General features: G+C 42.1%; 3 protein-coding genes across 9 annotated transcripts; 1 reads left to right on the top strand and 2 right to left on the bottom strand.

The window, feature by feature from the left end:
* Positions 1-62,261: 62,261 nt before the first annotated feature.
* On the bottom strand, positions 62,262-108,514 carry SH3YL1 (SH3 and SYLF domain containing 1). The gene is given in 11 exon segments (XM_036873550.1): positions 62,262-63,098; positions 67,766-67,822; positions 77,117-77,195; positions 77,826-77,994; positions 80,033-80,161; positions 81,265-81,377; positions 87,618-87,671; positions 87,673-87,683; positions 89,913-90,026; positions 92,991-93,101; positions 108,349-108,514. Coding segments are annotated over 11 exon segments (1,059 nt in total). The 5' UTR covers positions 108,380-108,514; the 3' UTR covers positions 62,262-62,907.
* A 400-nt stretch (positions 108,515-108,914) lies between these two features.
* Positions 108,915-122,758, top strand: ACP1 (acid phosphatase 1). Of its 4 annotated transcripts, none has more exons than XM_036873397.1 (6): positions 108,915-109,037; positions 113,382-113,455; positions 113,704-113,817; positions 120,169-120,230; positions 122,215-122,320; positions 122,480-122,758. In XM_036873397.1, the coding sequence occupies exons 1-6, from the start codon at positions 108,995-108,997 to the stop codon at positions 122,555-122,557; spliced, it is 477 nt and encodes a 158-aa protein (XP_036729292.1). In that variant the 5' UTR covers positions 108,915-108,994; the 3' UTR covers positions 122,558-122,758. The 4 variants fall into 4 exon arrangements, 2 of the variants coding, with proteins under 2 accessions (XP_036729292.1, XP_036729291.1); XM_036873396.1 differs by lacking the exon at positions 113,704-113,817 and adding an exon at positions 113,543-113,656; XR_005022412.1 differs by lacking the exon at positions 122,480-122,758 and having other exon boundaries at positions 113,543-113,817; positions 122,215-122,325.
* Positions 122,759-124,647: 1,889 nt separating this feature from the next.
* On the bottom strand, positions 124,648-133,769 carry ALKAL2 (ALK and LTK ligand 2). 4 transcript variants are annotated; one of them, XM_036873401.1, is made up of 6 exons: positions 133,518-133,769; positions 132,512-132,822; positions 131,081-131,134; positions 130,915-130,995; positions 128,094-128,159; positions 124,648-125,530 (listed from the first exon to the last, which is right to left on the bottom strand). In XM_036873401.1, the coding sequence occupies exons 2-5, from the start codon at positions 132,768-132,770 to the stop codon at positions 128,095-128,097; spliced, it is 459 nt and encodes a 152-aa protein (XP_036729296.1). In that variant the 5' UTR covers positions 132,771-132,822; positions 133,518-133,769; the 3' UTR covers positions 124,648-125,530; position 128,094. The 4 variants fall into 4 exon arrangements, with proteins under 4 accessions (XP_036729296.1, XP_036729297.1, XP_036729294.1 ...); XM_036873402.1 differs by lacking the exon at positions 124,648-125,530 and adding an exon at positions 126,502-126,900; XM_036873399.1 differs by lacking the exons at positions 124,648-125,530; positions 128,094-128,159 and adding an exon at positions 130,026-130,219.
* Between the last annotated feature and the right edge of the window lie 10,410 nt (positions 133,770-144,179).

Below are 144,179 nucleotides of genomic sequence, written 5' to 3'. Positions count from 1 at the left end.
AACTGAACACTTAAAATGGTTAAGAGGGTAATTGTCATGTTATACACATAACAATAAATATTTTACCACAATAAAAGAGTGGAAAAAAGCAAGAACTGTGGTACAATCATACTATGGAACATCACTCAACAATAGAAAGGAATGAACTGATACACCCAACTTGGATGAATCTACAGTGAATTATGTTGAAGAAAAGCCCATCCCAAAAGTTTACATACTGTATGGTTTTATTTGTATAGCTTTATCACAATGACAAAGTTATAGAAATGAAGAACAAATTAGTGGTCCCAGGGCTTAGGGAAGAAGTAGGAGAGAAGCGGGTCTAACTATAAGAGAACAACGTGACACATGATAGAAATGTGTCTTCACTGTATGAATGTCAATATCCTGGTTGTGATATTTTATTACAGTTTTGCAAATATCACCATTGGGGAAAACTGGGTAAACAGCACGCTGGATATCGCTGTATTTTTTTCTTACATCAGCATGTGAATCTATCTTTTTTATCTCAAAATATGTCTAATAATTCAAAAATTAAAATAGTAATATAAATAAGTGAATAAATAAATAGTTGTGTCAGTTACTCCAGTACTTCAGCTTCTGAGTACATTCTAGAACATAATAAATATTTACTGGCACTAACTGTATGCAGAACACTGTTCCAGCTACCAAAGATACAGCAACAAACAATGATACTAAAAAAAAAAAAGCATAAGCCATACTTCAATGTATGTATCTCTTTTCAAGTTGATTTAATGTTAGCTTTTCTGCCTTAATGGTCAAAGTGTCTGCTGAGTTTGTTTTCTGAGAGGAATAACTGTTGATTTTAAAATAATAAATGAGTTATAAACACATTTATGAACAAATAACCACAATTACTCAGAAGCATATCATTTAATTATCTTTGGATCGGATTTGTAAACAGCAATACACTTCACCGATGTGCTCATTCACCTCTCCTGTGACAGACTCTGGCTACAACATTTATTCACATAATGGTTATAAACATTTGTTTGATTAAAATAGTGCTGGACTATTTTAATAAATGTTGTAATAGAAGGTTTGTATATTTTAAAAATTTATTTATTATTGGAATAAATTTGGCAATATGTCTTCCTCTCTCAATTTATGAGCCAATAAACATGGAGAATCTATCTTTGAATTTATCAGTCACTTAAAACTCTGCAAAATGATTATGATACAAAGTATTTTGATTCCTAGCTGTTTTTTGCAATATTTATCACCTATTGATGGTAAATTATTAAAATTCCTCTGGGGGATAGTCTTCAATTTGAAGTTAACTAAAATGAAAATATATAGTTTTATAAATGCATGTGAAAAGTATTGATAAGGCTAATGCCTTGTAATGCAAGATGGTTCAGATAAAAATTAAGGGATCCTTCTGCCTTCCTAATATATGTACACACTCATCCATGTGTGAATGTGTGTATAATATGGGTTATGTATTTAATATATATGGTTCAAAAGAGAGAACATTATAGTTAAAATTATAAAACTTAAGTCCTAATTCTAGGTATTTCCATAAATAACTGAATGAATGTGTTCACATCATTTAATTTTTTTTTGAGTCTCAGTTTCCTCATCAGTAAAATGGAATAATAATACCTGCCTTTTATCTTTTACAGGGTCATTATAAAAATAAAATTAAGTAGTATACATAGAAAGGGCTTTGGAAAATAGGGTTCTTCAAACACAAGCTTTTATTGTAGAACAGCAGAATTTTGTGATAGGTTGACTCAAATTACTTAATAATTTTTGAATGACTAAATAAATCTTTTAAGCATGTGATTAGTAGAAAAGTAAGGGAAAGTTAAAGATGTCCATAAGTGACTTTCCAAATGTTTACCAGTGTTCCTGTGCTATTTCATCCTCTTCTAATTAAGCTTGTTTTGTTTCAATATATGAACAATCAGGAAAAATGAAAATTTATTTATTATGCGTTTTGTTCTGTGTTGTGTTTGGTCATAGGGGCTCCCTGACTTATCAACACCTAATTTAAAAGTTATTAGCTAATTCTATCCTGAGAATAAATTAAGAGACTAGGAAAAGCATAACCACCCTGCTGTAGTGAGACATTCCCCCCTTAGACACGTTACTCAAAATCATAGTATTTAATAATAGTGCCAGGGCTTCCCTGATGCGGCAGTGGTTAAGAATCCACCTGCCAATGCAGGGGACACGGGTTCGAGCCCTGGTCTGGGAAGATCCCACATGCCGTGGAGCAACTAAGCCCGTGCACCACAACTACTGAGCCTGCACTCTAGAGCCCACGAACCACAGCTACTGAGCCCGTGCACCACAACTACTGAAGCCTGCACGCCTAGAGCCCGTGCTCCACAACAAGAGAAGCCACCACAACGAGAAGACTGTGCACTGCAACGAAGAGTGGCCCCCGCTCGCCTCAACTAGAGAAAGCCCGTGTGCTGCAAGGAAGACCCAATGCAGCCAATAAATAAATATATAAATAAATAAATAAGTTTATTAAAAAAAAAATAGTTCCAGTGCTATTACTAGTACAGTAGCTTACACCATTCAACCAGCACCACACTATTAATATGATAGTTCTATTTGTTTCTGACACAGCTGAAATTGACACAGTTTCATCTACTTATGGGCTAAATAGTGGTTGTGGTGGATTATCCATGATATCAACTGTTTATACTGTTTTTTCTGTAAGAAGGTATATTTGGAGTTCCCTTAAGTTTATTTATAAAGGGACTTTGGAAACATATTCTTTTATAATATGCCTATCCTCTCATTGTAACAATATTGCTCTGTTTTTTATTGGAAATGCATTGCATTGAACTACATATGACATGATAATATTTGAAAATATTAAAGGCTTTTCCAGTGTTTCCTTTTCCTATTTAGGAGCATCTAGGTCACTCTCTGCTCTGTGCTTCAGAAGAAGGCGGATGACAAAAGAAAGATAGATTCAAGAAGATATTTCCTGGCATTTGGGGACCAGCATCTCAGCCCTGGGTAAAGGGGCGAATGGGGAGGAAGTGACATAAACTCAGTTCAAAGACATTAAAGCTGATTCAGGGCAGCACACGGTGTTGTAAGGGTAAACTTTCCTGGCTCCTTTCTACCTCCAGACTAGATCAAAATCTCCTGGACCCAGACTGGAAGGAGTATCAGAAAGGGAACTAGAAGTGAGTACATATTGATAATGGTGGGTGTCACGATGCTGCCTTTCTCCCCACAGCTGAGCTCTGGAAGTCGGCAAGGATGAGACAAATGTCATGATAGGCTTGAGCTCTGAAAGCGGAGGTCATCCCTAGAGACCATCTCTTGGCAGGGGACATGCATCGTAGTGCAGTGCCTCAGAGCTGGACCTGGACCCCTACTGGTGGCGAACAGGACCCAGCAAAGAGCGACATGGATGGATGACCAGAGGGCAGAGGGAGCAAGCACAGCTCAGTAGATGAGTATAGACAGATGACAGCCAGAAATCCACCTGCCTCACATCCTCCCTGTTCCTGAGGTAGCCTCCAGGAACCTACACGGGATCCTGGGTAAATACGTGGGCCGAAAATCCAAACTGAGTGAGCAAAAAGAGAGCTGGAATTGTTTTCCTGCAGACATTAGGAGCTAAATGGACATGTGTGAGCAAGGCTGTTATCATAAACATTCTAACACTCCTCTTAAGAAAGAGTATTCTGGTTATAAACCATAGACTTACAAATAATTTATTTTGCATTAAAATAAATGTTTAAAGTTAAGGATTGTATTCATTTTTTTTGTATGAATCTCTTATTTGAGTAGAAAGTAAATTACAGAATGTTATGTACATTTTGATATCTAAATAAATTAAAAAGAATAGAATATGCTATTCTGCATATGTAACTATAAAAAGAATATAAAAATGTGGTATGAATGTACACCAAATTTACCACAGAAGTTTCCTCTGAGGAGGGGAAGAATGGGACAGGGGCTTCAACTATAGCTGCAATGTTTGTTTTTAGAAAAAAAATATTTAAAACAAACATAAAAATATGTAAATCTCACTCTTTCTCACTGTTTCTTGCTCTCAGAATAAGGCTTTGGTATAAAGTGGTGATGTATCATCTACTAGTTTTCTTTTTTCCTCAGTTGCAGTTGATATTGATGATGATGTGACAGTTGAAGTGTCTTAAAACGTGTTGGAGTGTAAGTATTATGGTAACTTTGAGGTAGTGGTAGCTGAGTTGCATGTTATAAACAGAATTTCAGCATGAGGAGATTGAGGTGAAAGTTCCCTGCTACAGGGAACTGAGACAAAGGCTTCAACCTGAAACAGTTGACTGTCATTTTCAAAGGGGGACATCTGGTGGTGGGGAAAAATAGAATGATAATAACCTGAAAAGATGGCCAAAAGAAAGATGCTGCTTTGGCTGGTGAGAGGTGAACATACCGTAAACACGAGGCAAAGAACCACTGAAGGTGCGTGTAAAGAGGAGGTGGCTGGGGGGATGGTGAGGGGAAGAGATAGTTAGGTAGTTTGGGATTGACATGTACACACTGCTATATTTAAAGTGGATAACCAACAAGGACCTACTGTATAGCATGGGGAACTCTGCTCAGTGATATGTGGCAGCCTGGATGGGAGGGGAATTTGAGGGAGAATGGGTGATTCGCTTTGCTGTGCACCTGAAACTATCACAACGTTGTTAATTGACTATACTCCAATGTAATATAAAAAGTTAAACGAAACAAAAACAAAACAAAAATAAATAAATAAAAACAACACCATCAAAAAAAAAGATTGAGTGGAGATTCACTTTCTTTAATTATGACAGTGACTAAGAAAACAAATAAACATATCTACAAATAAGCATAAAAAAAGAGGAGGTGGCTGGCTGGCTAAAGTACCTGCGGAGGTGAGAGTGACAAGAGCCAAGCCTGGAAGGGGAAAATCAACTCCAGAGAGAAAATAGTGGAGTAAAGTAAGAATTCAAACAAAAGAAGACAAACCATGGGACAAGCTCTCCCCAGCCTCAGCGTACACTCTACCCTCCTTCCTGCTACGGGTACTGTCAGCGGACTCCACAGAAGAAGTTCAAGGTAAAATATTTAAAAATAAAAAAGGATACTGGGTTCTGGTTTCTCTTTAAGATTAGAAATATCTGATATACTCTAGATAAATACATTTAACTAAATTAAGACTAAACCACATTTTGAAGCATAAGATTGAATCCTATTCTTTTCTAAACACAGTAATCAAGTCAGTTAAGCAAAAAAAGCCACCACAAAACTCTCAAAATTTAGATGAACCCCGACTGTTGAAACCTGACTAGTTTGTTACAGCAAACACACAGACAAAATCACAGATGGTATCCGATCTTCACATCTCAATTTGGTTACAATAACTCTGGCAAGGGGCTTAGGAAGTTCTTTAACAGGTGAGTGAAACTTATCAAATTTCCAGGAGGTATTGTTGTCTTCTTTCTTTTTCTTTCTTTCTTTCTCTATTATTTAAGAAGAATGAACCTTGAGTATAAGATGTCCATGCATCATTTACTAACTTTTTTCCCCTTTGAATTGAATTTGATATTGGTGGTGCTATGGGCAGTTCAAGTGTCTACAGAAATGTGCTGGAGTGTAACTGTTATTGTAAAGCTGCCCCCAAACCAGGAAGGTAAACATTCTCTACCGTGGGACACGTAAGTGCCTTGTTGAACGCTCTTTAAGAGAAGTAATGAGTAGACACTAGAAACCAAGGCATGAATGATGCTGTTCAGATGAGCTCTCTCTCCTGCCCACCCATGGCCAGACTATGGCTTTAAAATTAAATATCCTCAGATGAGTGCATGAAGTTATGTTAAAATAAAACTAATGGCTTTCATTCCAACAGACAGAACGTCAAATAAAAATTACCAAAAATACCTTCCCATAGTCAAAGAGCCATCAATGCAAGAAGCTGATCAAATTAGGGAAGTTTTGACACGGTGCTTCTTTAAATATTTCACAAAGATTATAATGAAAAGATGACATTATTTGGGGGAGATGGTTTAATATCTACCCAGTAGGAGAGACTGAAGTTATTTCCATATCTCTTTATTATTTTTAAAGTTTATTTTTTCTCATTCTAAATGTAACACAGAAATGAAACAAAACAAAATGAATCAATACTGCCCATGGTACCTAGTATGCTTGAACTTACAGGGCACGAATACACTGGTTCCAGACCACTGCCTGGTTTAGCCTAAGCCCTGCAAGCTGATACTTGGGGCCCCTGCGGATGTTGGGTGTTTCCCTGCAGCTCAACCAAACCTCCCTAGTGATCTCTGCTTCCAGCCACACACCCCAGCTGCCCAGCTCCATCCTTTCTGCTCTTTGTCTGCCCTTGCTCTCCCTCTGAAATTATCCAGCACCCTACTCACAGGGCTCAGAGTCTGCCTGGTGCTGTCAGGTGTACTGTTTTTAAAACTATATGCAATATGTTTTCTAATCAACATTATGTAGGTTCCTCAAGACCAGAACCTTTATTTTTCCGTAATTGAATCCCTAACTAGCAGAGTTATCTGCATTCATTAAGTAACCAATAGAAGTTTGTCAGTTGATTTGTATCTGTATTTTCTTGGTCAATTATTGACATCTCTGCTTTTCAGTTACTTCTTTAAATAAGTCATTAAAATGCATCACTCAGATTTTTATTATAACAATATATTTTCATGTTTTAGTTTCACTCCATAATCAGAAGTTTAATTACAGTAGCCATATTTTTGTTTATAGACCTTGACACATGTTTCTACATATAGATAATGACCAATCTCTGAATCTAATATGAAAGCTAAATTAACTTTCAAAGTCATTAAAATATAAATCTTTGATGAATGGGTTCTTTGCCTTCTTTTATTCAATCTGAGGAATTTGAAAAATGACATTATTACTTAAGTGCTTTGTTGTGTTCTTGTTATAATAATACAAAGTTATAATATTACAGTAATGCCAATGAAGGTGGAGTCAGGATTTATTATAGTTCATTGCATAAACATTAGAATAATCTTTTCGAATAGAGTTTGTGAAACAAAAGATAAGTTATTTTCTCCATCAAAAACCACTTTTATTTTCAATAAAACCATCGCACAAAAGTTTTCCTTACTATGTGTACTAATCGGTGTTAGGGTAGGCTGGCTGTAAGTTGCAGGAGATCTGATTACAGTTGGGGGACCATGGATCTTTGTTTGCCTGGAACAGTCCTAATTTATACCTACTATTCTGACACAATTATTAATACCGCCCCTTTACTTAACAAAAAATCTTAGTTTGGATAGTCACTCTAGTTATGCTGCCAGTTCAAACCAATTGTGTCTTTATGTAGGTTAATTAACTTCTATTGGGCTCAATTTCCCATTTTTAAAATGACGAGGTCGACCTAGGTGATATGTCAGGCCTGTTCAGCTCTACCATTATGACCTGTGAAGAAAGCATAGGTAGGTCTGAAGAATGATGTTGCTTATAGTTTTCTAGTTCTCGGGATAACAAACTTCCTCACCAAAGATTCACAGAAAGGCTCCCTTAAAACAGCTACTAAATACAAAACAAAAATCCAAATTCTGCTCTCTGATCTGACTCTGGCATGCTGTTATTTGCTAAGCTCTATGTGACTCATTCCTCTTGTAAAGACTTGTCAAGAATGACAAAACCCTTTCAACAATCAATCGTTTTCTTACGTAGGTCTTTAAGTTAAATAAACTTTACCTCTTCTGTGGATGTAATCTGGGGAAGGAGGTAGAGAGCTGGGGAAAAGCAGGAAGAAGCAATATGAACCAAGAGCAAAGCTGGTAAAGGAGTGCCTGCATATTCAGCAACAGCTAAACGGGGGCGTGCAGGAGGGGGCTGAGTGCTGCCTCGGGCCTGTTTGTTAACAATACATCCACTCGAAGAGGGATTTCTAACCCAAACGCCCAGGATACTTGAGATCCTCAAAAGTAATACAAGGGATCTATAAACTATTTCAATATTTTGAAAATCCAAATGGAAAGTGGTCATCAACTTTATAGCTGTATTAGCTTATCCAGAGGATTGGATTCCTGTGCTTTCAGCCAGCATTCTGTGAACCCATGGTGATGGGAGCAGGACAGGACAGATAACCAGACAGAAGAAAGCCTAGTTGAGACAATTCTGTAACGAAGGACTGCTGACCTCACGCTATTCATTTTTGACAAGACATTTTTACTATAGAAGTCAGAGTCACATGCAGTCCAGGTGTTACATATAACACCCGGTGAGTAGTTCTTCAGCTTGGGAATTTATGAGGAAGAATATAGGTTTTGTTGAGAATAACTGAAAGCAATCTGCAGTGAGAAGGATACAGACTGCTAGGTTACAAGGTTTGCATGCAAACTTACATCAAGTGGACACTGATGTCAGACAGTAATTCCTTCTTCTTCATGCTCTCCTCCGTAACTGCCCTTTCAGGGCAGCTGGGGACACTGCTCTGGTTTGGAAGCTGTTTCTTCTGGACACAGAAAATCCTCCTGTGTGTGTTGTGGTCATTGCTCTGTGCAGTCTCTGCTGCACACTTGCTCCTGTCTAGGGTTTACTACTAATTACAGAGAGTTCTTGGATTTTACTAAGGCATTTTCTCAAGATGCAGTCACTATATGCAATTTTTTTCCTGTTGACTTCCATCTCATTTGCTCTAAAATTTGCTGGATGCCTGCTTTGCTAGTTGCAGAGGTCAGTGTTTCTTGTATAGTAAATCTGACCCAGTAGAAGGAGGCCCTGGACAGGTTGTGGGGAACGATGATGGCTAAATGTGGCAGGGCAAGTTTGGAGGGGGCCTTGAAGGCCAGGCAGGGGTGAGGTTTGAAATGCTAGGAGACAGGGCTCACCAAATGTCTCTGGTTAGGAGAGGGACAAAATAGTGGGGCCCTAAATAAATTAGAGTAGTCTAATTTTCTTGGGTCCTAAATTAAAGTCATATTTTAAAAGGGACTTTTTATTTAAGCCCCCGACTCCAGGAAGAAAGTGTTTTCCCAAGTGGTCTACAGAACTCTTGAAGGAGATGTTTATAGGAATGCCCAGGGAAACAGGTTTTGTCATGAGGTAAGTTTGGGAAATTGCCTCTTAAATTATCCTTTGTATGCCTAAGATTGCACAATAACATTTTAAACATCTTCTACACTAAAGAAATCCATTTAATTTTGGTTGCCATGTAACTTTCAAACTTACTGGAGAGCAAGATTTGTGCTTGCACATATGTGTCATAAAGCATCAGTCAGTGTTCTGCAAAACTCTGACACATAGGCCTTGTTCACAAAGAACAAAATAATTCAGTATAAAAGCCCTTTTAATGCTGAAAAATCTGACAAGATAATGCATTTGTTAAATTCTTCCTATACGTCAGGAGCTGTGTTTTCTACATGCTGCCTCCCACACAGCTGGACATCACTGGAACCCATGTCAGTTATGGAAAGATGAACGTCCTTTCTCTAGACTACTAAAATATCTCTGCTTTAGTTTAAGCCTATTTCCTCTTGCTGATATTCACACACTTTTGGAAAGAAAAGGATCAATATCCTGTTTATATAATAAGGAGAAAACTTTCCTTTTAATAACTTCCTTTTAAGTTTTCTCTTACTATTCAGTCATCAGTTTGAATCACTTTGGTCCCCATTTTTGAACTCTCACTAGTGTTCCATCCTCTTTCTTACAATCACTCTAAGGCAGCTTTGAAGTTCATCAGAAAACAAGAAACAGGGAACAGAGACTTCCTAGCACAAAAGAGGCAGCTGAGTCATAGGTCCTGGAGCAGAAAACTCCGGGTCCTGTGGACGTGAAGGCTCAGGGGGCATGTGGGCTGAGAGGGGAGGGCAGAGGGGAAGCCTGCCTCAACCCAGCCATGGAGGGACGAGATCCACGCGCCTGCCCAAGGCCCTCAGAAGTTCCAGAGCTGAAACTTTACCCCACAGCTACCTGAGGGGCACTGAAGCAAACACACAAAGACTCCTCAGGAATATTATGGGAAGCCAGTCAAGATGATAAAGTGACACAATTGTTCTTTCTTAACAAGAGCCTAGTGTGCTTAATCTTGAGTTTAATACTTCAAATAGTGACATTTTAACCTGACTGGAAAAAAAATCAGTGTCAAATTGAAGTCACATGTTTATAATTCTCTCTATAAAGACGTAGAGGCTTTGTGCAGATGTTAATCTTCAATAAATATGATTTCACGTAATCGACTGGCGGTTCACACATTACCTGAACTTGTTGTGAGGGGCAGGTGAGAGTTACAACCCTAAAGACCTATATCAGGGCACTAATTACTTTGTCCACGCCTGTGCCAAGAAATGAAGGGCAGCCGGGGAGGCAGGGGTGGCGTATTTGCTTTGGGCGGCCGCAGGACGCAGCCTCCTGTGACACAGTGGAGGGTTAGTAGTGTCACACCTAAGCAGCATTACATCCCCTCTGAATCAAAGCGATTAGGAAGTTTCCAAAACTGATGCCTAAGAACTGGATATTAATTAAACAGGAAAGTAAATAATAAATTACCTTTACAAAGATACACTTTCCGAGATAATTGAAAAGTTTAATAATTTATTTTGTACTTTAAGAAGGAAGTTTATTCATTTTCAGAAATTTTTTTCTTAAAGCTCTAGGACGTGATAGACCAGGAGAAACAGCTGCATGGGCATGCCTGCTCCAATGTCTGGACCATAGAGCAAATTCTGATGGTGGATCAACCAGGTATGGGGAAGGGCACTGGTTTTAAAGCCAGGAAGTCTGGAACCGAATCCTGGCTCTGCCAGCTACTAGTTACATGGCCTGGATGTATGGCATGGGATATGTCTACCTTCCTAGTATGGCTTCATAGGGATGGTGAAGGGCAATGTGTAGAAAAGTCTCTGACATAGTCGACAGCTTCTCCTCTTCCTCTAATGAATTCTTTTGCCGTTTACCCACACATATCCTCTTTCCCTCAACCCTGGGGCTCCTTAAGCTACAAAGTGTGTTGGGTGAAGGCAGCCGAGGGAGTGTGGGCGCTCTTTCCCCGGCGGCTTCCCATAGGACACCTGGGGCAGGAAAGTCTATAGGAAATTTGTTAAAGCCATCAATTTCGTGTTCCAGCTGAGCAGACTGGTACTGGTTTTTATCCTAAGAACTCAATCTTTTCTGTCCCGGGGTACCCTCGGGCTCCAGTGATGGGGAATTTGCATCCATGTATTATGAAAGAGCCACATCAGTCATTAGGATTCTAGTTTTTGATTAGACAAGGATGAAATAACATACATGGAGACTTCTCTATCAACCATTTTAATTTCTAGGAAAGCCAGAAGTGGGTACTGAGTCAAGTTATCTGTACTCATGGCACAACCCTTCAACTCTCACTTTTCTGGCGCCCTTTACTTTGCCGCTTTGCAACCCCTGTCTTCAAGGGCAGAGGCCCCTCCCCCGCTTCGACCTCAGCTGGTCATGTGACTCACTTTGGCCGACAGAATGTTAGCTGACCCGGAGCAGGTAGGGGTCTGAGACGCCCTTGCTATTCCCGCTGCCTCCCTCACTCCTCTGCCTCACGACGGGTATATCGTATTCCCGTTATAATTGCAATGTTAACAGAAGGATATGTGTGTATGTACAGAGGGGTTGCATATCTTGTACACGTTTCCCTGCTATCCCAAAGTAGAGTGTTCCTGCGCAGCCTTTTGTAAACCAGAATAGCATAAGGCGAAGAGCAATTAACTAATCACGGTGAAGCACAGGTACTCACAGACGCAGTGCACAACGCTGGCGGCCTGGGCGCATGGGAACAGTAAGCGTTGGAGATTGTACCATGAGTACAGATAACCTACCACGGTTCACACTTCTGGTTTTCCTGGAAATTAAAATGGTTGATAGCAAAATCTCCACGTGCATTATTTCATCCTTACTTTATTAAAAACTAGAATAAAGTTATAACAATTGATGTGGCTCTTTCACAACACATTTGGGGTTGTTAAGAGGTTATAATCGATGCAGAAACATCAGCTCTGGCCTCAGTGATCATTGTGCAGTCTTCTTTCATGCAAAAACAGTTACAGGGCCAACTGTAAACTGTAAAAAAAGCAACAAATCCCCCAGGGCCCGAGAATGTGTCTGTGTGAGAGTATAAATGTGAGTAACTATAAAGGGCTGGAATAAACTGTCTTAGGGCTTCATCAAGGAAGGTACTGGGACATCAGTCTCTTCTGTATAAAGCTCTGAGCATTCTGGCTGGTTGCCCGCACCCCTCCCCGCCACCCCCAACCCCCCGAAGGCAATGTCTTACAAACGAATGTGCTGCCAGATAGATTTTACTCATGACACAGACCGCCTTGAAGTCCCCGGCCCTGTGGGGAAGCGAGGCAAGTCCTAGCACGCTTTAGTCCTTCGGATGCCCATGTAGACACCGTCTTGGTGGGCTGGTGCTCTGGGTCGCCATGTCACTATTCTGGACTAGGAGTGCAGAGTCTGAAGAGCTGGCATTGATCAGAGACAGACTGCTAGACCCTAGAAACTTAAAGACTCTCAAGGACGGTCCAGGTAGAAGGTGGGGTAGAAAGGTGGCAATCTTTATGATCTCTAGGGTTTCCAGTCTTTCGACCAAGCAACGGGTGCTCATCATGTGCCAAAACCAACAGCCAATCACATGCCCTATTTTCTTTTTTTTTTTTTAATAAATTAATTTATTTATTTATTTTTGGCTGCTTTGGGTCTTCGTTGCTGCACGCGGGCTTTCTCTAGTTGCGGCGAGCAGGGGCTACTCTTCGTTTTGGTGCGTGGGCTTTTCATTGTGGTGGCTTCTCTTGTTGCGGAGCACGGGCTCTAGGCGCACGGGCTTCCATATCTGTGGCACACAGGCTCAGTAGCTGTGGCGCAAACCCCCCAAAAGCTGTCTTTTTGGGATTTCTGTTTCATCTGAGTTAAAATTGCATGATAGTTTACTACATATCTGTTGGTATTATGGAGACACCCGAAGAAGCTTTCTGGTTAGCATTCTGTCAACATAATATTTTTTTTCTACTAGATTTTGGAATAGAAATCATTTGATTTGAGTCGTGAAGAATAAAATGCCTTTTGGTTGCATCTCAGTGATTCATAGTGGAAAGGTATTATTTAGGAATTTTGAATAAGTACCTTAAAATGAGGTGATTGAATATAATAGTATCCGAAAAATAGAAAATAGATTTGGTTTACTTTCCTCTTTAATGCTCTATTTTGGGTAAATGAATCAATAGTAATCTCTCCCTCCTTCCAAAAGAAAAAAAAGGGACAGTTGGGAAAGGGCAAAATGGAGAGTTTTAAAGTCAGAGACAGTACCGTCCACCCATCACATTTGGAGAAATGCAGGATTCCTTGTCTCTGAGCTCCCTCAGCATTTTGGGTGTTTGGCCACCTCAGCCTGATGCCAACCCTTCGACTGCCTTGGAGATGATTCCTCACTTACTCTCAGAATCTCCTAAGTTGATGAGCCCTCTTTCCTGAGGCAGCAACTCGCAAAGCCCAGAGCAGGGGATCTGGGGCCATTTGGCTGGTTTAATCCTGACCCTGACTTGCTAGCTAAGGAGTACTGAGGAGTACTGAGTACCCTCCCTCTACCTTAGCTGCATGGGGATAGGCAAGTAGCCTCTAAGCTATGTGACGATTAAATAGGCTTTGTAAGAAAGAGAAAGGTTTTAGTATACCACCTGGTTCATGGTAGGTGTGCTATTCTTTTTTGATGAATGAAGGAGCTTGTTCTCAGGCTCATATGGCCTGGTCTCTTTAAAGACCCACCTTTGTTACTTCTCTGCTGCTTTATCTTCTTTCCCCCTACTTCCAAATCTTGATAATAGACAACTAGTAGTTGGTGGCCATCCCTCTGAGGTATGGAATGGTCTCTGTGGTATCAGTTAAGAAGGAAACACAAGTTGAGATACTGAAAAAAAAACCCAAACTTACAGGGGCTTCACATTAACAGAAGTCACATTTCTCACTCATATAGGGGCAAGGATGGGTAGGTGGAGAGCCCTCCACCAAAGATGTGTGTTCCCTCTGTAGTGCAAATGTTTAGCTGAAAAGTTGCTGCGCACGAGGACTACATTCACCAGCCCATCTTGCATGGTGAACCCAAGTAACTGAGTCCCAGTCAACAGAATATGGACAGAGTGATGTGTACGTCTCTAGGGCTGAGCCATAAAGGCATCCTTTGATCCCCCACTCTGACCTTGACTCCATTGGCTGCTGGGTGTTGATGGAGCTGCCTTCAGTGGGACTTAGAAGCACATGGGGAAGAGAGCTGAGTCTCCCCCAGGCTGGGTCCCTACAAGTTTGCCTGATGTTGAGTTCCTGTCCCTGGTCCAAAACACCCAATCTTGGGTATTCTTGGCGGTTCCTCCAATGTGAAAAATAAGTCCTCAGTGTCTCCCCCACTGCTTGAAATGCATGTGGGCTCATGTCCTTTATTCATTTTGATGAATTTGGTAGTTCAAATACATTTGACCTGAGGAAACAAAGACAGGAATGTTTGTGTTGATATAAACTATTACTACATTTTATAATATTGGTCTATTGCACTTCTTTTTATCCCTCTCTATTAAAGTCTAAACATGAGGCTTATGTTTCTAGGATTTAAAAATATTTTCATTGTTGATATATGTATGGTCTTGCCCAATAAGTTGACAGAAGAGAACAGTTTATTCCTAGGCTAAGAAACATATCCCTGTATCCAATGCAGAATTAAAAAATAATTTTAATCACTAAGTATTATACACATGTGAGAAAGTTCATAAAACATGTGTGTGGTTTAATGAATTATTACATGAACACTAATGTGACCACCACTCAGACCAAGAAATGAAAGGTCATCAGCATCTCCTGTATGACATGTCCTGATTTCATGTCTTTCCACTGAGCATCATTAAGGCACAAATTATTACTCATTAAAGAGAAGAGACCAACCACAGGGGGACCTTGGGGCTTCTGCCAAGAGGGTGTTAGGAAGGACCCTACCAGATTTGGCTGGTGTTCAGTAATCTGGGGGAGAGTCTGAGGAAGCAGGGCTCTGCTCTGGGATAGAGGCTCGGGGGATGCAGGCAGTTTTACGACTGGGGGGTCTCAACAAGTCTTAGCAGGAGGTGGGAGGCTGGGCTGACGTAGCTGTGTAGCCGTCACTCATACCAGCTGGGGTTTTGTGGTTTGGATGAGGTTTATGTTCTGTCTGTTCAGACGTGATCGCCCAGGGCTCTGGTTTCTGTCTTCCTCCTGCCTGGTGTTGATGTTCAGCAGCAGATCAGCGGGCCAGCTTTGGGGTGCAAGGCGTGACTTTTCTCTCAGGGTTCACCCCCCTTTCGCACTGTGTCATTTAAAAGTCCCTCTCATAATGCTGGGAATTAAGGGGTTAGACTTGTCCACTAGACAGTAGCAGGTGCACTTTTTGACCTCACATTCAAATGGAAGTTTTTTCTTCTTCTCCAAGTACTATTGAAATAATAGTTAATTTTCCTCAATTTTTAAATTTACTCCAGAAGCAAGCAGTTAAAGATTGAAGAAAACAATCAGACAGATTACCACAATTCTCCAGGATACATGTTTTTACTTTCTTAATAATTCTTTATATATGATTTTTAAAAAGCCTGCTTGCAACTTGGTGTGTGATCATGTTGTAGTCTTTAACATTTCTCTGCCCTCAATTTCATGCTAAGTATCTAATCTGTGAAGATGTAAAAAGAAATGATGTGTAAAGGACAATTTCAATACTCAGCTAACTTTCAGCAGGAAATTTGCTTCAAAACCATATAAAACATATTTTCTTTATTTGACCATATTGGTAGCTAATTTATAACCCCATGGTCAAGAGACTTGCACTGTTCTTCTAACTTTGATGTAACTTGCTGTGGAACATTGGGGTGGACATCCCTATCTGTAACATGAGGATGATAAGAGGGCCTCCAGATATAAAAGAGGTAACACCAGAGAAGATGCTGTAAGTTCTTCATAAATTGCTTCATATTTTACAAAGTTCTTCTAACTTACCTTTGCAAATTTTATCTATGTTATACTCTTGTGTAACAGTTATTATTTTCACTAGGAGAATATTCAACCAAGAGTGGCTCAGCAATTTGTCCAATTTCATTTAGTTTGTGTTAAGGCCAGAAACCAAGCTGCTGCTTCTTTTCTTCACTCTAAACATTTATAGTCTAATCACTCTTCTACTGCATTTTTACAGCATGGCTGCTCAAGGTTTTTCTCCTAAAGAAAATTATGCTAGTTCTATTTACAATAGCCAAGACATGGAAGCAACCTAAGTGTCCATCAACAGATGAATGGATAAAGATGTGGCACACATATACAATGGAATATTACTCGGCCATAAAAAGAAATGAAATTGAGTTATTTGTAGTGAGGTGGATAGACCTAGAGTCTGTCATACAGAGTGAAGTAAGTCAGAAAGAGAAAAGCAAATACCGTATGCTAACACATGTATATGGACTCTAAAAAAAAAAAGAAAAGTTCTGAAGAACCTAAGGGCAGGACAGGAATAAAGACACAGATGTAGAGAATGGACTTGAGGACATGGGGAGGGGGAAGGGTAAGCTGGGACGAAGTGAGAGAGTAGCATTGACATATATACACTACCAAATGTAAAATAGGTAGCTAGTGGGAAGCAGCCGCAAAGCACAGGGAGATCAGCTCGGTGCTTTGTGACCACCTAGAGGGGTGGGATAGGGAGGATGGGAGGGAGATGCAAGAGGGAGGGGATATGGGGATATATGTATACGTATAACTGATTCACTTTGTTATAAAACAGAAACTAACACACCATTGTAAAGCGATTATACTCCAATAAAGATGTTAAAAAAAAAGAAAAAGAAAAAGAAAATTATGCTAAATTTTTCTTAAGAATCTCATTTGCATGCAGGGAAAGCACTACAATACAAAGCTAAGAAAAACAAAGGCATATATCCCTACTAGCATTAAGGCTGTGGCTTTCAGTTCAAGAATTATTACAACTGAGATCATGACTGAGCAGATCTTTCTGGATTTGAATGTGATTGCTTCCTGGTGCCTGCTTCCTAAGTCCGTGCTGGCTGCATCTTGTAATTACTAAACACCAGGCCAGCCTTCCCAGCACTTCCAACAAGGAGTGCCACCTGTTCTGTTATTAGTTATTAGTGTTTGAGGATATTCTGAAGAAACCTGAAGTGGAAAACCATTAGGCACTAATCAAAACAAGAGAAAAACATGCATATATTCCAACTACTGCCTTCAGAAAACATTCATTGTCTACAGACCCTCTGAGCTTCCTCCTGGCAGAAAGGCAAAGTAGGGCATTTTTCTTTCTTCCTATTTTATCTAAAGATAGATATTATCATGAATATTATATAAGTAAGAAGAATAAGACACAATAACAGATAACAATAGATATATGTCAACCCTAATGACATAGAATTATTGCCAAGGGTGAAAGTAACTAATGTTTCTTGACTTAAAACATAATGACTATAGAAAGAGCAATGGATCTTAAGGCCAAAGAACAGAGATTGAGACCTGTCCCTGCATCTCCCAGGGGAGACTTCTGGCTAATTATTTAACTCCCCAGAGTGCTTATTTCTCATCTATAAATGGTGATTTTAACATCTGCTCTACCAACTCCCAGGGTGGTTGTGAAGATAAACTATTATAAACTTTAGTGGTTGAGACCTCTTTAATTTTTCTTTTACGTGCCTCTTACCAACATTAGTAATAAACTTTATCTGTAAAGTAAAAGGATTAATTTGAAAATCGCTCAGATCATCTTTTAACTCTAAAATTGAGAGAATGTATGGCCTTTTGCCTTTCCCATTCTCTGAGCCCCTATTCACATCCTATGATCACATAAAGCCAAAAAGTTGTAGAGAACCTATTATGATCCAGGCCCTTCATGTGCACCACCATTGTTTCTTGATTTAGCTAACAACACACACACACACACACACAAACACACACACACAAAACTCTCAGTTTAAGAACACTTGTAAAATATTTATATATTATTTATCAAATGATAATTGGGCACCTGATATATACTAGGAACTATGTACCAAATACTAATATTCCAGATTTACAAATGAGGAAACTGAGATTAAACAGCATGAGATTAAATAGCTAGTTAGTTCAAGAGGCAGGATTCAAACTGATGTCTTTCTTATTCCAAAGCCTGTGTGATACCAGTCTGCATGCTGCTGTCTCTCCAGGGATGTCATCTAATAAAAATAAGTTGTCTTTAACTTTTCTAACTGCCTCTGTTTAGTGTAAAGACAATTGAACAGAATCTTGGGTGGGGCGGGGGTGGTGAGGGGAAACATTGTCTGGTTGCGGGAACCAAAGTCTAAAAATGCTTTTGCTAGTATGAGTAACATATGTAAACAGCACCTATTCTGATTCATAATGCCATAAGTTTGAATGGCACCCTGCACTGCCGCTTTGACCTAGAAAAGCACTACAACCTAGGCAACCATGCCTTAATGGAAGAGCAAGGCTTGAAGCAAAAAATTGGGGCCCTGGCCCTTACTCTGTCCGTCATGAGCTGCATGCCTTTGAAGTAATTGTTTAGCTTCTCAGAATTGCACTTCTACTGTCTTCAGGACAGATGATAAACCGTATCACGCCTACCTCACAAAGACATGTGAAAGCATTTTGTAAAATACAATGCTCTGCAAATATAAAAAGTTATTGGTCACATTGGTAGAAGGCATTTCAAGCACCAATTAAAGTTGAGCTTGAAGTTATGACCTGAAGAAAGAAAGATTACTCAGTGAGTAGGTGAATACAGAGTGTTGTAGGACTCACATCACAGCCTTTGGGGTTTGGATGCCCAAGAAGGAGCCAGGGTAGTTGGATCAGAGAGTATTGTTGAAGCTAATGTTTAAGTACATGAACAGAATCAGCTTGAGGTAGGGATAGATCACAGACAAAGTGCAAGTGTGGACAGTCGCTGGTAAAGTACAAGCTAAAATCACACCTGGAGAAAGTGTCAAGTTGCCAAAGCCAGAGGCAAGCAGAGTGAAACTGTTGTGGAGAAACTCAAGTCAAAAAGAACAAGCCCTGAGTAGCAGATGCATGAGGTGAATGTAGTATCAGGGTATCAGGGTTCAGGGAGTCCAGGTCCAAGGAAGTTCAAGTGGGGAGAGTCTGGGCCGTGGCTTGTTGGTCTTTTGCAGCCATTTATCCTTTAACTTCAACCACTTGTTCACATATGAAGGGGGCAGGACTAATGGCCACATTGAGGAAACAGAGCAGAGTCAGCGAACATCAAAAAGGTGTGTGCATCTGTGGAAGATTTTCTAGTAGGGAAGACCCCGAAGTCCAAAGCTACTAGTTATGAGGGAGCCCTGAAGCAAGAAACTGTAAACATAATTGATGAAATCCTCTAGAACCTGGGGAGGCTTAAGACAGAAAATAGCAAATAACATTCTTTACGTAATACCAAAACAATTTGAAAGTTTTTATGTTGTAAATGCTGTTGACAGCTGCTGCTTTTTAGAAAAGCTACATCCATGTATATATTGTTAAAATATTTTTTTATCTTAGTACCTTTTATTAATGATAATAACAGTTTCTTCAGGAGTACAAATGATTTATATTTTTGTTGATTATAGAGCAGGAAGCTTAACTTCTTCAGATCATTTCCCACATGTATAGGATGAAGACATCTCTCTATGAATATCTGTGAACCATTATCACATCTTCAGAGACAAAAATCTACAGTTGTATGAAAAAGAAGAATTAAAAAATTTTTACAAGGCCTAACTTCAAAGTACTCATTAAACATGTATATATATTAGGCTATTTTCTATTCTAAAATAAAATCCCCAGTACACTGCTTAGTGAAATCATTGTATTCACTGGGAATGGGTTTATATAGTGGTGGGCAGAAAAGAGTCAGTTAAATAAAATAGATGTTATTTTATTCTCACATTCAAGAATCCCAGCCTTTCCTTGTCTTTTATAACCTTGTTTTCTAAAACATGACAGTTTTGAAGATTACAGGCTGATTATTTTATATTTATTGCCCTAAAGCAAAAAATAGCAACTTTGCTGTGGAGAAGTTTAGCAGACATGACGTTCAATGAGCAATCAAAGTTAACATAAACTGTGATGGGACAAATTGAAATCATGTGCCACCTCACAGGATGCACTGAGAAGTACATAAGCATCACTTCTCTGATGCTTGTCAAAGAGTCATGATCTGAGTCAAATTAGAAAGAAATATCAGACACACCTATTGAGGGACATTATCCAAAGAAGACATACAAATAGTCAAATGGTATATGAAAAGATGTTCACTATCACTAATCATCAGGGAAATGCAAATCAAAAGCACAATGAGACATCACCTCACACCTGTTTGGATGGTTATTATTAAAAGAAAATCTCAAAAGATAAGTGTTGGTGATGATGTAGAAATTGGAACCCTTGTATACAGTTGGTAGGAATGTAAATGGTGCAGCCTCCGTGGAAAACAGTATGGAGGTAGCTCAAAAAATCAAAACTACTGTATGATCCAAGCAATCACATTTCTAAGTTAATGTCCAAAGGATCTGAAATCAGGATCTTGAAAGGATATCTGCACTCCTGTGTTCATTGCAGCATTATTCACAATAGCCAAGATATTGAAACAACATAAATGTCCATTGATGGGTGAAATGATAAAGAAGATATGAGATATAGATATATCTCATACACAGTAGAACATTATTCAGCCAGGAGAGAGAAGGAAATTCTGCCATTTGTGACAACATGGACGAACCTTGAGGGCATTATGCTAAGTGAAACAGGCCAAACAAAGACAAACGCTGTATTTATATCACTTATATGTGGAATCTAAAAAAAGCTGAACTCATACAAACAGAGTGTAGAATAATGGTTGTCAGGGGCTGTGATGGTGTATTAAAGTACACAGTGTTATATATAAATTATATCTCAATAAAGCTGGAGAAAATAAAAAGAGTTAATAAAGTAACAACTTTCGTAAACTAGAAACTACAAAGGCTACAAGGAAAAATAGAAGCAATAAAGTAAATATAGAAACATCAGACTAAGTCTTTCTCAGTTCAAGACATATTAAGTACATTACATAATCAATAATATAGTTCTTATGGATATATTAAATTCAGGCCCCTGATGAAAAAGACTACATTTTATTTCAAATAATGAAAGCGTCCTGAAAACTGGTACATCATAGGACACAAAACCTCAATTAAGTAAAAATATAAGCATTCTCCAACAATGATGTACTAAAACTAGAAATTAATAATAAAATAAGAATATAAAAGAGGTCCAGTCACCTGAATATAGCAAAAAAAAAATGCTATTAAATAACTGAAATTTCATATTTCCGTGAAAGTAACAATGACAGCATGATATAATATCTGAATCTGTAGGACCAAATGAAGCAGTTACAAGAAGAAATTTTGTATCAATACTTACGTCTAAAAAAATAAAAATATTAAACCAGCAATTTGAAAAGCTAGAAAGAAAACCAAGAAAAAATCAAAAGAAAGCAAAAGAAAGGTATTACTAAAGGCAGAAGAAGAAATTAATGAATTAGGAAAATGTTGAACTAAGTAAACTAAAGCTGTGTAGAAAAAATGCATTGTTGCCATTATTATTTTGAATTACAAAACTGTCTCTGTGTGAACATATCATTTCATTTGTTTTTCATAAAAACCTAGGAGGAATGATTGTTTTGAGTTGTGAATTTTTCAAAGATTGACAGAATTTTCTAATTTTAAATTCTTAATTTTAAAAATTTAAGATGGTAACAGCAACTTTCAGTTAAAAATATAAAGGGAGAGGACATTGCTTAAAAGTAGTTTTTTGTTACCACATTTAAGATTTTTAAAAAGTGGTTACAAATTTTCAAATTCTAAGCAAAATATAGAAAAGGTCTCAGCTTTCATCTCGGCAGGATTTAGACACATCTGAGAAAATCTGCTAGGATGATGTGTGGCACCTTGCATGTGGCTTGAGAGCTCAGGGGCAAAAACTCAACTACTGCTCTTACTGGGATTCAGACATGTCCAAATGTGTCGGCTGAGGTGGCAGAGTTTTATCCTCACGTGCATCTATAGTGTTGGGCAGTGGCGTGGAGGAGAGGTTCAGGGGCCTTCAGAAGGAGTCATCTTGAGTGAAAAACTCAAACAAAAAAAAGCAGACACAAAGAGTTAATCCAGTCATCTTTGCGGTCATTCATCAGATACTTGATGTACAGGCACCAAGACACACACTGAGCAAATCAGAGTAAAGCCCTCACCGTCAAGGATCTTACTTCCTTTTGCAGGAAGAAAAAATAAAGTGTGTACAGTGTCAGTGTTACAAGTACTGCGAGGAAGAGTGAGTTAGGGTGAGGGGACGGATCCCGATGGTCTAGGCTGTCATTTTCAGTAGGGGAGTTAGAAAAGGCCGCTGGGAGGGGGAGGAGGACTCCTGTGAGTAGTGAGGGGGGCCGAAGTGGAGGCCACGGGAGCCGGTGTGGCCGGGGGCCCTCAGCAAGGGGTGCAGGTGGGAGAAATGAGGTCGATGAGGCCGGCTGGGGGCCGCATCACCAAGGTCTTTGAGGTCAGACAAGGACCCTGGGGAAGCACAGGCTTTGTCGGATCTTGAGTAGATGAGTGACCTAATCCTCCAAAGCACTCCGAGTGAAGGGTTATTGTCATGTGGCTTCCCTTTTCTCAGGACACAGGTGGAAGACACAGGGAGAGGTTTTCTAAGGTAAAATCTGAAATTAAAGCTACCCTCTAGGACACTGGGGGCCAAGCAGCTCTGCTGTGGGATTCCACAAGGACTACATTTGCTCATCTGCCCTCCTGCCGTCCGGGAGGGCAGATGAGCACCTAGTAAGACACAGCACCCCTGAGGGAGGCCTGGCAGCCTGGGTGGTGAGAACTGGGAGAAGCCCTAAGCCATCCTGAATGTCTGGTTGGGGCTGGGGAGGGCTCTTCTGATTACCGCGCTGCCCTATACTCAGGCCTGGGTAAGGAAGCCGCACTGAATTCCACTGGTGGCTCTGCCTTTTCCTTCTTCCCTACCCTCTCCTTCTTCTCCACTTCTTCCCTATCCACTGGATCTTCTTTTTTTTGTAGGCTGAAGCCTGTGGAGGGTTGTTTCCCAAGGCTCCAGGAGGAGATCGTGAAAGCCCTCTGTCATCTGAGCAATTCCTTAAGTGAGGGTATCCACAAGCACCGACTTTAAGCAGCTCAGCGAATATGTTGAATGGAATGACAAATTGCTGCAACATGTCTTATGGCAAGATGACATGAACTCCCAGGAGCACATAGAAACCCAAGGAGCAGGTACTACTTCACAACAGAATTCAAGGTGAGCTTCAAAGGCCATGAGAAGGTTAGAGGGAGCCAGAACCACTAGTTCAAGATTAGACAGAAAAGATTAGATTGTAACCAGGTATTGTTTGTTTACATATACTATTTGCTAATATTGCTTCGGTTCAGAAACAATTTTTCTAAAATTTTTATTGAATTTTTAAAAGAAATGGGAGAATTCTTTACTTTAAATCTGGGTACTATAATTGAGACCATGGGCTCCTCCCCTGGGATATGATTTCTACTTTGTCACTGTGTATACTAGCAGTGCATCACTTAAGTAGGAGAGAATTGTTGCTCAGTGCCAAACTGCCAACTCTAATTGATCAGGTTCCAATAACACAGCCTTAATTCTTTCCTTGAAATACCACTCATGGCATGACATTGGGGGTACAAACATTGAGGATGGAGAGAAAGAATTAAGAAGCAGGGTCTGCTTTCTCTTGGTCCAGATACACAGGTAGAGAGGGCGTGGTTTAGAGATTAAGGGCGATGGCTCTGTACTCAGGCTACTGAATTTTTCTGTGTCTCAGTTTCCATAAATGAAACATTAGGATAATAACAGTATCTACCTTATAGCATTGTTGGAAAGGTGAAGTGAGATTTTCACTGCACATCACTTAGCCTGGTTTCTGTATTACAGTAGTTGCACTGCAACCACATAACTAGCTTTATTACAGTTGTTTCCATTGGCCTTTTACCTGGACAGTAGTTTCCAAATTAAGTACAAAACAGATATCTGAACACTTACTTATACAAATAATATTATCATGTTTCATTTAGTACTGAGAGTGAAGGGTCCCCATAAACTAAATTATCAGACGCATACTTGCCATGTAAATTACATTGACACTTTTTAGGAAATTTTAAAGCAACCCCTCCCCCCGCCCCAATTGTTAATATGATTTCTTTGTGGTCGGAAACTATAGGCAGCTTGTGCTGCATGTCATGACTGATCAGTAGTTCAAATAAATAACAGTCAGTGAGCCTCCAAGGAAAAGGAAATTGACTTAAAAAATACAATATCTAGTTCTGTTAATGTAGCATTTTGTTTCTGCAGAAGACTCCTCTGTTCTTGTCTTCTTCTGATCCTTGTGCTGACACAGCAGTGTAACAGGTTGGAAATCGGTGAACTAACCATAAACTGTATATTGTTTAACTTCCTTTGCGAAGTATTTGCATAATGCTGACAGTTTTACAGTCCTATTAAGTTAGTGACTTGAGCCACCTGGCTGTAAATTCTTAGGAAAACCACTGTAAGCTTTTTGCTTGGTGATCTGACTGGGCATATAACGTTTCAAGAAGTTTTGTTTTCTTTTCTTGTTGTAAGAGAGCGTTCACAGAGAAATAGTATAACCTTTCCAAGGTCAAGGTTACTTATGAGCTGATGAAAAACCAATGCTGGCTGTGCCAAGATGTCACATTAACAGAAATTCTTAAAATTAGGGGAGATGGAAGAGGCTGTGTTTGTTGGAAAAGCTGGTTGTACGCACATGTAATTGGAGTGTATTTTAAGTAATGACTCACGGGTTGACTGTCAACTTCTCCAAATACCGAGAGACTCTTCATCCTTGATTCATCTTGACTTTCAGGCTTACTTGGAACTGCTAAGAAATGAGCAAAATTAATACTTTTTCTGGCTTCCTGAAAGCAACTCAAATGTGATACAAGAATCAGTACCACCTAGTGAGGCAGGACCAAAATTTTAAATGTTCCTCACTGATATTGATCATTTATCATTTCTATGTTAATCCAAAGAATCTAATGGAAACTAAACACTAAAAAAAAAAAAAAGAAAATTCCCTCAGATATGGGGATGTTTCCAAATCGTTAACTGTTTACATTTATGTAGACAAAACATCTGGATATCTGACTTAAAAAGCTTTTCAACTCTATATTTGTATTAGGCGAACAGTATTTTTTTAAGTCCCAGGACTGAAAATGGCTTATCCTTTAGAACTTGTTGAAAGAGTTGTTGCACTCAAGAATGCCCCAGGAACAAACAGGAAGTTCAGTAGATTCTAGCATTTTGGCAAATTCCATTTTTATTTAAAAAACACATTTGTAATATACTTTGAATGAAATAAGCAGACCTTACTAAAGGTAAGACCTTACTAAAGGTGAGACCATTTAGTGATTTAACCCTCCTCCCCTGCTTATTAGCCTTTATGGGTCAGGTTTAACATAACCCTGATTCCCCTGAGTGAAAGATTATATATTATTTGATATAAATTACTTTGATTTGGGCCAATAATATTCAAGAACTATTTTTTTCTCTTAATCATCATGTTTTCATCCTCAGAAACTTGGAAGACAAAGAAGAGACACTTATAAGATAAATTTTATGTAACATACAGAATAAAAAAATGTTAAAATGTGTAAACATCAATGGTAATTGGTATACCATTTACTGAGCACTCACTACGTGCCAGCTGGTTTACATACTTTATCTCATTCAGTCCTCCAACTATAATTTATTTGGTGTTGTATTTGTTGATTTGCAGGTAAGGAAACAAATTCAGAGTGTCACTTGCCAAGGTCACTTAGCTCTAAGTGGCAGAGCGGGGCTTCACGCCCAAGTCTCCCTGACGGCAGGGCCAGCAGCCTTTCATTGTGACACCATTTGCTCTAGGATCTTGGTAGAATATGCAAAATACATTAAAATTTGGGGGAAGTTATTTTTTCTAACTCAAACCCATTACTGAGTATTATATTCAAAGGGAATATGTTACTTTTAAAAAAGCCCTTGGTTACTCCTTTCCTTCACTGCAGAGACCAGACAGCGGCGTCAGAGGTTTACGGAGCCCTGCTGCGTGGACTGAATAAATCTCCGGGCTTTGGAGAGACCACATGCCCTGGGCCAGCAGCCCACTAGCTCTGAGTTCTCAGCTACCGCAACACTACTTTGTTCACTTTTTCATTTTTGACGTTAAAGCAGCTCATTTTCACCAGGGCATACAGAATTATGGCATAAATCAATTTTCTATTTTTCAGACAGCTTTTAAACTTTAACTTTCTAATATAAAATCAAGAAAACTATAACTCCTAATACTCCAAATGTAATACAGTGTGCTGACCAGCAAAACTGTCCTTTCATGATGTCTTCAGGGAAAGGAAGTAGGTTAGAATTAAGACCAGCATAAACTTGAGTTGGATTAGAATTATATTTGTTGAATAAGTGAAATGAAGTATTAAACGTATTCTTTACCATGTATTGAATAGAAAGGTAATAACATTTGGTCAGCAAGATTTTTTCTCCTCTTTTGAGATACAAAGAGGATAGCCAAAGATCAGAATTAAGAATGTACCAGAACTTTAGCTGCCCTTTCTTCATGTATGAAGAAAAGGTCATGTTTGATCTTGTTTATATGTTCTGTCTCTTGTGGTTAGCACAGTGATGGGCACAGAGGCAGTAAAAACACTCATTACTAATTGGTTTAACAAATGCTCTGGTAACTGAACTCCTGACGCTGTAGCACAAGGTGAAGTTTGCTTTGCTTTTCCCCATGCATTGTTGTTGTTGTTTTGCATTTACTCATTTTTTTTCCTTTAAGGTTTTTAAAAAAATTTTTTATTGGGGTATAGTTGATTTACAATGTTGTGTCAGTTTCAGGTGTACAGCAAAGTGAATCAGTTATACATATACGTATATCCACTCTTTTTTCAGATTCTTTTCCATATAGGCCATTACACATTATTGAGTAGAGTTCCCTGTGCTATACAGTAGGTTCTTATTAGTTATCTATTTTATATATAGTAGTGCCCCACGCATTGTTGATTTATTTTTAGTATGGGACCCCTAGAGATAACAGTGGCATTTTCATGAGATTTTTTTGTAACTAAAATCACACAGTTCATTTTAAATGGTGAGCCAGGATCCAAACCAAGTCTGTCAGATTCTGGAGTGCTTATTTCACACTGTTCAGATAAAGAGTCTTTGCTCCTGACAAGGAAGGAGCCAGGTGCTAATGCAGATGCTGACGGTTTCCATCAAATACAAGTCCTCTGTGTCACATGCACATGTGCGTGTGTAACCCAGAAGTCAGGATGCAGGACTCAGAATGCTTCTGTGATGGGCTTGGGGGCCACAGAGAGCTGCAGACATTTGCAGACTCTGCCCCTGGGGGGCGGGGGGCGGGGGGCGGGCAGGGCGGGTCACACTTCTGCAGCTCCCTCTCCCAGGCAGGGAGACGGTCTCTCTCCTGCAGTCTCAGAGAATGTGGGGCAGAGCTCAACAGTGTAAAAATAATCATGCCAGGTTTCATTTTATACCACGGCACTGAAGTGTAACTACTCTGTCACACTCTGCCAACAACCTGTTAACAGATGTTTCGTTTAATAGACGTCAGTAGACGCCTAACATCCCATGGTTTGAAATGTTGGTTCCCAAACAGCTATGTTTAATTTTGTATTTGCCTGGTCTCTTCTGGTCCCTCTGGCTTGGTATTTACGTTCCACCTGCTGGAATGAGACTGTTTTCTGGCGTAAGGTTTATGTAACGAGTGAGGGCTACGTTTGCTTAAAAGCTAGAACAATGCCTTAATGAACCTGAAACAATTCTGATGTTTACACTCAGGCAAGGAGAGTTCTCCTCCGCCGTCCAGTTCAGAGGGAATATTTACTGATTGCGGATGGAGTCTCCTTCCCTCCCCACGAAAGACGGTGCCAGTGGCTGAATTCCCAGACAAGAATGATTCACGACTAGGACTTACACAGATTTGTTTCCCATTTCTACAGCTTATGGAACAGGAAGAACTCCTGGTCTCCTTCTGGTGTAACTTTTGAAGTGTTTTTGACTTTCTGTCATTGCAAAGGCGTTGGCATATTCATGGGAATGTTGGTGGGATTCACTTTCTGCATTCCTTCATTTTGTGGATGTAAGAAAAATTCTGCCTGCACCCATTAACACGTGCCACCCATTCTTTAGGGCCAGCACTAGAGGGGACACCCTATCCTCTGTGCACCACTTATAGCTTCGTAGTACATACCTGTGGAGACTTATCACATTTAGTTCTCATAAGACTTCCTATTCAGTTATTGTGCACAGATATAGGACTTTATAGAAATATGGAATATGTTTAGTAAAAGACTGAAAATGCCAGGGTTCAAAATAGTAGAAAATTATGGTCTCAAGAATGTAACATATGAAAATGATTTGCAGAGAACTCCCCGTCAGGGAGATGCTCATCCTGTCTGTCTCCTGTGCTGTTCCCGGTCCCAGGGCTGACCTGACTGTGCTTGTCCATGAGAGACACACCGCGAAGGTCAGTCCTCATGGTTTCGGGGGTTTATGCTCTGCCAAACATAAAGCCAGCACAACTGTTAGGCAAACTGCTGAATGAGCCACTGGTCTGAAAGTGAAAACCCGCCCTTGCTGATGGTTGACGTACGTTTGGGGACTGTCATGCCATGGGCCACATTTGAAAGAACAGAGGCCTTCTAACGTCGATGGGAACTAAGGTATCACCTGGAAAGTTGCTGGTTTATCAGAGTCATTGCAGTTTCCTACCTAACAGATTTCTGTAATGCATCCTGGAGAACAAGATGAAATGGCTGGAGGGCATGAATTTGAGAACCAAACCGCAAAAAGGGCTAATAAAGTTTGAACTGGGGAAACTGAAGCCCCATTACTTCTGCCCAGGGCCTCTTATTGACAGTTGCAGCAGTGTGCAACCCTCCCAGGACTAGAAAGTTGGAAACTGAGAGGAGCTACAGACGCCACAGGAAAATGAGGGCGCCCGGTGAAGTTATCCCTAACCTGGCTGTTTTCTGCTCTGGTGGTTTCTTCATGCCAGCAAACTCATTTGAACAAAAGTGTATACTGGAAATCTTGGACTCTTACCACACTTGTAACAGGGTCAATTAATTCAGGAAATGACATAAAGGAGTGCTGTTTGTCAGAAAGATTTTTTATGAAGAACATCTATTCTAAGGCACAGAAGCCCACTGGGGCCATCATGACTTGGGACTTGGTGGAAATGGACTTTCTAGAAATTCTGCCATCAGAAGGTAAGAAAGTGTTCTCAATGGCTAAAACGAACATTGACATGGTGATCAAGGTCTTACTGAATGATATCATCCCAGTTTTTAATGGATTGTATCATCCTAACCATCTAGAATCCAATAGGGGAAGCCATTTTGTTTCTATGGTAACTTAGGGCTCTCTAAAACCCTATAAATACCTGTAACCTACCATACTCCTTATCATCCCCGGACTTCTGGACAGTTGGAATGATTAAACCATATGCTAAAGAATTCTTTGGTTAATTTATATCAAGCCAGTGGCTTATAGTGGCCCAGAACATTGCTATTGGTTCTATTAAAATAAGGTCAACTCCTTCTAGCAAGCATGCTACTTTACCCTCTGAGTCAATGTTCGGAGATCTGTGCATTTATTGAATAGAATTTAAGCCTACTCTTAACCTGAATACACGGTGATCAGAAACCAATGAGTTAGCTTGTTTCCCTAGCTCATGATGCCATCCTGTGGCTGGACGCTGGAAGGTTAACCGAAGAAGACGGTAGGGCATCGACTAGGAGAGCAGGGCTACCCACGGTTCCAATGACAGTCGCCGTGCTAAGCCAGACCTACCAGGTGGTGCTGACAACTCACAGGACCATCAGAGTGAAGGCGAGACATGGCTTCACAAGTGAGGTCAGCGCCTGTGACTGTAAATATACTTTTATATAATATTATAACAATACAGAGTGACTATAGCTCCCATTAAGGACCTCAAGGTTAAATTCTCCAGACAGTAACCTCCAAGTCAGGTACTTGTAATTAGGAATAATCTATAAACATTATAACACTGGGCAGTATAGTTTTTTAGAAATATAGAACCTATATATTTATAAAGAATTAATAAAAATGAGAATAAAATATTTACGAATTATGAATTTTAAAAAATTAGAAAGCAATATTGTCAATGCTTTAGTGATGAGCTATACATACAATGGTACTATCTATATGATGAGAAAGGCAGCAATATACATTTGAACTATTAAAAAGTTTATATTCTTTGCCTTATTAATTCCACTTCACAATATCTATCCAAATTAAATGATCAAATTTGTTTAAACATATTTGTCTGGAGATATACAAGACAAAAAGAAAGTGAAGAAGAAATAAAGTTATTAAAAGCCTCCCAAATAAGGAACTGGTTTAAATAAATTGTATATTTTGGTTAAATGAGATTTGACTTAGCCAATAAATGTCATTAATGCTTTTGATATATGAAAAGTGTGTATAGCATAACGTTTAAACAACAAAGCAGAAGACAAAATAGACTAAAAAGCTTATCCTAGAAGAAATCCTGCCAAATACTGATAGTAATTACTTTTCAGTGCGGGGCTCTCACACCCCTTGCTCCTGCCCTGGTCAAGGGTGCTGCTGACTCTGCCCTGGGTGTTCTTGTTAAAGAGACGTCCCTGCCCTGCCAAGTACGGGTGGCCAGGAAGCAAAGGGGTGAGCCCTCCTCCCTCTGCTTTTCCTTCTGGGTGATGGAAACATCATCAACAGACTGGATGATGCCCACTGTGGAGGGAAGGCCATTGCTTGACTGACTCCACTGACTCAAGTGCTAATCTCAGCCAGAAACACCCTCACAGACACACCCAGAAATCACGTTTAATCTGGGCACCTCTTGGCCTCAAGTTGACACATAAAATTAACCATCACAGTGTTATTGACCAGAGAAGCATTATCCAGATATTATATGAAAGCAAATGTGGAAAGCAAAACAATGCAAGTTCAATTTATATCAGGAAAAGTTACAGAAATTAACCTAACACCTACCAAAATATTCAGTGTTTTATTCTGTGGGCTGGAATTATTTCAGGCGGGTAAACTGAAGGGAAAAAAGTCCATTAGCATGACAATTAAATAACTATAAAAAACACAAACTATCAGCGATAGTGGATATAGAAATGGAAGAACTATTTAGTTAATTTTTCTATTGGCTCTAATACTGGAATGAAGTTTTAATCGAGGACAACATTCAGAATGATACCTAGAAGCAAGGCTATCGCTCTAATGGGTCAAGGTCATGCGAAGCCAGAGCAAGGTCAAGAGACAGGAAGGCCACCCTGAGACAAAATATAATTCAGAACACGGTTTAAGGAGAAAAGTGCCACCAGCATCGGACCGCTGTGAGGTCCTCTGAGGAGCACCCCTCCCAGGAGACCAGGGGCAGCTGCCCCCCTCCCCCGTCCTGTCCTGTGAAGGACCAGCACTTGGCAGTTATAGCGAAAGGAGCGAGACAATAGCCTGGAGGGGGAGGAATAAGGTGCTACTGGGTTTCCTCAGGTTGCCCAAGGGTCCAGGGCTCTGGTGCAGAAGACAAAACTCTGTGAACAGGAGTTTTCCACGTCCTGATATATGGGAGCTTCTGCTAGATCTAATTTGACTTCTAAAAAGGAAGAAATATGATCCTCTTGCATTTAAACATTGTGGAATAGTTAATGATTGTAAACTGGACGTTCTTGATGTTGAGATCCTGTTAACTGAACCTTCACCACTCACGAATTGATACTTTTCGCCAGAGATCAGAGACCTCACTGCAGCAACTGTAAGGTGTGACCTGACTTCAGAAATATTAAAACATGAAAAAGCATGCCAAGAAGTGGAGGAAACACAGTGGTTAAACCGGAATTTAAATATAAAATTTGTAGTCTATGAAGCTCCTTGGAGTTCCCTCAACGCATTTTGAAAGCTACTGGCTCTGATGACTTCAAAGGTATTCAGCCTCTCAGATCTCACTAATTGAATCAGATAATTTGCCTCCATGTGGGATCCCATTTCTCTGGAGGTGGAGGATTCTGATAGAACAGGACAGGACGGGGCCCTGGAATCTTCCCTTTCCCGGGACGGGGTGACGCTGCAGGGTGGACCTCGGCCACCAGGCGGCGCCACGAGACTGTCGAGGATACAGCCCAGGACACAGAGGACTAAAGGCGCCGTGCAGACCCACGTGACAAACACCGGGAGGCGGCCGTACAGACTCCTGCCAAGTTTACTTGCACACCGCACCCCAACAGAAGATAAGAGACATAAATGCCTGCTCAGCGTGTGAGGGCTGACGCTCATAGCTAGTCAGCCTTGGCAAAGAAACTCAAAAGGATGGAATACCATGTGGTATAAGAGAACGAACACTCAATTATAAAATATAAAATCAGGTGCTAGTTTCAATTCCACCTGAAAAATTTCTGAGCCTCAGTTTACGCCTCTGTGAAAGGGTAACAGTGATAGTTACCACCATGTCCTTGTTTTCCTCTAAAAATTTCCCATTCCTCCGGCACCCACAGCTAGATGTTCAACAGGAATATGGTATCAGGTCATTTTGTCTTATCCAAAAACTTCAAGAAAACCAATAAAGACATCAGAATTCCCAAATAATATATGTTTTTTTCAAAGTACAATATCTTTATATGGAGAAAAATTTATATAGAGAAAGGAATCAATTTTGTCTCAAATAAAGATTTGGTGACACTGTTAGTATGGCATTAAAGAGTAGTTAAGTAATTTCTTCCAAGAAAATGTTGTATCAAAATTTGATCTGTACTTTCTGAGGGTGAATAATACACAAAAACCTGGCATAATATATTTAAGACAAAGCAGAAGCTAAGTAATTAACTATTCTCTTATCACCAGTTTCAGGAAACACAATAAGTTGGTGCCTCAAGATGTTCACATTGTCCCCAAAGTTGAGTTACTGCTTATTTTCTCAATCTTTGCTATTAGTTAGAGGAGAAAACCTTCCAGATCAAAGATGGTGGACCAAGTACTCCCTCATAATAGCCTTTCCTTCCAAGAAAGGGTTGTTATCACAGTGTCTCTCTCATAGGGGGTGGAGGAGCGATCGGCAGAAGACGAGAACTGACTTGGAGCTCACACAGGGTGAAGGAAACCACAGTCCACACATGTGGGGAGGAGCTCTGGATGCTGAGATTCAAGGCATCCAGAGCAGAACTGAGACAGCTCTCTGAAAAGAGAGGGATTTATTAAAATCTGTACCTGGAATGGTGGACCCTCAGGACCTCACCCCAACCCTCCCTGCACACCCATTCTCCCTGCCACCAGGGAGAAAAACACCAGCAACCGTGCGCCCTCCTTCCGAGAGGAGAGGAGGGGTTTTCCTCTAGAGAAAAGAAAGAGTCTAGACCAAAGACACCCCTTTCTAATATCTGGGAAATTTCAACATAGTGAGCACTCCCTATCAAATTACCCCAAAGAAAGCCGCTTGCTAATGACAAACCTTACTAATGACAATGTAGATTCCGTTCACCTTTTTGAAGTGACACTGTTAAATGTGAACAGAAAATAAAGCATCACCAGACATTTAAGGGAAACGATCTCCAGGTGAAAAAGAGATGAAAGTAAACGAGCAGATATGCTTATTCTTGAGAAACTAACCCCCTAGCAAAATGAGACACAAACAGCATTTTTATGTTGTCATCTACTGGCCCTGTTTAGGTTTTAGACAATGCAAATGTATCACTTTGCTATATTTTTAATTAGTAGGATAAACCACGTGAAAGTGACATTCTTAGAGGTGAAAATAGTCTAATATCAGCAATTTCACACATAATAACTTTTTTAAATAGAAAGGATAGAATTAATTCAATATCCAGGCCAGCAATCAAGGAAGAAGCAAGGAGTGGAGCATTTTATAAGTAAATAATGATAGCAAGATCTGAGCTTAAAGTTTACAAAATGACTGACATATACTGTCTTGTTTGTTCTTTAAACAAACCTGTAATTAAATTAATATACCTAAATATTGTTAACTGTTGAGAAGTCCAAGACCAAATAAAATGAAGCCTCCTCTGGAACACAGCTTTAATGGGGCAAGTAAGTGGAGACGGGACCAGAAGTCAGGCGGACTGACTCCGTGGCCTCTGCTTCCATTGCCCAAAAGAAGTCGGGCAAGACGAGACCCTGGGAAGAACATGAGACAGAGGCAGAGGGAAAAGAGCGGAGGAAAGAGTGATATGTAAACGGAGGTAAAAGAAGGAAGCCTTAACCGCAGGAACATATGTCCATGGAGTCACAACTCATGTGAACCCATGTGACCAGAGAGCATCATGTTGGCAGCAGACTCTTGACCTGACCCAAGGGGAGAACATTTATGACACTGATCCCAAGAAGGATAAACTTGACATATTCCAGATGTGAAGCAATTAAACCTTCACTGGGAAGGAATGATCCAGATAACTGCACAAATGTCCATGTTAAGGAATTAAAATGAATTTATACCCACATAAAAATATAAGAAAGATTGACTCTTGTTAGATGTCTGGAGGCTAAATTAGCAAATGTGCCACACACACATGCATGTGCCACACATGCACAAACATATGCACACAAACACATAGAAATATGTACAAACACACACGGGCACACATATACACGTGGGCACATGCACAAGCATGCACATCAAACACAAGGCATGCATGAGCTCACACACACATATACATGCATGTGCACATGCATGCACACATATACAGACATGAATGTTATGCATACATGTGCACTCACACAAGTGCACACATGCATATGAATATACAAGTGTGTGCATGGTCATTTGTACACGATTCACACAGGAGTGCATATCACGTGTTCATGCACACACGTGGTGAGCTGTGCAAGCAAAGGACAAACAGTTACCTGGGCGGCTGGCGCAGGGTGACTGCTGTCTCTACTGGCAATCTCATCTTGTCCAGAACTGAGTCCCATTCACACACTAATGGCCGTGTGCTTGCTGAATCCAACTCAGATCCCTTTAGAACCAAAAGACGCCTCTGCGTTTCATCAGAACTGACTTCCTTTTCATTTTCTCACACAGCCTCTAGGAAAAGAGAACAGCTGCGAGAGAGAGAGAGAGAGAGAGAGAGAGAGAGAGAGAGAGAGAGGGAATGTACACAGTGTTTGGACGGATACAGTGCCTGGAGAGGAACTTTTAGTACCTCCTAGTCCCAATAAAGTATAAACAGTCAAGGGGTATTAGAGACATCACTGCAAACCAGAAAACACAGCTGAGTCATAGCTTCATGTAGTGAGCATTTTGCTGCAGCCTTAGAGGAGCAGTGACAGGCTGAGATGTCAGACAAGATCAAAGCCCTGATGTTTCATCAAGACATAAAACATCACCTCCTCTGTCTATGCAGCGCCACTGAAGTTCACAGGAATTCCCCATCCCCTCCCCACTTGCAAACCTCTGCTCAAAGGATGGATCCCTCCACAGGGAAAGATCAGTGACTCTTGTGTAGCACCTCGAATAAACACCCGCCTTGCTTCCTTCCCCACGTCCATGGCTGGGGGCATCCACGCTCTTCACATACACCCCCGAGTGTGACCAAAAATGTCAATACTACGTTGTCCTGGCTAACCTTAGCACCTCCTAGAATAAAGGGGCAAGTCACCGCTAAGAGTCAGCTCTGGCTAGCTCAGATTCTCCGAGGTGAAGTGACACTGCTTGTCTTTTATTTTTTTTTTTAACATCTTTATTGGAGTATAATTGCTTTACAATGGTGTGTTATTTTCTGCTTTATAACAAAGTGAATCAGTTATACATATACATATGTTCCCATATCTCTTCCCTCTTGCGTCTCCTCCCACCCTCCCTATCCCACCCCTCTAGGTGGTCACAAAGCATCGAGCTGATCTCCCTGTGCTATGCGGCTGCTTCCCACTAGCTATCTATTTTACATTTGGTAGTGCATATATGTCCACGCCACTCTTGTCTTTTGTGTGATACAATGAAGCCACATCACACCCTCGGGATGGTAACAAAAGCTGTGCTCTTGCCTACCCTCTTCAGATTTTTCATTCCGCGTGAATACAGACCTCTTTGATCTTTCAAATGATCTGTTTTGGAAATGTGTAAAAATAAAACAAGTTGAAACTGTGTGACTCCCAAGAAAAAAAAATTCAGTTTTAGCAAAGAGCCTTTGTAACCTAAGGCGTGTTGGGTTATTAACGAACGACGGTGACTTCAAATGCACTTGACACTCCCATCTTGAATAATAAAAACAATAGGACAGGCTCTTTGCTATTCCTCTTCTAAACTTTGTGAACATCAGCAAGTCACCTAAATCCTCAGGCTGCCTGTTTCTTCTTTTGGAGAAAAAGAGGTGCCATTGCATAGGGTTCTGGACCCTGGCGGAGTGGATCCAAGCAAAGGGCACAGGGCATACTAACTGAATATGCAGTCCTGGGGATTAGTGTCCATTATTTTTAGATACCGTAACCTTGGCTTTATTGACACCTTATATTAAACAAGTCTCACTTGCCAGATGCCACAGGATGCAGGCCGACAAGTGTGCTTTGAAAATTCCTGTGAGCTACGACTGTCTTGGACACAAAGCGTTGAGACGGTTAAGGAGAGCACGCATGTCCCCACACAGGGCAGCCTCCCTGGAAGCCTCGGCATGTAAATCTGTGTGGCACCATCCCTTCTTTTAGGAATGTGTTTAGATTTTATAGATTTCTGCTAGATTTTGTTATGTAAGCTTTATGTACTGAAAGGTCTTAATTACAGATTTTTAAATGTTGAGAAAAATGTTCACCAGTCTAGTTTGTAATATATATAATAAACCTGTCATATAATTTATTTTCTTTAAAAACAAGCTTCTTATACAAATTGCCTATGGAACTTTTATTTAGAATTTAAGGTCATTTGGGGGTTAGTGTCATGTAAACAAAATTCTCTAAAATGCCATGGTCTGTTTTCGGGGTGTTGCATGCCTGCAAGCCACGATCAAGGCAGGCTTAGTCACCTCCTGCAAACACAAATCCTTCTCGGTCTGGGAGCTCAGATGCCTGGGCTATGCCAGATGAAGCTTCATTCCTGAGTCATAAATGCCTCGACCCTTGTATTACAGAGAAAAGACCACCTTTAGCTTTGGCACTGTGACCTGGCAAAGGCCTCAGACACCTCTACTGCAGTAAAATTTGCAAAAAGCCTATCTTGCTAGAGGGCTGTGATTCAGAGAAGAAAGTTGTGGAGACTCTGGGTTTATTGTTTATTGAGTCTGGCAACAGAGCGTGTCCATCAGGAAGTAACTGGGCTTTGAAAGGAAAGTGGAAAGGCTCTGGGTTTCAGAGCTTGGACATACTTTTTTTTTAACATCTTTATTGGAGCATAATTGCTTCACAGTGGTGTGCATTGCAGCTCTATTTACGATAGCCAGGACATGGAAGCAACCTAAGTGTCCATCGACAGATGAATGGGTAAAGAAGATGTGGACATACTTTTTTAAACTTCAGTTTTCTTCTAGTTAAAGAAAAATAACAATATCTGTGTCTTAGGGCTGACGTGTGGGTGAAATGTGTGGCCTGGTGAAGTGCCTAGAGCAGAGTTTGAACCCAAAAGGGGAGTCGGTGCGCTGGTCTGTTCGGTGCTGGGTGCTGTATAAGGCAGAGGCGGAAGGTGCGAGAACTGCAGAGAGCGGGGCGTAGTCCCAGACGAGGGGCAGGGCGCGCGCGGGGGGCAGGAAGCCGGGGCTCACCGGAGCAGGCAGTCACTCCTGACTGACCGCTGAACCTCGCGGGTCTTCACTCCTGCGCCTCTCGATGAAAGGGGACCTTCTGTGCACATTTTCAACCCGCAGCGCAGTTATTCGTAAGCATGCCTCGTTTCCCCTGCTGGCCTTAGGAGCAAGTTAAATACAGGGACGGCATCTTATTCCTTTCGCCCACTGGGCCTAGCTCAAGGTTTCCCTACACGCTTTTAGACTAAGAGGAAAACAGGGAAGGAAGAAGTGGGCACAGCCCCAAACCGAGAGCCATCATCTGTCTCAGGAGCGTGAGTGTGTTTATGGGGGTGAGTCCCGGGCAGGCCCTCGGGGTGCCCGAGTTCAGCGGGAGACACCGCTGCCCAGAGCTCCGTGTCCCAGGCCCACTCTTGTTCCCCACACAGCGACATGCTGCTCTTTCAGCCACGCAGCTGGCGTGCTGATCTAGCTGAAGACGGGGTAGAGAGGCAGTCAGGCAGCCTGCGTAGCTGAGTTGTATGAAACTTCCTTTGCGTGTTTACAGGAAAACAAACAGGACGGTATCTCTTTTAAAGAAAATGTGCAAATTATTTAATTATTTCCAAATATTCACTGCTCTTCACTGGGGAAGGGAAACTGTTAGGAGTACGATTTGTATTCCAGTTCCTCCAGGACCATGAATGTGAACTATTCTAAGGGAAATTAATACTCCAGTTAAATAATTCAGCAATAGAAATGTGTTTCTATTATAAATATGTGAAAGTATTATTAGTTTTTGTTGCTTTTTGTAACATAAAGCACACATAATCAAACTGATTTGGGAAGATGTGTTGTGACATTCAGCCTCAAAAGAGTTATTCAACTTTTGGAAGCTCTCTAGAGATGGGTGGTCATAACTGATCAAATCTTTCTTGCGGTAGGCAGCCCTGAGGTGCCCCCACAATGATCCTGTCTCCTGGTACCCATGCTTTTGTGCAAAGTCCTCCCGTGAGAGTGGGCTGAACTGGTGACCCACTTCTAATAAACAGAATGTGGAGGAAGTGACGGGACATGCTTCCAGCAGAGGCATCTGAAAGAATCTGAGTTCCTCCTTGCTGTTGCTCTCTTGTTCTCGCCTCTGCATGCTCTGATGCAGGCCGGCTGTCACGTTTTGTGCTGCCCTGTGCAGAGTCCCACAAGGCGAAGAGCTGAGGGCAGCCTCGGGCAAACAGCCACAAGGAGCTGAGGTCCCCAGTCCAAAAGTCCATGGAATCAAACCCTGACAACAGCCATAGAACAAGTGCGAAAGCCATGCCCGCCTCAGCCAAGCCTCCAAATGAGAGTGCAGTCCCAGCTGATGATGCGAGAGCAGGAGACCCAGCTATGTCACCCTGGATCCCTAAGGCACGGAAGTGTTCGTTGTTTCCATCGAGTAAGTTTTGGTGTAATTTGTTTTATAGCATTAGATAAATCTATCCCTCCACCATGAATTCTCACTTTTAAGAAATATCCACCTGAGTATCTAAGGATAAAGTGGTCCACTGTCTCTAACTTACTCTCAGATGGTTCAGAAAAAATAATATGCACATATAAAAACAAATAAAGATCTATAAAATAATAAGCAAATGAAGCAAAATGTAAACAAGTGGAGAAAAAGGGTGAAGTTTTTTATAGTATTCTTACAATTATTTCAACTTATACAAAAATAAAAAATAACCCCTAAGGCCAATATAAAAGATAACTTTAGGAAGAGAATAGTTAAAACTATAAAAGTGGTGATTAACAAAGTTGTGAGAATAAACAGAAATACACAATCGAAGCCCTCATCACAAGGAAAAAAAAAAGAAAAAACAATTGTAACTATGCAAGGTGACAGATGGTACTCAGACTTATTGTGGTGATCATTTCACAATGTGTACAAATATTTAAGGTACTCAGAATTATTGTGGTGATTATTTCACAATGTGTACAAATATTCAATCATTACCTTGTACACCTGAAACCAATACAATGTTATATGTCAATTATATCTCAATAATAAAAATTTTTTAAATAAAATAAAAAAGAAATTATGTTTAAAAACAAAAACAAGTGAGCCTATATTTTTGATTAGTTATGAGCGTGTCATCTGCATATGGAATCCTGTGGTCAACATATCATATCATGTCCAGAGTAACAATAGCTATTAAGAAAGAAACCCGACTTGCCTAAATAAAGAAAAATTGTATAAGACAAAAGCATTGGACTGTTTAGTTTTTAAATAGTTATTAGTTTTCATTTGGAAAATCTAAAAAAGCCTTTGGGAAACATGTGGATGTTAGCTATTTCAGCTACTTCTTTGCTTAACATCTCTACTTTTATAAACAAAAATGTATTCATCTTTAAATGCATACCTATATAATTCTATAAGCAGCATGCCTCTGTGATTTTTTGGAAACATGTCATATTGGAAATACTTATTTATATTGATGTTGAACAAATGTGTACAACTTGTTAAAGAAAGAGTTGTTAATATATATCAAAAGTGTTGAAATACAGCCTTTGACTTAGTATTTTAGAAATTTCTCTGGGCAAATGAGTGCTACAAGAAAACTTTACATACAAAGATGTATACGACAGTGAAAAGTTGGAAATAATCCATATGTATAACAACAAGAAATTATTTAGCAAGTGGAGAAAAATGGAATATTATATAATAATTAAAATTATGTTCAGGGATTTTTTTAAAAATGGAGAAATGCTAAAATCTAAAAAGCAGTTTATAAAAATAGCAATGCAATAATTTTTTAGTTCATTTCAGACTTGGAAGAAACAATCTTCTTTTCTTAATACTATTATATATTGCCAAATTGATCTGTAAAAGTATTATAGTCATGTGCATATATGCTAAAAATATACAGTAATATGTATATGATACTCCATTACCTTGTAGGAAAGAGATGATGACTTACTTGATATTTTCTTTAATAATTAATGCAGTTAAGAAGACATGTCAGCTGTGTTAAACAATTTTTTGTAAACTATAGTCTATAGTTTGCTGAACTATAAACTATATATAAACTATATAAACTATATATAAACTATAAACTATAGTCTATAATTTGCTGAAGTGGACACCAGGGAAAAATTTAAAGGAGAGTTTTTGTTGTCATTTTTAAAGAATATGTGCGCATGCCAAAATTGAAGAACAATTACATGGAGAGTTTATTTTTTTAGAACTATTTATAAGTGGTCTTGAGAGAGATGTTTTATATTTATATTCTTAGAGTACAGTACACATGTCAAATATAATTGGAATAATACTAACCTAGTATTATAACAAATTGTATCTCCATGTTGGCTTCAAACCATTTGCTGATAAGATTTTTTTAAGTAAAAAGAAAGTATAAATTCCTCTACAATATCAACATTTTCCCTTGGAGTCATTTGTATCCCAAAAGTTTAACCAATGGAGAACCTTCAAAAGGAGAGTTAGTAGGTATCTTTCTTTTGACCCTCTCACACGTGCTTACAAGGCATACAAAATCATCCTCACTCCAGTGTGAAATATTGCTTGGGTGAGAAAGGAAAACCTTGACAAAACAGGACTTTAGCGTCCTGGGTAACACCCAGAATAAGATTCCAATGAGGCTTCCGTATCACAATGACTCCTGGATCCTCATACAATTAAGCCAGTGATTCTCAACCAGGGGTGTTCAGGTCCCTACCCCCCCAACATGTGCCAATGTCTGATGACATGTTTGTCACAACTGGGGGGGATCAGAGTGATACTAGACACCTATATGCACAGAATATGCATCACAAAGATCATTCAGTTCAAAATGTCAGTAGTGCTGAGGTGGAGAAAGCCTCAACTAAATGAAATCTCAAAATGATACATTTTTCCTTTTTTTTAATACTTGTATTAACCCTAATATCAGGTGACAGATTCTAGGTGCATGTATCACTTGAGGGAAAAAGTCACCACGTTTCTTTATTAACTGAAGGTAATTGTATGATTTAACAGCATGTACGCTTCAGCAGCAGCAACAGCAACAAAACAAATAATCTTGTTAAAAAATGGGCAAAGGACGTGAACAGACATTTCTCCCAGGAAGATGTACAAATGATCAATAAATACAGGAAAAGATTCTCAGCATCACTAATCATTACAGAAATGCAAATCGAAACCACAGTGAAATACCACCTCATACCCACCAAGGATGGTTGCACTCAAAAGAGTGGACAATAGCAAGTGTTGACAAGGATGTGGAGAAACTGGAATTGATGTTGTCACCACGGAAACAGTATGGCGTTCCCTCAAATGATTAGAAATAGAACGACCTACATATTTTCCAGCAATCCCACTTCTGGGGTTATCCCTGCAAGAATTCGAACAGGATCTCACGCCCATGTCCGTTCATTACAGGTTTATCCACAGCAGAACAGAGGTTGAAACAACGTAAGTTTCCATTGGAAGATGAATGAATAAAGAAAATGTGGTATACACACTCAATGGAATCTTATTCAACCTTAAAAAAGAAGGAAATTCTGACACATGCTGCAATATGGATGAACTTTGAGGGTCTTTTGTGACTGGCTTATCTCACTCAGCATAAAGGCAAATGCTGTGTGATTCCACTGGTATGAGGAATCTAACGTAAAAACAAAAAAACAGAAGGAATCAAAGAAACAGAAAGTAGAAAAGTGTTTGCTGAGGGCTGGGAGAGGAGAGTGGGGAGTTAGTGTTTAATGGGCACAGAGTTTCAGTGTTGCAAGACGAAGACGTTCTAGGAATGTGTGGCCCAACAATGCAAATGCTCTTAACACCACTGAACTGGACATTCAGACATGTTTATGATGCCAAATTTAATGTAATGTGATTGTACCCACAATCAGAAATAAAATCTAAAATTTTTAGAAGGCATGTGTGCTTACCCAATCATAGGACACAATTACTCAGACTGGTAGAGCTTTGTGACCCTGGGTCCAAGAACTGCCAGCTAAGCTGAGGAACCTCTGAGGTCTGTCCCACAACCCACGGCTGTGGATTTTCTGTGTTTCTGTTTTCTGTGTTACCACTTGCAATTTTCTATTTGCACCTACTTCTACCAGCCTCCCTGCAAAACCCCCAGCCACAGCCCGCCAGCTCTTCCTCACCTGCCGTAGCTCGCAGAACCACTGTTGTTCACCTGCTACAGGGCAGCGGCCCGCTCGGCAAGGTGCCCCCAGCAGCAGGTGGATGGGCTGCAAGTGGCCGGATTTATGATTGGTGAAAATATTGGAGAATTAAGTTGGAGAGAAAGTAAGTGTTGCTATAATTATGATAGAAGAAAAGTAAAGGAAATATGGCACTATTTTCTCAGTGAGAGAGCTGAGAGGGAGGGAAGAAACACTTACTGAATGCCTAGGACAGCCCAGGAAGAAACCTGGGGCTCAGAGCAGGTGAGGGACTTGCCTGGGGCTCAGAGCAGGTGAGGCACTTGCCTGAGGTCACGTCACTGCTTGTGAAGGTGAGTTCAAGCCTTTCTGAACCCTACACCTGTGCTTTCCCATTTCACCACAGCAAGAGTCTCTGGCTGCTTGAGTACCCTTAGCAATTCCTCCACTGTAACCAAATGGTCGGAAATCCGTTCAGACCAGGGAGGGTGCCCTGAAGTGACCATTTCCCCACATTCTGTTATTATTGATGTCTATTTATTCAAAGGGTCTTGGACTTCCCTCCCTGTGTCTTTTCTTTTTTCTTTGCTACGTGAATCAATGCTTCATTGCTTTTTATTGCTAAACAGCATTCCGTTGAGTGTATGTATCGCAGCTTGTTCGTCAGTGAGAAACTCCAGGTTGCTTCCAGTTTGGGGCGGTTATAGGTACAGCTCACGTTTGCATTCAGACTCTGTGGGGCCCTGAACTTTCGCCTTTCCTGCGCGGACACGTAGGAGCCGGTCGCCGGGCCGCAGCATCGGTGTGTGTCTGACTTTGTACGCGGCTGCCACACTGTTTACCAAAGTGGCCACACTTGGCTCTCTCACCACCAGGGCATGAGAGTCCCTTTCACACTGGACAACGTCTAGACTTTTCTAGAACACCCAGTGGTCTTTCTTCGTGGAGAAAGAGCTTCCTCAGTCCCTGGGACCCCCCCAGGCCTTCACGCTGCTCTACCAGCCCTCACCTGGCCTCTGCTCCCTGCTCCTTGGTAGAGCTTGGGATTGTCTACTTCACTCCTGGAAAATCAGCTGTAAAACCTTACTTGCTTGACCGTTATCATAAACCAGGACCCTCTGCCTCTCCCGCCCCGCTTGCGGTCAGCTCCCGCTGTCTGAGAAGCACTGCACCGAAGCCCGCCTTCCGCCTGTGTCTGGACCAGCAGGGCTGCGCACAGAATTGTGACTCTTACCCTCCCCAGGCCTGGAGGACAAGGTCTTGCCAGCTGCCTACGGAAGCTCCTTTCACGACGTTTCCCTTCACCCAAAGCTCAGAGCCGCTATAAATAGGCCACGAGGCAAAGATCTGCTCCTCGGAGTTGCAGAAAGTCCTCCCTGGGACGTTATTTCCCTTCTGAAAACATCTGACTCCTAAAATGTTCTAGCTTTGGGGGAAGTAAAGAAAGAGAGTGTTACTTCAGAGTTGTTTTAACCTTCCAATTTTACATTGTCTTGGCCCTTCTATGGCCTATATAGACATTTTCCCATAACCAATAACTCACCATAGCCTGAAGAGAAGGTTGATTTAAAAAAACCACCAATCCTTAAAATGTATTTTTTATTACTAGCTCACAACCTGTATCTAATAGAGAGCAAACTAAATAGAAGTTAATTCTGAACCGAGACAGGCCCTGAGCACACAGGAGGGGCAGCAGACTCTGTGGGTTCCAGAGACCAGAATCAGGCCAAGCCGGTGTTACCCAGCCGGTGACAGCAGGAGCGCTCCTCCTCGGGGACCAGGACCTGGCACGTCCACGGTGGTCTCACCAGGACCCGTCTGCAGACATAGATACACGCACGCCTGTGTGACTATCGCCATCAAGCCTCTGTCTTCACGACATGCACCTGTGGTGAACCAGAGCGGGCATGGGTGGAGCTTCAAAGATCATCTCATGCAGAAACAAGACTGTAAAAACTGAACAAACTCAGAATCCTTTTCTTTTTCGCTGACATTCTCCCTATCCTAACAAGTCACTTGTTAGCATTTTCCCACACACTTTTTCAGTTCTTGTTCATATGTATAATCATGTTTACCTCACTTTAATCATTGCTTAGAAAAAATATTCTGGTATTTATTTCACTTCTAGTATATTGTGCGTACTATAATGTGCTGCTCCATATTTAGATTTTATTTGGATGCTGTACGATGCCCTATAGAGTGACTATATGTGATTCTCTTACGCTCAGTGCTACTGTTGGACATTTAGATTACGTTATGATTCATAATACAATGAGTAACTTTTATTATAATTTCATTCTCCCTTTGAATTACTTTATTGAGATACATTTCCATATGTCCATATATTTAAATAAGTAATATTAGAGGTAGTCACAGTGTTTTCTACTGACCAAAGCATATTTGAAGGACTTGTAATAATATGATCTGAACCACCCACGCACCTGAGTGAGTTTCCCTTTGTCTCTCAGGGTGTCCCCCCTCCATGCATCCTTCCCTCTTCCCGACTCTCTTGGGGAAAATACACACACAGTTTGTCTTCAGTACCAGAGCGAAGCCAGGCATCTCTCCTCTCAAAGAGTGTCCTCCCACCCCTTTTTTGGTCTTTTCTCACTGTCAGCTCTTAAACTGGCCTCTAAGCCCCTTCTAAGAAGGAGCTGGCCCCTGAAGGGGAATCTTGCAAATAATACGTAACCAAAGAATCAGCGCCGAATTGAACCAGTCAGGTGACAACTCTGAAAGTAAACCACACCAGCACCTTGTGTCCGTTGTCTAGGACATCCGGGCAGGTGGGCGTCCTTCCCTGGGGTTGCCCTGCGTGTTTGCCTGACCTGCCCTTCGGCCCGGAGCCGTGGCCGCCACTCTGGGTCTGCCCCACAGAGCCCAGGGTGACCCCAGGCCTGGAGACGGGCCCCTTTAGCCTCAGACCATGCTTCTCAGTCAGCCCTGCGGGCCACCCAGAAACGACACCGAGTCCCCACGGTGGCCACTTTATGCTTTTTCTTTTCTCCTGAACCTCCCACGTCTCATGTAGAGACTGAGCTACATGAGATCAGAGGTGGGAAAGCCCTGGTCTTCTGAGCCCAAGCCTACCAGCCCAACAATTTCTGAGCACAGGGTGCCTTTCACCCTGAGACAGTAACTGGATGAGTCTGAACACATCAAAGGCCACCTTCTCGAAGCCCCACCCTTCAGGTGTCCCCTCCGGGCCCTGCAGGCGTCATTCCTGCCCACATGCTCCCACTTCTGCGCTTTTCTCCGCCACCTTCACAGCGGACGCTTCACCTGCCTCCCCGCTGGGCCTCCCTCCACGCAGTTCCCCTCACCCTGCCCTCACCCCACTGCAGGGGGCTCTGGCTTGTACCCACCCCTGGAAGGACTGTGGTCTAGACTGTCATTAACTCCCACACCAAACCCCCCAGGGGCTCTCCTCTGCCTCCACCTCACTTGCCATCCCAGTAGCTCTGGTCCTCTTGACCAGTACCTCTCATTTTAAGTATTTTTTTTCTCTTGGTTTTTTTTTTTTAATTTAGTTATTTACTTATTATTTATTTTTGGCTGCGTTGGGTCTTCATTGCTGTGTGCAGGCTTTCTCTAGTTGTGGCGAGCGGGGGCTACTCTTTGTTGCTGTGAGCAGGCTTCTCATTGCGGTGGCTTCTCTTGTTGCAGAGCACGGGCTCTAGGCACACAGGCTTCAGTAGTTGTGGCTCGTGGGCTCTAGAGCGCAGGCTCAGTAGCTGTGGCGCACGGGCTTAGCCTCTCCGTGGCATGTGGGATCTTCCCGGACCAGGGCTCGAACCCGTGTCCCCTGCATTGGCAGGCGGATTCTTAACCACTGCGCCACCCGGGAAGCCCTCTCTTGGTTTTAAATCTTCTTGCTTTTCCCAACTTCGCGGGCTACTCATAGCCCCAGTCTTTTGCTCTGCCCCTCACAGAGCTCTCCCAGGACCTGGTCTCCCTCCTCCTCTTCTGTATTCTTCTTTAGGTAAATGCATGTTCCACAGGTAGATGTTAGCCTTCTTTGGGCTTTAGGTCTGCAGACACAGGTCTGACTTGAGAGCACCCCCTTGGATGTCTAAGAGGCACATGAGAATTTACGTAGCCAAAGGAGAGCCGCAAGTCCCCCATCGAGCAAATGGACCCCATTCTTCCCTTGCTCTCACCTTCAACATCCAAGCCATTTGGAAGTTCCACAGTAATTCCTCTGTGGCCCCTTTTTGGCCACCACTCCCTGACATTAGAGCACATCTGATTGTCACTCTTCTACCAAAATATCTTGTAAAGGCCTGAAATTTTGGATCTTGGCCTATATGGCCCTAAAACCCAGGCCATCCTTAAAGCCCTTTGTCCCAAAGAGGATGTGTATTTGCTCTATCTAGTCCTGGCCTTTACATTTTAGAATTAGGGTTTGGGGGTCACAGAGGCATGTGGACTGAAGCCCCAAACTGAAGCGTTGTGCTCAGGAAGACTCTGGAGTGACTTTTTTCTCTTTTATCCTGTTTTCCCTCCACCAGGATTCAAAGAGAGCTAAGTATTTCTCCAAGGCTGATTTGCTTTTCAAGCACTCTAGTTGTCCCCTTTCAGAGGACCTGAATTTACAAAGGCCATTTCCACTTCCTGCCACGTGAGCCCTGTGAAATCCCACACTTCTGGCCACCAAGAATTAGCATTGTGCTGAGCCAACCAAGACTTGCCTGTTCTTGCAGATTACACTCCAAGGCTTGCTTTATTTGTCTATGTCGTCAGCTGTAAGTTTTCAAACGTCTCGTTTGTTTTTGTTTTTCCTGGCTCCCTGGTCCATAGGTCGCCACATCACAGACAGTGAGCCCTCTTTGCTATTCTTCGTTGTGGTTAGGAACTTAGTGTAATTCTCAACCAGCGTGGTGTCAGATCAAACAAACCTCGAGGAGGGGACTTTATGACAGTGGAGGGGAGGTTCTGACCGTGAGATCTTCAAGCATCTCCAGCCTGGGCAGAAGAGTCTTGGTCTTTCTGGGGAGGAGTCGACAAGGATAAGAAGACGGGTGTGGGCAAGCCTGACGGCAGGAGGTCAGAGGTCAGCTGTTCCGCAGAGATGCAGTGAGAGGGGGCATTCCTCATTTTAATGCTCAAGGGAGGGTCCAAGTTCAGGGGCCACGGGGAGGAGCGAATCTTAGCCAAAGTTTGGTTAACAAGCCGACAGGTGTGTTTCCTGCAGCAGTGGCGACAAAGCAGTTCAGCTAACCGTTTATGGGACAAAGAACGGGAACGTGGACAAGTGGCCTTGTCGCTGGTGAACAAGGGGGTCTCATCTCAGGTGTGGGGAAGGTGTTCTTGGCAGTCGGTCCTTTCGCAGAACACAAAGGGGGGATGCCTAACCTTTGCTCTTTGCCAGGAGCCCAGGGCTGGGCAAAGTGCAGCATTGTCAGTAGTTAGAAATAATTTTTGTCCAGGATGGATTTCATTCTGTATCCAGTGTTCAGTTTTGTGTGGAGTTCCCTATGCTACAGTGTTGTTGAATTCTTACCTCAGGTCCCTTATTACCACTCACAGCAGTATTCAGCTCACAATACTGAGAACTTCTTCCTGGGAGAAGAATTAAACTGAAAATAGAACTTCCATTCCATAGAATGTGGGAGCCTTAGTGAAATCATTGTAACTGCCTGGGAAACAGAAACTTAAGGACTTTAATCACCTTGTTTCTAGAATTATGTGGTGTGTGCCTTCATGCATATAGTATGAACTCAATCTTTTTCAACTAAATATTTTATAGCATTTTTAAAGTCCTATATTTAAGAAACCCTTCAAATATTGTTGAGAGTTAAAAACCCGGACCAAGTGGACCCAACTTAACTGCTGCCGCCACCCCACGGCAGACCTGGGCAGTGGGCGGCAGGGAGGCCCAAGCAAGGGCTACCCCTCCGTTGTCACCCAGGCGGGGAGCAGGGGAACAGCTGCTACGTAGTCACCGTTACTCCTATTCAGTAAGAGACAATTTACTTCTAGTGACTTAAACAGGAAACGTACTGATGCGGATGGCTGCCCAGGTAACTTTTAGAACCTAAGTGACACATTAACCCATCCACATTGTAATGCACCGACCTGGCTTCTATGGGGTTGACCGTGTAACCTCATGGGAAGTTCTCTCCTCAGGACTGACCCTGAAATTATAATCTCTGCGGAGGTGCTAAGAGAGAAATTCCAGCTTGTCTGGCAAAGGTACACCAGAACAAAGAAGAGCAAACTAATATCCTGGTTATGTTTATTTTTACCCTTTGGAAAAAAGTTAATTTCTGCTTGAAATCTTTTTTAGCTGTTATTAAGAAAATAAAACATGATATAAAATGTTAGACAAAGAAAAATTTTACTGCACAACCTCAGCACCCTGACACACAGCCTGTGTTCACCTGTATTTTCCCTTCCAACCTCCAAACATGTATACATTTCACTTGGTCATAACGCATGTAAAATTGTGTATCCTAATTTTCTCTGAACAATATATTGTAAGCACTTTTCTGAGTTGTTATTTAGTTGTCATAATCATAATGGTAACGGCTGTGTCATATTTCAGAATTTCTCAACACTAATAAATATAATGTTCATATGGCTGTAAATAAAATAATATTGAACCACGAAGGGCCTTTGAAAGTTAAATGTTATTACCTGTACGGCCAACAATAGTTGGCTTTTCCCTGGGCTTCACGTACTTTGAAACTTATGAAATATTTAAAAATAAAATTAATTTATCTCATTTCTTGCATCCTTGGTTCCAGTCTCCATGGTGTGGGTCATCTTGCTGGGGTGAGTATATCACAGCACAGACACTAAGCAACCCTCCCTGTCATTCTCTTTTCTCCAGCTGTGTTGTCTGCATTCCCACAGTTTAAAGTTTATCTTAAACTTTATCCTTTCCCATGTTCTTTGTTTCTTTTAGATAACGTGCATGTAATTATAAAAATAAATTCAGATCAAGGGTGCCTTTTGGAGAGATGGGTGCATCTCAGAAAAACCAAGGTCTGTAAAAGGAGGTATTTCTCCTCTGTTTTGTGCCTATTGTGTGGGAATAAAGCAATGTGACCATTTTAGAATAATTAGGGGGATAAAAGTCCAAAACACTGACTAAAAGTTAGCCTTGCTAGTCTGTTGATTATTTTTGAGTTCCTCAAACTTACACCCATATGTATTTATGACTTTTTATGCCTTAATTTTGTTTTCAACCGCTTTGCAAGAGCGCAAGAATGCAAGCTACAGACTTACTTCAGTTGCGTTGGGGCTTTGCCAACCTGACGTGTGCTCTGTGATAGACCTGAGGAGAGAAGATGAGCGAGACACAGAGTGCGCCTCAGGAGCTCGCAGGCAGGAAAAAGACTGTTACCGGCAGGCTTGGGTTTTGGCTGTGGGAAACACCTGGCTTCAAGGTGTCTGGGGCAGGAAGGAGGTGATCTGAGAAGATTTCATGCAACCTGGATGACTTTCAGTTTTATTTCATAGTATGGCATCAGAAAGAGTTGTTTTACCAAACACTGCTTCTAATGCATCCTTGTGCTATTTTTCTAGACCCTGATGAGTGACAAGAGTGCTAGAACCTCCTATTTTGCACCAATACAGTAATAATTCTCACACCACTACAGAGGCACGGGGATATTTGTCTTTTTTATTCTCTGCCTTGAACGGTGTCTGGCACACAGTATTCAATAAACACATGTTGATTGAATGTATAGATGGTCGAATAGGCATTTAACATAATAGACTAGTATAGATTTCATTAGAAAGTTGTCTTATTATATATGTAGGTACAAAATTTTAACATGGGAATTGCAAGACTTACCCAACTTCCATTTATTAACCGGCAGTTAGTGCAGGTCGGTGAGTAGGCTAAGCTCCGAGGGCGCAACAACAAAGCCCCGTCCTATCAGGGACATAGGGAGATGGAAACAGGCATAGAGAATACAGTGTGCATTAGAGGTAGGTTCAGTCCTCAATAAGCATGCCTCAGAAACTACAGTTAGAACCAGAAGGTACCCACAAAATCCTTGGGTGCAGTGATTCCTGAATTAACAGCCCTGTGTGATGCTCAAGGATCTCCTACTTTCATGTTCCTTGATGATCATGTCTACTGATGATCGTGCCAGAAAGTGGCAAGAGCTAAGTAAAGCACGCCGGCTCTACGGGTGACTGACATCTGAGCGCCCAGTTGGGTTTATGCATATTGATCAACGATGATCGCCAGTTCAAGTTGCAAACTTTACGTGACAATAGTAAAAACACTTCAGTAATGCTTATTGAGCATTTCCTAAATGCCCAGCACTCAATGAAATCACTTACATGCATTATCTCATTTCATACCTGTTTTACAGATGGGAAGCCTGAGGTTCAAAGATGGAAAGTCCTTTACATAAATCATAGAGCTTGTAGGCAGTTGAGTCCAGGTCTGGTATTTACCACTGTGCTCAGCAGTCTAATTCTAGCATATCACATTGACTTAAAATTTATGTGACTCTATATACATTACTTCAGACTCAGGACCCAGACAGGATATGGTAGAAAGGCCCCTACCTGTAGATGGTTGAGAGCCATCGGTGAGACAGCTGGTTTCCCCACAGTCTCAGGGCTGACTGGAGCCTCCATGTAAGTTTGGAACCAGCACACCCACCTGTTTTGGAGCTCTGAGTCTGCCACTTACTAGCGGTGTGATGTTGGGTAGGACACCCAATTTCTTCACCACTGATATTTGCACAATGGTACTATCTTCATTCAGCTGTGAGGATTAAATGAGAGAATGGTTTGGAAAGTACCTGGTACCTTCCAGGACTGAAATACACATGTAATATTTTTATTTGACTTAAGTGAAAGTGTGGACAATTCAACATGCTAAAGAAAAAAAACATTGCTCACCTTTGTGAATATAAAATAATGACATGAGATTTTAAAATTTTGTTTTATTGTTTTTAACTAAGTTCTTTAATCACTCTTCTCTTAGTATGACACAAGTCCTATGGATTTACACTGTAACCAGTAAGGATTTGGGGGTACTTGACGGAGGGATCAGTCTATCAGATACTAAACTGGCCCCACAGAGTTTATCTGAGCGTGAACCTTAACCATACGTGGAAACCAGGTGACGTCTGGAAACCACCGGCAGAACAAGCTGGTCCAGGCGCAGTGCGCTCACAGCACGGCTCTGTCCAGGCTGAGAAAGGAAAGAGAAATCACTCAGGACTGATTTCTTTTTGTTTCAAACTAATGTCAAAGTCTGGGAAGCTTTCCCAGAAATCTCACTTCCTACGTGAGCACAGCAGCCCTAGGACCACCAGGTGACCTGCTAAGCTAAGCGAGAAGGACCCCTTGCTTCAGGCAAAGTCTCCTTCCTTGGTTTCCACTTTCCACCCTTTGCTATGCAGTCCCACAAGAGCTATGTCTGAAGACAGACAGCGCTGTTTGCTCTGCTATGATAATAAAAGCACAGTTATGAAATAATGTAAACGTGCATATAAAAACATACAGAAAAGCCAAATACAATAACAACCCAGCCAAGCACAGCAATTTAGCCCTAACCCTTAAGAATGCCAAGTAGAGAGGCTCGGGCCTTAAAGGCATACTCAAGCAATGATTAAAAACGTGCAAAACTTTTAAAAAACTCTTCATACACAAAAGTCAATTGCAATTGGATATTTTTTATTTTAACATAATTTTAGACTTACAGAAAATTTGCAAAAATACTGCATAGATTTTCCACATACATTTCACCCATCTCCTTCCAATGTTAATATCTTATCAGTTATCAAAACGATTAACTGCAGACTTTATTTGGATTTCATGTTTTTCCATCGATGCCCTTTGTTGTTCCAGGAATCTGTCTCCTTGCTCTCCTTCAACATCTAACATTTCTCAGTCTCCCCATCTTTCACACTGAGAAAGTGCTTTTGGAGAGTATGCTCAGGTACTTTGCAGACTGCTTCTCAATGTTATTATTGATGGTGTTAGCCCTGGTCACTTGGCTGAAGTACTATCTACTGGGCTTCTCCGTTGTAAGGTTACTGTTTATCCCTTTTAATCAAAGATCTTGGGGAGACACTTTGAAGATATGTATGAATCCCTTGCCCCTAATTTTGCATCTGTGAGTGGATCTGGCGTGCAAGAATGATTACTGTAGTGTTCTAATGGCGATTTTATATTTTCTTGATTCTTTTCACATTATTGATTAGAATCTTCCCTGAGGAAGAGCTGCCCTTCTTCCCCATTTACTTACTTATTCAATTATTTATATCAGTATCGACTCTGGGTGTTTGTTTACTGGGTTATAATAGAAAGTTTTCATTATTTTTTTGCTCAGATTATTCAAGCTCAGGTCACTGGGAGCTCTCCCCAGTGCATACCTGGCCCTCCCCACATCCGCAGACCCTTTCTGAGCCCTTCCTTACTTTCTGGTCCCACAGACTTCCCAGGCTCATCTTGTATTTCCCCTGCCCCCAACCCAGGAATCAGCCAATTCTTCTATTGATATTTAGATGGTATTTTAATGGTATTTCAAAGCCAGGATCTGGGGGGGGGGGGGGCTGGGTGAGCTCACGACAACCAGGGTGCCATGGCTCCTGGGCTGTCTCAGGGGACAGAGCTGGAAATGCATGGTGTGGACATTCTGTGTCCATTTATCTGTACACATATTAAAAACCATGAGCTCGTGGGGATGCCTCTGATCCTAATCCCAAACCAAGGGCTCATTCTCGCCTTATTCCCTGCTGTACTTGTACCTTTTTTTCCTGAGGATGAGAAACAGGGCTTTCCTGTTTGTTCAGTCCTGGCGCTCGGAGTTACGATTGCTACCCCACACCACCGAGCACATTTACTAACTACAGTGTAGGACTAGTGCATAATTTTAAGTTTGTTTTCTTCAGTCAAAATCCTGTTAAAGTTAGGTTAGCACTTTTCCTTCCTTCCCCTTCCAGTGACTCACCTGCAACACAGTTAGTTTCATTCTGTGGTTTTTCCTCTCATTTTATGTCACTTTCATGTTCTTTGATGCAGTTTAAAATGATGCTTTATTTACATGGTGATCTCCAAAGACTGCTGTTAAATTTACTGGAAACTGCTCCCTGGAGGTGAATGCCAACATCATGGGACCTTAGATGTTCATTTGTGTTCTTGTACATAGAGAGGCATTTCCAAAAATACTATAACAGAGATTGGATTCCAGACAAGCACAAAACCTGTCCAACTCCAGACGATTCCAAGTCAGACATGCCCATCTTCTCCTGGGTGCCCCCCAGAAATGCCCGACACTCCCACATGCTTTTACCTGTGTGGTTTCCTTCATCAGCATCCATGCTGACGTTAGTCACTTAATCACACTCTCGCATTCCGAAGGACACTGCAGGATCAAACCAGGGAGACAGTGTCAGGCTGGCCCACTTTTCTCAGGTCCCAAGAGGAGAAAACCGTATTTTGAGAAGACAGATTTCCTTCCTTTCCTTTGCCTAAGATAGATATTGGGTTGGCCAAAAGGTTCATTTGGGTTTTTCAATAACATTTTGGCCAACCCAATATCTTGCTGAAGATAGACTGTGAATTAAGAGTATGGAAATTCTTGAATTGCCATGTTTGCTTTTTAAAACTATTCCTTTGCCACCTTTGTTTATTCAACCGGGGGAATGGGCTGTGGGGAGGGGAAGAAGATGCTGACTCGTGTTTATTGTAGTTGGATTATATTAGATTTGCCCTTTTACTCTAGTTCGTAAACACATTTATATACTGAACTGTCATTTTACATATTTGTAATCCCTGCCAAATTTGCTTAATCTAAGAATGTGATAACCAAGACCTTTATAGTGAAATCCAACACGCTAGTGAAAATTTTGAGTAGAAATAGGGTCAGGAAGGGCAATTATTATTCCAATTTTCCATAACATTAACATTAGTCTGTAGTATTGCATTTGTCAGATTGTGTTTATTTTATATCCCCCCCCAATTTAACTTAAGTGAAATTAAATCAGTAATGTGTTTCATTGACTGTACATTGCATTGTTTGTTTTGTAGACTGGAGATCAAACATGGAACCTGACTTTCACAGTGATCTATGTCATTCGTTTTCACACGTTCTCTCTAAACAATTCTACTGCAATAACAGCATCTTTCTCGTGAAATTCTAGGTTTAAGAGGAAGCAGATATTTGCCACATTTCTTAAAAGCGGGTGCCTATATCTCCTAAGGTACTGTTTCTCAAACATCAGTGATTATATATAATTTCACAAGATTTTTTACCACATCAGAAAACCATCTTCCCTGTTACTTAACACTTTTCAAAAGGAAATCTTGTATTGGCATCTTAAATGGAAAATTGGTATCATTTGACATAAATAAAAACAGGAAATATTTATATGTAAGCCTGAGTTCAAAAAAAAGATCACTTTTTATAAATAAAAATAATTAAACATATCTTAATATAGCTATTTGGTTTTACAAAATGAAAACTTAGATATTTCCCAAGTGAGAAAAAAGGGTGATTTATGAAGAGTTAGTAACATATATATTTTGAGTAGATGTCATTTACTCTAAGATAAAGGTAAGTTTTTATTTAAGAAAATCAATGTTTTATTTAAGAAAATAAATGTTAAACCATTCTCCAAATACCAACTCATGTGTTTGAAAAAAATCACAATTATTTTACCACTACTTCTCATTAATTTCTCATTAGTTTACAACGAAAATTAAGAAAGTAACTATTTTTAAAAATACTTTTGTTTCCAAAAGACTTCTAGAGCAATGGATTGTTCTTTTGCTGTGTTAAACTATTTCATAATGTCTTGAAAGAGAGCATAAAAGGTTTATTTTTTCACTTACTACTGCCACCTGGCTTGAGAAAATATCCGTGAAGCTCAAATTTGAAATGTTTTATATGACTTTCTTTAAAATTGAGATTGCAGTATCCTGCTCTTAACCGTAACTGACAATTTTTACCGTCATGTTAAATCTTCAGCATAACTCACATTTGACCCGTTAATGAGGGAAGCTCCCAAAGAGCAAAGAAAACCCGCCCACGCTTTTAGCCTTGAGAGTCCTCCCCGCCCTGCAGCTGGAATCAGCCCAAGGGTGGAAAACAGGAGGGGGAGGGGCTCCTTCCAGCAGAGCCAGGTGTGAAGCTGTTTGTGCCGAAGCCTCATTCCTCTGGGGGCTCACCCAGCAGGTGGCAGGAGGAACCGACAGGAGTGAGCCCCGTGGAGGACCCGGGCTTAGCAGAATTTTGCTTTGAGGAGCTATTGTGAATATCAAACCTGGAGGAAACATCCCCGTCTGCGTCTAAGGAGCTGGCCCCATCACCAGTATACATACGACAGCGCATTCCGGGCAGAAGAGAATTGTTTCTTCCCTTTTTGATATAGCTTATCTAAACTGCCAGTACAAGCGATTGCTTGAAAAAGCTGGTTAAGCCAGTGTGTCAGCTAGACATTCTTCTGGTTGCGAAGAAGTGCTAATATTTATTGAGCTTTTCACGTGTTGGGCACTGTTCTAAGTGCTCCATGTGACCGTCAGTGATAAGGCAACTAAGGCACAGAAGGATTAAATAAGTTGTCTGAGGTCCCAGTCATGGAGGCTGGATCCAGAGCCTGCAGTCTTAACTGCTGGGCTCACTCTCCTGTTACCGAAGCATCTCATCCAGGACAGATTTTTTGCCAGTATCACTAGGGGAGCATGGGCTCTGCCCACTAGATGAGCCCTATCTTCACAGGGATGACCGAAACCACCACTGTGTTTGCAGGTGCATTTCTCCCCCACCGCAAAGTAGTCATCAATTAGCTCCTAGATGACTTCAGTGGGAACTTTCAGTTGAACATTCTTCGAATACGTGGGAAATTAAAAAATTCATTCATGACCTTTTGCATCTTCCTTATGCTGTGGGAAATAGCCTTTTAAAGTGTTCCAAACATTTTTCCCTACCTCGGATCCGACTTATATTTGTCGTAGAGCTCAAGAGTGTTGGCCCTCAGGGGTAGTGTGTGTGGAGGAGGGCCCCTCGCCCCCCCGCCCCGCCTCCCCAGGGAGAAGCCAGTGCTTCCAGCCCTGCCCTGCTGCTGCTCTCCTTGGAGGTTTCCAGAGTTTTCACATCCATTAGCTCATTTAATCCTCCCAAAAGCTTGTTACGTGGCTATGATAAAAATTTACCAAGACTCAGAAATTCTATTATTGATCCAATTTCACATGGAATTGAACATTCTTTCAAAATCCATGCTTTTGTTCATGCAGCCTTCAGGAGCTCTTGCCTATGAGAAAGAAAAAAGTGGTATGTCTTCTCCCAGAATATCCTCAGCCTGTAACTTCTAATTTTCTTGAAAGGTTTAAATTACATGCTATAATTATAGTGATGTTTGAATCTTGAAAACAAGGGCTAATACTGTCATATAAAAATAGAAATTATATTTTCCTCAGCTGTTAAAATTTACTTATGAGTGGATTAAGTTATAAGATCAAATGGATTGGTTTCATGTTATTTTTAAATTAAGACTTTACTTTTTGAGCAGGTTTTGGGTTTACAGAAGAAAAGGAGCCCCTAGTATGGAGAATTCCCAAGTCCCCCTCACCTCCACCCCCAGTTTTCCCTGTTTTTAACATCTTGCATTAATGTGGTACATTTGTTACAATTTCATTTTATTTTAATGAATGGGCTGGATTTTCTTTGTAGTTCTGTAAAATTTATTTTAATTTTAAAGCCACGAAATAAATTGTTATATCCATAGTAGAAGACATTGCCCTGTTCATTTTTATCATTACTTTTAGGGCAAATCTGATTGCAGGGGAGGTTCTAGAATGATGGATTACTTTTGTTAAAGAACTACCTTCTGTTGGTAAGTGCAAGGCTTTTTATTATGCAACATAAGGATCACTTACTCAATTTTCAATTTAGCTAAAAAAGAAAAAAATCTGTGCATGACTTTTGCATGGAAAACAGGGTGCACCATAACACAGGTGTTCTGTGAAAACGGCCAGTACTGTCCCGGGAAGGATGAGCTAATACTGAACTCGTATGAGGCGCCAAGCGCTTGGCTCTTTGCTCATGCAGGCCTCCTTGGGGCCCTGCCAAGCCAGTGTCTTCAGGAGTGAATTTCTAAGCTGTTAGAGCAGGTAACTGGCTGAGCCCGATGTCTACCCACAAAACCATGCCAAGCACTGAGGGGTCTGATCTTTATACTTCAAGCTTTTGGGAAGAGGGACCATCTCATAAATTCTCTGTGACAGTCAGATTTAAAATGCGCCCCATTCTGAGGCAGGGAGATCTGCCTTTCGGTGTCCAGCGCTCTGGGCTCAGCCGTCCTAACTGCCCCACAGCGGGCTGTGCTGTCGACGTCTTCTTGCCTGCTGTCTCTCTCTGGTCTGAGTTGGCTACTGTGTCACACGTGTTTTCAGGAAACCCCGTGGCCTCATTTTACCTTTCCTAGAAGCAGTAAGGTAAGACCACATTGGGACACAACTTCAAAAAGAAGAGGCCTGGTGATGTTGGAAACACTTGGGGGGGTAGTTGTTCAAATTTACTGCTGTCTTTTGTAAATGCAGCCCTGACTGACAGCACACGATGTTGAGTCTCAAATCCCAGGCCACCCAATGTGACCATAAATTAACGAGGTACTTAAATAGGCAGGAAAATGAGAATACTGAAATTGAAGAGAGAGTGTACAGAAAATACTCTAGATGGCAAAAGACAAAACTCAAAAGGTGTTTAGGCCTCTAGCTTTTTTTTTTTTAAGTATTTTTAATTCTAATTGAACCTCTTGATAAAATTTCCAAATTGTAGATAATATTGAAGAAATGCTGATGAACATCTTGGATGAGAAAAAAAAATTTATCTTTTTTACAAAAGCTGACTACTAGTGAATCTTAAGTGTAAAACAAATATGATATATGAATAATGGTTGGAGGATTTTGTTTAATTCCATTAAATATAGACTGTTTCTGTAGACTCAGAAGAGTGTATTTTAAGTTCCAGTTCTTTTTAACAGTCTGTGACCCTTGGCAAACGGTTTAATTTTCTTGAGTCTTCTCTTCTTTTCCTCAATTGAGAAAGGGAAATTCATTCAGTAACAGAGCATTTTGCTGGGCACTAAATACAAAGTTGAATAAGACTTGGTCTTCTCCTCAAGGACCCTTGGTGAAACGGGAGGCATGTAAACTAATGAGATGATGAGATATTTAAAGTAGGTAGATGCGAAACTAAGATATCCACAAAAATGATGAAGTGCCGAGATGTAACCTTAACAGGAAATATGCAAATATCATGTGAGAACTTTAAAACACTTCTAAAAACAACATTAGACTTGGACAAATAGAAAGACATCCATTATCCTTGCTTTGGACAAATGAACATCATAAGGATGACAATTTTCCTTACATTATATATATATGTATATATATTATTAATATAATTTAACACAATCCCACTAAAAAAATAGTAAGTCTTTTTTCTGGAGATGGTTAAGTTGATTCTTAAGTTCACACATGAAAATAAACAAAAAAGAACAGCCAGGGAAGCCTGCAAAAAAAAAAAAAAAATGAGAAGAATTGCTTAACTTGCTACATTTAAAAAATACCATTAAGTCTTGTAATCCAATCAGTGTGGAAAAATGAGCAGACAAGTCTTTCCTGTATTTTCAGTTTTTTCAACTCACTATGCTTTAGACCTACCTTCAGTTCAATGATTCTCTTTTTGCCATGTCTAAATTACTGTTAAATCCACTTATTGTGTTCTTGGTTTATTCTATTTTTCAATTCCAATTTTTTTCATTTCTATCCTGTAGTGTCAATTTTCTGCTGAAATTCTCCACCCTGTCTTTTAATTCCTTGAATGTATACATCATAATTTATGATAATCCCATTGCAAATGAGTGCATTCACTGTATAATTTTTATAAGTTTAAAAGTTTAAATTTTGTAAGCTTACAAGTATGCAAGACAATACAACATAGCGCTTAGGGACACATACATATGTAATAAAAGTATAAAGAAATATATGGAATTAATAAACAGCTAATTCAGGATGATGATTACCTTTGAGTTAGAAAGGGAGGGAGATTGGGAAGAGTGTTTTATTTCTTGCTGGGTGATGATAATGCGAGTCTTCATTCTTTTTCCATGCCTTAAGAATTATGTTATAAAAAAGTCAACACATGTATGTATAAAATGTAAGTCTATAAGAACACAAAGCAGGATAAAAATCTGGAGCATAAGTATCGTTTGGCTGCAGTGTGGAAGCAAGGAATCAAAACTGGAAGCTGTGACAATAGTCTAGGGCTAGAGTTAAATTCAGAATACTCTACTGTTGTAATCGTGGTGGTTAAATCACTTATAAATCTAGTGTGAAGGTTAAATAACAAAGCATTAAAATAACTATAGTTACAAGAACTTGTTGATGGACCCACAGGTAAAAGAGATAAATTGTAACATTAAAAGCATAAAATGGCGGGGGGGGGAGAGTAAAAATGCAGAGCTTTAATATGTGTGCTAAGTTGTTATCAAGCTAAAAAAAACTGTTACAAATATAAGATGTTTTATGTAATCCCTCATGGTAACCACAAAGCAAAAATCTACAGTAGATACACAAAAGATGAAGAGAAAGGAATCTAAGCATACCACTACAGAAAAGTATCAAATCACAAAGAATGAGTACAAGAGGGGAATATAGGAACAAAGGAATCACAAAACAACCAGAAAACAATGAACAAAGTGGCAATAGTAAGTCCATACCTATCAATTATTACTTTAAGTGTAAATAGACTAAATTCTCTAATCAAAAGATATAGACTGGCTGAATGGATTAAAAAAAAAAAAGACTCAACTATATGCTGCCTACAAGAGACTCACTTCAGCTTTAAGGACACATGCAGACTGAAAGTGAAGGGATGGAAAAAGATACTCCACATAAATGGAAACCAAAAGAAAGCAGAGGTAGCTATACTTATATCAGAAAAAATAGACTTTAAGCCAAATACTGTCAAGTGAACAAAGAATGTCATTATATACTGATAAAGTGGTCAATTCAACAAGAGGCAATGACATTTGTAATTATTTATGTGCCCAACATAGGAGCACCTAAATATATAAAGCAAATATTAATAGACTAAAAGGAGAAATAGACAGCAATACAATAATAGTGGGGTACTTTGATACCCCACTTTTACCAATAGATAGATCATCCAGACAGAAAAATCAATAAAGAAACATTGTCTTTAAATAACATGTTAGACCAATAGCAGCAGAATACACGTTCTTCTCAAGTGCACATGGAACATTCTCCAGGATAGAGCCTATGTTAGGCACAAAACAGGTCTTTATAAATTTAATATTGAAATCACATCAAGCATCTTTTCTGACCACAGTGATATGAAACTAGAAATCTACTATAAGAAGAAAACTGGAAAATTCACAAATATGTGGATATTAAACAACATGCTCATATATGGCCAGCACACAGATAACATCATACTCAATGGTGAAAATGTGAAAACTTTCCCTCCAAGATCAGGATGCCCACTGTCACCACTTCTATTCAGCATAGTACTGGAAGCCTTAGCCAGAGCAATTAGGCAAGAAAAAGAAATGAAAAGCACACAAATTGGAAAGGAAGAAGTAAGGTTATCTCTGTTTGCAGATGGCATGCATACTTATATCAGAAAAAATAGACTTTAAGCCAAATACTGTCGTAAGAACAAAGAATGTCATTATATACTGATAAAGTAGAAAACCCTAAGTGTCCATCAACAGATGAATGGACAAAGAAAATGTGGTGTATATAAATAAAAGCAGAAAATCCTGGAATTTGCGACAATATGGATGGAACATGAGAGTATTATGCTAAGTGAAATAAGTCAGTAAGAGAAAGACAAATACTGTATGATCTCATATGGGAATCTAAAAAAGCCAAACTCCTAGAAACAGAGAGTTGATTGGTGGTTACCAGGGGTCAGGAGGTGGGTGAAATTAAGAGATATTGGTCAGAGAATACAAACTTCCAGTTTCTACGAGGAATATGTTCTGGGGATCTAGTGTACAGCATGGTGACTATGGTTGATGATATTGCATTGTACAATTGAAATTTGCTAAGAGAGTAGAACTTAAGTGTTCTCACACCCACAAAAAAGTAAATATGTGAGATGATGGATGTGTTAATTAACTAAGTGGGGATCCTTTTGCAATGCATATGTATTTCAAAGCATCATGTTGTACCCTTTAAATATTTTACAACTTTGTCAATTATATATTAATAAAGCTGAAAAAAAGAGGTTAGTAGCATAGTCATGGAGGTGGGTTTTAACATCCAGACCAACCACAGACCTCTGGTTACTTTACAAAAAGAAAATAAGAAAAACAAAGTCAAGACATTAACTTAGCATTTTAAAAACATTTATTTAGGGACAATGGAACCATGTCAACATAACTTTATTCTACTGCTACCAATGAACAAGCATAACCTCGTAAAGAAGGAAAGTTAACAGATGTCATCTTTTTTTAATGCATAGTGGTTGAATTTCTTTGTCATAGTGTATTTCTTATAGATAATTTTTAAGGATTAATATTCTAGTTAATACCTACAACTCTAAGTATTACTTAATACACTATTTAAGCTGATTTATTCTTTTCTAGTCACTTTGCAAATATATAAATTGGTATTCATGCCCCTATCCTTAAGATTCTCCAGATAAAATAAAGTCATCATATACCTAGCCAAATCAAATGTTTAGTGATGTTTGAAAATGAACACAAAAGAAATATGACCATATAAATTGGAGGATATTAACCTATTAAATAGTATCTGTGATAAAAATCAGTGGAAAGTATTTAAAGATATGTAACACTCTCTCTCTCTCTCTATATATATATATAAACAAAATCTTTTACATACTGGATAAAAGTTTATGGAATAAACAGAAGTGTTTTTAAACTTATACTAAACATTGTTTAACTGAATAGTAAATCCTGCCAGTATAGTAATAATATTTTTGTAATTCTCAAAGAAGAAAATAATATAAACTTTAATTCATGGTAACATAGTTGGCTGGAAAAATGCCAGTTTGACCTCGAAGGTTTCCTTCCCACCAATCAAAATGTGAATCTGTTTTTGTTATAACTGTGATTCTGTCTCCAGCTTGAAAATTCAAATCTCCTGGCTGTTGTCCTTCAAAAGAATATAGTGCTGTCACTTCTATAGGTTGGTTCAAATTGCCTAAAACAAGAAAAAAGTATTTATTCACATTTTTATGAGAAAAACTGGAAGTATGTGTAGGTAAGATATAAATTAACAACTCAGGGCTTGGTATTCTGATGTCGGAGGCCAGCAGAACTCACAGCACATGGTCTGTGTGATTTTCATCACTTTATTAAACTTACGCTTTTCTTCTTTGTAAAGAGCAAATATTTGGTAATAACATTTCCTAAATCCACACAAGTCAAACTGCATATTGCTATGTACTTAAATAGGTGTTTGGCAAATATTTGTGGTTATAATTGTTTAAATTTTGACTAAACTATAAGATAATATTATTGTTTTTCCAATTTTAATAGAATAGTCATGGTAGCTTCAATGAATTATAGCTATTAGATAAAAGCTGATATTTATGCTCTTGATTGTATCATAAAAGATCCAATTTAAAAACCGTGCTCTGTGGTCATTGATAATGAGGATTCCAGCTCGGATGCATTTGCTGTTTCATCAGTAGACACTTCTTTTCCCCAGCCTTTTACGGCTGTTTTCATTTCTGTACTTACTTGATCCTTTCTCTCAAAAGAGAGATGAAATTCAAATTAGCACATCAAGAAGCATCTCTACATATATTTAATCAGAACTTCAACCCATATTGGGAAAAAAATACCTTGAGAATTGAGTGGGTAACATGAGTAAAAGACATTAAATATTACAAACTGTATAGCATCATAAGAAATCTAAAGAAACAGATACTTTCTGGGTACCCAGCTACATGGAATTTGGTATTTCCATGTTTCATATAATTTTGTGCAATTAGATGCTTGTTAAATGCATCTCAGTACAGTTGTACTAAAAATATAAATAACCAAATTCTAAATCCAGTTACTTATTTGAGCCTATAATACTATAATAAGAAAAAATAAAGTGACCTTGGCCTATTAGTAAGAAATGAAAATAGTCAACACTCTAGTTAAACTACATTTACTGAAGCACTGAATGTGTATCTCACACAAGATGGTGCTACAGTTCTTTCAATAAAGCATGAGCCATGTAGTTGAGTTCTCCTAAAGAAATAACTTTAATAATAACTAATATAATTAATTATATTAGCGATATTACTGGTACAGTTTTTTTCTATAAAACAGAAAAGTTCTGTATATTTTTATATTTTATACTGTATTTACTTTTAACCTGTTAACTTTAAGAAATGAGATTAAAAGTATGTCATTAAAAGAATAAAATTTTGATATAGTCTGGATAAAATCAAAACCAGCTAAATGACTACTAACACATATGAATGAACAGTCATTACTATGTACTTTGAAAAGTAGCTATAATACTACATTGAGATGGGACGTGCAGAAATGCCATGCCTCATTGTGATTAGATCAGAAGAATGTAAGTTAATGTTAAAGAAAAAAATCATTCTTAAAACTATTTTCCTATATTAATTAATGAAAACCCTTGAGTAACTCCTCCTCCACCTCTTGTCTCCCAGACATTTCGGATAATAGAAAGAAGCACGTAAAAAAAGAGTGCTTGTGAATATCAGGGAATGTTCTGGAAGCCACAGCCATCTTAGCTGCCACACATGTACACATCTGTAGCACTAATTACAAAATCAAAGATGCACAGGAATGGGGATCACCATGATAACAGGTGTCATTCAGTGTGGCTATAATCAGAGCAGCTCCTGTTCCTTGAGCCGGGCACTGTCATGAGCACCCTTGTTGCTCACTCCCTAGGAGGCAGCTCCCGCATCCCCACTTCACAGAATATGAACCTGAGACTTGCAGATGTTAAGTGATTTGCCCAAGGGGGTGAGATTTGAATCTCGGAAGTCTGTCTCCAGGCAATCTTAATCACTATTGAGATTATACCCCAGGGTCCTCAGCAACCATATGAGTCTTAAATTGCATTCAATAGACTGAACTTAGATTCATCAGTGCATTTTGCTTTTGTTAGGCAGACTTTCAAGGAGAACTATTATATTTTCCTGTATCACTGAGTTATCCAGACTGTACAAATAATAAGAATATCCGATGCTGATGACCCCTGGTAATCACTGATAACTGAATTTGTTTTTAGCAGTTTTAGAAATATATTTTATGATGAATAAATTAGAGGAAGAATGATATTATGACCTAAAGAAAAGACAGAGGGGATCACAGACTTGGTTCAATCCCTGCCCCCCGACCAGGGGTTGCCATTGCCTCTGAATTGCGGTTTCCAAATAAGATAATGGGAAAGATGGGTAGAAGGGCAAAGCAGATGGGTCTGAGTTGCAGCAGAGGACAAGGCAGTGCTGCTGGGTTTGAGGAGGCCAATAGTCAGCGTTCCTCTTCCCACCCGAGTTTCGAACAGAGGTGAGGCAGAGAGGGAGGTGTCATGGCCGGTAGCGCTAGTGAAGAATATGGCTCAGGCAGGCAGACAGAGGTGTGCCACGTTCCTCACCCAACTCACCAGTCAGGCAAATCCCTCTACCTCCTGGGAGGAGTGTAGGAGAGTCGGGAGTTGAGGGGTTGTTGGGAAAGTTCATTCACATGAAAACAAAGGAGTGAGCCGGGCCCGAGTAAGGGCAGGTGCTCCCAGGAGGGACCCCCGTTCACAGGCCGCTCAGTGCCATGCCCTGCTGCTAGCTTGTTCTTCAATAAGCTCAAAATGACTTAAAGTTCCTCTTTACTGTAAATATTTGTGATAATTTCCATAAGGAGAAGTTTAATGCCCACAAAAAAATTCATTAGAAAAGGTGAGCCAAGGAGATATGTTCTTCCAGGAAGGGAGACCACCCTGGAAACCATGGACGCAAAGCCCACTGGGTTACTACAGCAGCCAGTGTTCACAGACGTCTTCCTTCTGAGTAATATATGACTTCAAGTTTTATATTCCTGCACTCAAAAAAATCTGGAGGATTTCTGAAGCAATTGACCATTTTCATCAAAATATTCAAGTTTAATTCAAATAGAGGTTATTTTTCTCTCCCAAATCAGGGCTACGCTTAACAGGAAACAGATTACAATCAGCTTTGGTGATTGGCAGCTGCTCTGAGGCTCATAATTAGCGGGTCTGCGTCCACGGGATGCTGCTATTTTACTTCTCAGCGGAGCCTGCGTCATGTAACCCATATGCAGCCGACACATCTGGCCCAAGACATGACTCAGAAGAAGAAGCTCAGCCTTTGGAAGGTCCCCTTCAAGAAGCAACCAGAAATAAGAGAACACAGCTTTGGTTTTGTTTCACATTTACTGCAGTGATGAGCTGGGTGGCTGACTTGATCCTAGCACCCACGTCCCTCCAGGCTACGTGTGGCGTCTATAACTTTGGCGACCACGTCCTCTGTAGGAGTGTGAGGGTCAATGGCGAGTGAGCCGGATGAGGCTCCCAGGCGAGGCCACCAGACCAGCGGTTCTCAAAAGGCAAAGTCTGGGGCATTTGTGGTTGTCACACCTGGGGAGGGGGTACTACTGGCATCTAGTGGGCTTAGTCCATGGGGGCTGCTAAAACCCACACAGCACAGGACAGCCCCACAATAGAGAGCTGTCCACTGTGCCCAAAGTGTCACTGACAGTCATAGGGTGGGTGAGAAGCGGATGATGGAGGCTGGCCGAGGAGGTACAGACCTTCAGTTACAAAAAACCCCAGTAAACAGGGCTGTGGACGCTCCAGGCTTGTTTCACCGAGAGGCCAGATGACAAGGTGGTTTGGAGCTTCCAAAGGGTGCAAAGCAAAAGTACGTACAATCTGGAGAATTATCGTTATGCCCGTGCAAAATTGCAGCTCGTCTGTGGGCACGGGACAGGCTGTGGGGAGCCAGATGTCCCGCTCAAATGGGTTTTCAACTTGAGCCTCAGGACTGTGGGTCGTGACTTTTCCCTGCAAGGCTGATAGACCAGGTGTAAGGAAGTCCTTGGTAAGAATTTAACTGTTTCACACAGTAATGTAAAGTAAGATTTATTTTTTAAATAGACTTTAAATCTTTCCTTACATTTTCTTCTTCAAAATCTCTTATACTTTCAGAAAGAACTAAAATAAATTAATATTTATATTAACTTATTACATGCTGTTTATACCACTTAACTTGTCCTACTCTCAAATATAAAAGCAAAACCCAACCAACCACCCAACCATGGGAAGTAACATTGTGTTTGGATCACACAGCCAGTGAATGAGAGTATTGGCTGTAAGTCAGAGCCTCTGTCTCCAGAGCCCAGTTAGGGTTTTGTTTCTTATTATTGACATTTTCCCTCATTGCTTTTTAAGAGATATTTCTAATATTTATTAGGCATCTAGTCTACAGGTACAGACTTTAGAGAAATCTGAGAAAAGGAACCCTACTTCCCAGAGTCACTTTGCCAAGGCCTTCTTGGGGGGGATCCACATTGGTTGGGGGGGGGGGGAACCACAGCCTCTGCTCAATTGTAGCCAATGTCCCTTATCCCTCAGGTCCCGATGGGCCCCCTTCCCCAAGCAAGTCCAGCCTGTCTGTTGACCTTATCAAGTTTAATCATTCTAACCGTGTGGAGCGTGTTTTAAATGAAGTGCTTCTCAGGATAACGTGGATACCCCATAAATCAAAGAAGCGGTGCTGAACAACTTCCCAGGTATTTTCACAACCTGCTAGATTAATTAGGAAGTTTGTGATTATAAGATGGTTATGAATCATTTTTAAAAGAGATATTTTTACTTACCAACTCTCTCACGGTAGCTGGAAATTTCAGGATAGAGATTATATTCATTTCTGTTACCTGAAAAAAAGTAAATAGATAAATAAAAGAGGGGGAACATTTAGAAAACTTATTAGTATATAGTATATAAAATACCCAAGAATGTCAAAGCTTGTTCTGTTAAGCAAATATTTTAAATCACTCTAACTGATAGAAATACCATTATTTTATCATCTTTAAATCAAGAGGAATACCTGAATATTCCTCAGGTATTCCTATTTTCTACCTGAAAATAGACCAAACGTAAGGCAGACGGTAAATGTCTGATATCCGTATGACCAGACGCACATAAACTACAACTCATGGCCTTGCAATTACACATTCATGAAAAACACAGGCACCTCTTTTTCCAGAAAATACTTGAATAAGAAAATTTGTAATCCCCAAGCCAGTGATTTTCAGACATTCTTGCTTGCTTAACATCTAAAATAATTTTTAAACAGCAAGTATTCACTTGTATGTTTTTAAACTGATACCTAAAATTGTTAACTGTAAGCTTAAGGGTGTACTTTTTAGCATATTTCAATATCAATTCACATTCATATCACTCCCTTTTTGGATAAAAGGATCTAAATAGGATAGTGATCTGAACCCATCAGCATTCATTAAAGAAAATCAACAAGATGTTTTTAATTTTTAACCTTCAAATCATATTTTCATTTCATTTGTCCCAAAGATTTTTTAGCAATGTATTAATATTGTACTTTATGTAAGTTTCTACAACAAAAATTTGTACATAAATTTACTTTTAAAATTTTATTTTATGTAACACGATCATCTATTAAATAATTTCTTATAGATTGAGTTATCATAATCATTATTAGCACACATTGATCAAAACTTTAAATATAGTATGAATTTGTTAATTTACTAAACAGGAAAGTAAAATGTTATTTGAAATGAATCTCAATAAGTGGACAAGACTTTTAAAAATTAGTTCATATACACAGGATGACTAGTATTTCTGGAATGACATAGTTTCAACATAAAATTGTATTTCCGTGTTCTTTTTTAAAGATATAGGTGTTAAGAAAGTTGGTTGTTATAAAAACTAGAGAGGGAAAGAAAGAGATATTTTATAGGAATGTAACAGAATTTTTTATGTGCCTTCTAAGATAGAGGTAAAAAAACCCAAAAAAATCGCATAGTGATCTATCATCAAAACAATAGCAATAATAAAATATTACTTATGAAATAATAAACTATTACTATTATAATTTTTTATTTTGGTGATAAGTAGCTATGTGATTTAAAAAATAATATATAATGATAATATTAATTACTATTCTTATTATAAATTCAGATAACAGTGCCATTAGGTCTCTCTTCAGCTTTGTTGAAAGCAAAAAAACAAACAAAAAAAAATGTAAATCACCTAATCTACAAAGTATTTACTGCTCATCAGACTTAACTAACTACACCAACATTAACATCCATATTTCAAACTGGATCATTGTTCTTACATTTTGGGGACAATGTACTGTAGTATGATTAAGATGGTTTGGGGTTTGCTTTTCTTATTCAAGTATGAAAACAAACTACTGTGAAAGGATAGAACACAGAGAGGGTAGCCTGCACGTCATGTTCTCACTTGGACTGGCTTTAAGAAAGAACACATGTGGAAACTGGTCATCTGTAAACTGTATCTCTTAAATTACCTATGCCCAGGTGCACTTCCGCAGTCTCTGTGCTCCCCCTAAGGATACAGGTACACCACTTTGAAGGCCAGTGGCCTCAGAAGTTTATGAACAGAAAAATATAGAAATAAACATTGGCAAGGTGGGGAAGAGGGTACAAATATCAGAGAATCTATTTTTAACAACTGACTATAAACAAGAGATTTGGGGTTGGTGACCATATATAAGACAAAATATATGCAAATTAAGACTTTCTCAACTATTAAAATAAGCACTCTGAAATATAAATGGGAAAGTACATTCCATTCAACACAGCAAACCAAAATCACAAAGTATTTAGGAATAAATTTAACAAGAAAGGCACAGAAACTATGAAATCTTAGGAAAGACATAAAATAATATCTCAACAAATGGAAAGCATAAAACAGGAAGATTGTCATACAAATGCCAAATTTATTAGCTTATATATGTAATGTTACTGGAATTAATATCAAAAAATCACAGAATTCATGTAAGTACATAATATTACTTCAACTAGAATTGCATATTGGGGGTCGAGGGGAGTATTGGTAAAATGATCTTAAAGTATATGAAGAGTAAGTATCTAGTAATTGCAAGAATAAAACACTGCAAGAAAATTTAGGATACCATGAATGCAATCTTGTATAGGAGGGAAGACCTTAACCATGACTAAAAAATACAAAACCTATGAAAATAGGTGACAGATATATTTTTACATAAAAATTAAAACTTTCATATAGTAAAATACATGAGAAATAAGATCAACAGACAAATGATACATGTAGAAAAAAAAACTGTCATCCAAATGACAAAGTCCTTAATATACAAAGCACTCCTACAAGTTGAAAATGCAACAAATATTCCAATAGCAAAAAATTAACCAATGAAATAAGGAGACTTTTCAGACAAGAGTAAATTCCAAATACCAGCAATAGTATGAAAAAATATTTAAATCACTAATAGGGACAAAAACAATCCAATTAACAAGGAGATATAACCAACCCTCAGACTCGTAAACACTTCAAGACACTCCAACACTAGCAGTGATGAGGAATGAATATGGTGAGGAATGTTACGGTGGGGCGTGTGCATAGTAGGGAGTATAGGTATATGATGGGGGTGCACATGGTGGGGAGTGTATATGGTGGGGAGTGTATATGGTGGGGAGTGTATATGGTGGGGTGTGTACATAGTAGGGAGTGTAGGTATATGATGGGGGTGCACATGGTGGGGAGTGTATATGGTGGGGAGTGTATATGGTGAGGAGTGTATATGGGGGGAGTGTATATGGTGGGGAGTGTATATGGTGGGAATTGTATATGGTGGGGTGTGTACATAGTAGGGAGTGTAGGTATATGATGGGGGTGCACATGGTGGGGAGTGTATATGGTGGGAAGTGTATATGGTGGGGTGTGTACATAGTAGGGAGTGTAGGTATATGATGGGGGTGCACATGGTGGGGAGTGTATATGGTGGGGAGTGTATATGGTGGGGAGTGTATATGGTGGGAAGTGTATATGGTGGGGAGTGTATATGGTGGGGCGTGTATATGGTGGGAAGTGTATATGGTGGGGCGTGTATATGGTGGGAAGTGTATATGGTGGGGTGTGTACATAGTAGAGAGTGTAGGTATATGATGGAAGTGTATATGGTGGGGAGTGTATATGGTGGGGAATGGCTAATGAGACTCTGCAGTAGTAAAAACTTTTAAAAAGCAATCTACCAAATCTGTTAAAAATTTAAAAATGTATCCTTTGACCTGTCATGTCCTTTCCTGGTAATTATCTTTTAAAAAGTGCCAATGTTGTAGACAACTTAACTTTAAAAGATATTAATTGTGGCATTGCTCGGCATGGGAAAAAAACTGAAAGTTAATATCTATCAGTAGGAGAGTGGCTGAATAAAATATGTACATCTACACGATGGAATATTAAATAGCCTTTAAAAAGAATTAATTAGAGTTGTATCAGTTGATTCAGGGATTTCCATGAGGTGCTGTTGAGCAAAAGGAACAAAGAAAACCCACAAACAAACAAGCTACAGTAAAGCATAAATAATACGACAGCATTTTTGTGAGACAACAGCAAAATATTCTGCCCATGCGTATCTACGTGTTTGCACACGTGCCCACGTGTAGGAGTATAGAAACACGGAGAAAAATATCACTCCTGTTGTTCACATGGGTGTGCTGGGATGAGTATGGAAAAGGGTGCCGTGCAAGTTAAGACAGAGGAGAAATGGGAAAAAGGGAATGACTCCTAAAAGAAAAAGAAAAAAAATGCTTTCAAAAACCATATTTATGAACCACGTATGTACTTATATAAAAATATATGTGAGGATATATAAAAAATTAAAAATTAAGATTTTTTTTTAATAAAGAACTTAGGAATAGGTCAGGTTTAAAATAAAAGGTTGAAAATAGATACCAGTTTATAATTTTCCTTTTATTGAATAAAAAATGGGTGTTCGCAACTGGGAATGATCCGCTGCGTGAGAAAAGGTGATGCACACGTGAACAAAATAGGAATCGAGTAACAAATAATGAAGCTGAAAACGTCAAGGGAGAAGGAGAGTGTTCACAAGGACATATGGTCAATAGAGTTGAGTTTGCAGAAACGTGCACAGGCAAGAAGGTGGGCTGGCAAGGACACTGCAAAAAGTAGGGAGAGCAGCCCCTGCCGACACAGATGGACAGATCAGAAGACACGAGATCACTGTGGGAAACAGACAAGCCAAGGCTGGCTAGGGTAGGGGATCCAGTGACCAAAGATGATGGTGAGATTTTAAAATACATGCTCAGGAAGAATATGCAAGAGAAACAAATCTTCCAAGATTTTTCCATTGTTAGGTGAGAGGAGTTTCTTGATATAAGGTAAGTAGCTTCTTAATCTACACTGACAAGGAATTGATATTGAGGACTAACAGGATTTTTATGTAAGCATGATACAGATACCTATTCTCTTAGCAAGGAAATTTTAGAAACACTATGTATTTTAAAGTATACACATGGGTCAAATTTTATGTAATCACTCAGATCTAAAATATGAATAAAAATAGATTCAGTGCTCACATCTTGCTACTGAAAATAAGAGCGTAAACAAATTAATCACCACAACATGAAAGAAAAATAGACTATCCCATTTGGAAGAAGAAAGCAGCATCCCAAGAGAATGGGATACAGAGTAAGTTGTTAGGGCGAGGGGGTGGGTAATAAAGAAGAATAGGTCTAGTTCCTGAGGATCTTCCTGGAAGGGGTGAATTTAAGCTAAAGGCACAGCCAGGAATCAATATAAGGGCCATGAGTCATGTTTCAGGCCCAGTTCTCACCTGGGCATGAAAACTGGGCAAATGGATACAGAACACGGAGGGGGAGGGGCAGAATAGGCTTCATGCCCTCGGCAGCACTTTGACACTTCCGGTCCTCCTCCCAGAACTTATCATGTACTGTTGACCCTTGAATAACATGGGCTTGGACTGCGTGGGTCCTCTTATGCGTGGGTTTTTTCCGATAAATACACTGGAAAATTTGTCTGAGATTTATCACAATTTGAAAAAACTCACAGATGAAATGCACAAACCAGAAATATCAAAAGAATTAAGAAAATGTTAGGTGTGTCATGAATGCATGGAATTTATGTAGATACTAGTCTATTTTATCATGTGCTACCATAAAATATACCCAAATCTTTTACTAAAAGTTAAAATTTATCAAAACGTATGCACACACACACTTATAGACCCTACATGGCACTATTTGCAGTGGAGAGACATGTAAACAAATGTAAAGCTGCAGTATTAAATCGTAAGTGCACAAATGTACGTACTGCACTACTGCAATAGTTTTGTAGCCACCTCCTGTTGCTGTAGCGCCAAGGTGAGCCGAGGGTCACACGTAATCATCCCCACACGAGGAGCAATCTCTCCAGTAAACTGTGTGTCACTGTAATAAGTCCGCTTTCATGGTTCTGGTGTATTTTTCATTGTATTTAGTATGATACCGTAAACCTTGAATAACACCATGGGACCCATACAAAGTGCCACTAGTGGTCCTGGAAGTGCTTCCAAGAAGCAGAGAAAAGTCATTACAAGCAAAAGCTGAACTGCTTGATGTACACTGTAAATCGAGGTCTGCAGCTGCAGCTCCCCACTATTCCAACATAAATAAATTCAGGGTAAGAACCGTTGTAAAATTTGAAAAGGAGGGACTTCCCTGGCAATCCAGTGGTTAAGACTTCACCTTCCAATGCAGGGGTTGCAGGTTGGATCCCTGGTTGGGGAGTTAAGATCCCACATGCCTCGTGGCCAAAAAACCAAAACATAAAGCAGAAGCAATATTGTAACAAATTCAATAAAGACTTTAAAAATGGTCCACATCAAAAAAAAAAATTAAAAAGAAAGAAAAGGAAATTCATGAAGCTGTTGCTGTAGCTACACGGACAGGCACATAAATCTTGCATCTTTTGTGAAATACCTATTTATCTTGTATTAAAAATACAGTTTTTAATGTGGGTGCAGGATTGCTATTGACTCTAATATGATTCGAGAAAAAGCAAAGTCATTATATGACAGCTTAAAGCAAAAAGAAGGTGAAGGATCTAAAGCTGGAGAATTAAATACCAGCAAAGGCTGGCTTGATAATTTTAGTAAATTATCTGCTTAAATACTGTCAAGACAACAGGAGAAGCATCTTCTGCTGACCAAGAGGCAGCAGACAAGTTCCCAGATGCCATTAAGAAAATCATTGAGGAGGTAGGACATCTGCCTGAACAGGTTTTTAATGCAGATGAAACTACCCTATTCTGAGAAAGAAAAATGCAACCAAGGACATTTATTAGTAAGGAAGAGAAGTGAGCATCACGATTTAAGGCAGGAAGGGATACAGCAACTCTGCTCTTTTGTGCAGAGGCAGTGGAGTTTATGATCAGGACTGCCCTCATCTATAGAACTGCTAAACTCCAAGCCTAGAAGGGAAAAGATAAACGCAAGCTGCCCATCTTTTGGTTGTACAAAAAGAAGGCCTGGATCATGAGAACACTTTTTCTGGATTGGTCCCTGAAATCAGGAAGTACCTTGCCAGTAAGGGACTGCCTTTTAAAGTTCTTTTGATATTGGACAATGCCCCTGGCCCCCCAGAACCCCGTGAGTTCAACTCCATGAGTAGACCACCAAGTTGTGTACTTGGCCTCAAACACAACGTCTCTGTTTCCAGCCTCTAGATCAGGGGATCATCAAGACCTTTAAAGGCTCTCATCGCACATGGTACTCTACGGAAAGAACTGTTGATGCTACGGAAGAAAACGCCTATAGAGAGAACATTAGGAAAGTCTGGAAGGCTTACGCCACTGAAGATGCTATTTCTTATAGGAAAAGTCATGACAGCCATCAAGCCTGAAACAACAAACTCCTGCTGGAGAAAACTGTTCCAGATGTCGTGCATGACTTCAGAGGATTTACAACAGAGCCAATCGAGGAAATCATGAAATAGATTGTAGATATGGCAAAATAGATGGGGGCGGGGGGTTGCTGTGAAGGGTTTCAAGATACGGGTCTTGGAGAATTTCAAAAGCTAATAGACACCACACCGGAGGAATTAACAAAAGATACTAGATGGAGATGAGAGCTTCTGAACCAGTGCCAGATGATGAGGAAGAAGATGTAGAAGCAGTGCCACAAACAAACTGACATCAGACAATCCGGAAGAGGGTTCTGATTATTCAAGACTGCTTTTAACTTGTACGATACGGGCACTGAAACTAAAGCAAACAGTGGAAGGAGGACTGGGATCCTATAGACACATTTTTAGAGAAATGAAAAAGCAAAAATGTCAGACAGAAATTACGATGCATTTCCATCGAGTTACACTGAGTGTGCCTGCCTCCCCTGCTTCCCCCTCCCCCGCCCCTCCCCCACCTCTGCCACCCCTGAGGCCAACCTCCTCCTCCTCCTCCTCAGCCTGCTCAACGTGAGGACGAGGAGGATGAAGACCTTTACGATGATCCACCTCCACTTCATGAATAGTAAATAATCATCATGCTGTTCAGTTAATAAACTTTTCTGTGGTGTATGTGTGAATGTCCTCATGTGAAAATCTAATCATTGTATGGGACGTCTTTGTGTTATCACCATCATCGCCTAAGTGTTCATCGTGTGGAACTCATGGGCAAGACTTGTACAGAAGCGGATAGCCTATCCTCACATAGGCATAAGGTGAGTCATATTTAATACAAAGTTAATAATGTGTTAGTTTTCTTACTGTTTTATAACTTGACTTTCAAAGAATTACATTGCTGTACCGTATGCCCCTCTCTCCCTCTCTCATAATTGGAGAAACTATCAGACTTCATCGCATGTAAGTGGTTTTTAAAAAATGTAACAATGTTTCTAATACTGTATTATCAATATGGCTGTAATACTGTGTGCCATAAAAATTTCATAACTTTTCATTCATTAGTGTATAGGCTAGGCTACCGTGAAGCAGTCATATTGCTGCTTCTTTTTCATCAATGCATGAATTATTATACCTGTAAATACGAATTTCTTTTTCCATTATCTTTTCATTTTTATGTCTAGTGTTAGTAATACATAAAACATTTACAGTTTTTTGTATCATATAAGACAATACTGATGTACATACTGACAGACAATTCATCTTGGAAACAATGTAAACTTATGGTATAAATATATACAGTACAGTACAATCAATGTATTTTCTTTTCCTTATGATTTTCTTAATAATATTTTGTCTAGCTTACTCTATACAAGAATATAGTATGTAACACATATAACATACCAAATACGTGTTAATAAACTGTTTATGTTATCAGTAGGCTTTCAGTCAGCAATGGGCTATTTGGGGGAGTCAAAAGTTATATATGGATTTTTGACTGCATGAGGGGTTGGTGTCCCTAACCTGTGCATTATTCAAGGGTCAACTGTACTTCCTTCCAGTAACTGCAGTTACTTTTCCACCTGTAATATCTCTGCTCCTAGAAGGAAAGTTCCTTAAAGGCAGGAGATAAGTTAGATTCATCACTGTGCTCTCAAAAGCCACAGCCCAAAGCCACTTGCAGAACAGTTAATTATTACATGAAACATTGCCTACTTTAATATATTGCTATTTACTGGTAACCTCTATACATGAAAAGCAGAATTCCAAGAGTGACTGTCATAAAAATGAGTGATGGAAAGAGGTGTAAAGGCCAAAAACCTGGTGCTTTATGAATTTATCCTATTTTTAAAACCACCTTATGAAACCCTGAGCTCCCAAGAATGTATGGTCAAATTAATATTCAGAAATATAAATCTATGTGTATATGAGAAAAATAGGCTTATTTTGTTTCCATTTCAAATTAGCAGGATAATAGTCCTTGGAAGAAATGACAAAAAAAGAAAAACTTTATAGATAAATCACTTTGTCAATTGGAAAAAGTATTTTCTGAATGAGAATAGACGTTTTCACAAATTACAGGAATGAGAATTTGCCTTGTATGTTTAGAAGAGGCCGAGCATTTGTTTTTCTCTCTTTAATACTCATTAGTTCTTCTATTTGATGCAAAGTAATGACTTTAGATCTATCATTAAATGTAGCTTGATTTCTTAATAATATTTCACGATTACTTAATTATAAATATATTTGAATTGCAACACAAATATTTACTTTGAGAGCCAGAATTCAGCTGTACTTGTGCAGACGATTGCTGTGGTCTTGACAATGGTTTTGAAGGCAATTCTTTAGCCTGGGAGGAACAACAACAACAACAAAAAATGCACGTGATTTTAAAACTCTGTTTTTACTTAGGACCACATAAGGCTTTCCCCCCGCTCCCCCCAGTGGGTGTACACGCAAACGTTATCCTGTGCACTCATTAACAGAGCACATGTACTGCTATGGGCCACATCTGGTTGAACTGGACAACATGCGGGTGACGGCAGGGGGCGCGCTTCTATAACCGGAAGCTTCCCTCATCCCGGTACCTCTGACACCGCGCAGGTGGAGCAAAGCGAGGTGCTGAGCGATGGACCCGGATGGAAAGGGCCACGCAGCTCCGAAAGGTGCGGAACTCGAAGAACGAGGCGCACAAAACCCTCTGCACGTCAAGGCCCCGGGCTAGCGGCAGTTATTAGTATTATTAATTAATATTATAAAGTTCTATCCTTGCAGAAATGCAATCATGGAAAACCATGTTTCTTCCTGAAATTTGCATAGATGACTGTCAAGGTTTTATGACATTTTCACAAGAACTTTATGTTAATGAAATGACAAGGGAAGCGTAGTAGGTTATTAGAAACCTGGTATCAAGGATAGAATGTTCTATATAAAGACATTTTCTGTGGCTACTAAGAAAAATATAAAAACCAAGCATTACAGAAACCTTCTTCTGCTCCCGTGCTGCTTTTCTTGCATTGATTCGTTGTCCTTCATTTTCATACTTTTCAGTAAAAGAATCAAGAATTTCATAAAGATCTTCTGCTTCAGCAGGCCGTGGTATATCTCCAAATAAAATGTCATAAGCTCGAATGTCTTGACAATAAAATCTAATAAGAAATATATTAAGAACATTTCTTTTGCAGACAGAGATCTTTTCTAGAGTTAAATGTAGGACACACGCCTGTGTATGTGTGTATGATTTACTCACATATAGCACTTCATATATACTACTTTTCAAACACTAACTACAAGCCATAACCCATGTTAAAGCCTCTAAATTCACCTCTCCAAGCTCACCTCTAGAGGCAATCACCATAAATGGTCTGATATTTATATCCTTTTCCCAATAATATAAAAGCAAATCATATATACATACAAACACTTATACATAAAAACATATATAGAACAGTTATATACAAATGCATATAATAAACACATAAATATTCATATAAACACTTATACACATATAATTACAATCACATACGTATACATCTTTATAGGTTTTTACTTTTTAAGTTTCTTATAAAAATGGTGCTAACATATAGTTTCCTTAAAATGTTTATTTGTATCAAAATTATGTAAGGATTTGCCTGACACGTTTAGAAGCCCTGCAACTGATTAAGAAGTATACTTGTTTTAGTTTATCCAGGATTTAGGTGAACTTTAGTTGGAAAATCTTCCAAAGGCCTAGAATCACAAATTTCTAAAAGCATTCTTAACTTAAATTTCTCAAATTTATAAAACCAGAAGTAAAAACATTTCTCTTGACTTTACAAGATGGAGAGTTCTGCGAACCTTACTTTCCCCCCCATTCCTCCTATCTTCTGGTTGTTGAGGTCTGCACTGAACGTTTCTGCATGTGCTCTGGGATTCTGGGTAAACGGGCACTGCAGACTTGGTACCCAACTTCTCTCAAGTCTGCTGTAAACGGCAGACGTGTGTCCACCACCAGCAGGGGCAGCCCTGTCAGGGTCACTATTAGTGGGATTCCTGCCAGGTTCTAAAATTAGTCCTCTCAGTCTTAGCTTTTTATCTTTTTCTGGGCAATTAGACATATTTTCGTGGAAATACAGAAGAGCAGTTTTGGGAAAAATCAGCCAGATGCCAGTTTAAAGTGGAAGCTCCTCGTCGCCTGTTAGGGTACTTCCAAATCTTGTGTTTTTTCAATCAAAATTGGTCTCTATCTTATGGAAGAAAGACAAAGGCTGAGCCTAACAATAGGAAACCTCTCATGAGGAACCCTGCACTTTGACGTTATAGAGACGGCTGCTTCCCTTCAGCCTCATGAACCAACCTCGGCTGGCTTCACGCTTTTTTTCTGCAGCTTCCTCAGCTCTCTCAGCCTGAACAGAATTAAAAAGAATTAGGGCCTTGCTCTGGATGAGGCTTTGGCTGAAGGCAATGTTGTGGCTGGTTTGATCTTCAGTCCAAACCACTAAAACGTTCTCCGTATCAGTAGTAAGGCTGTTTCGCCTTCTTATCATTTGTGTGTTCACTGGAGGAGCACTTGTAATGTCCTTCAAGAGCTTTTCCTTTGCAATCACAGCTTGGCTAACTGTTTGGCACAAGAGACCTAGCTTTCGGCCCATCTTGGCTTTGACATGCCTTCCTCACTAAGCTCAGTCATTTCTAGCTCTTGATTTAAAGTAAGAGACGTGCAACTCTTCTTTTCACTTGAACACTTGGAGGTCTTTGTAGGGTTATTAATTTCAATATTGTTGTGTCTAAGGGAATAGGGAGGCCTGAGGAGAGGGACAGAAACTTGGGGGCAGGGGGTGGTGGTGAGTGGAAACAGCCAGTCTGAGGAGCCATCAGAATACACACAGTTACTGATTAAGTTCTCCATCCTATAGGGGTGCAGTTTCTGGTGCCCCAAACAATAACCATAGTAACATCAAAGATCACTGATCACAGATCACCATAGCCAATGTAGTAATAATGAAAAAGTTTGCAATATTGCAGGAATTACCGAAATGTGATGCAGAGACACAAAGTGAGCAAATGTTGTTGGAAAAATGGTGCCGACACAACACTTGCCTGTACAGAGGTACTCTGTACACTCTTAAGAACGACATGAATCTACAAAGTATTATTTTCCCATCGCACGTTTTTCAAATCAATTAAAATCATTTGCCTTGCACTTACTTTCGGTTAGTTTCTTTCCTCTCAATCAAACAGCTACCTTCTAAAGATATGCCAGCGAAGAGGCCTCTTGACTTGCAGTAAGTAAAGACAGCAGCTGAGCTTCTTAGGGAGACGTCTCCTTCTAAATTCCTGCGAAACGGAAGGCTTTGCATCACAGAACTGTAAGCACCTTCACTTAAGGATGACTGTTTGGCACTGTACTTCTAACCCGAAAGAAGGATCTTGCTCTGCACTTACTTCAATCATTTTTTTGGGGGGGGGGTAAGAAATATTGTTTATTGAATATTTAATGAGGTCACGTCCATAGGGCTTTCTTTTTTTTTTAATTTAATTTTATTTATTTATTTTTTATACAGCAGGTTCTTATTAGTTATCTATTTTATACATATTAGTATATATATGTCAATCCCAATCTCCCAATTCATCCCACCACCAACCCCATCCCCAACTTCAATCATTTTCACATATTTTACTTCCTGCTGGCCTAAGCTAGGTGTGTTCACAGTGGTCTAGAGGACGGACAGTTCGTGGCAAGTACATAGAAGGTAAGACGGCTGTAGAACAGTGTGATGCACGTGGAGAACACACGCACAGCTGATATTTTCCCATATTGTCTTCCTTCCCTAAAACAGGGAAACATACCTCAAGAGTAAAAGACTGTGGTTCTTTCTACAGTGAGTATTTTCATGGAACTTAGAAACCTTTTTAAATGATTTTACTGAGTAACTTCTATAAACAGTCTGGGTTTAAAATATTTAATTGCTCAATTAACTCAAGAATAGTTATTGATTAATAGAGAAGGAAAATACACTTTAAGTATTGTAAACATCACTCAAGGAGAACACTTCCATTTCAATTTTTCACAATTTAGTTTGAAAAAAAACCCCCTTTTTTTCCCTGATCAACGCTGCCCTTTCTCAGTTAATTAAAATTGACTTGACCTGGCTCCTTCAAAGCTTAAAGGTAAATTTTATGTTGATTCCGGTAGATACAACAGCCTGCATTTCTGAAATATTTAATTTCTTTTTGTGTGTTTTAGATTCAGATTTTCTCATTTTATCACAATGGCTGTGTTTTGTTTATTTCTTATTTGTAAGCAGCCTCAAACCCTCTGGGACACGTGTAAATCATAAATTTCTGTCATTTTAATTCGTTTCTCTTAATGAAAAACAATATAGTTTTAAAGCCTTTACTATCCAAGAGTTGTTCAAAAGGGATTTCAGAGTACTCACCTTCCCAAGGGCCCAACTGCCACAGTCAAATTCCCTCCAAGTGTTAGGTTACCACCTTTTGCAAAAGCTTCTACTGCTCTGTCATAATTCAAAATTATTACCAAATCCGATACCTGAAATGTAGACAGCCATTTATTTTAAAATAATTATGCCTAAATATCATTTAAAATATATGTTTACTAAAACTCACCATACGATATGTAATGTAGCAAGAAAGAGAGTGTGAAAGCAGAGTGGTGCTGTATTTTGAGCTGAGGGTGCAAGCAGCTAACCTTCCCGCAGGCAATCGGTGCACAGGCCTCCGGGCCGCCACTGTGCATCGAGCACGTGGTGGGAGGTCTCCGGGCATCGACTTCTTCTCAGCAGCCTCGCGGGTTAGTGAGGCTGAGTGACGTGTCCTAGTGACACCTGAACAGGTCACACACAGGTAGGTGGGAAAGGTCAAAAGGCTTCCTCAAACTAAGCACTTCACGAAAGCCAAGCCAGAGAACGAGAACGAGGAGGGTCGGAAGGTCCGGGGGCCCGAGTCTGGTCCCCACCGGCGCCCCTGCAGGTCACGCGACCCCCAAGCAGGAGCCGCCCCAAAGTGCAGCACACCAGGAGGAAGATTAGTTAACCAGCAGTTATGCCTATTACCAGGGTTAACCCTCCAAGTAAAAGCAAAGCTGGAGCACGTCTCCACGCTCTGGGCGGGTCGCTGGGGACAAGGCGTGTTCTTCAGACTCGCCTCCGCTGGGGTGGGACCCCCGGTGAGGCCGGGCAGGGTGCCCAGGCCTCGGCCCCTCACCCCACGAGCCCAGGGGAGAGGCGCCGGCTGGGGAGGCCAGACTTTCAAGCCCAGCTCCTCTTCGCAGCACCGGGCCATCTGGGGCATTTTGGCTCCATTTGGCCTTTTCATGGTTAAAGGCCAGGGCAGGACCTGCTCCCTGAACCACGGGGAGGTCAAGCACGTGTGTCAAGTGCCGGAGAACGGAAGGCCTGAGGGCCTGGCGCTGGGAATCTGGGCTCAGAATGGAAACCATTTGGGTGTTAATTCCACTTCTGCCCCTGGCATATTGCATGACCTTGGGCAAATGATTGAGCGGCTCAAAGCCGCAATCTCCTCTGTAAAATGGGTGTAACAGTAATCAGATTTATAACTATATATAATCGTATAGGTATATATATGCATGTATGTATGCATATACACAAATCTAGGGTTGTTTGAAAGATGAGTTGAAATCATTTGTAAACCCTGGCATATTTACATCTCAATAAAATATGCAAAGGCCAAGCAGATTAATGTTTAAAAGATGACTTCATTTATATCATTCTTTAAATGTTTTGAATCTTTGTTTTCATCTGACAGAATAATCCGATTATTACCAAACGTCATTGCACTTGGAAGGGCCTAGTGGAATTCCTGATACAGTTTAATTTGAATTCCTTCATGAAAAAATACACTCAAGTTCCGTAGGACAGACCAAACATGCCAGCTAATTGATGCATGCCAGACATATCACTGTGACTCATGTCAACTGTTAATTCCATTTTATACATGGACAATTTCTGAGGATCATGGTGTTGAATGATACAGAATTATTTAGCATTTCTCATGCAAAGCTAAGCAATTTTGCCAGATTATATAACCAAATCTTATATACTTTTTAAGAGAACATATATGAAATTACTTTGCGTAATGCTTAGTGTATACACACTCAGATAGTATAAGTCTCCAGCTGTGACCTTGTGGATACTCTAGTTGTTATGTCTCCTTCTACTTGGTACGTCTTAGGATAGTTAAGTAAGGCACAACTATACGAGTCAATAAAGAAAATAAATTAATCCTTTAACTTTATGTCTAGTCTCAATTCAGTTCTCCTGAAATAAGAGTAAGATAATCCTGTGTTCTTTGGTGACATGACTAATCAGAGAACCAGGTCCAAAGCACCACAGTTTGAAGAGCAGCAGTACGGCCAACGGCCCTTGATTTATTTCCACAGCTTAGAATAAAAAGTAAAACAGATTTCCTGAAAGAAAACTGGAGCAGGGCTTCCCTGGTGGCGCAGTGGTTGAGAATCTGCCTGCCAATGCAGGGGACACGGGTTCGAGCCCTGGTCTGGGAGGATCCCACATGCCGCGGAGCAACTAGGCCCGTGAGCCACAATTACTGAGCCTGCGCGTCTGAAGCCTGTGCCCTGCAACGGGAGGGGCCGCGATAGTGAGAGGCCCGCGCACCGCGATGAAGAGTGGCCCCCGCTTGCCGCAACTAGAGAAAGCCCTCACACAGAAATGAAGACCCAACACAGCCAAATAAATAAATAAATAAATAAAGTAGCTATAAAAAAAAACAAAAAACAAAAAACTGGAGCAATGGAGCCATAAACAGTTAAGACAGACATTTAAGAATTTGATAGAGGCTTCTTAATAAGTTTGCATTAAGATACAATTAACTGTAAATAAAATGCGAGTTTTACAATTAAACTCAATTCTTTAAAAAGAATTTTAAAAAATACAACTAACATGCAGGAAAAGCTGGGGGAGAAATGTTCTCAGGAACCGGAGGGCTTCTCGTCCCCTGACACACTGTCCCCAACACGGCACTGCCCCATCTCCCTCTCAAGTGTTTACCCACCTTGAACCCAAGCCACCGAGTCCCCGATGCTGTCGTCCTGTAATGAAGCGATAGCTTTCAAGCCCCAAATCCAGACAGCCTGGCGAGAAAGCCCAGGGCTCCCTCCTGTGGTTCTAGTGAGACCGTCCCCCAGCCCCACCCCTACCCTCCATAGAAGGGTCTTCTTTCCCATCTCTCAAGCCACTCTGCTCGGGAGTCTGTCTCACCCCCCAGAAAGCCTCATCGTGTGGGCAGAAAGCTTTCACACTCTCGGTACGTGGCGTCATCAGCCTCAACGTCCAACCCACATCTGAGGGGTTCCCATCCCCTTCCACTCCTCACACCAACAGATCCTCCCCTTGCACAGCAATCTTAGGGGACTTGGAAACTGAACTCTGATCTCTAACAGTAGTCTCTCAACTTAAGCCTAGATGCCTTCCTCATCATTAAAGTAAAAGAGTTCATCCAAATTCTCCTGGAAAAAGCGGAGTCATTTTTCTCACATTACAATCTTGGGTGAAAGCGAGGTTGATCTGACTTGATGGCCCAGTGTGGATTCTGGATTTTGGTAAACAACGAACAATTGGATAATCCAAGGTATCAGGGTTTTCAGACCTTTGGGCTCTGCTATAATTGTCCTGGAAAGAAAATATTAATGGTGTTTAAACCAAGTCTTAGCATTATCTTTCCTTACTCCACTGACTTTTAAATCTTTCATTTGTTGTTGTTGTGTTTGGTGGGTGTGTGTGAGTTACACAACCTTGGGAATTCTCAGCAGTTCTCATGAGTGGACCAGTGCCATAATCTATATTTAACTAATGCCCAAGCTCCTGAAGGCCAACAGATTCTGTCAAAAAACGACACGTCCCTAACTTCACATACCTTCAGAACCTTAACCTGGTCGAGATTCCAAAGCGGAGCTAAATCTAGACTTCCTGATAGTCAAGTCCGCTTTCCACGTGTAATGAAGGGGTCACCACCTGGGGGAGGCAGCATGGGGGCGGAAGCTCGTAGGGGGTCCTGGGCTCAGGAGAGGGGTCTGGTCCCACCATGGGGGGCGCTGCAGTCTCCTCCAGCCCTGCCACCACACGCCACACCCACGTGCTGCCAGGTGGCGAGAGCAGCCGACCCCAAACGCCAGCCCCCTTGCCTCTGTCGTAAGACCTGCCTTCTCTTCCCGTCATCAGACCAGGGCGACTTTACCTGGAACCATGGCCTTGCTTGGACCCTTCCCCTTCTCTGTCCTGCTTCCCTCAGCCCCTTAGAGTTTCCCCCCAACCCAGAACATTTGCTCAGTAGGTCACGTGCACCACGAGCCCCATCTCAGGCTCTGTGTCCAGTGAAACCAGTTAGAGACAACCACACACCACCTCTGCAAGCTGCTTAGCACCTCTGTGCGTTGAAAATAATCACATGCGCCCTGCCTACCTCATCCGTGCCCTGAAATCCACGGCGTGTTATATGGGTGGAAGTTACAGTTAGGGCCAGATGGGGCACTAGAAACGAGGAGACTCACCCAAGCACCCATGGAAGCCAGAGGCCTCCCTCTGAATGGCCAGCCTGTCTGGCCGGCTGGAGGCGTCACATAACTCAGTTATCTACACAATGACGGCAGCGACGGCCACTCAGCATGGCTACGGTATGGAAATGATTCTATGAGAGTACATGTGAGAGTTTTATGTGAATGTTAGCCATTATTGCTAATTATTCCATTCCAAAACAGAATGGCAGATAATTAAATTATTCAACAAACATTTAATAGTTTGAACCGATGATACAGTGCTTTAAAGAAACAGATTTAGGGCTTCCCTGGTGGTGCAGTGGTTGAGAGTCTGCCTGCCAATGCAGGGGACACGGGTTCAAGCCCTGGTCTGGGAGGATCCCACATGCCGCGGAGCAACTGGGCCCGTGAGCCACAACTGCTGAGCGTGCGCGTCTGGAGCTTGTGCTCCACAACGGGAGAGGCCATGACAGTGAAAGGCCCGCGCACCGTGATGAAGAGTGGCCCCCGCTCGCTGCAACTGGAGAAAGCCCTCGCGCAGAGACGAAGACCCAACACAGCCAAAAATAAATAAATAAATAAATAAAAATTAAAAAAAAAAAAAAGAAAAAAAAGAAACATTTATTTTGGGTGTCTACTTGTGCTTGATACTTGGCCAGTCTGAGGACACAGGTTTGAAGGACTCAAAATCTAGGTAAGGGCCAGGCAAGAAAATCTCCAGACTGGCGCATGTGCCGAGCGCTCCATCCCACTAGGAGCAAGCGTGCGGCGGAAGAAGAACGCCAGAGAGGAGCCCAGGCAGCCTGGGGGGCTGCAGACTTCGAGGGCGTGGGTCCCCCTGCCTGCGTCGGTCACGGCCTGCTGCACTTCATTGGAACTGGAGCGGGGGCGACAAGAGCATCCAGCCGCAGGAGCTCCGCGGGCGCATGGCCGCTGACCCCCAAGCTCCCTCGCTCATCCTGGGCCACAGCTGCACCCAGAAGGTAACTGCGTGTTTCTGGCCAGGTCTGAGATGCTTCCTGGGGAACCAGCACGGCCTCTCATTAGCACTGAAAGGTGACTGACAGCTCTAACCTTACGGCTACACTCAGGGAAGCAAAGCCAGGTCATGTTCAAGAGGCACAAACTCCTAGGACAGTCTTCTAATCTCTACTTGAAGTGGATATTTTTAAAAGTTAACACTTACCTTCCATGTACAGTATTTAAATGGAATTCCAGAGTTAATTTCTATACAGCCACGAGGGTAAGTTGCATTCAAAGTTTCCACAAATGGCAAATATAAGTAAATGCTCTTGAGATGGAGCCCCCAAAGCCTGGGGTCAGAGGGCAGTGATGAGGGACACCTGGGTACAGCGCCAGGAGGTGTGAGCAGGGGTGCACAACAGATGCGAAAATACGCTTTCCACACGAGTGCGATGTTTCTGAAGGCTATGATTTGGTTGAATATACAACCAAAAGGCAGTCATGATAGCAAAACTAAAATATGTTCCTCTTTTTATATCACAGATTTATGCAGCAGCAAGTAAAGGTCAAATAAAAAATGAAATCAGTAGTGGAAATACTTCCTCCTAATAGGCCAAGGGCATTTAAAACTATGGCAACAGAGCAAATTCATAAAAGGATAGTTCAGGAAGAAACTGACTGAAATTTGAGAAGAAAGTGATTTGGGAATATTAGGAGATTTGATTTACCAATCACTTAGCAATAAAGCAGCAGCTGAAAGACTGATATCATGCAGATGCTCCATGTGGGAGTGACCTCTGTGTGCTGGTATGATTTCGAGTCCATTTGATTAGAAATGGGCTAGAAACCATAATCATTAGCAGCAAAGTTGTAAAATGAAACAATACGAAGTCAATCTTTACTTAAAAAATTGGAAGTAGTTTGAACATTAGGGGTACCAGACTGGACTTTGCCACAAATGTTGATACATGGCATTGAGCTGTTTGCACCCATGACCCTGCAATCAGAAGCCATGAACTGCCAATTGCAGTTTGTCAGATCTGAGAATATGTGTCCTACTGATGTGCTGAAGATGGAAGCAGATGAGATGGTGAATGAAAGAAACTCTACCCCTCAGTGAAGGAAAGGAGAAAAATGATAAACATTACATAGCTTCAGGTAGAGAGTCAAGAAAATAAAGGGAAACAGTTGCCATAGGTGGTCAAACAAGAACAGTAGAAGGAGACCACTCAACTTTCACGTATCAGTTGCTTTAGAGAATAGGGCAAACTGTACGTACACACATCACCCACTCACCTCTATTCCTAGTTCAAATCCTCCACCAAGCCCAGCTATCCCGATGGCCGAAGGTTGCAGACCATTCTAATAAAAACAAACAACATTACTCTAATATTAAAACTCCTTGGCACATAAATATGGGGAGGAAAAATGCTAAAATGTGAATTAATAGTGTTTCTTCTTAAAATAATGAGATTTTGGCATTTTTGCCTATGTTTTTAAATGTTCTTTAATAAATATATATAATTTTTTAAGTTAAAAAGGTTTGAAAGGTGTTAGGTATTCATTATGAGCCGCACAGACTCACAAGTCTATGTTTTCTAATCTTTCCCTACAAACATGCATAATACCAAACTATTGAATTCTCACCAATTAAATATACATAGCATTTGATAATTTCAACCATCAGTATTCATAATGTTTTACAAAATAATTGAGCTGGAATTCTAGTCTTTTGTTAGTATTTTATCATAGATATAAGAGAGCAAATGGATTCAAAAGAGTTCATTATAATCACTTCTAAGGGTAACATAATACTAAACTGTTTCTATTGTAAATCCTGGAGGGCAAAAACTGTTTTGACACCCTTTGTGCCTAGTAGAAGCACAAGAAATAGGTTATAAATTCAAGATTATTAAAATTCTATCAAGATACATATCCTTACATTTGGAAACTAAGTACAATAATTCCATTTGCCATGATATGGTACATTTCAGGATTATTGTGTGCCTATTTTTCCTGATCTAGACACAATTGTGTTAAACAAGTCTAGAAAAAAATAATTGGGGGGGGTGGGTGGGATAGTCTAGATGAAGTACTTTCTGAAAATGCTCAGTAGCTCCCTAAGCCTAATTTTTCTTGCTATCATGTATTCTAGATGACAGGCTAGTGCTTGAATATACCCAGAACTAATCTATCTGGGCTTAGAGGGGTTTTGATCACAGAAATTAATGTCTCATAATCTCAAAGTTATTTTCCACTTCCTATGTTAGGGACTGGCCCTGTTTAAAAACTGCCCACCTGGCCAGGGTCTGGGGATTTGCTGTGCCCCACTGGGTGGCTTTTATATTACCCTCTGCAGAGCGACCAGCAGCTACTTGGGAAGATGGGAGAGAGAAACTTAGGTATCTAACCCAGTAGGAAGGTCCACCTGAGGTTCTGATAGGAGCCCCAGGTGTCGACGGCTCCTCCCCGTTTTCTGACAGTCACTGGTCCATGACCATTTGGGCCTGCAGGGCTGGGGCTCCTTGCAGACTTGGAGCCCATCTCACGGTGGACTCGATTTGAGTGGGCCTGCTTGTCACAGGGCTGGGGGGCTCCTTGCAGACCTGCAGGGCTGGGGGCTCCTTGCAGACTCGGAGCCCCATCTCACGGTGGACTCGATTTGAGTGTGCCTACTTGTCTGGTTGTACTGCTGGGAATCTGCCCATGAAAATTTGGGTATGCTTCTTTTCTTGAGAAGAAGAGAATGATGTCATTTTTTGTTCCGTAGCAAGCCCAGAGCTATGAAATCTGAACCACAACCTCAGGGGCGAACTCTCATTTGCTGTGGGGACGCCTCACAGGGGACAACAAATCCCGCCTGGACTCAAAGTTCTGGGGCCATGCGCCCCCCAAATGCCAGGTGTCTCTCCTGTCAGTGGATGGCCCACATTCTCCCTCAAAATAAAATTAAATTATCTACACTAAAAAGAGCTATTAACAGAAAAATGTGCTCAATTATATAACTGAACAGCAAATGTTAAATTCATATAAAAGCCTTTTAGCTGGTTACGACACACCTACACACATTTTAAATATTATGTATGTTGGTTCTTGGGATTCAAGCAAACATATTTTGATGTCATGTCTGAAAATCAAGTATTAGATTTCGCCCCAGAAAGTAAAACCAAATTATACTGATCTTGATATGATTCTGCCCTGGGGATGTTCTTTAAAATGTTTCGATTTTTAAGATACCGCACAGGAACAATGGGGTAAAAAAGCTTCCATGAAACAAGAGAAAGCAAGTGTAAGGTGAAGCCGAGGAATAAGAATGCATATTTAACAACAGAAATACAATGTCAATGTTTACTATACGCTCTGTGGAAGGACAACAAAGTGTGTAAAGACAGGGGCCCCATCTTCTGATATTCTGAGTCTCACGGGTGGGTCGGTTGACCACAGAGAAAACCGAGGGAGCGGCCCGAGGAAGGTGGTCCAGGCGGCACCGGAAAACCTGTCTCTCTCCCTACAAAACCTGTTCACAGTGGAAACAGAACAAAAAAGGGACGAGGATTCTCTGCCCCTCCCAGTGAAGGGACGCTAGCTTACTTCCATCTGGAAGGCGCGCCAGCACGATCCCACTGCCCCCTCTCGCGGTGACCAGAAACCCAGCTTTTATCGCAGACAGGACCGCCAGGCCCTTGGCTTTGGCAATGACGTGTGCTGCAAAAGATGAAGACAGGTGAGCACCCGGCAGGCGACAGCTCAGCAGGCCCGTGCGTGCAGGTTTGCTTCCCGGGACCAGGGCCTCCGCGGCCTCAGCAGCGCAGGGAACTGCGAGGAAACAGCCCCAGGACAGAGGAGCCTGAAGCCTTTGGTGGCCCTAAGCCGACAGGGCGGGTGCTCAGAATCCTGCAGTGGACACAAGAAATGAGACACTGGGAAGAGACTGTACTGATATCTAGTAGCAGGACAAATAATTTGGAGATTTCAATTAATTTACAACATAATTTATAATTTTACAAGTTATAAAAGTATTTTCAAAGAAATTAAGATCTACACAGTATTAAGGAGAAACTTAAAAAGGGACTGACATGCAGTGTGCAGCAGAAGGTTTGAACTTAGAGCCACATTGTTGAGTTCAGCTTCTATTAATATGAAAATCTGGATTCAAAACCAGGAAAATTAAATGATTTTGCCACTTTAAAAAGTTTTTTGACTTTATAAAGTGATCTGATCAGTATTCGAATAACACATAACTACCAGGGCACTGAAAATATAATTCAATTTACAAAATATTGGTTTATTCACATTTCAGGGAAGTTCGTTACATAAAAGGAAGGTTATTAACATAGGTACTCACTAAACTCAGTGCCTTACTAGTCTGTGGATTTATTTACATAATAGTACATCTTTCAAATAACAAAGGAAGCCTAAACATTGGAAATTATTCTTGGATCCCAATGTTACTTTTAAGGTAGTTTAATTTATCATCATTTTAGTCAAATATTCTGTCAAGGAAGTCAAACCAGACAGTGTACTCAAATACACAAAAAAGGCTTTGTAGGTGTCCCTAGGAAACACTAAATTTCTAATACACTTATGCACACATTTCAAAATTTAAATTAATAAAGACTCTCAGAGACGATTCAACCGAGAGCACGAGTAGGGTAACACACACACCATTCCTGGAGCTCTTGGTACTTAAGGCTTAGAAGTAAGGCTCTCTTCTCTCCGATGGTCATCAACTAAGTGTGCCTTAGTTCGTGTTCTAAAGGGTGACACATGGTAATGATGTTGACAGCTTCATTATACATCAGGTAGGTTTGTTTATACAACACTTGTTGGCAGAATATCCTCACATGCCATTCTCAGTGCTTTTACAGTGAGTAGTGCCTCTATTTAGGAACATTAGGTATAACAGAAGTATATTTTTAAAATGAACATAGTTCAAATGTCAGGTGTGTTTTTATATCTTATCCACCCAGATTCAGGGACATTAAAATATCAATAATCCCTAAATAATTGTCCAATTAGCTCGTCATTTGTAACGTAGATGCACTGATTGCAGATTTACTCTCTAAATTGAGTTTCACTTACGTCTCAGAGCCCCTCACACCAGAGGACTGTGAACTCACAGCCTAAGAAAGGCTAAGGGTCTGGGCATTTCGTTTTAAAATATTTTTTAGATTTTGTCTCCTATCACATAGTACACCTCCCTAGCTTCAATGTACGCGTAATGGGCCCTCCCTCCTCATCCCGAGGAAAGATGAGGCTTGGTCATCTGGCAGCTGCGGCCTCTCTGGCTTCCATCAGACACACAGCCCGCAGCCCTGCGGGACTTCGCTCTTCTTCAGGCTGCTGTGTAAACGGGTTTTCATTTTCTGAGCTACACCCAGTGAAAGGGAGTCGGGTGGCCTTTGACTGGAAGCAGAATAAAGGCAAGGCAGAATTTTGCTGGACAAAATCCACGAGAAATAATCCGTACCCAAATGTTTTTATGGTAGGAAACACAGCTTATCTAGCCTGACATGTATGCAGGTGCTGCTGTATATTGAGAAATGTCTTCTGCCTCCTGCTTCAGAATAGAGCTACAGAAAATCGAGTTCTTCTGGTTGAATTTTCTTCAAGTGTTACACAGTGCTTCTCTAACTTGTACGTGCATGTAACTCACTGGAGATCTTGTGAAAAATGCAGATTCTGATTCATCAGGCCGAAGAGGAGCCTGAGGTCCTGCATTTCTAACAAGCTCCCAGGTGATGCCCAGATGTGGTCATCTGCCTTCGACTAGCAAGGCTCTATGACGTGCTGTTTTCTTCAGATGGGAGGAGTGGCTGGGCCAAAATAACAGCACTTAATATTATTACTATAACAACAACAAATTAGAAATTCTTACAACCCTTAAAGGTCTGTTAAATAACTTCAGAAAATCTGGCTTAAGAAATTAAACTGGTTTCTCTAATGCAGGATGAGAGTTATGCACTAAGAGGGAAATTAGCCCGCAGCTGCCTACGCTCGTCTGCATATGAGTGTCTTTGCATCAGACAGATATTCTCTGAAACACCTTTTAGAAATAACTGGTAGTAGTAATGAACAGACAGTGGTTCCCAAAGGCTTGCCTCTGGACCAGGTCTTGTGTGGTCAGCCGACTACAGGAGAATCACATTAGAGACGTGATAAAGTCTGCACTCCTGGCCACGCTGCTCCCAGGGTCTGATTCAGCAGGTCGCGGGGGAGCTTAGGAACTGCACTTTAATGACCCAGGGAATATAGATGTGTAGCTGTGTTGGGAATCATTGATTAGTCTTCTTAAACCACTATAAAGTATAACTATCTTATCTAGAAAGAAAAAACACAAAATTAAAATTTATTTATGAGATTAGCTAGTGAGTTTGCAAGATGAGTTTGCGAAAGTCCTCAGAAATTGAGGACAAGGACCTGTGAGTTTGAGGAAAGTGGAAGTGGAAAAGGACACAGGGTACTTAGGGCCATGGGCCGTGCAAAGGCTAGGAGGAGAGGGAGTCTTACAAGGCGGGTGGGAGAGGGAGGCTGCCCAGGGCCCCAGCCGGGAAGACGGGCTCAGAGGAGAAAGGTGCTCTGAGGACCTGTGTGAAGTCAAGGGTTGAGAAGGTAATTTAAGAAACAGAGCAGGTGTAGAAGTGACAAGTATGTATTTTATTTACCTACCAGGAATGATCTTATCAGGTCCATTTCTGGAAGTTATTTCTGTGAATTCTCTTAGAATTTTAGCAGCCTTTTTTGCTTCAGATTTCAAATTGGAAGGTATAGGGTTATTCACTGAAAGATTAAAAAAATGATTTTAATGAAGAGATCTACTAAATAGAAGTTAGAAATTCGTTGTAATTTCATTTTTCTCATACAAAATTAAGCATTATCAAATTGTATCCTACCAAAGGAAATAAACTGAAAATCCTTATTTATTGATCATTTCATCTCTATTTTCCTAGTAAATTAAATTCACTGGGATTGGGAAACCCTAAACTCTCAAAATCTCAGAAATTATGAAATCATGGAATTCTAAAGGATCTTAAAATCTGGTCCAGTCTCCCAATTATATATCTTTTCCCTGTAATTCTTAACTCACCACAATATTAACAAAAAATATTAAAATGTTAAGAATGAACAAAAGATGTATTTTACTACTGTCTATAACAGATAATATAAAATTTAATATATTTGACTATTGTGTTGAAAATGTTTGACCTGTCTGCACAGATTTTCCTTATCAGTGAAATTCTAGTAGACTCAGGAATTGAGTGATTGCTTCCATTAACGGACATTTGCATTTGTATAGCATTCTATGTTTTCAGCATTGGTTGGGTATTCATAAACTCAGAGGAAGGTTTATGCATCCTAGCAATGCTCACATAATCTTTCCAGCTCTGAAGTATGTGGGATGGATCAGTCCTTTATCACAGGACAAGGAACCAGAAGAGTCAAAGAAATCAAGAGGCTTCAATATAAATCCTGCTGTTCCGACCATCAGATGAATTTTTCATTTCAAAGATTGTATTTTCAGCCCTGAAAGTCCCATTGGTTGTTTTTCATTCTTTCCATTTCTATCCTCATTGTGTTTTTGTTGTTCTTTCAATCCTTGAGCATATTTTAAAAAGTGTTTTTATATCCTTGTCTGATGATTGCGTCATCTCTGCCCTTTCTGGGTCTGTTTTTTGACTGACTTTTCTCCTAGTTATGGGTTATGTTTTACTGTTTCTGCCCATTCCTAGTGAAATTTGGTGGCTGCTAGAACTGTGAACGCTGCCATGTTGAGGATCTAGATCTTGTTGTCTTCTTTAAAGTGCTGCTGCGTTTGTGCTGGCGCCAGGGAGTCACTTGCAGATCAGCTCAGTCTTTCCAAGGCTTGCTTTTATGTTTTGCTTGGAGTGTGTAGTCTTCGGTGCCAGGCCTGCAGTTACCACGTGACTCTGGGCTCTCTCCTGAACGTCCTCGGGTGTGGCACGCTGTCTCCACTCGGCTGGTTGGAACTACTGCTCCCAACGCTGCATAAGCTCTGAGGACTGTTTGCCTCACAGCCTCCTGAGAGTCGTTCTTGGCCCTGCCTTGAAAGCGTCCCCTTCACACAATGCTTCCTGCTCAGCCAAGGACTCAAGGGTCCCTCTGCAGATTTCTTGAGCCCCTTCCATCTCTGATTCACTCTCCTCTGGGAATCTGCTCTGTAAACTCCAGTTGCTCAGCCTCTCCAAACTCAATGTGTCTCTCCCATTCAGAAGGAACCCATGCCACGGTGGGCTTCCCTCCCTGTGCCGCAGCTTGGAAAGTGCTCCAGGCAGAAACACGGGCAATTGTGGACTCTACCTCAATTTCCCCTCTCCTCTGGGATCCTAGACCCACTCGCCTGTTGTCCAACATGAAAACAGATGCCCCATATATTGTCCCCAGTTTCTGGTTGTTTACGGCAAGTGGCAATTCCAGTGCCAGTTTCTTTGTCATGAAGCTCTCAGTGTACTTTTGTTTTTTATGATGAGTAATATTGAGTATCTTTCCATTTCTGTCAAATCTTTTCTTATTTCTTGTCCATTTATGGTGGGTATTTCTCTGTTCCTTATTGATTTGTATATTAAGGGAATTAACCTTTTTTTCTAGAATATGAGTTACAAACATTGATTTCCTCTTTGCCATTTGTCTTTTCAATTTTCTTATGATGGTTTTTCTACTTTTTAAACAATGAAAGCAGGGGCTTCCCTGGTGGCGCGGTGGTTGCGAGTCTGCCTGCCGGTGCGGGGGACGCGGGTTCGAGCCCTGGTCTGGGAGGATCCCGCGTGCCGCGGAGCAACTAGGCCCGTGGGCCACAATTGCTGGGCCTGCGCGTCTGGAGCCTGTGCGCCGCAACAAGAGAGGCCGCGATGGTGGGAGGCCCCCGCCTGCCGCAACTGGAGAGGGCCCTCGCGCAGAAACGAAGACCCAACACAGCCAAAAATAAATAAATAAATAAATGTAAAAAAAGAAAAATGAAATCAAATTCCTATTCTCTTTTAAGTCTAACAAGTGTCTAACTACTAAACAAAGTAGTTCCCAAATTCATATGGAAAAATAAGCAAGAAAAGCTAGAAGAAAATGTGTGAAAGAAGAAGAATGAAGGGGATAAGCTCTGGTTTAACATATTATAAAGCCTCAATAATTTACCTCTTAGTAATGTAAATACAGACAGAAAAATCAATTTCACAAAATAGAAAATTCAGAAATTGGCCCAAATATATAAATTAATTTAATGTATGATAAATATTGCACCTCAAATCATTGTGGAAAAGCTGTTGTACACAATAAATAGTGGTCCTTTGGGGGGAAAAAGTCATCCACAGTTTCACATTACATAACAATAAACTCCAAATGCATTGATGATTTAAAATACCAAAAGTCAAACCATAAAAGAACCAGAAATTATGGGAGAATTACTTTTCAAATTCATAGTGCAAAAGGCCCAACTATGAGGAAGAATTCTTTTTTCTTTTTTTGGCCGCACCGCGTGGCATATGGGATCCTAGTTCCCCGACCAGGGATTGAACCTGCGCCCCCAGAACTGGAAGCATGGAGTCTTAGCCACTGGACCGCCAGGGAAGTCCCTGAAAATTTTTCTATATTTTTTAAGCAACCAGAGATTATGGCATAAGTGCATTGTAAAAATAAAGGAAAAATATAGATACACAAATATTGAAGAAGAAAGGCATCCCTACTACTAATACTCACCAATACTACTGTCTGCATTTTAGTGTGTGCTTCAGTTGGTTCCTACTGCTAAACAAGTAGATTATTTCCATTTTTAGTTTTTAGTGATACCACTGTTCGATGGTAATTATCTTGAGAGAATCTTAGGAGTTGGAATTAATGACTGAAAAAAAATCAAGAATGTCTAGCTTTTTATTCCATTATCAAATCACCTTCTAAAATTACTATCCAACCTTAGAACCACTGGGCATTACCATAAAACATTCGTACTGTTACTGGGGAAGCTGGTCGAGGCAAAGTGTGCACATCAGAAAGGATGACAAGTTTTTATTTGAACTTAATCTGAATACTAGAGAATTTTTTTGTTTGTTTACATTTTGTTTTGCATATTTTCTGTTCATGTTCTTTGCCTATTTTTCTGGTGCCATACTCCTTTTGTCTATAATTTTAATCATGTCGCAAGTTTGTATCTCAGCTTCTTGTTTTTATACTTTTATGTATAGTTTTTCAGTATTTGATTTTATTTATATGGCAATATCTCTCTGGGCTTTCTACCATTATCATCTTTCTTTATTGTGACTAAAGGCCTTTAAGAAAAAAATTATACAAGTATTATTCTAAATTTTCTTCCAGAGCTTTTATTTTACATTAAATATTTGACCCTCCTCAAATTTGCATTGGTATAGGATATGAAGTAAGAACCTAATATTTTAAAAATATACAACACAATTTATTGAATAATCCACAGCACTTAATTAAAAATGCTACCTTCATGACAAAAGCAAGAAAGGAATATTCATATATATAAACTCATATATTTAAAAATATATGACAGGAGGGAGGGAGACGCAAGAGTGAAGAGATATGGGAACATATGTATAACTGATTCACTTTGTTTAAAGCAGAAAATAACACACCATTGTAAAGCAATTATACTCCAATAAAGATGTTAAAATTATATATATATAATATATATATCTATATATGACAGAGATGACATGGTAGATTAATAAATTATTCTGGGACTTTAGGTCATTCAAAGGAAAACAAAATAAAATTAGATTACAATATCACATCATACACACACAAAAAAATTCAATGTAATTGAACGCCTAAATATTAAAAGCAAAACTTAGTACTTCTAGAATAAAAAGAATAGGGAATATCTTTATGATTTGAGGATGGAGGAATGCTACAAACAAGGCACAACAATAACGGGAAACTAACCCTAACCCTAACCCTACATTCAACTACATTAAAGTTTAAAAAGTTGTATGAACATACATTTAAAAAATAAAAATATAAGCCACAGATTGGAAGATATTTGTCATAAACATAAGTGACAGAGATTTAGAATCCAGAATATATAAAGATCTTTTATTTTTTAATATAGAAATTTAAAATTTATTTACATTTATGATTGATATGATTTATGGTTGATTTATTATAATTACGAATCAATTTGAATTTTTCAATTTGTATTTCTATCATATCTTTAGTATCTTCTACTGTTTCTTTTGTTATTTAAAATTTAGAATTCTTCAAGTTGAATTCTTAAATCCTTCTTTAGTTCTGGACATTTTGCTTCTTCCATTTCTTTTTTTTTTTTAATTTTTATTGGAGTATAGTTGATTTACAATGTTGTGTTAGTTTCCAGTGTACAGCAAAGTGAATCAGTTATACATATACATATATCTACTCTTTTTTAGAGTCTTTTCCCATATAGGCCATTATAGATTATTGAGTAGAGTTCCCTGTACTACACAGTAGGTGCTTATTAGTTATCTGTCTTATATATAGTAGTGTGTTTATGTCAATCCCAATCTCCCAGTTTATCCCTCCGCCCCAACCCCTGGTAACCATAAGTTTGTTTTCTACATCTGTAACTTTTTCTGTTTTATAGATAAGTTCATTTGTACCCTTTTCTTAGATTCCACATATAAGTGATATCATATATTTGTCTTTGTTTGTCTGACTTACTTCACTCAGTATGACAATCTCTAAGTCCATCCATGTTGCTGCAAATGGCACGATTTCATTCTATTTTATGACTGAGTAATATTCCATTGTATATATGTACCACACCCAGCATATATAAAGATCTTTTAATATCAATAAAAATATGAAGTCACTATAGAAAATGGGGCAAAGTGTTCAACTAGTTAATCCACAGAAGAGGAAACCTCCATGGCCAATAAATATATGAAAAGTTGATCAAACTCCCTAGAAGCCAGGGACACGCAAAGCCAGACCATAATGCATTACCGTTTCTTGTCCTTTAGGTTGACGGAAATTAAAAAAGCCTGCCAATGAGCATGTGTAGGTTGTGCAGGGGCACATAGGGAAGCCTCTGTCCCATTGGTGGGGACGTGAGTGCAGCTGCTGTGGGAGCTGTTCTGAGGACAGCCGGAGATGACCCACCAATACTACTCCTGGACGTGCTCAGAGGCACTGGCTGCCCGGCTGAATGGTGGCCCCCAAATTCACGTCTACCTGGACCCTGTGAAACGACCTTATTTGGAAACAGGGTCTTTGCAGACGTAATTAAGTAATCATTCTCGACTACCCAGGTGGCCCCTAAGTCCTCAAGAACAGGGGAAGATGCAGAGAGGAGGGGAAGGCAACGTGGCCACAGAGGCAGAGGCTGGACCGTGCGGCCACAAGCCCGGGAGCACTGGGGCCCCAGGAGTTGGGAGAGAGAAGGCAGGACTCTTGGAGGGGTGCGTCCCTCCAAGCGCGTGACAGCCCACGGGCCGCCTCCATGCGGGACAGGGCGTGTCTGTGGTAACTTGTTTCGGCAGCCCAGCCACCAAGGCAGGGCCTTTAACAGCACAAAGAAATAAATACATTCAAAGAGGAGACAAATGACCCTCAAAAGGAGGACGGATATATCTAGTTTGGTGTAGTATTAAAATTGTATTCTATACAGAACTTCAGATAAACTAGATCTACTGTATCAACATGGCAAAATGTGAATAATATTGACAGCAAAAACAAGTTGCATAAAGATATATAGGGTATCACGCATTTACGTAAACATTTACATAAATGTTATACAAATATTTATATATAAAAATAAAGTAAAATGACATTTGATCTGGGGGGTGGGGTGGCCCTGGGGAAGGCTTATATAGGAAGCTTACTGGAAACTACTTTTTTCCCTTAGGCTGTGTATAGTAAGTCATGGATGTAAAAATTGTTATTCTCAATAGTCTTTGGTATGTCTGAAATATTACAGAACAAAGATTGTTCAGCATAAATTGAATCCTGTACTATTAAATATTTAATATATTAGTGGAAACGTATGACTCCAGCTGTAAAAAAATATGTATATTATGAATAATTACTCCATAAGTTGTCTTTTGTTTAAAATCTGACCTCTCACAGCCAACAACATGTCTTGCGTGAAGAGGTGTAGAAAAGTGAAAAATGTACCCTTATGTTTTACACAAACAAGAGAGCACACACAGCCTCCCCTCCCCCACGCATGTGCGAGCGTGTGCGCACACACACACACACACACGCACACACATAATTCAAAGGACAGGGATTTGGTGAGTGGCCATAGGGTAAATATTCAGTTGTTATTATATGCATTTGTATATCATTGACAATTCTGAAATTTGAATTTTTAGGAACTAACATAAAGTTGCTCTTCATCTTCTCGATCATGTATTTGTTTAAAATCACACTGTCCCATTTTGATGATGGTACTGAGATACTGAAAGGCTGATACTCTTGGTTCTCTACTTTCACTTGCAATGGTGAATATGAAACACAAAGATGAACACAGAAAAATTCTCAGAAGCACATAATTTTTAAATAGGGAAGGAATCTTAAAACATCTATTTAAAATTATGTCAATTTACTAGTGGTCTTTAAACTTTTCCTATTATCAATGCTTTGGTTATACAGCCTGGATTTAGAAGGTCTTAGAAAAAATACAACCTAGAAAAATTCCAAGTGAACATATTTATGTAGATATTTGGGCCTTTAAAGTACATTTTATGGAAGTAGCTGTTAGTCATGACTTGACTAATGTCAGTAGCAGGCTAATGACATACAATTGTTTTTGGTATTCCACAGTGATCAAGGAAAAGTGTACATGGTAGGGGGCATTTCCAAGTTTCCGATATGGTACTGACACAATTGACAGCTTCTGAAAACCACAACCGGTGTGAACAGACTCGATGGGAGCCCGCCTCTTCTCCGCTGGGTCGCTACAAAGGAGGCACCGAGCTGGCGATCAGCAAGGCAACCGGAGCGCGACTAGAAAACCCGCTAATGTGCACCGTCCATTTGTAAGGCACGTGCTTTGATACCTGGCGTAGGCCTAGATGAGGCCTTTGTTTTCTTAATTTTTGTTGGGATCTAAGATGATGTAACCTTACTCTTTATGGAATGAACAAGTCGCACGCAGGGGGTCTGCTGTGTTAGCTAGTTTCCCACACACTGTGTGCTTCCCGCGTCAGCACAGCGCTGGCCCCGGGAGCGGCTGCCCAGAGACAGTAATGGGTGTCGCTTCTACGCCAAGATAGTGGGAAGGAGCGTTTTCTGCACCCTCCCTTTCCTGTCACTGGCTGCCTGAAGGGGTCTCCAGGGTACAGGCGCAGTGGGAGGGATGGAGACCCCTGGATCAGAACACGGGGGAAGGTGCCCACCACAGCTCTTCCTGTGCTGAGAAATCGAGATGTGGGGGCTCGTTGCTGCAGCTGACATAACCCTACTTACTATGTTTAAAAAATTACTTCTCTCATCTCTCCATGGTATTTGCTGCAGAAGAAAGATGGAGACATATCTGTAATTTTTATTTTCTAACTTAGGACTAGACTTGTTTTATATACATCCTAATCACTTAATTAGTTTGGGGGGGTAGATAAATGGGAAAAAACACATAAAATATAACATACCATATGTTAATATCTTTCTCTTTGATTACATAGCATTCCTAATAGACTACTTGCAGGTCCTTCTAAAAAAGCAAAGCAGTAGTTTTGCCTTTTTATTAAATGTTAAAATGGATAAAAAGATAGATCTTTGCTGTACCAAGTGCTCCTATTAGCACGTGCCTGAAAACAGCTTCATGTTACAGGGCCCTTCCTGTGCCTTCCTCACTGCGCCCGAGTTATGCCTCTGGCCGTAACCCCCCTGGTCACCTGGAGAAGGTGTAGCAGGCAGAGCCCAACGGCAGGTGGGATGCACACGGCGGGTCAAAGAGGGGATGTTAACTGTGGGAGTTATTCACTCTGTGTGGCGCCCTCTGGCTTCCGAGCGCAGGGGGCTGTGGAGAGGACTCTGAGAGGCCTTCCCGGGCCTCTGGCCAAACGGGCTCGCCAGATGGCCTCTCGCCGCTCGCTGAGCCCTGCCTGCCCCATCCCGAGGGAGCTCGGCGTCAGCCCCTTACAGCAGCCCCACCGCTCCGCCCAGAGCGCGGACCGAAGGGGCGTCGGAGCTCAGAGGCCCCGAGGACCCGGCACAGCCAGCCACTACCTGTTCTCCCATGGCAACGGCTGGTTGAAAAAAAGGAATCAAAAGAAGAATAGTTTGTGTGAGACACACTTTCAAAGATGAAATAGGTAACATCCCATCCTAGATCAGCATTGATAGCTGAACATTGGTGATCTATCGTGATAAGGGGCGCTAAATAGTGAACTCAAGTTGAAAACGTTCTCCCATAAAGAGAATCACATTCTACCCATCAGTAGACTTGGATTACAAAAAAAGTTCTCAATTATTATTATAATTCAGTTTTCATCAATAAAAATTTGTGGAAGATTGTTTTCTCTCTTGTGTAAGTGTCAATACACAGCCTCAGTTTTCCTCGTGGCCCCCAAAGCCTGATATACGGGCTGTCTGGCCCTAGAGGAAAAAAAATGCCAACCTCTGACCTCTTAAAATTCCACTCATTCTTCAAAATCAACTTTAAACACCGCTTCTACTTGAAACCATGAGTAACTTAAATCTTAGACCAGACCTGAGATTTGGCAAGAGCCCCCCACCCCAGGGCCATCCCTTCCTGGGGCAGCTGAGCAGAGCTTTACCACCTGGGCCGCACAAAACAACGGATGACCCGAGGAGCAAGGAAGACACCTGCCCCCATGTCTTGTGGGAGAGGTCCCAGAGGACCCAGCAGTGCCAAGGTTGCTAACACTGCCTTCGTCTGTCTTGCCAACTGAAAATTGTCACTTGCCATCTGACTCTACAAAGATTAGGTCACTGCAGTCGCTGACCTTTAACACACCCTGAAAGGAGCTCAGGGCGGAGTTCAGGAATGAGGCCCTCTGTGCTCTGGAAAGAACTGGCAGAACAGGCCTTCAGATACTTAGACATTTTCAGGAGAAGATTTTAAGAGCACAGTTTCTCGCATTTTCTCATATCTAGAAAAGCACTAAAATCATCGATAGAGACATCTGCTCCTCGTGACTGGCAGCAAACTTCTGCCAAAATGTGTGCTTGATTGTGTGTACCCCCTTCACCGAAATCATGTGTATACGGGCCTCCCCACCCCATCTCTTCAGAGCAGTTCCTCAGCACTATCTGGGAGGCTATCTCCGGGGCTACAGTCCTCATTTTGCCCCAAATAAAACTTAACTCACAACTCTCACATTGTGCATTTTTTTTCCCATCGACAGCCTCCAAGAAGGAGCCAAGAAGTGGAGGTCAGCCCTTTCAGGGTCCTCTCAGCTTCCCCAAGGCTCCACCTTTCCTATTCACACTCACACCTCAGGTCCTGTGACTTGAAGCACCATTTATATCTGATAATCCTCCAAGCTTGATCTATTCTTTAACCTTTCCCTAAATGCCAGACTCACCATATCAATTACTGATTGGACCTTGAAATCAAGTATCCAAGTAAGCATCTCAATTAATCACAGTTAGACTTAACTGTGATGCCCTAACCTCCTCTCCAACCTGCTCCCCGAGTTTCCTCTCCAGGTAGGTTTCATCCATCAGGGAGCTCACACTCAACACCTGGGCCAACTGGGACTTCCGTATCTCTCTCATTCCCAGTGCCAATCCACCAGCACACCCTACTGGACCTTCACACGCTATAGACCTTCAACATGCTCCGAATCTGATTACATCTCCCCCCCTCCCCTGCCACCAGTCCCGCCCAGGGAATATCCGTTCCAGTGGTGTCTGTTCAGCAGCTTCCTCTGTGGTTTCTCTGTTTCCAGTCCTGAACACCTATGGTCATTTCTCCAAAGAAATGCGCTAAGTAATATCTCATTGATAACATGCCTCAAAGTTTTTCCACCATATTTAGTCTACACCATGGCTTTTATTACCCTGTCTGTCTATCTGTCTATCTATCTAATCTAATCGTTCTAACCTAATCTCCCTCTCTAGAATGTAAGTGCCATGAGGTTAAGCACATTGACTATTTTATTAACTGTAATATCTCCAACACACACCAAAATAACATATAGTAAGTGCCCAATAAATATTTTTTAAATGAGTAAAGCATTTGTTGCTTTTAGGAATTAAAGATCAAAACCGTGTGGGGACTAGGAAAGGCTCATTTACATAGAAAATCCAGTGGGTTTAGAAGAATGTGTGCTGAGTAAGAGCAAAGGTTCCCTGACTCTCAGACTCTGTAACATTTCCTAGATCTTGAGAGAGAGGAGGGTGAGAGGGAAGCGTGGTACAAGTTGATGGCATAGTACCTTAAAATAGTCCTTTCTAGGTTGTCACAGGAAAGGGAGGACAAAACCAAACCAAACCACAAGCTAAGGAGATCTGAGTGTAAGGAGACCAACAAGCACACTGGTCTAAAAAGCCTCACGCAGTCCCACTGCCGAGTGGCGCTCACCCCACTAGGACCCCTTCAGCCCAGAAGGCATGGGAGAGCCAGCTCTCTGCTTGCAGGAAACTCTGCTGTTGTTCCATCAGAGCCGGGATGTCAGGGCCTTGTGAGTGCCGCAGGGGCCAGCTTCAGAACTAATGATAACTGAAGACCCAGAAGCAAATCTGAGTGGGCAGAGACGGCACACACCTGACGCTTCTTCTCAACACCCGCACTGAGACGTGACTGAAAACGAGGACGCAACAGAATGCTTACATTTCCGGCACTCGAGTTTGCGATTTGATACTCATACCCACACAGCTGTCCAGCACTCAGCTGCAATCCTTACAGGCCAGAAGCAGTGCTTTTTACAAAGCTTTGTGCCCCTGCAGAGCCCTCTTCGTATATCCAGATGCTCAGTACATCTCACTGACTTGAATTAATAAACTTCAGTGGAAACTGGTTCCTTTTCCTACTGAACATCTATGCCTCTGGTTTCGGAACCAGCACAGTGTGTCTGTTTCCACTGATGCCGCACCTGAAGGGGACCCATTTGCAGAATCAGACCAAGTGTCCTCCTTGTGCTACAGCAGAGCTTTGTAACCAAGGCTGATCCACATCAGCATCTGACCAAGGGCTTGTGTGGGAGCTGCCGGAACTGCCTCTTTCACAGGCACTTCTGTTTGGACTTGCTGCAAGGTTTTGTCACCACTGGGGAGAGCCTGAGAGCAAAGCCATGCAGAGGAGCGCTTGACTACAGTTGGAGAAAGAACCTGGGCTCTGCCGGCACTGCTTGAGCCCAGGGCTGGGCCACAGCTGGTGCCACAAGCAGCTCTGGACTCTTCAGTCACATGGACCAGTAAAATACTTTTCTGCTAAAGCCAATTTGGATCAGATTTTCTGGCACGTGCAACTAAAGCTTAGTAAATGATACATAAACCTTACCCCCAAAAGACTTTCTACTTTGAACTCCATCAACCAAGCAGAATTAAACCAGTTAAATAAGCAAATTCCACAGTTGAGAGTTGCTATTGCAAACATCCTGTGTAGGGAAGGTCAGAGCCTCTTTTATAAACATGGGAAGGAAAGCTAGTGGACTGGGGAATTCACATGCAGCCCGGATGCCTGCAGACCACAAAGCTCGATCACTAAGCCTGAGTGCTAGACACAGCCCTGTGTCACTGCGAGCTGGGTGTCACAAGGCTGGTCATGGTGAGGACACCTTCACGTTCAGCTGAATTCCAGAAGAACCTGGCTAATTTGTTTGAATAGTACAGATCCTATTACATTTCTAATAAGAGCATATTGCCAGGTAATAGTTGTATAATGGTGAATTTTTCTGTCAGAGCCAACAAATAATAACAACGATTTAGAGACAAGCCTCAATTCCTGTCCTCAGCATCAAGTGATGGCTCATCCACTTTTCCTCTGCTGTGCCATTAGGCAGAGGGGCACGGTCTGGTCAGAATGTTGATATCATTATATTGCTGAAGTTGTGAAGATAAGGTCACTATTAAGTCATGGTTTGCATCTCAACATTCATAAAATTCTTAAGTCTCTTGAATTCCAAGGCAAAGCAAATCATCTATAAATATTTGAGTTTCCTCTTAAGAGAAGGATGGATGCCAAACCTCAAGCCAAGAAAACAGATGTAAAGTTTTCTTTAAAAAGTAACTGAAATATTTGAAAATTTCCATACTAAGACTTTGTTTTTTAATTAAGAGGATTTTTTTTTTTTTAATACTGAGGAGAAAATTTTTACTTTGGAAACCTCAAAAGCTTGAAATGAGCTTAAGATGTAGAAATATAAAAAAAAAAAAAAAAAAAAAAGATGTAGAAATAATTCCCATATTGGTCATAGGGCAATAAACTCAGGGCTGGGGTGACTGGGGGTCACAGTGACATTAGAATACTATTTGGAGTGAACTGCCACCTGGGGTGAGAAAACTGACTAGCTTCCAGTCTAGCCCTCCAGTCTAGAAGGAAAGCAGGGAGAGGAAAGGCCCCCTCCCAATACCTCATCATTTTAAGACTTCAAGGGCTTCCCAAACTTTCCCTCTGTCAACAAGCATCTAATATACTATTTTCCTTAATGGAGTCTCAATTATGAGAGGGCTACCTATAGGAAATTTTTTAATTAATTTTTATTTTGGCTATAAACCTTAGCTAAAATAAAAGAAACTTTATGTATCTATGTAATCTTTTGAAAGCCTTTGAAATATTGAGTTTAGCTTTACTAGGACGTTATCATCTCGGACACTACCACCTGATAACTATGGCCATTGTTTCTTTTTTTTTTTTTAACATCTTTATTGGAGTATAATTGCTTTACAATGGTGTGTTAGTTTCTGCTGTATAACAAAGTGAATCAGCTATAGGTATAGATACATCCCCATATCCCCTCCCTCTGTCTCCCTCCCACCCCTCCTATCCCACCCCTCTAGGTAGACACCACTGTTTCTTAAACTAATTCTTATCTCTCTGTGGCCTGGGTTTAACTGCTTCCTTTGTCTTAAGGAGACAAAGTCTGTCAGTTCTAGAAATCAAAACTGGTCTCTCTGGTCAGGTCATTAACCTTCTAATCCAAACTTCAAACTAAACTGATGATTTGAGCCCCAAACATTACCGTGGCCTGTGCCTCTTTTCTTGTTCCCCTGACCACAGGATTCAGACAGGGGACAGAGAGTATGGAGTGACAAGAACCGTAACTTCCAGCATAAGGAGACCCTTGACTTACACCACTTCACCTTTTCTCAAACTGAAGAGTGAGCCTGGCTCAGAGCAGAACTACACATGCCACTTTAGTCTGATCAGTGACTGTGAAAAATGAACTCCCCCCGAAGAAAATAAAAATTCAGTGTGTTTAGGTCTTAAACTGCACAGGATGATGTCTTATCATGACACACTTGCACATAAGGCAACTTGTAGAAAGACGTCTGTGACCACCGGTCACTCAGCGACACGGCAGCAACATCCCCTTGACTTGTCAGTGTTCTCTTTCCAAACACCATATCCTTCTTTCTAAACAGTGAGAAAGCCCCTGAGAAAATTTCCTAAATGGAATAAAAGCATCAAATCACTCTTGATGAGCACAGATTTCTTTTAAATATTTTTTTTAATCTTACAAAAGATGAGGGATAGTATTAACTCATTTTAAAGAAACTTTGTTTAAATAGAACACTTGTAAACCAGATAACCAGTTCTCCTTAGTTTATGCATGATAAACAGGATGGAAGTAACAACTGATTTTAACCTCCAGCTGGCCACTGCGCAGGTATTCCAATAGCAGGCCACACAAAGAACTAAACAGCACCATGGAGACTTGTTATTTCTCTGAAGTGCGTGTGTGCAGAGTTTCTGACTAACGCGTTATTAATTCAGGCATCTCCCACACCTCAATAAAGACTCTCCCGAGGACAGAAATGCAGGACACGCCTGTTCCGTATACAAAAGAAAACCTGAAAACCTCCACCCCTTTGGTAGAACATTCTGGGGCCATCAGATTCCTACTCTCTGTGGGCAGGGGTCCCCTGTCTGTGTCATTCTCTGCAACTCAGCCTCAGCAGCAGCAGTGGTGACACAGAACTATTTGTTGAGATGAAGTGAAAATGACACACTTCCAGCTAGCAGGGTAAATCTCATTACCTTATGGTCATCTACCTGTTCAGAGCAGTTTCCTATTTCATTACACAAGGAAAAACCACCACAGTAAAGTAAAGAGGTCCAAGGTCCAGCGCTCACAGCACCAGGGAGGCGGCCACTCTGCCCCAAGAGGTTCCCCGGAACTGCGGGTGATCACAGGCAGGGCCAGGTGAGGTGTGGAGGGCCTGGCACTTACACCTGGGGAGCCCGGAAACAACGGCAGCCTTCTGACTCGTGCTGCGCGAACCAGGCGCAGACTGAGCCCAAACCGTCCAACAAAGGTCCAGAATGTCCCCCACTAAAACAGTCGGGAACGAAAAAAGATAGTGACTAATAACTTGGCTTTTCAAATATTAGATATTTACAAACGAAGTGAATGATAATCGCTAAAATGAAAAACGAGAAGAGCCATTCTATGAACTGAATCAACTGGGGGCTAAACCTGAATCACAACCGCATTTGTGGAGAGTCCAGGGAGCCGGTTCCTCTTAACTTCTGACAGTTGTGGGATAACTGAGTGTTAATAGATGCGCAACAGCAAAAAAAATCCCAAAGACATCGTTTCTACCTCTTTCACCGAACATTTACCCTCCCCAGCAAAACTTTTTTAAAGCGTAAGGGGTGGTCCCGATTCCAGGTGAGGTTCAGAGGCGTCACCGACACCCGTACTCACTTGCGACCCCGAGCCTGGTCCGTTCCGGCGCCCCTGGAGCTGCGGACACCTACCCAGGAAGAGGAGGGGCCCTCCCCGCTCGGCTCCGCCTCCCAGGGCAGGGACCGGCCTAGCGAGGTGCACACCTGAGGACAGGTGAGGGAGCAGGTAAACACCCGCGTTTCCAGGGCAAAGCACCTAGTTTACACATATTCGCAGGACAAAAAGAGCAGCTAAGGGAGGTGTGCGCTCGCCCTCACCGGTCCCAGGGCGGCTGCTGAAGCAGCCCATCTTCGACGACTGGGCAGCCCAGCGGCCGTCCTGCCGCAGAGCGGACCTTGCGCAGCGGTTCCGACCCGGGCACCGGGGGCGGGGGTCTCGGGGGTACCAGGAGGTGCCCGTGCGGACCCCGCCCAGCCCCTGATCGCGGGCCTCACCTTCGGCCGCGCGGCCCAGGTGACGGGCGCTCACCTGAACCCCAGGACTGACTCCCTACTCTCCGAGGACACTCGGGGACCCATCAGGCCCCGTCTCTCTGGCTTCAGTCTGTGGCCCCCAAGACCCCGGGGCTCGGGGCTACGCCCTCTCCCGCCCTCGGGTGGTCACTCCGCAGAGCCGCGTGACCCCAGCTCTCCCCCATTGGGCCCCTCCCCTTCCAGGTGGCTCTTGGTCCCGCCCCATCCCTCCCCTCCCCGCGCCCCACCCCCTGCCCTCGGGGTGGCTCTCGGCTGCGCCTCCCGCGGGCGGCTCTGGGGCCAGACTGCGCAAGCGCGAGACTGCACTCTCGCTCCGGGTGGGGCCGGGGCAGGACTAAGTGGGCGCGCGCAGCGGGCCCCTCGCGGTGCGCATGCGCCGCGCCAGAAAAGTTCCGACGTGATTAGTGGGCGCCTCTATGAGCGCGGGAAGATGGCCGAACAGGTGACCAAGTCAGTGCTGTTCGTGTGTCTGGGTGAGACAGCGCCGATCTAGCCCCACTTTGACTTTCCTGGAGGGCTGGGGAGGGCTTCGTGCGCTCTGGGCCGCGCCGCTGGACCAGGAACGGTGATGCGCAGGAGGCCGGAGAGGGGAGACCCGAAGGGTGGCATGGGGCGCCGCGCTCCTCCGTCAGCGTGGCGCAGTTGCCCGGCAGCTCTGCAGGCGGGGTGTTCCTTGACGGGCCCGGTTCTCTCTCCCAAGCGGGGGTCCCCTGTTCAGTCCTGTCTCCGAGTCGGATCCCCTGTCACCTGCCGAAGTCCTCTATGCATGCCTGGACCTCTAGCTTCTGTACAGTCCTTTCTCCAAGCCCGGTTCCCTTCTCACCTGCAGCACCTGTACTCCAAGCCAGGGTTCCTGGCATTGCACTTGCCTAGAATCCCTTTTTCCCCTTCATCAGGTAGACTCGAGGCCACTGGACTGATCTGTCCTTTAAGGGCCTCCTGATGCGCCGAATCCCATGACAACACCGGTTTGCTGGCTTGTTTGCTTGGCCCGTGCTCACAAATGGATATGACCTAAAGGCAGGGGAAGTGCAAAGGTTTAGGATTTCTTGATTGTAAAAGCCAAACCAGGGAGACCTGATTCCCTAGTTCGCTGTGTAACAGCCCCATGTGCCAATATTCCTCTACATGAAAATGAAGGTATTTTTTATTTTTAATTCTTCAGGTGCCTTCCAGCTCAGAATTATTTTCATTTTTAGGATTTCAACAGTTAGCCTCCCTTACTTAAAATAGAGCTCACTTTCCCTTTAGCTTTCAGGATTTTTCCTTTGATAGGGCACCTCAGTGCTTCCACCCCATCTCCTTAATTCCCCAGAGAGGAAGGCTTACATGGTCAATAGCCCAGTGACTTAAAACCTTCCGATGAGTCTGCATTTCCTGCATTTCCTTCCTCTCCTCTTTAGGTGCACCCTTAAAGAAGACCACAGAAGTGTGCTCAGCGTTTCCCACTTTATCCCCTTTACCGTTTCCTACCCACACACCCTCTGGACTGCCTGTTCCCCAGTACTTCAGATGCTCAGTGTGCCTTCCATTGTGTGCTTCTTTCTGGGAACCCATTTTGCATTTTGCCTGGAAAGCCTTTCTAAAATGTCAGACCCAAGTATTCCCTTCGTTACTTTTTCCAGACCCTCTAGGTAGAGGTAGTTGTTCCCATGACCCTTTATAGACACCTTTCCTCACACAAATTTTATTATAATTACTTGATAGCCTCCTGAGATTATAGCTAGACTTAGCCCTCTTGAAGGCAATAACTGTGGCTTATTTCTCTTTGTATTTCCAGCTTTAGGACAAAATATGATGCACACTAGGTATTTGCAGAATTGAATTTCTATTAGGGGAAAAGTAAAAGGCCTCCTTGTTTCACTTTGACGGTAGGCGTCATTTGGCTTTTAAGCTCTCCACTGAAGGCTGACTGGCTTCAGCGCATTTATTTAAAGGGCAGTTCAGCCCAGGTTGGGCATCTGACAGGATTCCATTGCCTTGTTTATTTCACTTAGTATTGTTCATTAGGCTGACATAATGCAGTATGGTGGTTCTTAATGGGAGATGTCTGCTTGTAAGTATTTATCTTCAGCACTTTTTTTTTTTTTTTTTTTCAAAGCAACTGCCATGGTACCAGGCACTGTTCTGAGTGCTAGGGATATAGTGGTGAGGAAAACAGACAAAAATCCCTGCCTCTCTAGAGCTCACGTTCCGTCATCAACAATCAAGTATTTGGTTAGGACAGTAAGGCAGGAAGAAAGGGGGAGAGGAAGGCGAGCGCAGCTGTAAGTAGGCTGTTCCAGGGAGGCCTTACCGAGAAGGTGACATTTGAGCAAAGACGTGAAGGAGGTGAGGAAGCAAGCGTAGGGTATTTTGGAAAAGCACCCTGGACCCAGAGGATGGCAGGTGAAAGGTTTTGAAGTGAGGGTGCTGGCCACGTTCAAGAAACGGCCGGGAAGCTGAAGTTCTGGGCCTGGTGACCTAGTATCTTCTCAGTCAGACACTCGTCTGTACCTGAGGACTCAGAGATAATGTGAGTGTTTTCTCAGTTCCCAGTGGATACATAAGTAGTACTGTTCTTGGTGCACAGGGGAGAAGTTACTTCCTCACACACAGTGAGTGTTCTGGGGCAGGAGTCTGCAAACTCTTTATGTAAAGAGCCAGAGAAACATTTTGTGCTTTGTAGGTCATACCAGAGGTGTAGTGCAAAAGCAGCCCTAGCCAATACATAAATGATCATGCTTGGCTGTAATTGTGTATGGACACTGGGATTTGAATTCTATGTAATATTCTCAAGGTATTCTACTTCTGAGTTTTTTTCAACTGTTGAAAAATGTAGAAAATTATTTTTAGCATTGAGAACTATATACAAAGCTGGTGGGTCCTGAGCCCTAGTTTTCAGACCCACATTTAGGTTCTGTGGTGGACAGATCTGGTGAGGCCGTGTGAGGACTTGGGCTCACTGAGCGAGTTGAGCCATTGGAGGATTTTGAGCAGAGGTGGGAGGTTTAAAAAGAAGCCTTCAGCTGTTGTGTTGAGATTGGACTGAGAAGGGGTGAGGGCCACAGGAGGGAGACCCACAGTTCAGAGAGAGTTTGTGTGTTGGACCAGAGCTTTGCCGGTGGAGGGGGTGAGACGTGGAGTTCTGGGGGGATTTGAGGTTGCTGTTTGCCATTTCACTTGGCAGCCTGTATGCAGGACACTAACAACAGTGCACTTCTGAAAGATACAAGTTTTATTCCTTCAAAGCCTTTATTTGGACCTTTTTCAGACTGAAGTGCAAGGAAGTGTCAGATGTATACCATTGGTAAGGGTAATAGCAGAAAAGAACGGAACTCCTTATTTTGGCAAGATTATTAAGTGTTTAATGTTTTAAAGGTCTAAAGAATGTGTGCTGTTAATTGTGTCCCAGCCAGCACAGTGGAAGATGAGAGAGAACATAGTGGTGTCAGATTACCTTTTTCCTACAATTAACCAGTATTTAAATACTCTTCATCCTTTAAAGACCAGCCCTAATTGTTCTTTCTTTTTTTCTCATAAGAAACTTTCTTATTCTTTATGCTTTTTAGAATCTTTTCCTGTGCTCCTGTAGTATATTGCTTGTCTATCAGCATTTGTTTTCTTGTTTTTATTATAGCTAATTCCGTATCTCCCATAAATACATTGCTTGGCACGTGGTAGAAATATTTTGAGGGAAGATTTTCTGTCTTTTATCTTTCTTCCCCTGTGTAGTAAGGAATTTGACCCCATTTCATGAGAGGTCTTGCCTCTATCCTGGCTGCTGGGAGGTAACCTTCAAACCCCTTGGAATTCCCTTGGAGTGATAGGAGAGTTTTGTGATTCAGGGATGGCCCTACACAGCTTTTGCTGAGGAGGTAACTCGGGGCGGAGGCTGCGAGCCACACGTGGGAGGGGAAGGGGCTGGACACTAAGTTCGGCCACAGGCCAGTAATTCAATCAGTTAGGCTTATTTATGAAACGCCAATAAATCCTTGGCACCGGAGCTCTGCGAGGCGTCCTGGATTGGCAGTACTCTGAGTACTGTCACACATGGGTGACGGGAATGTGACACGTCCCCGAGGACCAGAAAGTTTCCTATTTGGAACTCTTCCAGAATCTTTGCTGTGCTCTCTGACTTTGGCTGGATCTGCTCTGTATCTTTTTGTGATAATAAAACTATAATCATAAGTGTAGCATTTTCCTGAATTCTGCAGTCCTTCTGGAGAAATATTGAACCTGTAAGGTTCAGCTGGTTTGAAGTGGCCAGCTGGTTTGAAGTGAGGGTGGCTGTGGGGATCTGTGAACTTGCAGCTGATGTAAGTTCTGGGCAGACTGGACAGCCTGGAGGACCATCCCTGCCCCAGCTGGCTGACTTCTGGGTCCACAGCACTCAAGCAAGGGCTCCGCACGGGTCCTGCGGTAGAAGTCTGTGTGGAACTACTCTTAGGCCTAAACACATTTGCTTGTGTATTTTATGAAACAATATTCGTCTGTATTATGTGCAGTATGCTTGAAAATACGTATTTTAAACTCTATTCTGTTGTATTTCATTTTAAAATAGACTGGTTGCCACCCACTTCGTTGATTTCCCGACTCGCTTCTGGGTCAGTGATAGCAACCTGAAAAACGATGGTTTTGGTCATAACTGTTCTGATTTCTGAGGTCTTTGTCATTTGTACTTTGAGTACTTGGACAGTTGGTGTGAAATCATTGAGCGGGGTTGGCTCAGCTGTTCCCCCAGGTTCTGCCAGGTGCTGGCAGGATGGTCACCTCAGAGAAGAGTACCTTGCTTCCCTCAAACCAGATGCTCACTCTGCCCCCTCCTTTTTTTTAAGGTAACATCTGTCGATCACCCATCGCAGAAGCAGTTTTCAGGAAACTTGTAACTGATCAAAACATTTCAGATACTGTAAGTACTGTTCACTACCTTAAAGAGGCCAACCTGAATGGCTTTGGGGCAGAAAATTGTGAAAAAAATTCTTTTTTTCTCCTGCAGTGGAGGATAGACAGTGCAGCAACGTCCACGTATGAACTAGGAAACCCTCCTGATTATCGGGGGCAGGCTTGCATGAAGAAGCATGGTATCCCCATGAGTCACGTTGCCCGGCAGGTACCGTACTTGACCTTGAAGGTGCACTTGTGTGTTTTGTGTTGCAGTGGGTCATTGACAGTGGCGCTGTTTCTGACTGGAACGTGGGCCGGTCGCCAGATCCAAGAGCTGTGAGCTGCCTAAGAGATCATGGCATTAACACAGCCCATAAAGCAAGACAGGTAGAAGAGACCTTGTTTAATTTCTAATACGTTGATCCCGTAACCTGAGAGGTTGTGAGAGGCTTAACCAGACTTATGTACAATGAGTGTGTTTATTTAGGGTCGGCCTAACCAGCCACAATACACCCATTCTGGTTCCACAGTTCTGAAAGGTTTGCATGGTCTTGGAATTGACTTATTAAAATGCATGGTCGAGAGAGCCCTGGCTAAGAGCTGGAAGACCTGAGCTGTCATCTCCTTTTTTTTCTATCTGTGAGGTCTTTAAACATTTAAGCCATAGTGACTTAGTCTGCTTCCATTACTAGGTTGTTGCTAGAATAAATTTCTGTTATAAATGCAGAAACATATTGCCAGCTGTGAAGTGCCTTAGAAATACAGGGTAATGCTGATATTATTATGGAGGCACGTCCTGTGCACCAGCAGTAGTCCTTCTGGGTTTTGGTTCTGGAATGCGGCCCAGCAGAACGTCCTGCGAGTAGGATGGTGTGCCTTATCTGCTCTCCAGGGTGGAAGCCACCAGCTGCATGTGGCTCTTGCACTTTTGAGATATGGCCAGTGTGATGGAGGCTGAATTTTAAATTGTAACTCATTTAAATAGCCACTTGGTCTGGTGGGCACGTTATTGGGCTACAGGGTTCTAGACTCCCGTGGAACCGCGGGAGGTGGGGTGCTGAGGTTTTCATGGCAGCATTTGTGGCGAGACGTCGGGGTCCGTAGGTGGCCTGTCCAGTCCCTCCCAGTCTAGGAGCTGCTGTGGGTGCTGGTGCTGCACCTTCTATGACCCCAGGGACCAGCTGCCACAGAAACACGCTTCATTTCTGACTAGCGTGTTGTCCTAAAGGGACTGCCATTTTTATCAATATGATTATTTTGTGGAGATTCAGTTGGATTTTTTAAAAACCTCGCTAAAATCTGCTAACTTCCTTTGGTATCCATCCTAACAAAACGTAGGCTCTATAGGCCAAGAAAGGTCATGGCTTGGTGTCAGATGAGCTTTTGAGGCCTTTAAAGTGAGAAGCCAAATATTTTGAAAATCAGTTGTCAAATATATTGCATGTTTGTAAGTATGGATGGCAGTGTGAGAACTATAATTTAGTATTAGTGCTTGGATCAGAACTTTTTGTAAGACTGGATAAAGATTCCTTAGTCATTGGTATACTAAATTTTGTCTCTATTTAAAACTTTGCAGATTGCTTTGCCATATAACATCGTATTTTAAATTTTGGCCGTTCTCAGTTTTTATCAATTACAGAGAGGAGTGGTTGGTAAACACATTTTGCAGATCAAGAAACAGTTCTGGAGAGAAAATAAATGACTTATTGAAGGTTACGCAGCTGCAAAGTGGTAGAACTTGGATTTAATTACAGGTTTATTTGTTGAGGTGTGTGCCAGAAAATTCACAAAACAAAATTTCTATAGAAACACTTTTAATATGTTAATAATGTCTCAGAAATTAGTAATACACACATTATTTTTGACTTAGATAACTGAGACCTGTGAACTAGTTTCTGGCTACATCAGTTGACTCTGCATGTTAACAATTTACTATTTAAATTAACTATTTTAAGGACCCTTTCTTAAGTGGAATTTTCATTGGAGATTAAACATTTTTTATATCATTTGTCCATTCTAATCTCTTCAGGGTTTTGCATACCTTGCCAATTTCTACTTTCTGTTTTTTAAATAATGTAGATTTATTTTGAGTAGACCTTCAGAATTATGAGCAATCATACTTCCATGTTTTCTATTTTTAAGATCAGATTATTTTTCATATGCTAAGTTTATAATAAAAGTGGGTACAAATGAAATATTTTAAATACACATGCCTTAAAAAAACAAAGCTAGAAAGTTACTGCTTATGAAATTATTACCAGTTTTAGAAGTAGTATTTCCACATGATCTATTTTCTTTTTCTTTTTCCTGTTGCTTTTAAGAAAATTTTCTCAACAATGATTTTTTAAAAAATTTGAAAGTCCTAGTAGGATATGTCAGTATCACGTCAGATCTTTGTTATTTTTTAGTATTTTCTAATGTTTACAGATTTCCTCTTTAGTGAGTATCACAATTTGTATGAGAACTATTCTAACATTTCTATTAAACCTGGGTTTCATAGACAAAATACACTTAGGTTACTTTTTTCTTTTTAGCGCGTGTAATCATTTCCCTGGGGTATGTGAACTCTCACATCCGGTTAGTTCTGTGGGGATGTTTACTTTATCATACATTCTTTCCCTTTTCAGTAAACTTTATTTGACACATACACAGATGTCAGGGAGCTCAGTGCATCTTACAGCACGACCAGCTCTACTCCCTCTACTCCAGAGGTCACCACTCAAAATGCCATCTACCTTTTTAACTTTATGGCAGTGGAATCCTATAGTGTGTATACTTCTGTCAGCATTTTCCTTTGTGAGATTCTCCATATTGTTGCTCATAGCAAAGCTTCAGTCATCTTCATTTGTGGACTCAGTATCATTTTACAGTTAGGCTACAGTTTATTTATCAGTTCCACTCTTGATGAACACTCGGGTTGTTTCTAGTTCGGGGCTGAGTTCCACTGAATATTTTTGTATGTGTGCAGTTCTGTTGGATACACACCCCGCATCACACACTGTGTCGGGTGGATACACACCTGGCATCACACACTGTGTCAGGGTCGAGCAGCCTCATAAAACAAGTTAGCTAATGTTTTTTTTCTCTTCTGTTAAAAAACTTTTGTCAAACAATGATGGTATTTCTACTTTAACTGTTTGGAAGGATTCATCTAATCCGTTGTCTTTTTGTTGTTTCCTGCAGTTGCTGTCATTTTCTTCTGCTGTCTTTAGTTTTTCTTCGGTGTGTAGTTACCAGCAGTTTTATGTGGTCAAATTCACTTCCTGAATTTGTGTCTTGATGGTTTTCATCAGTGCTGGAAGATTCTGGGCTGTTATCTTTGTATATTTTTCTTGCCCTCATTCTTCTGAGATTCAGCCTAAATGTATTTTGAACATAAATTTCTTGTGCTTTTTCTACTTTCTCCATCATTTTCACTCTGTTTTTCAGTCTGAGATTTTCCTACTGACCTGTTTTGTGATGTACAAATCTTTCTATGTTTTCAAACAGTCCATAAGCCTCTGTTTATTGAATATTTAGTGTCTGTTACTTTCTTTAATTCTTTAAGTGTTATTTGATTTTTTAAATTGATTCCAGCTCTCTGGTGAAATTCTGCATCTTGCCCTATATTTTCTTGAACAATTCCGATCACAGTTATTTTAAATAAAGTCTAAAAAAAAAATAAAATAAAGTCTAGTAGCTAATACCTGGCTCATCTGTGAGTCTGCTTTTCTTTTCTTTTCCTCCTTGTTGTATTGCTTGGTAGGCTTGCTAGTTTGTATTAAATGCTGAGCATGATGTATAAACAATGTAGAAGCTTTGGGTGAAGGTCCTTTGCCCCCACATGGCTCCGCTTGGGTAGGGCAGGGATTGGTTTGGAGCAGACTGGTTGCTGGACCTGCCTCGCGGGGCTCGGGCTGTGCTGGACGGGCCCCTCTCGGGTGAACTTCCGGGAGCCCCGCCTGCTGGGGAGGTGTTCGGCACACAGGGCTGCTCCTGTTTGGCAGCTTCTGAGGTAGTTCTTCTTCCTTCCTCGCTGAGTCTGCTGCGTGCGGCCTTCCACTTGTTCTCTTGGCTTCTTTCTCTGAATGGTTTAGGAACTTGGCAGGTGCTCTGAGGAGAACACGTGTGGGCGCCAGCTTCACCTCCAGCGTCTCCAGCCGGTGAGGTTGCCCACTGGCCCTTTGGTGCTTCTGCCTCCCATCAGCGGCCTTCTGCCCAGGCTTCTCGTGACCTGGGAGGCCGGATGGTTCGACCCACGCGATGCTGAGCACCCCTTTCGTCCCCCATCGTGACAATCACGATGTCCTCAGACATTGCTAACAGCCCCTCCTGCGAGAGTCTAAAGCACAGTCCCCAAAGTGGGTTCCAGGGACCCCTAGGCCCGTGAGGTCAAGATGTGTGAGCCAGGGATCCATTCAAACGGTCAGGCTAACCATAACCAGTGAGCTTGGACAGAGTAGGAAGAGTTTGCGCGTATGTTTTCATGTTCTGCATTGCAAATAACCTGTAAGAAACCACTGCTAATGAGCTTTGGTGTTGCATCAGAGAATATCCACAGTTACACGATGGCTGGTAAAATACTGCTTTTAAGCTACGTACTTGTGTGCGGCTGGGTTTGCATATTTCAGCAGATCAAATGGAGAAGCGCACAGGAGAAGCGTCTGCCTTGAGTAAGCAGACATTAAAGAGATTTGCAAAACTGTAAAGCAGCGCCACTCTCCTCCCCAAGTTTCCGTGTGGAGAGTAGAGCTGCTTTTCATTTATAAAAATGTTATAGTAACAGGTAATGCATTTTTATTATTTTTAAGTGAATAATAAGTGTTATAAAAATTTCACTTTTAATAGCTTTGGTGAATATTGGTACAATAGATGTAACCCTAAGTAACAAGTTGTTTAGAGGGAAGGCCTAAATAATTTTTAAGAGTTAAAAATTTCTGCATCCAGGAAGTTTGAGATCTCTCTTCCGAGCTCTAGCCAGGGCCCAGAGTCAGCAAGTCCTCTTGAGGGCGGGAGCAAGATGCCAGCTGCCCTTTGTGGCCGGTCAGCCCTCTCAGGCAGCCAGGCTTATCTGTAGCAGCAGAGGGCCCGCCAATTTGCATACCTGGTCCTGTGCACGCGGTTGAGATTTTGGCCTTTCTGAGCCTGGCTGTCATGGGAGCACGTTAATGATTGTGCAGAAGTGTTTAGTTTTGATGGGCGTTTTCTACTTTTTTTCTGGCAATAAGGTTGTTTTGCCACAAGCTATTTCATTTATAGCTGCAAGCGGAAATCCTTTACCATGCATTCTTTATAAGATGTTAATTATAGCTGTTCCTCTTCTTCCACAGTCATTTTAACATCTAAACATCATGTAGCTACATGTAGCTGTCAGTTACTAAGTCTTTCTTAGGATCTGCAATTGCAGTCATTCCAAAATTAAAAACAATGTTTAATATTTAATCCCAGGACATTTCTCAGACAACTAATTTGGGGAAATAACTTGTAATGTTTGCTCTAATAGATTTAAAAATAAGCTAGTACCTTGGGAATATTAGCAAAATTTGGTCCCGGTACTTTATTAATGTGCTACACTAAAAAATAATGCAAGTGCATACTAAGAGCCAAAATTTATTATTTTTAACAGAATAGTGAGTATATTTATGGTTCTTTCGCAACACTGATTATAGTAGAGTGTCACTACTCTGTTTAACCAGGAATTCAAAATCTTTGTAGTTTCATTGTACCACTATATTTTAGAGGATTTTTTTAGTGATGAAGATGAGTATTGAAAGCATTCTTAGAAATTATTTCCATCCTTGATTACGGCATGTTTCCCTTCCTTCCTTCCTTCCTACCTGCCTACCATTTTTTTAATTGAAGTGTAGTTAATTTACAATGCTGTGTTAGTTTCAGGTGCACAGCAGAGTGATTCAGTTATATATATATATATATATATATATATATTCTTTTTCCGATTCTTTTCCCTTATAGGTTATTAAAATTGAATATAGTTGTTCCTTTCTTACTCTGTCATTATTTATACTACTAAAAAATCATGAGTTTTTTGTTTATATTTTAGTGAGCTTATGTTTATGAATTATGTCAGAAAACAGCACAAAGTTTAGGTTAGAATTAGTAAAAATACTGAGTGGCACTCTCTTCTGTGTCATGTCCAAGTTATGGATATTTAGTCAGAATAGAGAAGATCCAGAGATTCAGTTACTCATGTGTTTCTTTCTAGTGAGCCTGACCACCCTACTTAAAATGTTGTCTTCCTCTCTGCCCTCTTCTCTGCTTTATTTTTCTGTGAGGCATTTTCACTCCTGAGAGCTGCCCACCCTGCATAGGAGGGAAGCCCCACGAGGACAGCTGTCAGTGCTGCAGTTGATACATGTCACTGGGGCTGAGGATGAGTACTTGTAGAATGAAAACTAGGGCTCAGATACGGAACATTTTAATAAGTTAACTGAATTATACTTTGTTTCTAAGAAGTCGAAGATGAAGTATAAACTTTGCATCCACATATTATACTACTTAATGATTATTCTAGGGAACTGTATAAAATAAAATTTATTTGCAATACAATTTTAGGAAATCAGGTTAACTGTTTTAACTTTAAAGTACCTTAATTGATTTATAACTTAATTAGTGAGTAGCAGATTCAAGTATAGCCTTTTTTTTTTTTTTTTTTTTTTTTTTTAAGGTTCTGTTTTGGATCCTCTAGGCTTGATTGGTCTAAACGTAAACATTATGTTTTCACTTCTCATTTACTTTTAGGTTACCAAAGAAGATTTTGCCACTTTTGATTATATGCTATGTATGGATGAAAGCAACCTGAGGTAATCGTATTTTTAAAGGGTATTTCTCTTCAACTCAGTTTAGTAATAGGCTAAGCAGTTTGTTGTCCAAAATGACTTTTCTAGTACCTTAAACTTTTAATATATAGTGATGGTCACAACATGTAGAAGTACTTATTTAGAGTAGTAAGAAATCTAGAGAATAATTTAGAATTGAAGTCTCATACATCTGTTTATACTGAGACACACCCTTTGATAAGGAAAAGTCTGATATATAAGGTGATGCTTTGTTTTGCAGGAGAATGAGTTCGTTATTGCTATAATGATTCAGGGCCAGCATGGTGTTTTATTGTGTTTCTCATCTTATTCCCCCTTACAGCTGCCCCACACCAACCCCCAAAAAAAGACTAACAAAAAAGAAGACTTTTTAGTTCATTTAAATTGTTGATTGCCTTAATCAATTTAAAAAATAAAAACTGTCAGATTAAGGTATTAGATAAAAATGGCTACGCATGGTGCGTATCATGTGCTGTGCACGCCAAAGCGCGTCCTCTGAAGGTTTGCACTGTTGCTCCGTCTTATCAAAGAGGAATTCGAGGCACAGAGAGGTTACGTTACTTGCCCAAGTTCACAGATTCAGCGGTGGGTGTGTTGGAATTTTAGCCTAGGCTCTGTGAGGCATGAGTCACACTCACCACCGTGCCCTATCGCCTCACATGTGCGTTTGACCTCAGGGGACATGGATCTGGGCAACAAGGAACTTGGTGTGGCATTTCTTCAGCCAGGCATTGGTAACCAATGATGAGAGCATTTTCCTGGGCCTCTCCTCGTGAAGTCTGAGGTGGGCTTACATGTATTACGGGCTTCATGTATTAAAATTAAACCTAACAAACAGTATGATACAATGTGACCATGCAAAGATAAATGAATACGATATATTTTACAAATACAGAGGCAGACTCGGGCTAAGTGACCAAAGGGAACATATGAGCAGACCGTGCGCCAGTTGCAAGACGGGCACCATGCTGCCTGGCACACAGTAGGTCTTGCTGAGTGAGATGCCTCAGCAGTCCGCCTGCAGGGCCCTTGGTGTCTGCCCTCACCGGGAGGACCGAGCTGAGCCCTCGGTGTGAGCACAGAACCACACTGCCTTGCTTCACTGCTAACCCGTAAAGGTTGCACGTGTTTGATTCACAGAAACTCTTTCCTTTAGTCACTGTTGTAGGTGGACAGGTACGGATGCAACAGGCTTACCTAGGTTTTCATTAATCACGAACTGTGTTAAAATGCATAGATTTTCTGTTTTTGTTTTTCGCTTGTGAGTTTTGTTTTGTCCTCATTTTTCTCACAGAATAGCTCATGAGTAGCCTCAGCAGTGTCCTGTTAGAGAACTCCGTGTGGCACCCTGTCTGTTAATGCAATGTCCAGACGTGGTTGGCACTTGGTGGTGCAGCCCGAGCCACCCCTGCGCCCACCTGCCCTTCACGTTTCAGCCACAGTGGCTTCCTGGGGAGGGTCTGTGCTCCGAGGCGTCGCGGGTTTCCCTTTAGACTCTGTTGTCCCCCATAGAGATTTGGTAACCTAATGCGGGAACAGTGCACATGAAGCTCAGTGAGAAAGCGGAGGTGGGAGGTGGGAACGGAGCCCCCCTAGGCAGTGGAGTGGGTGCAAGGACCACCGTCAGGACACCTTAGCATGGAACCTCCCGCCCTCTGGGACTTGGTTCTCAAGGCTTCTTGCGTTCCATTCTGTCACCTTCTCAGGAGAATGCTGATTACTGTCTGACTCGAAGCTGTACGTTTAGTGTAAATCCCCTGCTGTTGCGAGCTCCCTTGCCTGAGAGACAGAGCCCCATGACCGCAGCCCCACAGAGGGCCGTACAGAGCTGCCGAGTGTTTGATTTCCCCTTTAAATCAGGTCACTTTTGCTGGATTTTGACATGGAGGCTTCATAAAACCCTAGCAGATGTCCCAGTTTACCTTGAAGCCATAGATCTGAAAATGAAGTTCATGTTTCAACTTTACAGAGATTTGAATAGGAAAAGTAATCAAGTTAGAAACTGCAGAGCGAAAATCGAACTGCTTGGGAGCTACGACCCACAAAAACAGTTCATCATTGAAGACCCTTATTATGTAAGTACGGCTTACAGGCTTCCATCCTGCGGTTCAGGGCAGGGGTAACGCGAGGATCAGCCTGTCTGTGGGCCCTAACGTCCGGAGTCGGAGGCAGCCTCCCGAAGGGCCTCTTCCTCGCGCAGGCTTCGCTCCTCTTCCTTTTCCCTGTCTTTTCAGGGAAATGACGCTGACTTTGAGGCCGTCTACCAGCAGTGTGTGCGGTGCTGCAGAGCCTTCCTGGAGAAGGTTCGCTGACCCGGGCCCAGTCCTGCTGCGGCCCGGGCTCCTCCCCGCGGGCCCGCGTTCTCAGGTGTCACAGTGTCGCCATTCCCTAGCCAGGGCCGCAGCCCTTTCTTCAGTTGACTCACTGTTTCTTACCTTAAAAAATAATTGTAGATGGAAATCAGTTGTTGCGTTTGGTGGAAGAACAAATAAAAAATTTTGATTCAGACAGTTTATGGGGTAAATGTTCTTAGACTAGTTGAACCTCCCACTTTGCCCCAGTTACAAAAATAGTGGAACAAACAAAATAGTAGAGCAGCAAAATAGCACATAATGAAGTAAAACATTACTGTAAGGCCCGTCAGCATCTGAGCCCATCGGCGCTTCCAAGATCTGCACTACCTCTTCCCTCTGTGTGGACGGGGCCCCTGCCCTGCACTACCTCTTGATGCCAGGGCCCGGTGTCCCGTGATGCTGGCGAGAAGCGTTCACACTTGTGCATTTACAGGACAGGAAGGCGGCAGATTTGTGCGACTTATCTTCAGCACCTTCACTCCTTAGTTTGTGTCTGTCTAGTTGATTTCATAAGGAAGTTAGCTTACGTGTTCCCCTTTGAACCACTTTGCCTCTGGACACGTAATTATGTCTGGGAAGAAGGACACTTGTGTGCTGGTTTACCTTAGGGTCAGTTTGGGGACCACGTCTGCTTTTACATGCATGTGATTAACCTGAATGTCAAATATAGGTCAGCTTAGGTGGGAAAAAAATAGTAAGTGGGAAAAAGTCCTTTTATGTTGGAATGCTTAAGTATTGATAAGTATTCTTTTATCAGTGCTTAGTTTATAGGCAAATATAGGTAATTTCTGTGCACTTGGAGATAACTGATTTAAATTCATATGAATATATGTCAGAAAAGATTGTTTTCAAATAAACTGGGGAAATTACAAAACTACAACTAAGTACAAGTGTGGTGTCTGCCTGTTTTTTTACTGACAGGTGGAGAAGAATCAGAAAGCATTGCCTCCACTGTCCGTTTTGGATGATGTGTAATGTGTGCCTGTCTGCTCAGTGCCGGGCAGTACCCTGAGGAGCCTAAGTGCCTAAGTAAGCACGTTGCTTCCACTTGAGTAATCTGTTCATGGAAGAAGCTGGCAGCCCTGCAGCCACAGTGGCCTTGCCTCTGCCCCCGTCTTCAGTGGAGTGTGGGTTCTCCTCCTTGGGGCCAGCACCCCAAAGCAGACCCCTGTGGATGGCTAGATGAGGGACAGCTTTTCTCCACTCCCGGTCTTCACCCCAGGTCATCGTCGATGACCCGAAATCCTGGGAGGACTCTGAGGCCCAGATCAGTGCGAGTGACGGTCGCTCAGAAGCAGGGAGAGTTCAGAGGAACGGCCTCTAGTATCACAGGCGTCCCAGATGGAGGACCTTCAGTCCTGAACTCACTCGGGCCTGAGGGATGAGCAAGGCAGCTTTCCCACCAGGCCACCGCGGGCGGCAGACTCAGGGACACTGGGGAGGCCACGGCAAGAAGACTGGCCAGGTGTGTGTGTGGCGGCCTGCGGGATTGCTCCAGGAGGGCTTATCCTGAAACGTGGGAGGTTGGGTGGATTGAGAATTTGATAATGGTAGCTCTAAAAAGTAAAGAATTGAGGGGAAAAGTCTACCTGCAACTAGCAAACAGGAAAGTAAAGCACTTCAAAAATTACACCCTAGTGCCCTAATCGTTCAGTAATTGCTTAATACTCTCAAAGTAAGGAAATTTCTTACTCTTTTCTGTTCCTTTATGTTGATCAATAAATCTCTATAGTTTGTTTTCTTTAATATTTACATATATGTCTTAAATACAGATCCTCAGACAAATCCTAGGATTCCTAAGTTGACTTTGTCTTTAGGCTGTATCCACACTAGGGGTCATATGAACAGAAAACCTCACTGCTGAATTCACTTGTCTTAAAAAATTAGATCCAGTCAGATTTGTTCAAAATATATCTACCTGTAAAAATCTGGAGCTTCTTGGAAGTCTTAAGGTCCCTCTTAGTTTAGTGTTTCCATTACAAAGTCATACAGGAAATACAGAGTTTAGTGTTTCCATACAAAGTCATACAGGAAATACGGATGCAACCTTATTTGAAATATTCGCTACCAAATCACGTACGTTAAGAAATATGTCGCCAATATATAGTGCCACTCTCTTTAAAAAATGCTGATGTCCTTTACAAGAATTCATAGCTTTCTCGTTTTATTTATTTATGCCTTTTATATTCTGTGATATCCTGCCAGTATTTCAGTCTTTTCAAAAGATCTGTAAATCATGAATTCCCAACGATGAACTTGTTCAGAAGTAAAGAGTCGCTTTGAAGACTTCATTATAACAAACACTTCATTTATTACTTGCGTTTTATTTACAGTATTTACATATTGCACAGTATCTGGATACTATTTTACATTTATTATACAAAGGACAAATGAAATTAGCCTGAGCATGTACACAGATTTACACTCCAATGTCTCCACAACTGAAGTTCTTTTCTCTCTCTCTCTTTTTTTTTTTTTTTAATTTTTCATGCAATTCCAAATGATACTCTGGGAATTTAATTGTAAAAGTAATAAAATATTAAATAATACCATATGCTATATGAAAATATAGTTTTAGATTCTGCTGATTCTGCTTATGCTTCTAAAGAAATATTTGTGATGTCACCTAATCAGGAAAATGAGATATCTCTGCCATTTCACAGCATGACACATCAAATGTGGAGCATTCTCCGGTTTTCTAAAATGACCAGTGGCAAGCGTTACTGTCAGGCACACCCATTTACTGACTCTGTGTCCACAGACGGTGTCAGCACACAAAACTCAAGGTAAAGGAATTATGGAAGAGTCTGTCTGCAAAAATAAAGCTCTGTTCACGGGGTGTGTCCAGAAGGCAGTGGGTTCTGTCCTTTGGTCTCCAAGGCACTTCTCGTGGTTCCTGGGCCGTTGCTCCTGCACGGTGCTCTCTGCTCACTGCGAAACAAACACGTTTGGTTTCAAAGAATGATTCACAGTTGCTTAGTGATTCTGGAAGACCTATACATTAAATTACGTGCAACGTAATGTGTGCCTAGATATGAGGAATTACAGTGTGCATGTTGCCCTGTGTTCCAAAATGTGTGTCTGTTTTATTCTGGAAAGTAACTCAGTCCTCAGTCATCACGGGCCTGCGGTGCTAAAGGGATGAAAATCATCACAGACGAAGAGAATGCTCGTTAGGATCTGAAGGACAGCGCTCAGTGTCGACGCGTCTGCCGTCAAGTCCTCAGTAGTTCCGTCCACGCTGATTTGGGGCAATCCTGGGCTGCTCAGGTGAGGCTGCATTTTGTAGAATGAGCTGGATACTTGTTACTCAAAACTCCGTTTCTCTGAAAGTATTCCAGGGCTCAGACTTCTAACTTACTCGAGCGGCAAGTCCAGGTAATGAAGGGGTGTGTTTGGGAGGCTGTCTTGCTGTGTGGGAGGATGGCTGGGAAGCTACAGCTTCTCTTTGGCTCAGAGGAGATCAGGTCATGAGTTTCAGCAAGAAGGAGCGAAGGGCTCGGGCTCGGGCTCTGCTCTGAGACCACAAGTGTGGAGGGTCCCTGTGCTCGGACACCTCTAAAGACTTACTTCTTTCACACTTAGCCTTTAAGAAGTTGAGGTTATGGTCTGGAGTAGGAGGAGGAATCTTACTCTGCAGCTTTGTCCTGACATCTTCACGTGTTAGGGCAGCAGAAGAAAGGTATGTGGACACAGCTTATGCCACTTAAGGAAAACCTACTGCTAACGCAGGATGTGTGCTCTGCCCTCTGGGATGTCAGGGTACACAGAAACCCTTGACTGTCTGCATCGTCACCAACCAGTGAAGAGTTTGCTACTGCGGTTTAGAACTTCTGGAATTGGAAGAAGTTAATCTTTTAAAATGTTATAAAATTATTTTAGCAGAAGTATCTGTATTTTAAACTACCCATTTCTTGGCCAAAGTGAACACAGTTACTGACAGTGGTGACCAGTGTGATGTGGGTCTCCGTGTTGTGTTGGGAAAGCCCTGGTGTGCCCGTCCTGAGACGGTGCAGAGGTAGGCCCATGCTCGGGAGCAGTTCCACGCAAGCGTAGGCTCCTGGGTACCATTACTCTCGACTTTTCGCTCCGGGGAGCTGTCTCTGCAGGAGAGCAGTCTTTGGGGACCCGCTGTGGGGAAGCACGGGGTTAGCACGCAGGCACAGAGACAGGAAGCCTGTGGCCTGAGCGGTTCTTCTGGTGGATGTGGACGCTGGGCATCTGGTCTCCCCACTTGTAAGTAGATGGCAGTTGTTTTCCAAGGATGTGCCTGTTCATCTTTGGAAATAGTGATGCTTTAACTATAAAGAAATGCTTAATAAAGACAACATTCTCATCTCCCCGGGCAGGTACTTTGGGAGACTTGCAAGAATCCATTCCTTGCTTTAAAAATAAGAAGTTTTCTGTTGGCCACGTGGGCAGTGGAAGAGAAACTGGACAGCATTCAGATGAGAAGTGAAGGTGGAGGAATTTCTCAGCTTTGGCATTAAAAACTGTGCTTTCACTTCCCCCACATAGAAAGTGTTATACAAGTTTCAGTGAGCTTGTGGAAAATGTGGGATGATACCCTCCACTAGCCACTTGTTTCACTGAACCCCCATTTGCTAGTGGGACTTCTGATGGGAAGAAGCCGCGCTAAGGACGCAGCTCAGGGCAGCACCCACTGCCCGGCTGACCCCGAGCATCTGTGCAGACGTTGTTCAGCGCAGCCTTCACCATGGTGAGCACCCCTCCTCCACTTACAGGAGACGAAGGGACAGCCATCTGACTGCGAGGTAGACCCAGCATCTGGCCGTGCCTAGCACACAAGACACACAGCTAGTGTCCAGTTGTGAAGTTATAGTTTGTGGCTGAAATCGATGGCATTTGTCTCAGGAAAATAAAACCTTTCAGCCCATCCCTTGACTCTTGCTGACAGTTAGTGTTTATGTGTTACATGTCAGCCCTCAAGAGGCCAAGGTAAAAAGTTTAGCCGATAAACTCAATGTGTATTTATATTTTTACCATCAGAGGCTTTGAAAAAATAACTTTTTGATAGAAACATTTAAAGAGGATACCTATTCTTAGCTATTCTTTATAAGCGTATTGGTATAATGATAGAATTCAACGCAAACATTTGCCAGATACGTCACTAAAATTTGCATGGATACGGTTGGTCATATACTTATTTATGAATGTTTGAGTGAAAGCCTAGAAGTGGGTGGGCAGATACACACCACGTCACGCACTGAAGTCAGTAGCCAGTGGGCTGTGTGCAGGTTAATGTGAGCTCGGCCAGCGTGTCCTCCTGCGACAGGTCTCAGTGGCTTCCTAGGGTGCTGTGTGTTTACCGCTGGCCAGTATCTAGAGCTATTTTGAGTGTTCTGTCAGCCTTACTCAGAGTAAGGCTACTTTACCTAAAGAATGACTGTCTCTAAACTCCCATGAAGTTTTCATGTCCCAAATGCATCCAGTCTTTGGTGTGTGGGCCACAGCGACAGGGCTGTCAGCTTACCTTATCCCTCCATGCACGTCGGACTGACAGCCAGCCGGGTAAGAAGCCGGGCGCATCTCTTATAGTCTACAAGGGAAGTAAATCACAGACCCTCGTCAGCTACCTCAACAACTTAAATGAATAGCATTCATTTTAAACAAGCATAGCAACTGCTAAAGCCATTCATTCCTTTAAATATTCTGAATTCCTTGAAAACAATACATAGACTGTCATCTGCAATCGTGGCTCGAAGTTGTTGACTTAATAATCTATGGTGCCTCGGGGCCTTTAGCATCACGTGACAGAAGTTAAATGGTGTAACTGGGAGGCTGTGGGAAGTGGGGATGCAGAGTCTCCCACGCGGCTGCTCTCTGCTTGTTTTCTTCTTGCAGTAGCTGCTGGGCTCATTAAAACAGCTTTCGTTTTGCTTCCTAGAGTACGGTCTTCCCGTGCCCTGTGTTACTTAACTTTTAGGTCACGTGCAGGCCGAGTCCCCTCTTGAGTTAATCATAACACAAAGCCTTCCGCACAGAAATTCTAAAGACAGTGGGTCAACAGCCAAGTACCAGAGCAAAAAAACCTGGCTGGACGATGGAGGGAAGCGAGAGCTGATTTCTGAGCGCAGACTGGTTTTCTTAGGCATCTCATATGGTTTCCTGTTTCATTAGTCTCACAGGTGCTGCCTTACAGGAGACAGCAATCACGCCCATAAAGGGATTCCTCAATATGAAGTTCACTTCTCAAGAGTCACAAAATCCTACTTAAAGATGGAAGAATTCATACTCTTAGCTGAAATTCTGAGTGAATGAGTAGATTGACAGCAATAAATATGCACAGCATGTTACGCAAGCACCTAAAAGTCTTCTAAAAACGCACCCGCTAAATATCTAGAGGACATAATAATTTGGGCTCAAAGGAAAACATTATCTGACAGCTGGAAGCAAGGTCATCAGGATTCCTGGCTCTTCTGCTCTTCTTCAGATGCGCCATGTTTTTTAGGATGTGGTTTTCCTAAAGAGACCACATGTGGAAGCAGCGGACTGTAGGAGCTCAAAGGAGATACTGGCGTTTGCCACACACCCTGAGATCCTGAGGGCGACCGCGACCCCGCTGGGCCACATGTTCTCCACCCTGATGTCCACCTGGGGTCCCCTTAAGGCGCAGACTTTGCTCAGCAGGTGCGGTGGGCTCAGAAGTCCTGCTCTTCCCAGGAGCCCACCCCAGGACCACACCTTGAGTGAGAAGGGCTGTGGCTCCTTCTGTCTAACCGGCCAGGATTCCGGGAACTGCCGTATGCAGCCTTGGGCAGCACAGAAGGGGCCAGGTCGTCTCTGCAGCTCTTTGTGGGCTGAGAGAGGTGGGACCCAACGAGCAGCCGCTTGTTCAGGGCACAGATCTGCTTCCAGGCCCAGGGGCATTTCTGACCGGTCCTGGTCCCACCGCCTCACCTTATGGGTGACTAGGAGCTTGGTGGTGGCCCACTCAGCAAAGGAGGCGGCAATGTGGGTGGCACCTGTGGCGTCTGCGATGGGGCACACGCAGCCTAAGTGCCTTGTCTGTCTCCTTGCCCGTGAATGAAAGGATTCAAGCAATGACCCTAAGGGTCACTTTCAAATTTAGAATCTATGATCCTATTATTGTAAAACAAGATTTAATATAAAAATATATACACATTGAAACAAAATGAGAAAGTTCTCTGACCCCTAGAAGCAGGTTAGTAATTCTCAAACAGAAGGTGATTCCATTTCAGAGGAAGGAAAGAGGGAGGTGAGGTGTCCCAGGTCCACGTGGCCTCGATGAGAGGGTGAGACTGCAGCATGGAGCTGCTGGGACACGGGTGCCGCCCGCTGACTTGTGCCACTGTCCCTGTGACAGCTTCGACCGGGACCACCTCAGCTCCCTCCTGAAGGCGCTGCCCGTCTTCCTGCCATGTCTGGGGACGTGCGAGACGAGGCGCCCCATGACGTGATGCTGCGGCCTGCACAGAGCGGCTTCCCCTTCATGGAAAGGAGCTTGTTGTTTTGAGCAGGACGGGCAGGTCTGGTCCGCTGCCCCTTGGGACAGTCCTGAAAGCTGCTCCTAAGATACCTGGCTTATTTGTACAACTGCCCTCCTGTGAGCCTTCAATGGAAGGAAAGTTGTGGTCCCTACACACAAAAAAATTGGTGTAGGGCTCTAGCAGATGTCACTCTAGCGAATAAGTTACTTGTCATCATTGTATGTTTTGTGAAGAGCACAGGGAACCACTTTTGGGGGAATGAAGTACACTTGGTTGTGGACAAACCAGGAAGTTACAGCAGAGAGCCAGACAGAAGAGGGCACCTGCATTGCTGAATTAGTGATGAAGCCAAGCAGAAGAGCAGGATTTTGAAATAGCAGCAAAATTCCTGGGTGATGGGGTTATAACTACTGGTGGAAACACAAAGTCTCTGGCCAGGGCGGTGGGGATGGCCCAGGGCCAACCATAGTTACCTTAACACCCTGCAGTAGTCATTTTAGCAACTCATTTGAAACATTTGTTCCACTGTCAGAGTTGAGTGGATACAAGGACAGGCATCAGACCAGAATTCGAGAACGTGCATGGAAGAGTCCAGCCCCTTCCAAGAGCCAATTCATTCCAGTGACTGTAAACCATGTTCCGTTTGGCACTAGCTGCTGCTGCCTGTACTTATCTTCTTAAGTGGTCTACTCACCCCAGCCCCTGACTGCATAGTCAACAGCGAGTAAATATTAGCAAACCCGGGTTACAGAAGGCAGGGGCCTGTTCACCTAGGTGGAGGGGCCTGAAGTCGCGTCTACCCTGTACTGGCATTTCTAAAGCGAGTTGGATGCGATCACTTACAGGCGGGGATGGTGCAGTCTCGGGTGTTGTGGTAAAGTCTGTGGAAGTGTTTGCTGCACTTTGGGCTGAAATAAAGAGGACCTGGAACGTGGAAGAAGAAACAGATTGTGAGGGCTGCGGGATGCCAGGAGCTGGGGAGCAGCGAAGTAATGCGTGGAAAGCTTACCTGTAAGATGTTTCAGAAACTTGTCTTTCATCCTTAGATCTCGAGGAACAATTTCTGTTTGAGGGAAAGTAAATTAATTATTCAATTGCCTGAAAAAAGCATGTTTTCATGTGATCCGAAGTGAATGTTTAAAGTTACTGGAAATTCTGCCCTGAACACAGCAGCCCCGTGATTGCAGTACGTGACAATGTGAAGACGGGTGATAGGGCACATTTTCCTCAAATCGTATTAACTGCTCTCCAAGCTCCGGTATTAATGCCCAGTCTCCACCACTAGGATAGAGGCAGGGACTGTAAAGTTATAGGAAGAGAAAGGGGTGTGTGTGTGTGTGTGTGTGTGTGTGTGTGTGTGTGTGTGTGTGACAGTTATCTTCCAGTGAATAAACCACTCGTAGACACTTTCATCTTGAAGAACTTGGGAATCATATTCCACAACCTCTCAAAGTTTAGGAAGAAAACCTGATCTCATACTTCAAACAAAAAATTTGCTATAGGTATATATTCTTCTAGGTATATATTTAGAAAAAGGGTTAGTTGCTGTCAAAACCACTTGTTATGAAGACTGGTGTGAATGCATGGAAACAGACATTAACCTGGTTGGATGAGATAAAGGTACAGTTCCCAGGGAAAGACAGTACCGGCACAGCGCCTAGGTAGTGTTGGTAACTAACGTGACTGACATTCTTTCTGATTTCAGCCTTGTTTTTGCTTTTTTTTTTTATAGTCATCTGGATTCATTCTCACCCACCTGTTCTGCACTAGTAATGCCATGGCACGTGGTCACACTACCACCAATTCTCCTCATCTGAAGAGGGAACATTTCCATAAGAATCTTACTTGCAAGGTTCAGACATCTCCTAAATGTCAGTCTTCATTTACAACTAACTTTAGTCAGTCTATATAAAATTGACCTTATCATATTTGACCTAATTGTGTCATGAAAGCATTAAAAGCTTGCATGCTTTCCTTGGTAATTTCCCAAGGGGCAGCCGCTCTGGGAAGGCTCTGCCATGGGGAGGGGGGGCGGGGAATGGGAATTTGTGTCTCAGTTGAAAACTGCTTTGCTGAAAATATTTCCATTTCCAAAATAACAGATGACAGTTCTATGCTGAAATTACTGACCTAGGTGACAACTCACACGTCTTAGAAGTGGATGAGGGATAGTTATGCTATCTGCCAGGCATCATTCATGGAATTCCTACTTCCTTCTCTAAAAAAAAGTATTTCCCAGTTTTTTTAACAGTCAAAATGTATTTATATTTTAAAAATACGTATGTGTTCTCAAAGACAATTCTATTTGCAAGCAAGTACTAGCTCTTCCAGCGTCTCCCGAGACAGGACAGGCGGACGCGCCGCCAACACCGCACACACACGAGAGGCCCTGGGAAGCGGCCCGCTCCGTCTGCACAGCCACGCGGGCGGGGACGCTCACCCACTCTCTGCTCCTCCGGGTAAGCCCCGTAGTCCGAGACCGCCCTGCGGCCCAGGCTGTAGTCCTGCCGGCCCGAGAGCTGCAGCCTCTTGGACTCTCCCGAGTGGTACTTCCTGAGCTCCTGGACGATCTCCACGATGAGCTGCAGCAGCGTCTGCCTGTCTGCCGCCTCCCGCGTCTCCGCGAGCCCCCGGCCGGGCCCCGCCGCCCCCAGCACGAGCAGCAGCCCCAGGAGGAGGGGGCGCCCGGGTCCGCGCATCCTGCGCTCGGCCAGGCGGGGCGGATCCGACGCGCGCCCGGAGCTCGGCTCGCTGCAGGGACAGGGGTGCGGGGAGACCCGGACAGCCAGTCGGCGGGGCGAGCGGGGAGGGCGGCAGAGGCCACTCCCCTCGGGCCGCGCGCCCGGCCCTGCGGACCCCGAGGCCGCCCGCCCACCCAGTGGAGGGACGCCCCGCGCCGCCCCGGGCCTGGAGGGCGGGCAGGGGCCCGGCGGCGGGAGGCCGGGCCGCGGTCTCCACGAGGACGCGCCCTCCCCGAGGTGCCACGCGCTGATGCTGAGAGCAGCCTTGGGTGCGCCCGCCCTCCGCGCGCGGGCGACACGGGCTCCGGCCGCCCTGCGCCCGCGTCCCGCCCCCGCCGCCGGCCTCCGAACTTTCCGGGAAATGGCGCATCGGCCGGCGCCCCGCGGCTCAGCGCGGCGCCGCAACTTTCCGTCCCCTGTAGACGCCGAGCGGGGCGGCGGCGGCCGCTCGGAGGGTCGGGCCCACACCCATCTCCCTCGGGGAGCGGCCGCGCTCAAGTTTCCAGCAGCGCCTTTGTGTGGCGGTCGCCCCCTCCTCCCGCTGTCCCCGATCCCCCCCGAGGAGCTCCCGCGCCGGGACCCTCGCCCCGGCCGCCCGCTGGGCCAGGCTCTGGAAAACCCTTGGCCCCCGGGGACGGGGCCCGGCCCACACCTGCCCGGCGCCGCCCTCGGGGCCACCTGCGCGCAGGAGCCCGGCCGGGTTACCTGTCCCCGCGCCCCGCAGCCGCGGGCGTCCTCTGGCGTCTGTCCCGGCGTCCGTCCGCGCGCCCCGCTCGCTACTCCATGCCCGGCGGCGCCCGGGCCGGCGGAGCGCACTGGACGCGCGGGGAAGCGGACGCCGTGCCTCGGCAGCTCCGAGCTGGGAGCCCGCGGTTGCCTGGAGTGCGCGCCGGCAGAGTCCGGCCTCGGACCTCGGGGCGCCTCTTATCCCCGCGGCCGCCGACGTCAGGCGGGTCCCCGAGGGCCCGGCGCGGGGCTTTAATTAGAAGCCGCTGAAGTGTTCGTATCCCCGCGCGGATCTTCGTCAGACACCCCCCCGCCGCCCCGCCAACAACTCCTCCCATGTCTCCCTATCCCGCCTGTCTCCCCCTCTCCCCACCCCCTCCATCGCCCCCTCCGCGTCTACCCCGTCTCCTCCTCCATCTCCCCCATTTCCCCCCTCTCCCCCTCTCCCCATCCCCCTCCAGCTCCCCTCCTCCCGCCTCCTCGCCTCTCCCATCCCCCCTCCTGCATCCCCGCATCTCCCCCATTTCCTCTCTCCTCCATCTCTACCCGCCCTGTCGGTCTCCCTTACCCTCTTCGCCCTCCCCTTCCCCACCTCCCCCATTTCCCCCTCTCCTGCCTCTTCCCCCTTCATCCCACCTCCCTCCTCCTCCCCCTTGTCCCTCCCCTTCACCCCCCCTTCTCTCCTTCAGTCTATTTCCCTCCGTTCCTGTCACTTGTGACAGGATGAGAAGAAACGCCTTTACCAGGAACTCGGATCTGTTTTTGTCTAAATGTAGATCTTGGGCTATTAAAACAGGAGCTGCCTGATTGTGTCGACATTTAATAAGTCACCTGGAGTCTGTGCGTTTTGGGGGGATCTGCCGGCGAGGCTGGGGTCCACTCTGGGGCCGAGGTCCCAGGCGGGCAGCCCGGAGGGCAGGGGCTGGGTTAGGGCTGGGCACCTCGGGGCACAGCTGCCGGGCAGGACACCGGCAGCACCCCTCCCCCGCCCCCCAGCCCGCGGACCCACGCACGAGGACAGCGCTCTGGACCGTCAGCGCCCACCCGCTCCCCGGTTCCTCTCGCTCCCTTTCCCCGGAAACGCCCGCGGGAGCGCTCCCGGGTCACTTCCCTCCAGGCCCGACTCTTTCAGAAAATTTTGGTTCTTTGGATGTAGGCAGGCACATTTGTGAGAGTTCAGCAATTTATCTCCTTTAATTTTTTTTTCTTGTAAAATGTATTATCAATCAATTGCGCACTTTCCCATTTTATTGGCACTTTCTGGGCAGGAGCTGGACCTCCTCCAAGTCGGCGATCTGGCTGAGAAAGGTGTTCTCAGTTCAATACCCGAAAGGGAGCGTGGGGACCAGAATTAAAAGCCTCAGCCATTAGCCGGGCAGCGCACAGCGGGTGGACGGGATGGCCGGCGAGGATGCTGCGGGCGCGGCCCGGGCGGCCTCGACGCCCCCGGCAGGGCCCGCGCCGCGCCTCTGCTTCTCCCTCTCCCTCCCTTCCCTCGGTCTGTTTCCTCAGGAAGACGAGAGAGTTTGGCAGAGTCCGGTGGGGTAAACAGAACAGAGAGGAAAGATACTGAGCTGTGAGCATCTAAGTCCAGCCCCTTCCGCACACGCACCTTTTAAGGGTATGTGTTTAACGGAGATGGTTTGATTTCTCAGTGAGGTCCCCCCCCCCTCCCCAAGCAATATGAGTAAAATGTGAATGTTTCTGTCAAGATATACTCTAGAAACAGTAAAAATTCATATCAAACTGCTCTGAAGCAGATAAAATGAGGTATTTTTCCTTTTTCCCTTTCCCCTTTCTGTGTGTAAATGGAAGTTTAAGCTCCTCTTGGGAGAGCACCGCCTAGCGACGTCTTTCTCCGCCAGCACTCACCAGCATCCCGCAGGCAGCCCGGGTACTGTCTGCGCCGGACTCCTTTCCGGCATAATGGAAGCATGTGACGCTGCTATTGTCAAATATTTTGGTGTGAATCTGTTTTTGGAAAAACATCTTGCTGCAGTGAAAAAAGAAAAGAAATTGGCCCAATCACATATTATTTTAAATTTACAAATAATCTTTCTTTCTAAATAGTATCTTACCATATCAAAAGCTAGATATTTTTTCTAAAAAATACCAGTAAGAACTATCTTCCACTGCCCCACCAACCAAAGAAGTCTTGTTAGTAATCACTATTATCCTTTTTCTTATTTTGCAGTTTTTAACGGGACAGACAAATGGATTCCTTGAATGACTCCTTCTACCACCCAATTATAGATATGCCAACGCTTCAGCCCAGCTTATTAGATATTTAGATGTATAAACAACAGCGACAAAACTGGTACTTGGTCAGTCTTTAGATTCATGAGATCTGGCATTTGAGGATCAGACAGTTCATGTGTTAGTTCATCCGTTTTTGCAAAGCTCTGTGCTGAAATGACGGTAGGTGCCCTCAGTTTGAGACTTTTTTTTACAGACTTTTTCAACTTAATAAAAGAGTGCACTGATTTAGAATCTCTACTGAGCTTTTCCATTTGTGGTATTGTCAGAATGGACTTTTTGGAGCTCTCCGATCACCAGAAGTATGTGCATCGTGCAGATTGCTAACACACCTGATTGGCTAAGTTAAGCTGTGCTGGTGAAGGGAGAGCGGACTGTAAACCGGTTCACGCGGAAATGTGAAGTCGTAGCTGCAAATCGCTTAGACTCTCCGCTATCTTTTGTGCAAAATGGTGGTTGGACTGGATGATTTCTGAAGTCTAAAGCTATATAATTCTATGATTGTGACCAACAAAGTTTAAAAACAGCATAATGCAAGTTTCCTACAAAAAGCTGAAGGTAATTCACTGAAATAATCACTATGAGTTTCACATCTGTTTTCAGGCAAGAGGAAGTGATACATTCATATTAAGTAATTTAATTCCCTCCTTTAGAAAGTGAACAACTTTCTACTATGAAGTGCCCAAAAAAGATAAATGAGAAAATTACACAACAAACTATATTCTAGCATTATTGGTAAAAAATAACTAATGTTTTATTTTTCTAGATTTGATTTAGTATTTTGAGAAAACTATATTGGATCATAGAAAGAAAACTAACCAAAGAGGGGAGAGCTGTGTTTAACTTACTTTTACTGTAGGTCTATGTTGTCAGATGAAAAAGTTTTTGTTTTTTTAAATTTATAAATACTGTAAAATTCCAATGTTTCAACTACAATCAATTTTCTATTTCCCCCCCCAAAAGGAATATATTTTATTTGAGATGACTATTAACTGACTTCAAAGACTTCTAAAGTAGATATATATTAATGAACTATAATTTTTAAAATGGTAAAGCAGTTATACTCCAATAAAGATGTTTAAAAAATTTTTTTAAATAAAACGAATTGTTACATTTGTTCAACCATTATGTTGATCATTTAATAATCTAACTAAACTCTTACTAGAGAGAAAACAATTACCTTTCATAAAGGATAACGTTATGTGCTATAAAGAAATATTGCTTAATGTTTAACTTTTATCAGCTCTGTTATTTTCACTATTAATATAGGTTAGTATGCTAGGAATGTCCCAGAAACTGTATAAAGCATTTAGGAAGACAAGCTTTCTAACAGGACTGACCTTCTCAGTATAAATGTATCAGTAACACATGTAACCCTTTATAAGTAACAACGCTACCTAGTAGTGTATTCTGGATTAGCGAAATACAGCTTTTACCTAGTTCTTTCCCTCAGATATGAGAGGGAACACGCTATTCTAAGGATATGTAGCTCATCCACCCCCTTTTCACTCCTCGATACACGCTTTTGAATTTGCAGAACCACGTTGCACACTGGTCCAGAAACGATAGAGGCCGAAGGCCGTGCACAGGCTGGGGACACGCTGAGCATGACCTGACTCTCGCTCAGATTTTTGCCCCAGGGCCAAGCTGAAGAGGACTCTGCAGAGGCGAAAGGCTCAAAGGGAGCGTGGACCTTACCTTGTTCCTTGGAACTGGTTCAGTTATAAAATCCAACTGGGGAAGATGTCTTGAGGCTTGGTGACACTTCTCTGTCCTTTGAGGCTCCAGTCTGGCACCTTTGATGGCAACAATGAGAGTAAATTGAAATGTACACACCCCGCATCGACACATAAAAAAAAGACCCTCCTATTTGGTAAAAAGCCCATCTCAAATTTATAAACAGTCAGATTTGCCCATGGGAATATCATACAAAGTGTAGTCATGCTGAGGAGCAATACGACATACCCACATCAATATATTTTCTGGATTTTTTTTTTTTTTTTCTGCAGGAGATCAAATATCCTGATCAAAGGAGACACATGTACTGATTGGGGTCATGTAGGCACTTCCAAATGTGCCAAAAAGGTGCCATATTCCAAAGATATTCCCAAACCAAGTAGTGCTTTTTAGGGTAAGATAACCCCTCTAATAAACAGTCCATACATTTTAGAGGCTTAATGCAATAAAACTTTATTGCTCTCAAGTCCTGGTCTAATATGTGGCGGGGAGTGGTCTCTTCCTGCTGTCACTCAGGCTCTGTCTTTCTTGGAATCCGAGGTCCCCACTGGGTTCTCTGCATCTGGCCCGGGAGAAGTGGCGGAGCACGCCGGGAGCCGGAACACGGCACCCCTGCCCAGTTCCCGTGGTCAGCACCCCGCCAAACACCCAGCTTGTCCTCTCGCAAGGGGTGGGTTCAGATCAGTGTGAGGAGGAAGGGCAGGCTCTCTTCAGAAAACTAATACATGTTATGCTTTCTTTCCCTTAAGCAATTCAGGAAGAAACAACTCCTAACCCCTGGCCAAGGGTCTGGGGCCCTGGCCCCTCTTGTGGACAGCGGGACGGGGGGAGTGTGTGCCGGCAACCAGCCCTGTGCAGCCAAGTGCCAGGCTCGGGGCAGACAGGCAGGACTGCGAGGCCCGCTGGCCTCCCTGAAGGGAGCCCCAGTCTCAAGATCTGTGCTTCGGCCATGCGGAGCTGTTCACAAATTCTTGCCCCCTGGATCATCACCCAAACTGCTCTTTTTGTCCAGAACCACATCCTTCTACACCTTGCTTTCACTGAATAACTCATCCTTACTCCCAACTCAGACACCAGATCCTCTGGGAACACCCTGCCCCCACCTCCCTGAGGCTTGCATCCTTGCTTCTTCCTATCACGGCACCAACCTCACTCGCTCCATTTAGTTTCCGAGATATCCTGCATTACTTTTCTGTATCTTCCATTAGACGATCATATTTTTGCAGCCAGGAGCTATTTTATATCGCCAGTGCTTAGTATCATGCAGGGAACATTGTGCACGCAAAGTAAAATTTTTGAAAAGACAAATAAAGATATTATTTTATGTATTTTTTCTGACAGATGCTCATAAAACATCACTTAAATACTTAGGCACCTATTCTATGAAAACCAGTGTTGTAGAATTACAAAGACGACTTGAACATGGACCATCTCTTTAGAAAGTATCTGATCATACGGTAAAGTCATGACCAACATACTGTTAATAAGAAAAGATGATATCCAATTGAAGCTGTCTCATAAGACTTTGTAGGCAAAGTGATATTTGAAATGCTCTTGAATGATGGGGGGTGGTCTTGTTGGGATGAGAGATGTGCATATGCAAGTCCAAGGTGGGAGCACAGAGCCATGGGAGTCTGGACCGTAAGAAAGTAGGTGAGAGCAGCTCTGCTGACCAAAGAGCCAAGGAGGGTGGAGGAGAACATGGGCTCAGGTCTGATTTCCACTCCCCAGTGTGTGAACCTGGGTGAGATTCCCCTTTGAACCCCATTTCTTCATGTCTAAAAGGGACATGACAAGAATCTGTTACTGCAGGAGTTTTGTGAGTATTAAAACAAGATAATGTATGTTAACCTTTTAGTACAGTGTCTAAAATTTTTTTTAAAAACTGATAAAAAATGTCTAAGACTTTCCTAGTGTGTACTGTCCTAAAAGTCTTTTTTTCTATATTTCATCATTTCTTACAATATGCCGTGAAAGAGAGCATCATCGAAATCCTACAGAGTGTCTGGGGCAGCAGCATTTTGTGACTTGTTCACAGCTGCATGGAAAATCTATAGTTAGAAAGTGGACTGAAATATCCTGAAGTATTAACTGTCCATGTGACCAGCCAGCACTCAGACCACTGGGTGAGGGCTACTGCTGAATCCGAGGCAGCACACAGTCCGCTCCTAAGTGAAGGTGATAGACATGTACGTTTGGCTAAGGATATGAATTGTTAAGAATGATCTATTTTTTGCTCACCTGACCCTTACTTATAATCATGGGGACATTTGAACATGGCAGTACTGCTTTCTCTAATATTTTTGCCACTTTTATAATGCAATCCATTAGACAAAGAGGATTTGGTATACTCAGTACCCATCACATTCAGGCTGATTCCTGGTCCTGATAGAACTCAGTTTCAGTGACATCAAACAGAAACAGTTCTATACTTCTGCCAGGGAAGGGTGAGTTCATGCAGAGAAAGTTGAACTCACACATTCAGCTGCGGCTGTTGTGAGTCGGTAGATGCGCAGGATGCACAGGTGAGGATTTCTGCCTCTAAGACTCGGTGTTTGTTGGGGTGATGAGCATGTCAGTTAGTGAGACCAGGGCGGATGGAGTGCATGTGTCGGGCTGGAGCCAGGTGGTCTATGGAGGGAGGGGGATAAGGAGGGAGAGGGTATCTCAGTGTAAAAGATCATCACGTATATGGAACATCTGAGGAGTTCCTCTCTGGAGCAGAGCGTAAGGGAGAAACGAGAAGAGAAGAGGCCATTCTGAGTTCTGTGGACTCTCTCCTGTGATCTGTAATAAGTGACCATGGGTGCTCAGATTTGTATTTTACGTAGATAGCTCTGGAGGTGGATGTGGAGAATGGGCCCAGAGGGTTTGCCAGCAGCGGATGGACCAGTGAGGGGGCCTAAAATTCACTCCCTCACTCCCCCCTCCCTCCAGGCAGCTGCCATCCTTCCACGGAGCCGTGGACCTTCTGTGTGCGTCAAGCGCTGCACCAGGTCCCTGCCCAGTGACGTTCTCACGCCAGCTAATAGAGGACTGAATAAAAACTAGCAAGTTACAAAGAATGCAGAAGAAGGGAAGAAAGAATTGCTGAGAGAGAGATGGGATGACAAGGGGTAGAGGGGAACCTACATTTCACTAGGTGGCTGGAGAAGTCTTCTCCGAAGAGGTGTCATTTGAACTGAAATCTAAAGAACGGAAGCAGCGAGTTTGCAGTAATAGTGGAAAAAGGAAGAAGCCCAGAGAGAGGACATGGCGATGAGGTTGGAGAGGAGAGAAAGTTGCCACTGCCTGAGAGAACCGTCTCTTTTTCTTGAATGTTTCACCCTGAGATCAGCATTCCCAGTGAGGCAAGGTTCCATGTGTGCATTTAAAAATACAGTGAGAAGAGCAAACGTAAACTTTAACTTCCATAAGGTAATTCATCCGTCCATTCAGCAAATACTGGTCTTGCGCCCACCACGTGCCGACATAGTTCTCGGCAGATTTAGGAATACCGACCGCAGTGTGCAAAGTAAGTTCTCATTACTTGGCTTAAGAGGTAATGTTAGGTGGGAGGGAGGGAGACGCAGAGGGAAGAGATATGGGAACATATGTATATGTATAACTGATTCACTTTGTTATACAGCAGAAACTAACACACCATTGTAAAGCAATTATACTCCAATAAAGATGTTAAAAAAAAAAAAAGAGGTAATGTTAGATTACTTAGAAAAAATAGGCAAAATAAAACAAATGCAAAACAAAAGTTTAAATCAAAGCCTTCTCCTGCCTTTACCGTACTCTGTGTGGGACAGAGGACACGGCCACACACCTGACCGCTTTGTGCTGCTGGGCCTGTGGACGCAGCTCACCTCCGAGGCGCGCCTGTGGCTGAGGACCTGTGCGCAGGTGGACGGCACTGGGTGTGGCCCGGTCCACCTGTGCGCCAGGTGCAGAGCTTTGCACCGAGAGCACAAAACTGGAACCCCCGAGAAGGACTCCAGATCCTTCCAGCTCTGCGTTCTGGGGAACCGTTGGGAAGGCTCGGAGATGCCAAACTCAGGTTGTCCTCTGACATCCTGATTTTGCTGTGTCATCCCTGAGGTTGTTTATAAATGTTGGAGTGATTCCTCACAGATGCCTTTGGACACGTTTATGTCTGTAGTTTATGCCGCGTTTTGTGGCAGTGAGTTCCATAAGTTTGCTTTTCATTAAAATACTTTCTTTAGTTCGACATAAGCGTGATTCCGAGACGCCCAAATGTGCCTGTCTTTGTCCTCTTCTGCTGGAATCTAGCGCGAGGCACCGCGGGGCGGCTTTGGAGTCACAGGACATCAGGCAGGCAGCGGAGCTGCTCTCACTCTGGCACAGTCGCTGAGGCCAAGGCTAGTCCCTTAAATTCTTGGCTCTTAATCCATCATCTGCAAATCTTTTTAGACAAAGGATACAGACGTGTCTGTAACTAAGCAGGAGGCCGTATTGGGTTTTCACACGATTCGTGATTCGGTTGCCTTTGACCAAATACTCACCTGGCCTCTGTCCTTTCTGAATCCTACTTTTGTCCTTATATGACAATGTTTTTTGTTGTCTGTCTGAGAACCTGTCATAGTGGAGTGGCCACGACAACTTTGTCAAAGCATCATCACTGCCTCTGCCACTGCATCACTGCATCACTGCCACTGCGGCACCTGCCGCCCTCCTGCTGACTATGGTGTCGGACTGAGTTTAGCTGTCACCTCTGCCCCCTAAGTGCGCGGGTCCCCCTCTCTCAGGACCCAGGCTCTGCTGCTGAGTAGCTAAAATTGATGATTTGCACCAGGCACACTTCGGCTTACTTTCCCTCTGTATCTGCTCAAATTGAAATTCACTATTTTTTCTTCACAGTTTTGAGTGGTATTGGTGGATATTTCTTGAACGGCTTAGTATTTTACAATCCGTCGTACTCATGTCACTGGCGGACTTCACGTTTACTCTTCCATTGCTGGCAGCACGTGGATTCAGAATTTTTGTAACCCGTGTGCTGGTCCCACTTAGCCTACACTCGCATATCCAGAAAAGATCCACTTTATTCCTATCTTTTTTCCTCTATCTATAAACGAATGACCACAGTCATGTAATTATTATGCTCTATTATGGATCCTTTTCAGAGGCTTTAAAGACCTGAAGAGGCTGAGGCCTCCTGGTTTCGTTCTCACCTCCTCAACGCCGAGTCCTTACCTGGCGTGATACCCCTTCCCTGTTGTCCTGCCTCTTCTTTACTCCTGGGCATTACTGAAAAGCTGCATGTTTCAGGTGTGAGTCCTGCTAATGTATCATATGGTTTTATTTCATAGGTAACCATTCTGCATATTTACAAAAACACACATTAAAAATGAGCAAAGTAGGAACAATGAGCCTATTCTAACAGTGTTACGGCAGAAATGTGAACAATATCTTGTACAACGGGGTTTAAGTCAATGACAATGGGGGATTGTTTTCTCCCCACACAGTGGGAGCATTTGAGTCTGAGAAAAGACAGCACCTTTAAACATGGCACTTCGTTTTAATATCGTATTGCATTTATTTTATAAAGTAGTAGCTGGACATAAATAGCAGAAAGTAAATCCAGTTTGCATTATTCAGAATCTTGGTTACCAGACTTTCTTCAGGCAGGCCCTGACTAAATGTCATCAATAATCGTGGCATTAATGAGGATGTAACCAGTCTCATGGAGACCTGTGTTGGAACAACCTGGAATTGATCGGTGTAATTTTAAAAGCAATCCTAGTTGAAGTGATAGCAATAAACAGTTTTCAAGGGACTTTTTTTGCTAAAATTAATTGAGGTCCTATTTAAAGTGGTTGATGGTGCTTCTTACTTCCCGACTGTGCTCTTACTCAAATCTTGATGCAATTTCTAATGATGAAGTTCACATACATACCACAGTAGGAAGAAATTCCATTTTCGTTGTCAGCACGTTGAAATTAGAGTGATAGAAAATGGTAGAAACAAATTTATATCAATTCCAAAGTTGTAGCTTTCATTGGGCCCAGCTTTGTTTCTGATATAATTTGTATGTACAAGAAGTAAAAGAGCTCTTTACATTTTTGACTTTTATTTGAACCCTTATGATTAGCAGGTTTGTGAAAGAATAGTCCCATATGCAGGGGTTTGGTAATTATAATTCCCTCCATCTTTTAAAATACACTCAGTTTTGAGAAACTGACATATAGTATGGTAATATGCACTCTACAAAAAGCAAGAACATTCAGATGAAAAATGAAAAATGGAATCAATCATTCAGATGCTTTCAAATGTTTGGCATCTGTAGAAATTCCATCTGAGTAACTAGCTAATTTTTTTAGAACGTATTTTTGCAGAGCTGACCCTGAGAATATGTTCGTAATTGCTTATGTATATCCCTGAGAACATGGGTGAAATTTAAGTTGAATTGAATCCTAAACGTGCTAAGGGTGTTTGTTATTTAAAGAATCTGGTTAATTTATTTTTAAAGAAATATGTACTTCATAAGGAAAATTGCTATTCACTATTATTTTTTGTAAATTTAAATTTATTTCACTATGTAGAAATAGATTTTTAAAACAATCTTGGATGCTTTAGGATTATTTTGATTATTTCTTTATATTTTTACAATAGTTATTTTAATCCTAATATTCAAATAATGAT

The sequence above is a fragment of the Balaenoptera musculus genome, chromosome 13 (genome assembly GCF_009873245.2).
Source record: "Balaenoptera musculus isolate JJ_BM4_2016_0621 chromosome 13, mBalMus1.pri.v3, whole genome shotgun sequence".
NCBI lineage: Eukaryota > Metazoa > Chordata > Mammalia > Artiodactyla > Balaenopteridae > Balaenoptera > Balaenoptera musculus.
The sequence above is the reverse complement of the archived record's forward strand: the minus strand, read 5'-3'. Positions and strand labels throughout refer to the sequence as shown.

Coding starts and splice junctions, on each gene's coding strand:
- ALKAL2 (XM_036873399.1), bottom strand. CDS start 132,770: ATGCGCGGACCCGGGCGCCCCCTCCTCCTGGGGCTGCTGCTCGTGCTG. Junction 131,135..132,511: donor CCCGGAGGAGCAGAGAGTGG/GTGAGCGTCCCC, acceptor TCCCTCAAACAG/AAATTGTTCCTCGAGATCTA. Junction 130,220..130,914: donor AGACTGCACCATCCCCGCCT/GTAAGTGATCGC, acceptor TTTTGTGTGTAG/GGACCACAACTTTCCTTCCA.
- ACP1 (XM_036873397.1), top strand. CDS start 108,995: ATGGCCGAACAGGTGACCAAGTCAGTGCTGTTCGTGTGTCTGG. Junction 113,818..120,168: donor CAGCCCATAAAGCAAGACAG/GTAGAAGAGACC, acceptor ATTTACTTTTAG/GTTACCAAAGAAGATTTTGC. Junction 122,321..122,479: donor TCATTGAAGACCCTTATTAT/GTAAGTACGGCT, acceptor CTGTCTTTTCAG/GGAAATGACGCTGACTTTGA.